Genomic DNA, 103,294 nt, shown 5'->3' on the forward strand with positions numbered 1-103,294 from the left:
TCTTACGCTGCCTTCGCTTCTTGCTGAAATAAATTTATTATTATTATTATTATTATTATTATTATTATTATTATATATATATATATATATATATATATATATATATATAAATTTCAAAAATGTATAAAATATACTTACGTCGAGGCATTGTTCCACTTGAAACGCACAAGAATGAACTGGTTCGTTCCAGTCCACGGTCCACGGTGTTTTTTCAGTCCAGTGTTGCCAGAAAGCAGACGCGGCGCACACGCACACGATCAGCGAGGCACGTGTGCGTGTGCGCCGCGTCTTCTATCTGGCAACGTCGCCTCATTCCACTTTGGAAAGAAAAACGATCTGGCCGATTTCGAGATTCGGCATTGTTGCGTTTTTAAAACATTAATAACAGTTTTAATATTCGTTGTATAAGTTATTTACTTTTTTATATTTTTATTAATATTATTTTTATTAATATTAATTAATTAAATTTATAATTTTTTTTTAAATTTTATAATATTAATTAATATATTAATAAATTATTAATATTAATAATAATTTTATTAATTTTATTAATATTATTTTTATTAATATTATTTTTATTGATATTATTTTTTTTTTATATTTTTGAATTATAAATCATATAAATTAATTTTTTTAGTGTAAGGAAAAATCCTTATGTAAAAATACATATTTGGTAAGCAAAAATATGTATTAATGGAAAACAGCCAAAAAAATTTAATTGCAATTTACATTATTGTTCTGCTGATTTCTATCAATAAATATTTTATATTAACGAATATGTATTTTTACATAAGTATTTTTCTTTACACAATAACAAAAGTATATTTTTTCGATTTGAAAATAATTGCAATGAATTAATGAAATTTTTGCGATTAAAACGACACCAAACATGACATAAATCGGATCATTTTTAATTAAATTAATTACAAAATTTTAATTATGTATTTCATTATAAATCACTCGATTTATGTCGTGTTTGGTGTCATTTTAACCGCAATAATCTCATTAATTCATTGCAATTATTTTCAAATCGGAAAAGAGCGAAATAAAAATTTTAATTTTTATGATATTTAAATCCAGAACAGTTGTTATAGATAAGGAAAGGTCTCCGATTCGAAACGAGAGCAAGAAGGAATAAGGAGCAAGCGAGATGACGAGACATCAAAGAGTTCCGAGGTCTCGCTCGCCAGGCTCACTTTTTCTTATCTTCGTATGTATATATGTCAATTTATAATGGAAAATAAAATTTTTTTATTTCGCATTTCTTCGACTTGAAAATAATTGCAATAGATTAATGACGATTTTGCGATTAAAATGACACCAAACATGACATAAATCGGGTCATTTTTAATGAAATACATAATTAAAATTTTGTAATTAATTTAATTAAAAATAACCCGATTTATGTCATGTTTGGTGTCATTTTAATCGCAAAATCGTCATTAATCTATTGCAATTATTTTCAAGTCGAAGAAATGCGAAATAAAAAAATTTTATTTTCCATTATAAATTGACATGTATACATACGAAGATAAGAAAAAGTGAGCCTGGCGAGCGAGACCTCGGAACTCTTTGATGTCTCGTCATCTCGCTTGCTCCTTATTCCTTCTTGCTCTCGTTTCGAATCGGAGACCTTTCCTTATCTATAACAACTGTTCTGGATTTAAATATCATAAAAATTAAAATTTTTATTTCGCTCTTTTCCGATTTGAAAATAATTGCAATGAATTAATGAGATTATTGCGGTTAAAATGACACCAAACACGACATAAATCGAGTGATTTATAATGAAATACATAATTAAAATTTTGTAATTAATTTAATTAAAAATGATCCGATTTATGTCATGTTTGGTGTCGTTTTAATCGCAAAAATTTCATTAATCCATTGCAATTATTTTCAAATCGAAAAAATGCAAAATATAAAAATTTTATTTTCTATAATATTGCGGAATCAGACTGCGCGGCGGCTGTAATATATATATTTACTGAGCAGTGATGCCAGAATGGATACGCTGGCAACAGCAAATTATTTCGCATAGAGTACAGCTCGATGTTTCTCGACATTCCTCGATCCTCGACCGTTACAAATTACAACGCGTTATAACGTGTCGGTTATAATGAAAGTATTATATATTGTTACGTCCCTGGTTCGAGTCGGGATCGAGTCCGGTTTGAGAAAAGAAGAAGCCCGTTGTTGACAGCAAGAGGTTGTTGATGTGTAAGTATAATGCCAAACGCTTGCCTTTCTATCAAAGATTACATACTTTTTATATATATATATATTTATAGTAGTTAGTGCCAGAGACGATTTATTCATGAGCTAGCTGCTTTTAAAAGTATTTGTCTCAGAAGCGATGTATTCGTGTGCAGGTTTTTAAAAATATTTTATACCAGATGCGATTTGCATGAGCACTGTGATAATTAAAAAATATTTATCGAAACGATCTATTCGTGTGCTGGTTTTTAAAAATATTTTATACCAAACGCGGTTGCATGAGCGCTATGGTAATTAAAAAACATTTGTCCCAGAGGCGATCTATTCGTGTGCTGGTTTTTAAAAATATTTTATACCAGACGCGGTTGCATGAGCGCTATGGTAATTAAAAAACATTTGTCCCAGAGGCGATCTATTCGTGTGCTGGTAACTTTTATAAATATTGTGCTGCAGATACGGTTTGCATGTGCGTTCTGCAATAAATCCAGAGGCGATCTATTCGTGTGCTGGTAACTTTTATAAATATTTTGCTGCAGATACGGTTTGCATGTGCGTTCTGCAATAAATCCAGAGGCGATCTATTCGTGTGCTGGTTTTTAAAAATATTTTATACCAGATGCGGTTGCATGAGCGCTATGGTAATTAAAAAACATTTGTCCCAGAGGCGATCTATTCGTGTGCTGGTAACTTTTATAAATATTGTGCTGCAGATACGGTTTGCATGTGCGTTCTGCAATAAATCCAGAGGCGATCTATTCGTGTGCTGGTAACTTTTATAAATATTTTGCTGCAGATACGGTTTGCATGTGCGTTCTGCAATAAATCCAGAGGCGATCTATTCGTGCGCTGGTTTTTAAAAATATTTTATACCAGACGCGGTTGCATGAGCGCTATGGTAATTAAAAAACATTTGTCCCAGAGGCGATCTATTCGTGTGCTGGTAACTTTTATAAATACTTTGCTGCAGATACGGTTTGCATGTGCGTTCTTATAAAATAATTATAAAATATTTCAAGCATTTTTGTTTGCAAAAATTATGTACTGTATTATAATTAATTCAGATGTATAATGTAATTCAGAAGACGAAAACATTATCGAAAAAGATGAATGTGTCGAATCTGAAATAAATATTTCGAATATTTTACCAATGGAAGCAACTATTGTTACTGCTCTGAATGCAGAACAAGATGACGATTGCATCGTTGTTAGTTACTCCAAAAATAGAGAACTAACTGAAGACGATATAGCCAAGCAAAGAGAATTTTTAGATAATTCAGTTGCTCCTTTATATGTAGTAAAAGATAATGTTTTACCTATAGATAGCAAAATAAATGATGAATCTTTAGACCTACTTTTACGCGTTATAAGAAATGATTCTAATTTTGAAACACAAAGTGTGCTATATTTGGAATATCCTCATATAATTGTAGCAAGTCGTAGCGACAAAAGCTTACAAATTATTGGAGGAAATTGTAATGATCATTGGCGATGTATTTTTTTTGACGGTACCAAACTTCGAGTGTACGATAGTTTATCTGGTTGTACATACGATAAATTGGTGCCTAAAGAAAAAAATTATATTCATCGCCGTTATCCACAAATAAATAGAAATAATATAATATTTGAAAAGATTCAAGCATAACCTGATGGTATATCCTGTGGAATTTATGCTGCAGCTTTCGCTACAACTATAGCTTTAGGAGGAAATCCTTGTAAGGAGAAATATTCCACTAATGTGAAATATATGAGGCAACATTTTTTTAAAATTGTTGCAGAAAATAGACTGTCGCCTTTTCCAAAATGAATATTGTTGGAAAACGATGTCTCAGTGCAAATATCTCGTTTGCATATATCGGAGAGACAAAAAAAATACATATATTTATGGTTGCGTCTCACGGGAATGGGCGATGGAGGGGCCCATTCCATTCTCGATATAAATATATTATTTCGAGGCAACAAATGTATTGTGAATATTTGTAAATAGTATGTGTAAATTTTACAAATATACAATATTACTTCAAATAACTTGCACAATACATTTAATATTATTAGCTTTTCATTATATCGATTAGTAAACGAGCCGTGCATAATTTGTAATTTGTTAAAAATATTAATAGATAAAATTTAAAAAAATTATATGCAAATATGCGTATAACTTTTTTAACAAATTACAAATTATGCACGACTCGTTTACTAATCGATATAATCAAAAGTTAATAATATTAAATGTATTGCGCACGTTATTTGAAGTAATATTGTATATTTGTAAAATTTACAAATAATATTTATAAATATATTCACAATCTGATTTTATCCCTAACAGCACATGATATCCTGCGTATCATCCCATTTTCATACTCATTATACTATGATCATCCGTAAGATACTGAGAACAACTCTATAATATCTCTTATAGTATGATTCGGTTTTCTATCGCGTGCGTACAATCTCAGAATTTACTCAAAGATACGGTAAAGATACGTACGCTTTTCTATCGCGGGCGTATAATCTCAGGTTTGACGCCAAATATGGAAACGGTACATACGTTTAACGCCATCTGCATATGTTCCTGTTCCGGTCTCTTCCCGCTTGCTCGATGGAATAAGGGATTTCAACTTAGTGAAATCGAAGGTAATCCTTTTTTTCTTTAACTTTTATCTTACATATAATAGTAAATAAAGTTTAACAGACAGATTTTATATATGATTTACGTAATATTTTGTATATTTTTTACATACTTATAAAGCTTTTCTCCTTAGAATAGTTTAAGGTTATATACACAAAAAATGTAAAAATATAACATTTTTAATACATAACCCAATAAGCAAAATGTAAGCAGTATGTCGACAGACTGGCAACAGATTTGATCAAACCATGTCAGCAGAATGACATCTACTGCGTCCTCATTCTGCTTCTAATCTGCTAGCAGAACCTGCTCACAGAATCGGATATCAGATTGTCGGCAGAAACTGAGCAGGATCTGCTATCAATGCTAACATGACTTGATGTCAGACTGTTAGCAGAAATCGAACAGGATCTGCGCGTGCAATTTGATGTTAGATTGTTCGCAGAAACCGAACAGAATCTGCGGATGCAACCTGATGGCAAATGGACAGTAGAAATTTCACAAGATTTGCACTTTTATTAATATTATATAAATGCAACAAAATTGATTATTACAGGTGCTAAATAACAATATTATCGGCAAGTTAATTAGAATTTTCTTATAGAAAATGACATATGTAATATGTTATATCATAGTTATATTTCATATAGCGAAGAACTAATTTCAATTCTATTTAATTAAATTAATAATAAAGTAAATGTAACTTGTAAAACTTGAGATGTAATTTATTTAGAATTAAATTCTTGCTTTATGCCTCAAATAGCCAGTGCATGAATAATTTTCCATATATTATATTGATTCCAATCAGTTTAATATTCTGAATTCTGACTCTCATTTGCTTGTATCAGATATCAGAAATTAAAGTGAAAAATTAAAATGATAATTACTATATTTTTAGTCTTTTATTCATATTCGTGACTTTATATATATTTCTGACAGAAATTCAATTACGAGAAAGTACAGCTCACGTAGCGGTAAGTGAAAGAACTATCGAATCATGCAAATCCTGTTCCATTTCTGCCATCAATCTGCTATCAGAGATTGTATGCGCAGATCCTGTTCGATTTTTGCCGACAATCTGTTGTCAAATTGCATCGCACAGATCCTGTTCAATTTCTGCCACCAATCTGCCACTAAGTTATGCCGGCAGAATCTGTTCGATTTTTGCTGCCAATCTGGTAACTGATTATGTTAACAAGCTTTGTTATATTTCTGTTGACATTCTGGCGACATCACATGATATATCAGAACCTGCATCGATTCTGTAATCTTTCTGTCGACAACAATTTCTAACAGATTCCCTGACAAGATCTGCTTTAGCAGACTTGGCTATTGGGGTAATTAGTATAAAATATCTTAGATATACATCTCAGATATATATTTCGTATCAACAGAATAGTTTTACAAATTTAGAACGTGTTCAGGAATATCAATACATACATTATCTTTATTATTTTTAAAACGTCTTAAAATGATATATGTATATAAATATATATAACTTTCAGCAGCGTTCTTCGCAGTATTCTTCGCAGTGTTCTCTTCGCAGAGTTCTTCGCAGTATTCTTCGCAGTGTTCTCTCTTCGCAGAGTTCTTCGCAGTATTCTTCGCAGTGTTCTCTCTTCGCAGAGTTCTTCGCAGTATTCTTCGCAGTGTTCTCTCTTCGCAGAATTCTTCGCATGTTCTATACAGTGTTCTTCGCAGAGTTCTTCGCAGAGTTCTTCGCAGAGTTCTTCGTAGGGTTCTTTGCAAGGTTCTTCACAGAATTCATCACTGAGTTCTTCGCAAGGTTCTGCAAGGATCTTCAACAGAACGGGTATGTTTTTTTTTCTGTTCTTGAAATTTTTTTAAATTTTATTTTGAGCACTTTGATCGTCATCCATATCTGGGTGACAGCCAAATTTTTACACAAAGGACGTTTTATTAAATTTACATTAAAAGAAAAAAATATAGTATTTAAAAAATATAGTATTTAAAAATATAGTATTATTTATACAATATTATTTATACATTTTCTTTAATATTTTTAAAATAATGTGTCTTAAAATGATATATATATAACTTTCAGCTCGCAGCGTTCTTCGCAGTGTTCTTCGCGGAGTTCTTCACAGGGTTCTTCGCAGTGTTCTATGCAGTGTTCTTCACAGAGTTTTTTGCAAGACTCTTCACAGTATTCTCCACAAAGTTCTTCACAGAGTTCATCACAGAGTTTTTCGCAGGGTTCTGCAAGAGTCTTCAACAGAACAAGTATGTTTTTTTTCTGTACTTGAAATTTTTTTTATTTTGATTACATTTCTTTTTCCTGTTTTTCAAAACTAATTGAATTAAAATTCTTGATTGAATATTCTGAGGACTTAACAAATAAATATTCCAATAACATTCCAGAAACGTTCTTAGTATTACATGGAATATTCTTTTCGAATATTCTTAGAACTTATAGAAGAATCTTGTTAGAATATTCTCCGAATATTTTGTGCTGTCTGGGCTCAGGAACCTTAATATTTAAAAAAATTAATTTAAAAAATAGTATATGTTTTAAGCAGCTTTATCACATTAATAAAAGCTTGTCACGGTCGAGCGATTGAACAGTCCAAATATAGAATGCATGTTTGTAATTTTAATTCAATTAGTTTTGAAAAACAGGAAAAAGAATATTCTCCGAATATTTTGTGCTGTATGGGAATATTCATATAATATTCGTATAACATTCACAGAACGTGACTTTTTGTCTACTTCTAATGTTCCATTGGAAATTTATAGGAACTCCAATAGACGCGTAAAATATTCTACGAATATTCAAATATTCTCTTATATTATTCTATGAATGTTCATATAACGTACTTATGCTGTCTGGGAGTAGTTGCCACGGTCGTATCGGTTTGTGACGTCAGAAGCGAGAAATGACACGTTGAGAATTCTTGCGTGCTATTTTTAAACAAAAAGATATTTTAATGAAACAAAACTACAAATCGCTTTAGCACACTTGTAAAATTTTCCGAAAACTAAGCTTTTGTCTTGACAATTAATAAATAGCTATAAAATGAGTGTCAAAGTTAACTTGTCTGTTTTGACGATTTTGACAGCTCAGTAGCTCATTTACTTTGACACTCATTTTACCGCTATTTATTAATTATCAAGGCAAAAGTTTAGTTTTCGGAAAATTTTACAAGTGTGTTAAAGCGATTTGTGGTCTTGTTTCATTAAAATATCTTTTTGTTTAAAAATGGCACGCAAGAATGCTAATTATGCAGTATAAGGGAGCCACCCCCGATTTCAATAATTTTTATGTATGTTATCAAGGTCATCATTGTGAGTAATGTTATGAAAGTTTTAGTCGGCGGTCGTTGTTTTTTAAAAAGTTATTTTGTAAAAAATTTACTAGAATCATCCGATTATGATCGTTCAAATTTCGATTCCAGAACATTTTGTAATAAATTTAGGCCACAAATTAGCATCACCAACTACGTCTTGCACTGCAAGCCACGGATTATTATTCATTTGCTCCACTGAATAACTCATTTTCTCCAGAAAATGTCTGCTATAGAGTTATATGATAAACTGAGTTTGATCGATAATGTACTTGATGTATTTGATCGAAGAAACCGAAACAAAACAATCATTTCTATTGTAAATGTACAAGGTGTCTGAAAGCGATAATTTGTTCGTTGATATTTATATACGATATTTTATAATTCTTATACATATATTAATATAGCAGAGACTCTGCTATAATTTATGCAGAATATATAAAAATATAGTAATTCTAGAAGGATTTTGTTGGTTAAAAAGTTATTAATGAAAAAATTTAAAAAGTGAAATTTACAATTTTTTATAAAATATGATTTTACAAAATAACTTTTTAAAAAACAATGACCGCTGACTAAAACCTTCATAACATTACTCACGATGATGACCTTGATAACATACATAAAAATTATTGAAATCGGGGGTGGCTCCCTTATACTGCATAATTACCAAAAAATTTATTTATTTTTACACATAAATGAAAAACAACTCTGCATTTTTCCAAGATTGAGTTGTAAAACTTGTTATGAAATAATAAATTATAAAGAATATAATTGTGTATGTGAGAAAAGTTATTAATTTTTAATGCTTGATCATGTACCAAAGAAAATTTGTGCCTTGTGCACAGCATTTAGCTTTGTAGAAAAATTAATTTTCTACAAAAGCTCAACGCACTACTATCCGCGTTTGGCTCGTATTGCCTTGATTATTTATATTTGTGACTTTGATCTTACGAGCCTTATTCTAAATTTGTTTGTATTAATTTTTAACTCTGTTATTTTCAATGTTTATTTTTAACTTTGACTATTTTAAAAACATTTTTTAAGTTACTAACTTTTATCTACAAAATTAAAAATTTTTTGTGCTTTAAACCACTAATATTCTTTCCTTGTTAAAAAATTGTTATTATTTCACAATATGACACAATCGATTATCGTACATATCTACAATTGTCGTTACAGTCATGTCACTTTCTTTATAAATAATTTACATAATATAATATTACATAATATATCTTGTTACCAAAGTTTTTTATATTAAACAGATTTATCAACATGAATATTAGTGGGAAATGTTACAGACGAAAAGATACTCTATATATGTCAAGACGACATCTGAGAAGACTAGCTGCACAAGAGGCAGATATTATTTCAAAAAATTTTCATAAATGTTTTTTGTCAAGTTCTAATACTAAATGCACAACGAATACGGGCTATGGCAGATTTAAATCTAAAGCAAAAAGTAGTGATATAGAAAATGAAACTGATAATATTGATAACAATATTATACAATATGAACAACATGAAGACAACATATTAGTACAACTTGAAAATGTACAATCTGACAGACAGTCTGCATCAGAATCAGATTCACAACGATCATCTCTAAACGATTTTTGTGACGAATCAAGCAATCTGGATTTTGGTAATGATAACAGAAGTCCATCTTTTGAAAATGACCTTGCAGCATGGGCTGTTGAGCATCAAATTTCACAAACCGCTCTAAATATGTTGCTATTAACGTTAAGAAAACATTCGTGTTTTTCAACACTTTTCGTGGACGCACGAACGCTGCTAAAAACACCGAGACAACAAGACATCCGAATAGTTGATCCAGGAACATATTATCATTTTGGTTTATTAAAATGTATAAACCAAAATTTGTCATCTGTTAAAAAGAATATTGATTGCTTAAAAATAGCAATCAACATTGATGGATTGCCATTAACAAGATCGTCGCAACAGCAGTTTTGGCCTATACTTGGCTCAATTATTCCAAATGGCAACGTTTTCATGATTGGACTTTATCATGGTAACGAAAAACCGGAAGATGCTAATGAGTTTTTGAAAAATTTTGTCGACGAAGCAAAAGATATATGCGAAAATGGAATTAACATCAACGATCGACTGATACCATGTCAGATAGAAGCTTTAGTATGTGACACTCCTGCGAAAGCATTTGTTTTGTCTGTAAAAGGACATTCTGGATATTCCAGTTGCACGAAGTGTACAACGGAAGGAGAGTATATTAGAAATCGATTGTGTTTTCCACAGATGGACGCACCACTTAGATCTGACGATGATTTCATACAAAAGATAGACGATAATTATCATAAGCCAAATATAACGTGCAGTCTCTTAAATATTCCTCAATTCAAACCTGTAACAAATGTGCCTTTGGACTATATGCATTTGGTGTGCTTAGGAATTATGCGCAAATTGTTAAACTTATGGCTTCATGGAGAACTGCAATATCGATTACAATACAAAGCCGTGAACGATATTTCTACACGTTTAATAAGCCAATTAAAACCATCAATACCTGTTGAATTTGCACGAAAACCACGAAGATTAGATTGTGTGAAATTGTGGAAAGCTACAGAATATAGACAAATATTACTTTATACAGGACCAATAGCATTTAAATCTATATTAAAAAAAGATGTATATATACATTTTATGACATTACATGTTGTTATAAGGATTTTGTCCTCGGAGAAGTTACACGAACACCTTAGCTATGCACAAGAGCTTATTTATTTCTTTGTTAAAACATTTGTAAAATTGTACGGAGCGCAAAACGTATCACATAATGTGCATAGTCTTATTCATCTTGTTGATGACGTCAAAATATATGGACCTCTAGACAACTTCAGTGCCTTTCAATTTGAAAATTACATGCAGATACTTAAAAAGTATATTCGAAAATCAGAAAAACCTTTACAACAAGTTGTACGAAGATTCATTGAAAAAGAAAAGAGCTTATTTACCTCAACTACTAGGCCACATTATGGGCCACAACATTATAATTTAATGTCCTTACATTATGATGGTCCTATTATTTCGAATTGCCACAATCCACAATATAAAGTTGTCAAGTTCAACGGAATGACATTCAAAGCTGACACACTTTCCGATAGCTGTTGTGGTTTAAGTTGTGGTGCAATTGTCTGTATAAAAAATGTAGTTTACTGCGCAAAACGAAATATTCCTGTCATTATTGGTCAAGAATTCATGGAAAAGGAAGATGTCTTTAATGTTCCGTGTTTATCTTCGTTACTGGATATCTATTCTGTTCATACTTTATCTGACTTAAAGGCATGGCCGTTGAAAACCATAGTTAAAAAATATGTTAAATTGCTATATGAAAATGACAAGTTTGCCGTTTTTCCGTTTCTACATTCCGATATTTAATTTTTGCATCTATTTTCGCACAGAATGGACAATAAAAAGAAATATGCTATTGTTGAGTTCAAAGATGGTCTGCAAATCGTACCCGCTACTTGGTTAAGTAGTGATTTACGAAAATCAAAATGGCCCAGACATTATATCAGTAACGACAGATATGACAAAGCGGTTAAATTGATGGAAGTACCTGATTGTACATGGGAGGAGCATACTGTCCTGAAAATATATGCGACATCTTGTAAGTAATTTAATTATTTAAAGTTTTTGTAATATATTTATTTTCTATAAATACGATATTGATACTTTTATTTGCTTTTATAGAAAAACAATGGTGCTTATATTATGTTTATTTCATATATTATTTTTTCAGCAAACTATGCTGTGGCTCGACAAAAATTGAAATTAGCTGAAGAAATGTCCGACATCAATTCTTGTACCGACGAGGATAGACAGAAACTTTGTAAAAAATCCCGCAAAATTAGAGCGGCTAAGATGCATGATTCCAGTTCATATGAGTATACTAACGATGAAAGCGATTCTGAGCAAGCCATTCTCTCAGATCTTCCCAAACCTCCAATCAAAAACGTCTATAAGGAGACGTCCACAAAAACAACTCGAGTATGTAAAAATAATACAATAAAGTATTCTAAAATTGCCGACACAAAACTGGAACAAGAAAGTACTGCATCTTACAATTTTAACAACATTGAAGAAGTTGATTTTCGTAAGTAATTTTTATCTAAATATGTATACATGATAGTTTTTACAACAGCAATACGATTATAATAAAATTATAATATTCAATGCTCTATTTTATTTTGATTAGATAAAGATTTTATATCAAGAATCATTTTAACCTTGTAATAAAAAACATTATGTATTACATTAAATTCTGTATTATATCATGTTTAATATCGCACATTAAAACATAGAATAATGCAAAAACAAAATTTTATTGGAATATTAATAGTTATATACTTTTTTCTTTTTTACTTTTAGCTTCACAAAGCAGTTTCGCAATTTCGGAGTATTCTGATTATGAAAATGTAGTCCGACGCAGTCCAAATTTGGATTTAAATTCCAGCCAAGGTTTGTATGGAAATGATTTCTATATACCTTCTATTTTATGTACATTACTAATTTACATTTTATATTCTCGAATATCTAATATATACATATATAATGACTGCGTGCGTGTGTGTGTGTACGTTTATATTTCTGCATGCGTATTTATATTTTCTTGTGTTCATGTACAAAGTTTTTAAAAATTGCACTTTATTATCTAATTTTTAAAGGAAACTATTTTTTACAAATTGCATTAATATTGCATATTTTACTTAATATTTTAACACACAATTTTAATTTTTTATGATTTATATGTTTTGTTTTACCATTTTCAGATTCACAGTGTATTGTTAATGTAAATCCTGAACCTGAACGACGGCACGATATAAATAAATGTGTATTCCCACGTTGTGATAATCATGAGCCTGAACGACGGCATGCGCGCGGCGATGTAAAGAAATGTGTAATTCCGCGTTGTGATACAAGTCTTCCAAGTTTGAATTTAAATTCTAAGCGAGGTTAGTAATCTCCGTTTTGTCTTTAATTATTTAATGTGTCTTTAATTATTGTATGTGTGTAAATGTTTATTTATTTAGATTATATATACATGTATATATGTTTATGTATGTATACCGTCCGTCAATGATTTGCGTTGGATTTGTTATTTCTCTCTTATTCTGTTTCGTACCTCAGCGCCGGTATAGGCAGAGTAAGAGAGACATAACAACAGCACGAGTCATTGACGGGCAGTGTAGAACAAATAGTAAGAAATTTTGTCTTCTATATTATTCATGTTTTTTAGAAATTATTGAACTATTGTAAGAGGCAATGCGTCGCAATCATTCCATTATCAATTATGAAGTAGTGACATTTTTAAACTCAGAGTAAATAGAAATAGGAGGGAAAATATCGATAGTTGAGGCAGGATTTTGACGAACGGAACTACGTCATGGCAGCCATCTTGAGCGTCACTTTGCATCAAACATGATCGGCTCCTGTTTCAGACAATAAATCAACGCTTGCGTAGCTATCTTGAGCATCACTTTATACATTGTATATAGTCACTTCCATCCGCCTGCTTAGTACTATATGTTCCCTCCTGTTTCTATTCTCATTCTGAGCTTCTAATTGGCTCTCGCAATTGCTTCACGACTGGTGTCGAGATATTTACATTGCATTATAGAACGCCCTTAAATGTAAATAAATTGGTTTAAATTGTTTGGAAACAATGATAGCATTATTTAATCAGTTTCAGGACAGTGCGCGGAAACTTCGATAGACATTACTGAACGTCTTCATGATGAAAATGTCCCCCCCAACAGACATATGTTAAATACTTCGATAGACATCACTGAACGTCTTCATAATGAAAATGTCCTGCCCAACAGACATATGTCAAATTATACTGAGGGTTAGTATGCAACTGTATAATTTTTTTAATCTTAAAAGTTTCAAATACACTCCAAAATTTCAATATCGACGCTTTCAAAGAAAATCAGCAATTCCATTACATATTTTACTATTTCAAAAACATTTATTTTAAAACAATTTTATTTTTAAAATTTTGCGATCTTTTTGTATTTTTAACATATAATTCGTAAAAGTATATAGGCATGTATGTATGTACTCATACACTGGTTTAAGTTACGCGAGATTTGCTAAAAAATAAATAAATCTAAATAAATCTAAATAAATCTTACGAAAAACGTTTTAAAAATTACTAAAAATTGTAAGGTTTACGAGATCATTTTATTAAATTTATGAGATTATTTTATTTCATTTTAATATATTGTGACATGAAAACTAAAATATTTATGAAACTACGTTTATACATATATATATACTAATTTTTTAATAATCATACTTTAATACTTTTATGTACATATTAATATATATATATATATATATATATATATATATATATATACATGCATAAATGTAATTTAAATGTGTTGTAGGATTTGATTTTGAACGCTACATAATTAAAAAATTCCAACATCTGGAATTAAAAATGAGCAATAACCTGAAACTAACCCAAAAAATTTTAGAAAAGGTTTCTAATACCGCACAGATTGCAGAAGAAGCACAGGAAAAAATTGATATTTTTCAACATTTACCACTAAGTAAGAGACGAAAATGATTTAGAAATTATGGAACGAAAATTGACGAATGACATTGTATACCGAAATGAAATGGTAATTATAATTCAATATTAGAAAATATTTGTTTAAGAGAATTATTGAAGAGGATAACAGTTAATGATTGCTTTAAAAATTGAAAATTAAAAGTGTGTGATATAACTTCTTTAATTAGGATGCCTAAGTGACATCCAAGAAGTGTTGTTTAAAAAGCTATACTTTTAAAAACTCACGTTTGAAAGAGGTATTAATAATATTTTCTATTTATTACAGATCAAACAGTTAACACGATTGACAGCGCGGGATATTAAAAATTCATGTTTAAATTTATTGAGACAAATAGTCTCAAACAAAGTTGCTGTATTATATAGTTGGCATGGTGCCAAAAAAAAAAGAATTTTTCCCAGCTGAACTTGTGTCAAGTAATATTAAGTAAGTAAACTATTAAGGGTGAATACGCAGTCAGGCGGCGCAAAAACAGGATTTTTCTCAAATTTTTTAAAAGGAAACTAATAAAGTTTTTTATTTACAAACTCTTTTGCATAATATTAATCAACAATTTAAGAATATTTCGTAATTTTTTAATTAATATTTTTTAATTAAAAAATAATAATTATAATTGTTGTGACTATTTTAATATAGCTCCTCAAAAAATTCCGGTGGACACACTGTAACTCGAGGCAGGATCATCTGAAATAAAAAACCCAAAAACATTTCGTTAGTAGATGACTTTGCCTTCCGTGTGAACGAAGAATTTTTTTTGATGATTAGAACTTGTTTTAAAAAATAAAATCGGTCGATTTTTTAAGCAAAAATCGTGACTTAAAAGTTCTCTAAACTTAAAAGTTCTCTAAAAAATTCAAAATTTAATTTTTTTCAAAATCCTTCGTTCACATGAAAGACAAAGTCTTCTACTAACGAAATCTTTTTGGGTTTTTGGTTTCAGATGATCCTGCCTCGAGTTACAGTGTCCATCGGAATGCCACTTTTTTTAGGAGCCATATCAAAATAGTCACAACAATTATAATTATTATTATTTCTTAATGAAAAAATTACAAAATGTTCTTAAATGTTGATTAATATCATGCAAAAGTTTGTAAATAAAAAACTATTCGTTTTCTTTTAAAAAATTCGAGAAAGACCCTCTGTTTTCGCACTGCCTGACTGCGTATTCCCCCTTAAGGAACAATTTTTTTCTTCCTAACATTATTAAGGCTTTTGAATATTTTGATAAAACTAAAAATTACTTTTGATACACTTGTAATACATTATATTTTAATTTTCTGAAAAATGTTAAAAATGTTTGAAATTGTAATAGTCATATTAATATTTTTCAATTATATCCATCATAATTACATACGAGTCTTAGAAACAAAATTAAAAAGAAGAAATTTCATTTTATTCTATTTTATTTAAATTACATTTTGCAAATGTGTTAGAGATGCCTTTTATTCAAATAAAAAAGAAGTTGAAATAATTAATTTCAAAAAACATATTTCCTTCTGTTTTAGCTATTGTAAGAAACGCGCATGAAGCAGCAAAGGATGAGCACATATCTAATACAATAAAAGTATGGTTAGCTCACGCTAAAGAGCGTATTGATAGAGAGAAAGAAAAAAAAAGAAAAATTCAGAGGGATCGAAACGATCTTCCGGAAGAACTAGAAGAGCCCTCTGACTGAATGTGATAATTATCTTGTCAACGTATTTAAATAAGACATGTTAGCGCAAGAGCCAAAGATTACAATTAAGAATTTTGCTTTTTTCAAATTTTGTTCGAGTTATAATGAAAATCTTTATTTTGAGAGAGTTTACGATATATAGAGAATTTACTTTTTCTTTTATTTATAAATGTTATATATATATATACATAACATATATGTAATGAAGAATAATGTGTTCATAATGTATATGACACATATTTTGAAGTAACGTTTTTGCAATAAAAACATCAATAAAAAATCAAAATTGACATTAATAATCTAATCCTAACCTAACCTAATCCTAACCTATCCTGTTCAATGCGTGAGCACGCGCGCACTTGGCGGTATATATGTGTGCGTGTATAAATGATCTACTGCAATCTTCCCATTTTCATCATTTTCTGAAACTATCCTCCAACTATAGACATTCGCGGAGAAATACTATGGGAGATGCTACCCCGGACATTAGATCATTCGCAGAACGTACTGCGTCAATTGCAGTACGTTTGAGATTGTTCTGAGAATATACACAATATACTTTTGCGATATTCTTAGAACATTCTCAGAATCTACTTGTGCTGTTAGGGATTATACATATCAATATTTTGACAATATATATATTTTACATTTTTCATATATTTTTATATATTTTATATATTCTCATATATATATATATATATATATATATATATAATATTATTATTATATATATAAAGACATAATTAATGAGAGCAACATAGAATTGTGCAATATGTACGCAATAAAGACAGATCTATGCTCTACAATCGTTGCTTGTACGAGACGATAAATCAGTGAAAATGCAACATTTTTTGTTACAATAAACACAATTAACCACAATGTAACGAAAAACTTTTGCATTGCTCTTTATAAAATATGCATGTCTTTCTAAAATATACATGTATTTTTATATTAGATAAGATATATTAGATTGTCGGTAACGTAACTATAAGTGTCGGTAATGTACCGACACTTTTAGTTATGTTAAAATGAGGGCGCCTACCCGTCGGAGTTCGGCTGCGACTCCGGCATCCCCTTAATAATATAATTTTGTACTTTTTATCAATTTACTTATATTCATGCGATACAAATTAGAAGTATGATTGATTTGTATATATGTACTTTCCTTTATTATAACTATTAATTAAATTATGTACATTAATGGGAAAATATTTTGCGCAGTATTTTTATATTATATAATATTTTCATTTCTTTAAATGACTTACAAGAAGAATATATAAACTTCGAATTATCGATTTTACTGAAACTTTGCGAGTATGTAGTACTTAATAATTAATGTATAATTAATTTACGCAAAGCAGTATGACACACTGCTTATTTATTAACTCATTATTTCAAATATTTGAAAATAAATAGGAATAGGCAAAATCACATGTGACGACACGCAAAATTAGATTTCAAGTTGTTTATTATTTTCAAAATTAAACATATTTAAATCATAAAAAATAAATGAAATAAATAAATAAATAAAAATAAATAAATAAAATGAATGAAACTAATTTTCTGCTTTATCAACATCAACCATGATGATATACAGGGTGTCCCATTTTAATGCCCCACCCCAAATAACTTTCTTATTTTTAATTTTAGAAAAAGATGTTTCAGACAAAAGTTGTATGGTTTCGAGGGGGACATAAGATGGTACCATTAATTTGATCTTGAAGAGTCACATGAAGGTTACGTGAAGATCATTTTCAATTTCTTAAATGGAACACCCTATATATTTTTGCATATTCTTGTAGCTTATCTTGAGAGCTTTCCAAAACACTATAAATAAACATTTTTTCATCAAGTACGTTTCGAGTAATGAGGCTTGAAATCATTTCTTAATTTTACATAAACCATAAAATATCTTGTAAAATATTCATTTTTTGATTATCTTACCTTAATACTTTTATGTACAAAATAATGAGAGAAATCCATTGGTGCAAAGAAAACATACAGTTGTTTTTAAGAAAAAATATGGAATTGTTAATTGCAAATTACATATTTTTTTCTTAAAAACAACTGTATGTTTTCTTTGCACCAATGGATTTCTCTCATTATTTTGTACATAAAAGTATTAAGGTAAGATAATCAAAAAATGAATATTTTACAAGATATTTTATGGTTTATGTAAAATTAAGAAATGATTTCAAGCCTCATTACTCGAAACGTACTTGATGAAAAAATGTTTATTTATAGTGTTTTGGAAAGCTCTCGAGATAAGCTACAAGAATATGCAAAAATATATAGGGTGTTCCATTTAACAAATTGAAAATGATCTTCACGTAACCTTCATGTGACTCTTCAAGATCAAATTAATGGTACCATCTTATGTCCCCCTCGAAACCATACAACTTTTGTCTGAAACATCTTTTTCTAAAATTAAAAATAAGAAAGTTATTTGGGGTGGGGCATTAAAATGGGACACCCTGTATATCATAGAAATACAGAAAACATAATTATGTTATTTGCACTCAAATCGATGACTCCAAAGTCGCATATTCTGCTTGCAGTGTGAATATTATCATTAAGATACAAAAGAAAAGATTAGTCACTAGCAATTTATAAAGTTTTTTTTAAAAAGATGACTCTTGTTATTGCACATTTACTTCACTTATCTCTTACATACAATGTTAATAAATAATAGTGATTATACGATATTTAAAAAATAATGATTATCAAATGAAATTTCATTATATAAGCGCATCCGTAATTGAAATATCCTTCAGTACTCTAGTAAATATTGATGAAAACATATCCATTCCATATATCGTCGTACACATGTAGTGACAGTACAAACATTTGATTGGACAATTTTTGATGGAAAAATTTGATGGAAACATTTGATTGAACAATTTTTGATGGAAAAATTATTTTAAACGTTCCTTGTGTAAGAAAGGTAATATTGATAATTGCATAAATTTTTTTGAAATTTAACATATAAAAAATATTTCAGATGAATTTACATATTTTTATAATAACAGATTATTTAATAAGTCAATTTTTAATATAAACATGCAAAAATATTATTTATCGTAAGAGTTTTTAAGATTTGATATTTCAATATTTAAATACTATCATCGAGTTAAGTCAATCAAGTAATATTATAAAATTAAAATTCTATTAAAGTAAAATTAATTTATGAACAAAAAGAACATTTTCTATATTAATATAATATTTTTCTCCTAATTCATGCAAAAGAAAGAAAATAAAAATTAACTTTAATTTCTCTAATAATAAACTCAATGTTAAATATACTAATTTTGATTATTGGTTTTATATCTTCGCAATATTTTGCATTTTTATGATTCTAATCAAATTATTGAATTTGATTTTATAATTTGATAATCATGATGATTTATGATTGTAACCAAATATAATGAAATAGCTTAATTTTATTTATTTTAGACGAAAACTTACGATGTTATTCGCGGAATTAATTGGGATTTTCATTGTTGCTTTGATTATTGCGTATACTTATTATAAGTATGTGTTATTCAATTACTGGCGCAAAAGAAATATTTTTTATATTAAACCTGTTGTGCCAACTGGTAATATTGGATCCATAGTGACTAAAAAAAGAACAATAGGCGAGTATATTTTCTTATAATATTATATATATTATAAGAATATATTATAATCCTTATAACGCATTTATTTTTACGCAAGCAATCTTCATTATCTTTAATATTTGTTTTTTTTACTCTGTTTTCCTTTTTTCATTTTATTTGAAACAAAAACTGGTGGAAAAAAATTTTGTTAACAGGCAAATTCTTCCATGATGTCTACATGAAATATAAGGAACATCGTGCCTTTGGAATATACGTATTTTTCAAGCCAAATCTGATAATTACTGATCCTGATCTTATTCGAATCGTGCTGACAAAGGAATTCAAGAATTTCCATGATCGCGGAGTGTTTTGCAACGAGAAGATTGATCCACTAACCGGTCATTTGTTTGCACTGTCTGGGCAGAAGTGGCGGAATTTGCGCGTCAAGTTGACACCCACTTTTACTTCAGGAAAAATGAAGCAAATGTTTGCGATTATGAAAATGTGCGGCGATGAATTTGTGAAAAATTTAGAAAATGTGGCACAAACAGGAGATTCAATCGAGATAAAAGATTGGTTTGGAAGGTAAAATTTTTTTAAAGAAATAATCTTTGTATGAATATAATATATATATTCATACAAGGATTATGAAAAAAAATTGTACGTAAAAATGTTTTTTAATATTACCACAATAATTTGTTGAAAATGTATTTGTAGATATACAACGGATATAATTATGTCAACAGCTTTTGGAGTCAAATCCAATTGTATAGCGAAAGAAGATAGTGAGTTTCGATATTGGGGAAAAAAGATCTTTGAAATTCATCCGTTTTGGGTTGCTTTATTTTTTCTTATGCCTCAAATTTTGAATTTCTTTTCCATTCCTTTACATAAACGAAGTATCAGAGAATTTTTTATGAAAACTTTTCGAGAGAATGTGGAATATAGACAAAGTCATAACATCATCAAGCAGGATTTTATGAATCTACTCATACAACTTATGGAGAAGGGCTACGTTGAATCCGATGATATAAAGGATATCGATAAATCCTGTAAATATCCTGTAAATATGTATATTGTATATGTATATAAGGATATCGATAAATCCTGTAAATATGTATATTGTTTTAAATATTTGTTTTCTATCGCGCTTATTTTGTCTTTTAAAATCAATTTTGTTTTTGAATATAATACATACAATTCTTATTTTAATTAAATACAGACAACAATATGACGATATAATAAGTTCTATATAGTAATTATATAAAAGCATTTTTAATTTTTCTTTTAGAATATTTCTAAAAGAAATAAGATTAATATAAAATGTTTTGCTTATATATAGCTACCATCAACAGGCTCACTGTGTCAGAAGCGGTTGCGCAAGCTTTCGTCTTTTTCGCTGCTGGCTTCGAAACTTCTTCGACAACAGCAACATTTTGTTTATACGAATTAGCTCAACATCAACACTTGCAAGATAAACTTCGCAATGAAATCGATGAAATATTAAAAAATCATGGCGAATTGACTTATAATGTTGTGAACGAAATGACATATCTTCACAAAGTAATAAACGGCAAGTTGATAATCTATATTGTAAAGTCATCGAGACTGATTATTTTTATCAAGTTTCCTGCACAAACAGATTACAAATTCTAACTGGAAGTTTCTACACACACATACACACTAATATTTCTTGATTTACATATATCTAAGTAAATATGTCTAATAATAATTGATTATATATTTTGAAGTGTTTTTATATTTTTTTATATATTGCAGAGACACTGAGGAAATATCCGCCTATACCTACTTTGCATCGCATCTGTACCGAAGAAATAGATCTTCCAACTACAAATATTCATGTTTCAAAAGACACATCAATCACTATACCGGTATTCGGATTACATCGAGATCCATTGATATATCCAGATCCTGATAGATTTGATCCTGAACGATTTAACGAGGATAAGATAGCAGCCAGACATCCTTACACTTATTTACCATTTGGAGAAGGACCACGAATTTGTATCGGTAAGTGTAGATAAGTCTTTTCTATCTAATTGATAAAATCTGTTTTCTCATTGTTTACGCGAATTTTTTTTTAAACTTTTTATATTATTAATTTCTTTCAATATATTTTTATAGCAATTTTTTATTAAATTATGAAGGGGGGATACAAATATATATAGATTAATACATATATTTCAAAACACATATAATTAAATAATTAGATATTTTATTTATAGTGTAAATATAATATAATATATTTTTTAAATATTTTGCCAAAAGTCTTTTCTTCCTAATATTTATTTATGATATTATGTTAGCAACATTATTAAATAATATATGATTTAATTTAAGAAGAATGATATAATTACTTTTTTAGCGTTTTTTATCTAGTGCTAGCTCTGATTTGTTCGATTTTGAGTTATTTATATTGTAATATTTCATTGATTATTAACAGTATATGTTATTGAATAAATTGTATATGATTATTTATGATTATGATTTATAATTATGATTTATTAAGATATTATAATTATATTTTGATTATATTTTAATTAGAGATGCTATTAACTTTAAATATTTTTTTAAAAATTCTAAAAAGAATTCTAAAAAAATATTTAATTATATCTAAATTATCATTTATATATTTTACTATGTAATATCTATGTAATATCTTATTATGCAATGACTATAACAAATGTGAATTACCTATCATATTCTTGTCACCCAGACAGCACAGAATATTGTAGCAGTATTATTAATATTGTTGTAACATTGTAGCAACATTGCAATATGGTCGCAATATTGCTGCAATGTTCCGTGTTGTATGAAGTATTACGATATTATCCTATCAATGTATCAATCTTACGTCATTATTACTATTAATTTTTAGGTTCAAGATTTGGCTATATGCAAACCAAGATTGGACTCGTAAGTCTTCTGTCGAAATTCAAATTCAAACTTGATCCCCGAACTATGATTCCGTTAACTTACGATCCGACTAACTTTGTACTTGCGCCCAAAGAAGGTGTATACCTTACTACGAAGCCGCGATAAAAGAATAATATAAGCACTCTTGAATATATTTAAATTTACTTCCAAGAATATTATGTATATCTCATACAACAAAGAAGCTGGCAACAATATTTCTGCAATGTTATATTATAATGCAATGATCATTGCATTATAAAGTTGCAAAAATATTGCAAAGATATTATTTAACAATATTATAGCACAATGTGCAACATTTTCAAATAACAAAAATGTATATTAGTGTATGACATGTGTTTTTTCGTTTGTCGCTACGCGACGACAAACTTAACTAACTTGTATTTAAATTTTCATCAGAGAGAGAGAAAATGGGTAAAAATAAAAGCCATCATAAGAATTGATACAGACTAACATAAGATCTAAAGTATATTTCTTTTCTTTTATCAGTTTAATTTCTGGCAAACTGACTTGATTTAAAGTAATTTGTTTAATAATCTAGATCCTTTGTTGGAATTCAATATTTTAAATGGATTAGTTGAAATTAGACGGATAAATGGCTAATAGTCCATTTATTGCGTGTATTAAAATATTTTTATTGTCGAGTGTATGTAAGATAGTCGTATATAAATTATCGATATAAACATTAAATAAGGGACATTTAATAAAAAACAAAGCTTTCGTAAACAGTTAATAGATTATTCTTTTCTTTATCCGTCATAAATATTAATATTTACCTTATTGCTTGCCAAATAAAATTTATTTTGTATAAATGTGTTTTATTTTTAATAGTTATTTTAATATTTGTGTGTTTTTATTCTATGAATTATGTTAAAATATCGTATAAAAATTTTCTATTTTATATGTATATATTTGAAGTTTTTAAATTTTATCTCGATTTATTTCATTTAGTATTGATTGACAACTTTTAAATAATATTTAAAAGCAATAAAAAATATTTAAGCATACGATTTCTAATTATTTTATTTACAATAAAGTGATCAAGGCTCTAATTAAACAAATTACAAATAGTTAAAAACGGTCGTATAGAGCTGGATAGAAGTGTATTAACAGAATTTAATTATATCTAGAAAAATGAATACATTCGAATAAGTCTATGTCGACGGTGACATTACAATAATAACAGACAAGCTAAACATATGTACATTATTAAAGGCGAACGTTTCGATCGATTTTTCGATCCTCTACAGCGCAAACAAATATGTAGGTAAATAAATTCGAAAGAAATTAACGGAATATAAGTTAAACATTACGAAATTCAAAAAATAAAAATACAAGTGGATGTTAAATGTCGATACATCCGCGCAATGATATGAAATAAATACGGATAAAGCTAGTAGAAGTATAAGTCAGGATTATAATCCGCAAAACGCATTAAATATGGTCGTCAAAAACAATGCAACAGATGCAATGTCACAGAATAAAAAGATGCAAAATGTAAACAGAAAAAACCTTGCTATACTCAGTTGCAGAGATAAACTATAACCATGCAGTCTCCCTGCTAGTTTATTTGCCAGTGGGTGTGCTCCCATGGTAGAGAGAGATCTCGTGCTAAATAAAAAATAGAGATAGCAAAGTCAAAAACAATCTAAAAAACTTAAACTTACAAAAAAATAGTAACTCACTCGAATATAGCAATTATCCAGTAGCAAGAGAGTGTGAAAGATCTTAAATATTTCAGTGCAAGTTCAAACCACAAGTGCGGTAATGAGTAAAAGTACCTCGTTTATATATGAAAGTCAGAGCTCATGAAGATTGTTTATAAGACTATTATACGAATCTCAGGTAAACACTCAGTGTCTGTTTGAAAATTTAAGCCGTTAATTTGTCTTTTTATGAAAATAGCTTCAGACAAAATTCTTTTATAATAATTAGGCTCATTGTCAAGTACTGTTATGTCGTCCCATTTAAAATCGTGATCATGTGATAATCTATGGTCTGTGATAACGGATCTTGAACACAAATTGCGTCCGATATGCAGGCGATGTTCAGAAATTCTCGTTTTAAGCATTCTGCTGATTTGGCCAACATAAGACGCATCGCAGTCTGCACAATCAATCTTGTAAACCACGTTCGTCTTCTGTAGTCTAGGAACCGTATCTTTATGAACCTTGATGAGTGAATTGAGCTTGTTCATACTATAATAAGACAGCTTTAAGTCGAATTTTCGAGCTATCAATTTAAATTTCTCAGAAAGGCCCGGTAAGAACGGTATCGTAAGGTAGGAAGAATCTTCATGTAAAGTATTCTGCGGAGTAATTGTAATAGAACTATTAATTAAAAAATCCAATCTACCAGTTATCGTTCGGAAGATAAATATTAGGGGGTAATTATTCTTTAGTAATATGTTGATAATTATTTTGAAATTAGCCGTATGGAAGCGAGGATGTGATAGTCGGAATGCTCTATCAGTAAGGCCGATGATAGTGCCTTTTTTCTGGCAGAGAGGATGCTGTGAGTAATAATTGAGATATCTACCAGAAAATGTTGGTTTGTGGTACCAATTGTAGATTAAGGTGTTGTTCTCAATTATAATACTAATGTCTAGGAAATTCAGGCATCTATTATTTTCAATTTCAAGGGTAAACTGCAGTCTCCCGTGGAGAGAATTGAAGATGTCAAATGTTTCAGTAATAGAGTCAGTGGGAACGGCCATTAGTATGTCATCAACATAGACTTATTATACAGGGTGTTTCATTTTAATCCGACCACCTAAATTTCTCGGAACCTAAGCAAGATAGAGAAAAATGTTTTAGACAAAAGTTGTATGGTTTCAAGGGGGACATAAGATGGTGTCATTAGTTTGATCTTGAAGAGCCACTTGAAGGACACGCGAAGGTCAGCTCCAACTTTTTAAATGGAACACCCTATATACTTTTGCATATTCTTGTAGCTCATCTCAAGAGCTTTCCAAAACACTATAATTAAGTTAGTTTTCATTAAGTACTTTCCAAGTTATGAGGCTTGAAATCATTTTTTAATTTTACATAAACCGTAAAATATCTTGTAAAATATTCATTTTTCGATTATTTTACCTTAATACTTTTATGTACAAAATAATGAGAGAAATCAATTGGTGTAGAGAAAACTCATAGTTGTTTTGAAAAAAAAATATGTAATTTGCAATTAACAATTACATATTTTTTCTTAAAAATAACTATGTCTTTTCTTTACACCAATTGATTCTTCTCATTATTTTGTACATAAAAGTATTAAGGTAAAATAATCGAAAAATGAATATTTTACAAGATATTTTACGGTTTATGTAAAATTAAAAAATGATTTCAAGCCTCATAACTTGGAAAGTACTTAATGAAAACTAACTTAATTATAGTGTTTTGGAAAGCTCTTGAGATGAGCTATAAGAATATGCAAAAGCATATAGGGTGTCCCATTTAAAAAGTTGGAGCTGACCTTCGCGTGTCCTTCAGGTGGCTCTTCAAGATCAAACTAATGACACCATCTTATGTCCCCCTTGAAACCATACAACTTTTGTCTAAAACATTTTTCTCTATCTTGCTTAGGTTCCGAGAAATTTAGGTGGTCGGATTAAAATGAAACACCCTGTATATATAGATAGAGAACTTACAAAGATGGAGGGAATGTAAGATAGTAATGCCAACGCCCTGTTCTCTAAGTTCTGCATTACCAAATCCGAGATTATAGGAGAAAGGGGTGACCCCATGGGGGTCATTCCAAAAGTTGGCGGTAAATTTTGCCATTAAATGTAAAAAAGGTGGAACATAATACTAATTTAACTCCATTAAGAAAATCGGACTTTGGAATGTCACATATTCCACCTAAAAATTGCCATCTATTTGAAATACTCTCCAACGCGAGGTCTATAGGAACATTGGTAAACAAAGATACAACATCCAACGAGATTAGACTGCAATCGTCTTTTATATTAATATGTGCTAATTTATCTACCAGTTCAAAGTTATTGTTTATATGGCTGTGAGCTGTGGGGAAATTATTATACATTAGTTTATGAAGATATAGAGATAATTTGTAAAGCGAATTGTTAATAGATGAGACTATGATCCTGTAAGGACAATTGGTTTTGTGGATTTTAGGTAGGCCATAAGCTTTGGGAAGCGAGCCGTCCGTGAATAATAGAGAACGATAAATACCCTGAGAGATAAAGCCTTTATTTTTCCATCTTATTAAGAGTTCTCGTAGGTTGGAAATCAATTTATTGATTGGATTTTCAAGACTACTAAATACGTGTCTTTGTCTTCTAATAATTTTTCAACTTTATTTATGTAATCATCTTTATCTAAAGCTACTGTGGTATTGCCTTTGTCAGCCCGAGTAACGATAATGTTCGGATTATTTAAAAAATTTTTTGTTTTGTGGTGTAAATCCAGAAGATGATTATTTATGGAGTTGTTGTTGTAAGAGTAAGCAGAAATCATATTCAACAGGCTCAAGGAATTATTTCTAAATTCAGCACGCTTATTCGGTGGGAGTTTGTTTAAACTATATTCAAAATTTTTAATAAACTCGAAAATCAATAATTTCCTATTTTTAATTGGTAGACTAAAATTATCTCCCAACTGCAAAAAACTAACTATGTCATCCGGAATAATAGTGGAAGACAGATTGACAAACCATTTATCAATAAGATTTAAACCTTTATTATCAATCTCGCACTGTTTCTCTGTGAAGTCAATGGGGAGAACAAGAACTTCGGAAGAATCTACGTGGTTGTTGTTTTTTGTGGAGTAATTATAATCACGATTCTTTTGGGAGTCAATAACAGTCTTAAATTGTGGTGGCGTTACCCAGTAATGATAATGTATCGGATGAGTATCTCCGTTTACATTCTGTTTGTGCTTCGAGAATAAGAACCGGAACTTATCACTATATCTGTGACGCTCTTTCAGATAATATGTAAATAGCGATCCGCTTAGTCTATTGAAGAAGGATGCACAGATGGACGTTGGAACATATTTTTCTAACTCTAATGTTAATACAATTTATTATGAGCAAATCTGATTATAATTATTTTATTTATTTATTTTTTATTTATTTTATTTAATTATATGCACGATACATTCTATTTTATCGATTTACACAAAAACAAATATCTTCATAAATTTGTAGATAATTTTACAATAAACTTTTACAATATAGATATATATATATGGAGTCATGCAGTATAAATACATATAAATATCATCAGGATTCTTTATAAAACTAAAGCTAAAATTATACTTATGCTTTTCGAGACTAGAAAATTTTGTTTTTTTTTTTAGAAATTGGTCTAGTAGATCTACCGACGAATCGCAATCTATACGGAGTCTACTAGCTACACTGTGATATGTAGCATATAGTATACGGTCCCTAAAATGTGCTGAGCTTTCCTAAGGCATAAATTACATTAGAATAAACGATTCTATGAATATTAACATAGAGCATAAAGTTGCGTTTAACGCAGAGCAAAATATGACTGTATAATTTAATATATTGCGTAACAGAGATATAAATTTTGAATTTTGAAAGACGTTAATTTTTTAAAATTCGGAGACATATTTTGACATTTTCATTTTTGTGCGTTAGTTTATTATTGTTGAACAACTTAAAATTATTTTAAGTAATTCACTTTAATATATTCTAGAAAAATATGTGGAAACTTTTCTCTTAACAAAATTTAATTCATTTAATCCGTAATGTGTATTTGTTTAGTAATGTATTTGTTATGAATAACTTACAGAACGATGGTTTTTCGGATCTAATTGTCGCCATAGTTGAACCAATTTATGGAGCATTTCTATCGAAAATACATACTCGTCGAGTATTTCCACAATTTGTATTATTTCTGTCTTATCCCAGAAAGTGTCATTGATATTGGTCTCTTCCCAAAAGGAAAGTTTTTCAGAAGAAATCCAAAATATTGGATATGTAGGATATTTATTTTTAATGCGAGACAATATTTTTTGCTCGATATCATCTAACCATGTATTTTGAATCGAATAAGACACTTGTGGTAGAGAATATGGTTTAATTTCATTTATGTCGTGGTTGGGATGGTCTTGTAAACATTGTAAAATGAAATTGCAGTCAAATATGGTAGTGCACATCGCAAAATTTCTAAATAAAAATTTAATTATTAAACTATACAATGATTACGTTAATTTAATGTTAATAGCAATTTATATATATATATATATATATATATATATATATATATCTTATAAAATCTTTTCTTAAAATGTATGAGAAGTAAAGGAATAGTTTCAAAAATGGGATTTTATTCGTGATATGGATTGTATATTTACTAACATGTTATTTTTAAGATCAATTTGTTTCTTAAGTGAGAAATGTATTAAACACCTACAAACACTGAACGGAAATCAAATATCATCAAATAGTTGAAATTTTTGATAATATAATGATTTGTGTCAAACATTCTAACAAAATTCTAAAAACAATTATATTAATATTTTTATAACACATCTTTTTGAATAAAATGTTAATTTTTTATTATTTGTTGTTAATTCGTTCATTACACATTCAAATTAACATATTCTATACATTCATTATAAAAAATATTTTAAAAACAACACATAGGTAATATCATACGTTTTTAAGATAGATAATTTTATAGCTTTAGCTTAGATAATATTTTATAACTTAGATAAAATTTTATAGCAATAATATAAAATTACATAATAATTTTATAATGTCAAAAAGAAATTTTGCTTATAGATTTTATACATTCTATATTTCAAAATGCTCGAAACATGTTATCACAATACAAACATAAATGTCTTTATTTTTGTTAATTGTAATATATGTAAAAGATAAAAACAATACTTAAAATAATAAAAATTAGTTGATTTAAAAATTAAAGAAAATGTCTTTTATAAAATAGAAGCGTTACCTGTTCCTTCACACAATTTTATATGCACATTTAAAGAAAGAAAGATAAATATTTTATTATATATTTAATGTCTTATCCTACTAGTTGAATTAGCCAGTTTTAGTACCAGATTTAATACCAAAAGCATTCAATCGCGAACTTATTGCTTCAAAAGACTATCATAAACTGACATCTCCGTTGGCATACCTAACAGTATGTAGAAGGTTACGATCTAGTCGAATATGATCATATAAATTAAAATCATATTGCGCCAATTTTTGGTCATTATTATATGTTATCATATAAAATTACGCATATTTATATCTGAATATATTACACTCATTTTTTCTCGGGATATTATATAAATGATATATCATCATAAATAATTTTGTAGATAATTTTACTGTAGTCAAAATAGTCTATCTATAATTAATTCCTTATACATATTTAATAACATGTCGTATTAATACATTGTATGAGGAATTAAAAATATTGGTGATGCATACGTCAATCAATGTACGTCAAACAATCATCATAGATAATTTTGTACATCATAAATAATTGTACCGTCGTCAAAATATAGTCTATCTATAAATAATCTCTTATACATAATAATATGTCGTATCTTAAAAAGATTGGTAATGTACGTCAGATAATCAATGTTACTCTAATGTATGCAACGATATATGATAATTTTTGATATTATGAATGAGAGTGAGGAAAACGGAACTGACATCTGGACTCTAATAATTATATATAGGTAAAATGTTTTACTTCTTCAAATTTTACTTAAAAAAAAACATAAAAATTATTTTTTTATTTTTATTATATTTCCCATACATATATTCCTACTCGGAAAAATTTATCTACTAGATATTTAATAAATATCTAAATATCTATATGAGGTCCATACCCTCTTTCAGAAATCAAGCAGACCATGATACCTCTCAGTCTTCTCCCTAATAATATAAATAATATAAAAAATATAAATAAGAATATAAATAATTTAATTCATAATAATTTATTATAATAAAAATATTAATATATTCTCTCTTAATTCCACGCTATTTATTTATTTATTTATGTTTTTTATTCTTTTTCTTCTCAACATTAGTTTATTTATTTATTTAGTTCGCTATAAGTTAGTCCTTTAAAACTAAATATTATAGAATTTGATTTCGAAAAAGAGCGGTAAAACAATCGAATAAATCCAAATATGTAGCATAACGAATGGTGCCGTGTTACATCAATCGCTTAATAAATAATTGTTTAATAATTAATTTATAAAATAAAATATATCATTCTCCATATCATTTAAAATTACGCGTGAATATGTAACAGGATTGTTATGTTTTAAACATTTATGTTTGAAGCAAATGTTTAAAACATGTTTTTTACATTACATCAAATTAAATACAATTTTGTATTAAACATATTTAAAAAAACAAATGTTTTAAACATGATTTTTAAAAAATGTGTTTTATTTTAATATATTTTTAAAGTATGTAATTAAATTAATAAATAATATTAATATACATGTTTATTGTAATAAAATTTATTTTACATATGTATGTTGAACACTGATATATATTTCATATAAGTATACAGGGTGTTTCATAAGTCGTAGGCAAAATTTCAGGAATGGATTCCACATACTTAGAGAAGAAAAAGAATTTAATCAACATAGGTTCGGAAATAATTAGTTTTTGAGTTATTAAAATTTTTGCAATACAATATTTTGTCTCATTTCTCGTCTTAGAAGTCTTCTTACAGGCATTAACAATGTTTTTCAAGTTCGGCAACAGAAAAAATATGTAATTTGCAATTACCAATTACATATTTTTTTTTCGAAACTGTGTTTCCTTTATACCAATTGATTTCTCTCATTATTTTGTACATAAAAGTATTAAAGCAAGATAATCGAAAAATGAATATTTTACTAGATATTTTACGGTTTATATAAAATTAAAAAATGATTTCAGGCCTCATAACTCGGAAAGAAACTTAATGAAAACTAACTTAATTATAGTATTTTGAAAAGGTCTGAAGAAGGGATACAAGAATATGTAATAAAAAGTAGAGGGTTCCATTTCAAAAATTCAAGGTTGCCTTGTCGTGACCTTGACGATGTCATTCAAGGTCAAATACATGGCACCAGTAAATAGACCTTTTTATACCCTACAATTTTTGTTTAAAACAATTTTTTGTAAAACTTCTATTTTTTTGTGATATTTCGAACTCCCGACTCTTTCAAACACTCCGTATTCCGTAGCGCTGTAACGACACGTTTCCGACCTCAGCTTTATTTGCAAAATATGATTCTTATGGTGTCTTCGACAATCTCTGAAAATTTGTCGGTTGAATTTCCAAACATCATGTATATATTAAGCCGAAAGCAGAATGGAGAATAATATGTTATAATATAATATATTATATTATAAAAAATGAATAGAAATGAATTTCAAATGAAACATTAAAATAAATATTATTTCTAATCATCATTTAGAATTAAACTGTTTGAATAAAGTTCTCATAATAAATATCAGTTTGGACCCTTTTCCTTTTTCCAGCCTATTGCGTATTTTACTGTATAAACCGAAAGTAGAAAATAATTTTTCAATATAACATAATTAATAAGAAGAGATTTTTCAATTGATATCATCGAAGCAATGACTGAATGTAAAATAAGTAGATTAGATAACACGCGAATAATTTAAATCCAAAATAATTGGAAAATAAAAACTCCGATGTTCTAAATAATTTTTGGCCTTATAAAGGGTCGATTAAATGTTTTGAAACCTACGTTCGAAAGGCAAACCTATATATATATATATATTCATACATTCTACGAATAAAATTCTCTTTACATATGAAAGAATTTTTAATGCATATAATTTGAATTTGCACTTAAATCGATGACTCCAAAATCGCATATTCTGCTTGCAGTGTGAATATTATCATTAAGATAAAAAAGAAAAGATTAGTCAGCAATTTATAAAGTTATTTTAAAAAGATAACTCTTGTCATTGCACATTTACTTCACTTACATATAATATCACTTACATATAATGTTCTCTTACATATAATGTTAATAAAAAAATAGTGATTATATGATATTTAAAAAATAATGATTATATAACGAAATGTTCATTATATAAGCGCATCCGCGATTTAAATATCCTTCAGTGCTTTAAAAATATTGGTGAAAACATATCCATTCAATATATCGTCATACACATGTAGTGACAGTGATATAGCTTACAAACAATTGATTGCTTTTTGATGGAAAAATTATTTTAAACGGTCCTTGTGTAAAAAATGTAATATTGATAACTGCATAAATTTTTTTAAAATTTAACATATAAAAAATATTTCAGATAAATTTGCATATTTTTATAATAACAGATTATTTAATAAGTCAATTTTTAATATAAACATGCAAAAATATTATTTATCGTAAGAGTTTTTAAGATTTGATATTTAAATATTTAAATAGTATCATCGAGTTAAGTCAATCAAATAATATTATAAAATTAAATTAAACAGTAATCGGGCTTGAGGAGCTAATATTATAATAATATTAGCTCCTCAAGCCCGATTACTGTTTAATTTATTTAGATAGAAGGCTCTTTTACTATTATAAAATTAAAATTCTATTAAAGTAAAATTAATTTATGAACAAAAAGAACATTTTCTATACTATTATAATATTTTTTTCCTAATTCATGCAAAAGAAAGAGAAAATAAAAATTAACTTTAATTTCTCTAATAATAAACTCAATGTTAAATATACTAATTTATTTTATTGGCTTTATATCTTCGCAATATTTTGCATTTTTATGATTCTAATCAAATTATTGAATTTGATTTTATAATTTGATAATCATGATGATTTATAATGAAATAGCTTAATTTTATTTATTTTAGACGAAAACTTACGATGTTATTCGCGGAATTAATTGGGATTTTCATTGTTGCTTTGATTATTGCGTATACTTATTATAAGTATGTGTTATTTAATTACTGGCGCAAAAGAAATATTTTTTATATTAAACCTGTTGTGCCAACTGGTAATATTGGATCCATAGTGACTAAAAAAAGAACAATAGGCGAGTATATTTTCTTATAATATTATATATATTATAAGAATATATTATAATCCTTATAATGCATTTATTTTTACGCAAGCAATCTTCATTATCTTTAATATTTGTTTTTTTTCCTCTGTTTTCCTTTTTTCATTTTATTTGAAACAAAAACTGGTGGAAAAAAATTTTGTTAACAGGCGAATTCTTCCATGATGTCTACATGAAATATAAGGAACATCGTGCCTTTGGAATATACGTATTTTTCAAGCCAAATCTGATAATTACTGATCCTGATCTTATTCGAATCGTGCTGATAAAGGAATTCAAGAATTTCCATGATCGCGGAGTGTTTTGCAACGAGAAGATTGATCCACTGATCGGTCATTTGTTTGCACTGTCTGGGCAGAAGTGGCGGAATTTGCGCGTCAAGTTGACACCCACTTTTACTTCAGGAAAAATAAAGCAAATGTTTGCGATTATGAAAATGTGCGGCGATGAATTTGTGAAAAATTTAGAAAATGTGGCACAAACAGGCGATTCAATCGAGATAAAAGATTGGTTTGGAAGGTAAAATTTTTTTAAAGATATAATCTTTGTATGAATATAATATATATATTATATTCATACAAGGATGATTAAAAAAAATTGTACGTATTATATTCATACAAAAATTATTAAAAAAAAATTGTACGTAAAAATGTTTTTTAATATTACCACAATAATTTGTTGAAAATGTATTTGTAGATATACAACGGATATAATTATGTCAACAGCTTTTGGAGTCAAATCCAATTGTATAGCGAAAGAGGATAGTGAGTTTCGATATTGGGGAAAAAAGATCTTTGATGTTCATCCGTTTTGGAGTACTTTATTTTTTCTTATGCCTCAAATTTTGAATTTCTTTTCCATTCCTTTACATAAACGAAGTATCACAGAATTTTTTACGAAGACTTTTCGAGAGAATGTGGAATATAGACAAAGTCATAACATCATCAAGCAGGATTTTATGAATCTGCTCATACAACTTATGGAGAAGGGCTACGTTGAATCCGATGATATAAAGGATATCGATAAATCTTGTAAATATGTATATAATTGTTTTAAATATTTGTTTTCTATCGCGCTTATTTTGTCTTTTAAAATCAATTTTGTTTTTGAATTATAATACATACAATTCTTATTTTAATACACACAATTAATACATACAATTCTTATTTTAATTAAATACAGACAACAATATGACGATATAATAAGTTCTATATAGTAATTATATAAAAGCATTTTTAATTTTTCTTTTAGAATATTTCTAAAAGAAATAAGATTAATATAAAATGTTTTGCTTATATATAGCTACCATCAACAGGCTCACTGTGTCAGAAGCGGTTGCGCAAGCTTTCGTCTTTTTCGCTGCTGGCTTCGAAACTTCTTCGACAACAGCAACATTTTGTTTATACGAATTAGCTCAACATCAACACTTGCAAGATAAACTTCGCAATGAAATCGATGAAATATTAAAAAATCATGGCGAATTGACTTATAATGCTGTGAACGAAATGACATATCTTCACAAAGTAATAAATGGCAAGTTGATAATCTATATTGTAAAGTCATCGAGACTAATTATTCTTATCAAGTTTCCTGCACAAACAGATTACAAATTCTAACTGAAAGTTTCTACACACACATACACACTAATATTTTTTGATTTACATATATCTAAGTAAATATGTCTAATAATAATTGATTATATATTTTGAAGTGTTTTTATATTTTTTTATATATTGCAGAGACACTGAGGAAATATCCGCCACTATCTACTTTGCATCGCATCTGTACCGAAGAAATAGATCTTCCAACTACAAATATTCATGTTTCAAAAGACACACCAATCACTATACCGATATTCGGATTACATCGAGATCCATCGATATATCCAGATCCTGATAGATTTGATCCTGAACGATTTAACGAAGATAAGATAGCAGGCAGACATCCTTACACTTATTTACCATTTGGAGAAGGACCACGAATTTGTATCGGTGAGTGTAGATAAGTCTTTTCTATCTAATTAATAAAATTTGTTTTCCCATTGTTTACGCTATTTTTTTTTTAACTTTTTATATTATTAATTTCTTTCAATATATTTTTATAGCAATTTTTTATTAAATTATGAAGGGGGGATACAAAAATATATAGATTAATACATATATTTCAAAACACATATAATTAAATAATTAAATATTTTATTTATAGTATAAATATAATATAATATATTTTTTAAATATTTTGCCAAAAGTCTTTTCTTCTTAATATTTATTTATGATATTATGTTAGCAACATTATTAAATAATATATGATTTAATTTAAGAAGAATGATATAATTACTTTTTTAGCGTTTTTTATCTAGCGCTAGCTCTGATTTGTTCGATTTTGAGTTATTTATATTGTAATATTTCATTGATTATTAACAGTATATTATTGAATAAATTGTATATGTTAAATTGTATATGTTATTGAATAAATTGTATATGATTATTTATGATTATGATTTATAATTATGATTTATTAAGATATTATAATTATATTTTGATTATATTTTAATTAGAGATGCTATTAACTTTAAATATTTTTTTAAAAATTCTAAAAAGAATTCTAAAAAAATATTTAATTATATATAAATTATCATTTATATATTTTACTATGTAATATCTATGTAATATCTTATTATGCAATGACTATAACAAATGTGAATTACCTATCATATTCTTGTCACTCAGACAGCACAGAATATTGTAGCAGTATTATTAATATTGTTGTAACATTGTAGCAACATTGCAATATGGTCGCAATATTGCTGCAATGTTCCGTGCTATATGAAGTATTACGATATTATCCAATCAATGTATCAATCTTACGTTATTATTACTATTAATTTTTAGGTTCAAGATTTGGCTATATGCAAACCAAGATTGGACTCGTAAGTCTTCTGTCGAAATTCAAATTCAAACTTGATCCCCGAACTATGATCCCGTTAACTTACGATCCGACTAACTTTGTACTTACGCCCAAAGAAGGTGTATACCTTATTATGAAGCCGCGATAAAAGAATAATATAAGCAATCTTGAATATATTTAAATTTTCTTCCAAGAATATTATGTATATCTCATACAACAAAGAAGCTGGCAACAATATTTCTGCAATGTTATATTATAATGCAATGATCATTGCATTATAAAGTTGCAGAAATATTGCAAAGATATTATTTAACAATATTATAGCACAATGTGCAACATTTTCAAATAACAAAAATGTATATTAGTGTATGACATGTGTTTTTTCGTTTGTCGCTACGCGATGACAAACTTAACTAACTTGTATTTAAATTTTCATCAGAGAGAGAGAAAGTGGTTAAAAATAAAAGCCATCAAAAGGATTGATACAGACTAACATAAGATCTAAAGTATATTTCTTTTCTTTTATCAGTTTAATTTCTGGCAAACTGACTTGATTTAAAGTAATTTGTTTAATAATCTAGATCCTTTGTTGGAATTCAATATTTTAAATGGATTATTTGAAATTAGACGGATAAATGGCTAATAGTCCATTAATTGCGTGTATTAAAATATTTTTATTGCCGAGTGTATGTAAAATAGTCGTATATAAATTATCGATATAAACATTAAATAAGAGACATTTAATAAAAAACAAAGCTTTCGTAAACAGTTAATAGATTATTCTTTTCTTTAACCGTCATAAATATTAATATTTACCTTATTGCTTGCCAAATAAAATTTATTTTGTATAAATGTGTTTTATTTTTAATAGTTATTTTAATATTTGTGTGTTTTTATTCTATGAATTATGTTAAAATATCGTATAAAAATTTCCTATTTTATATGTATATATTTGAAGTTTTTAAATTTTATCTCGATTTATTTCATTTAGTATTGATTGACAACTTTTAAATAATATTTAAAAGCAATAAAAAATATTTAAGCATACGATTTCTAATTATTTTATTTAATTATATGCACGATACAATATATATATATATATATATATATATATATATATATATATATGGAGCCATGCAGTATAAATACATATAAATATCATCAGGATTCTTTATAAAACTAAAGCTAAAATTATACTTATGCTTTTCGAGACTAGAAAATTTTGTTTTTTTTTTAGAAATTGATCTAGTAGATCTACCGACGAATCGCAATCTATACGAAGTCTACTAGCTACACTGTGATATGTAGCATATAGTATACGGTCCTTAAAATGTGCTGAGCTTTCCTAAGGCATAAATTATATTAGAATAAACGTTTCTATAAATATTCATATAGAGCATAAAGTTGCGTTTAACGCAGAGCAAAATATGACTGTATAATTTGATATATTGTGTAACGGAGATGTAAATTTTGAAATTTGAAAGACATTAATTTTTTAAAATTCGGAGACATATTTTGACATTTTCATTTTTGTGCGGTAGTTTATTATTGTTGAACAACTTAAAATTATTTTAAGTAATTCACTTTAATATATTCTAGAAAAATATGTGGAAACTTTTCTCTTAACACAATTTAATTCATTTAATCCGTAATGTATTTGTTTAGTAATGTGTTTGTTATGAATAACTTACAGAACGATGGTTTTTCGGATCTAATTGTCGCCATAGTTGAACCAATTTATGGAGCATTTCTTTCAAGAATACATACTCGTCGAGTATTTCCACAATTTGTATTATTTCTGTCTTATCCCAGAAAGTGTCATTGATATTGGTCTCTTCCCAAAGGGAAAGTTTTTCAGAAGAAATCCAAAATATTGGATATGTAGGATATTTATTTTTAATGCGAGACAATATTTTTTGCTCGATATCATCTAACCATGTATTTTGAATCGAATAAGATACGTGTGGTAGGGGATATGGTTTAATTTCATTTATGTCGTGATTGTCGTGATGGTCTTGTAAACATTGTAAAATGAAATTGCAATCAAATATGGTAGTGCACATTGCTGCAAAATTTCTAAATAAAAATTTAATTATTAAACTATACAATGATTACGTTAATTTAATGTTAATAGCAATTTAGTTTATTGAATTTTACCTTGACCATTTTTTAGAAACAATTCTGTCTAACTCAGTCGAAATTAATATGAAAATCGTAGAATCTTCAGTTATGGAATACAAAAGCCTGTCGAATTCTTCTCTAATAATGTCTTTTTGAGTGATTAATGACTCATTTTCGTATATCGCGAACAGATAATCCTGTAGGTTTTTTATACGCTTTATAATCGCTATTATTTGTTCTTTAAAATCTAAATGGATAAAAAATTTCTTCCACTTTTTTGTATTACGTCTTTCCTCCATCCATGGGTACCTAAAAATTAAAACAATAATAAATTTTAGGCAAAACAATAATAATTATTTTAAAACAATAATAAATTCTACTTTCTAAAATATGTACAATTTTTTTAATTGCATTTATGTCAATATTTTGAATAAATAAAAATTGTATAATACAATATTGGTTTTACGCACTATACTTTGAGGTTCATTATTACGAAGTTTCAATATAAATAATTAAAAAATATATATAACAATAATCTTGAGAGGCTTAATTCTTGCTCGTTGTATCGTTGCATTCCCGATCTATTGACTCGAAGTGGATTCTCGTAAGTGAAATGAGATTTTCGCTCGTACCGAAACCGGGAGTGCCGTTAAAAGTATATACATCGCGCGATCAAATATACAATTTTTAATCGCATTGAAATAGTGCGGGAGCGCCGTTCAGAATCGCGCATAAAATAACGAAAATAGCGATATAAAAATATCGCTCGTGAGTGCGGTAGTGTCGTTAAAAGTATCGCGCGCCAACAACATGAGAGGAGGAGGAGGCCTGGGAGAGGCATCTTACATCGGCGGAGCAACCTGATGGTGAATATCTATTATTTATATATTAATTGTTATAAATCGTTAACTTGTTATAAATGAACAATAATTCGATCTTATTACTTAAATGAATTAAAGAAAAAGATTTTTATAAAAGTCATATAAAATTTTCTATTTAAAATACAATTTCAAAAATTTATAAAATTTTTCCTTACGTGTTTATCTGCTTATTATTTTACAGATACGAATTACGTATCGAAAAATATTTCCAAAATATTATTCAATTGGTGTAAAGAAAACATACAGTTGTTTTTAAGAAAAAATATAAAATTGTTAATTGCAAATTATATATATTTTTTTAAAAACAACTATTTTTTTCTTTCTACAATTATTCCCTTTCTGTTTGGCTAAAGACTTTGTTTGCGATAAGCATGTTTCAATTCATTTTGTATCCTCTTACAAATGGCTTTTTTCAATTTATTTATCCAGTTAAAAAATCTGTTTAATATTCTAAATCTCAAAGGAATCGAGATTACTAAAAAAATTATTTGTCCCTCATTGGAATTAAGAATATTAAACAAATCAATCATTTGTCGTTATTTTATGTTTATTAATTTTCATGAAAAAAATCCCATTGGACGAAAGTCAATCAAGTGAAATTAATATAAAAAATTTTAAAAATAAATATAAAAAAAATTAAAAATAAATATAAAAGAAATTAACATAAAAAATTTTAAAAATAAAACAATAAGAATACATTAAAATAAACAAGAAACAAATACCTCTCAAAATATTTCTGTCTCCACAAACCCTTGTCTCTGTATCAACTCTTGGAATCTCGAACAAGGTGGCTCCAAATCTCACTATATCTTCGATGTCGATATTCACACATTTCAGAATAAAAATAATTGTTTCGTTAGGTAATAATGTTATTGTAGTTATTGGAAAGAATATTTAATAAAACAAGAAAGCTTGCAATGGACGTTATTTATTAGTTTCGTCTTACTTATTCTGTTTATATTCGTAAATATGAGAGATATGAGGCATTTTCCAACAAGAGACACTGAACTCTAATACATACTAAAACTAGAGAGAAGATAGAGAGGTGGCCCGCTTTTAGATGATCCCTGAAACGTGGACATGAACTACGGAGCCAATGTCCACGAATGTTCTCAGAGAGTAACATATATATGTTAATTTCTTTTTAATGGTTATAAAAGACGTATTAAAAAAAAGGCGCTTTCAGAAATGAAGCGGACCATGACACCTCTCAGTCTTTTCCCTAATAATATAAATAATATAAATAAGAATATAAATAATTTAATTAATAATAATTTATTATAATAAAAATATTAATATGTTCTTTCTTAATTACACGCTATTATTTATTTATTTAGTTTGCTGTAAAAGTCAGTCTTTTAAAATGCAAAACTAAATATTATAGAATTTGACTTCGGAAAAGCGCGGTAAAACAATCGAGTAAATCCAAGTAATTAGCATAACGAATGGTCCCGTGTTACATCAATTGTTTAATAAATAATTTTTTTCTAAGTTTTAAATTTCTCTTCTAAACGCGATTGATTTGGTAAGTACATTAAAAAATAATTTGATATAAATTATTAATACTTAATTTCATATATATTAAATAATACGTAAAATTACGTCGCGAAAATAGATCTCGAAATGCATATTTTGCGCGTGCGATGTATAAATTTAATTATGAATTGATTAAGCGATAGAAATTCAAATATTAAATAACTTCGATAAAAAAAAAAAAAACTTTCGATTTCGAAAATATTAAATCACTTCGACCGTTATGATCTTTACGGACAATAATTATTATTTTAATACTTAGAGTAAAATATATTTCGTGCTATTTTATCGTTCTATTTGACAATCTAGATATAATTTGGATAATAATTGATGAAATAATTAGCATAACGATCGAAAGGTATCGGTGATAAATTGAGGTATATGAAGTTATTTAAGCCAAATTATCAGAACACAATAAATTATGGAATTAATTTGTTAATTTTTTGTTATATATTGCTTTTAAAAGGAATTTTTTTGCTGCAACGATTAAAAAGTTATAAAGGGCTAGATAGCTTAAGATTAAGCTATCACGCCATTGTAAAAAATGGCATAAGTTAAAGCAAAAAATTAACAATACTAAAATTATTTGTAAAATTACATATAATATATAATATAATATTTCACTTTCATCTAAATCTACGATTTGATCCAAGTGATCTGCTTGGCATCAAATACTCTATAAATAAAGATGAGTAACATGCCGACGTGTAGGCATATCCACAGCCATATTCTGTCATCCGAGCGTTATAAATTCATTTTTCTTTATTACAAATTTCGATTTTATCATTGTATTCTCCGCTATATTGATGAATATTTTATCTGCGCCGACTTTTCTCATTAATTTGAACGTTGACCTTATATTTAAATTTGCGAATGTTATTATTTGCGAGCGACCTGTTTCTCTTTACATTTAAATTTTTATTTTTTTTTGTATTTTCGATAATGTTAGCATTGAGAAGGATCTGGAATAGATCGAAACGTTTGCGCGTGCATTTGTAATTCTTGTTAATAATTTGTAATTGATTATTTGATTTACAATTTATCTTAATATTTTAAACAATTTTTTGCATTTGACATCAATGCCTTGTGGTTTTTTTTATGCCTAAGTTATGCTATTCTTATTTAGATTTTTTCCCAGAGACCACTGCATTAGTTGATTAATTTTTTCTTTTTATCTATAAATAAATTTACTGACCGTTATAATATATCCGTCAAAAAGCAAAAATATCGTTCGCAATAAACACAATGCCACTATGCGGATACTGAACTGACGGTCCGAATACAATACTGCGTCGGACATGAGTAAATACGTCCATTTAAAATCAAAGGAACGATATTTATTATCACTGATACTGACGGAAAATCACGGAATTGAACTGATACAGAATTGATACGTCACGGATATGTGTAAATAGACCTCTAATCGAAAACAAATGAGGGCAAAATAATCTCGCGAGGCGTAACAATATTAAAGTGTTCACGTGGAATCGGGCCGATTAATGGCAAGCCAACTTGGCATGGTATGAGTATTGATTTTCGACGCGCATTAAGCCGCTAATTCGCGGCCGCAAGTCATACTTCATCATGGAACGGATTGATCGCGTGTTTCGCAAATCGCGAGGTGTTTGTGCAATGGTATTCCAGTTAGAATTTAACGGAGTGAACCAATAAAACGGGTTCATTCGTCATTACGTGATCTACATCTCGACAATTAAAAAGTTATGTGCCGTGTATGGTGACGAAGCTTTAAAAGAACGGCAGTGTCAAAATTGGTTTCATTAAAAGAAGATCATGTCAGTTTGATGAGATTACAAAGAAATTGTGCACTTTAAGATTTTACCACACAATCAGATGATTAATTTAGATGTGTACATTGAATAATTAATTAAACTGAACAATGCAATTCAAGAAAAGCGATTAGAATCAACAGAATTGATCAAAGAGAAAAGACGTCTTCTTCCATTACGACAACGCTAGAGCTCACACATCTTTGGCAACCCGCCTAAAATTGAGAGAGCTTGAGTGGAAAATTTTGATGCATCTACCGTATAGTCCTGACCTTACACCGGATTATTATTTGTTTCGAGCTTTATAAAACTTCTTGAATGGTAAAAATTTCAATAATGATGATGATGTCAAGTCGCACATAGTTCAGTTTTTTGTCGATAAGAACTAAAAATTTTATGAACATGGAATTATGATGCTACCTGAAAGATAGCAAGAGGTTTGATAAAAATAGGCAATACATTGTTAAATAAAAAATTGTCTTTTGTTTTGTTAAAAAAAATCCTCAATTACTTAGTTTCTAACCCAAAATATATATATATATATATATATATATATATATATTTATATATATATATATATATATTTTAAGAATATTTTAAGATTATATATATATATATATATATATATATATATATATATTTTAAGAAAAGATTTTATAAGATATATATATATATATATATATATATATATATATATATATATATATATCTTATAAAATCTTTTCTTAAAATGTATGAGGAGTGAAGGAATAGTTTCAAAAATGGGATTTTATTCGTGATATGGATTGTATATTTACTAACATGTTATTTTTAAGATCAATTTGTTTCTTAAGTGAGAAATGTATTAATCACATACAAACATTGAACGAAAATCAAAGATCATCAAATAATTAAAATTTTTGATAATATAACGATTTGTGTCAAATATTCGAACAAAATTCTAAAAACAATTATATTAATATTTTTATAACACATCTTTTTGAATAAAATGTTAATTTTTTATTATTTGTTGTTAATTCGTTCATTACACATTCAAATTAACATATCCTATACATTTATTATAAAAAATATTTTAAAAACAACACACAGGTAATATTATACGTTTTTAAGATAGATAATTTTATAGCTTTAGCTTAGATAATATTTTATAACTTAGATAAAATTTTATAGCAATAATATAAAATTACATAATAATTTTATAATGTTAAAAAGAAATTTTGCTTATAGATTTTATACATTCTATATTTCAAAATGCTCGAACATGCAATCACAATACAAACATAAATGTCTTTATTTTTGTTAACTGTAATATATGTAAAAGATAAAAACAATACTTAAAATAATAGGAATTAGTCAATTTAAAAATGAAAGAAAATGTCTTTTATAAAATAGAAGCGTTACCTGTTCCTTCACACAATTTTATATGCACATTTAAAGAAAGAAAGATAAATATTTTATTATATATTTAATGTCTTATCCTACTAGTTGAATTAGCCAGGTTTAATACCAGATTTAATACCAAAAGCATTCAATCGCGAACTTATCGCTTCAAGAAACTATCATAAACTGACATCTCTGTTGGCATACCTAACAGTATGTAGAAGGTTACGATCTAGTCGAATATGATCATACAAATTAAAATCATATTGCGCCAATTTTTGGACATTATTATATGTTATATAAATTACGCATATTTATATCTGAATATATTACACTCATTTTTTCTCGGGATATTATATAAATGATATATCATCATAAATAATTTTGTAGATAATTTTACTGTAGTCAAAATAGCCTATCTATAATTAATTCCTTATACATATTTAATAACATGTCGTATTAATACATTGTATGAGGAATTAAAAATATTGGTGATGCATACGTCAATCAATGTAGGTCAAACAATCATCGTAGATAATTTTGTACATCATAAATAATTGTACCGTCGTCAAAATATAGTCTATCTATAAATAATCTCTTATACATACTTAATAATATATCGTATCTTAAAAATATTGCTAATGTACGTCAGATAATCAATGTACTCTAATGTATGCAACGATATATGATAATTTTTGATATTGTCAAAAAGCTGATTGACATATATATGAATTTGTATTCTACGGGACGGTACCTTTTTTGCTACATTAGATCACTAGACTGGCGCGTAAACGGTACTGCTTTTCGTGCCGCTACGTTTAGAGTGAGGAAAACGGAACTGACATCTGAACTCTAATAATTATATATAGGTAAAATGTTTTACTTCTTCAAATTTTACTTAAAAAAAATATATAAATTATTTTTTTATTTTTATTATATTTCCTATACATATATTCTCCACTCGGAAAAATTTAGTTACTAGATATCTAATAAATATCTAAATATTTATGGGGTCCATACCTTCTATGAATAACTAATAGATGTATATATATATATATATATATATATATATATATACATATATCATTTACATCTATATCTATATCCACTAAGTAGCTACCAGAGATATCCACTAGACCTACACATGTTATCCATATCTACATTCACATACAAAAAATACGGGCCACTAAATTTTAGCACAATTTTTTAACATGTTTCAATAACAATAAATCAGCGAAAAATCATCATTTTAAAAAAATGAAACAACATTCAAATTAAATAAATTGGTAAATAATACGGCTCTATGTATTTAACAACATGATAATTAAGTAAAGAGCACTAAGAGCCTACAAAACGCGGATGGCAATGCGTAAATTATTTCGAACATTAATTGTTCGCGAAAAAATTTTTAAGACATATACACATATGCCAAGTTATAGATTCTCTTGGTTTGAGACTTCTATAACACCCCCTTTTACCCCCCTGAAGAGATGTAGACAGGAAAAATATCGGGGCGAAGTCGCTGAATCGGGAATCGAACCCGAGTCTTTCGCTTGCCGGGCGACTGCTCTTACCACTGAGCTATTCAGCCCCACACCGACACTTCTCCTGTCCGTTTTTATTAATCTGTGGAAATAATGAGAACACGATCATTTCAGCTCGACGTGTAGTTCTAAATAAATTGGTAAATAATACGGCTCTATGTATTTAACAACATGATAATTAAGTAAAGAGCACTAAGAGCCTACAAAACGCGGATGGCAATGCGTAAATTATTTCGAACATTAATTGTTCGCGAAAAAATTTTTAAGACATATACACATATGCCAAGTTATAGATTCTCTTGGTTTGAGACTTCTATAACACCCCCTTTTACCCCCCTGAAGAGATGTAGACAGGAAAAATATCGGGGCGAAGTCGCTGAATCGGGAATCGAACCCGAGTCTTTCGCTTGCCGGGCGACTGCTCTTACCAAAAAAATTTTTTCGCGAACAATTAATGTTCGAAATAATTTACGCATTGCCATCCGCGTTTTGTAGGCTCTTAGTGCTCTTTACTTAATTATCATCTATTCAAATTAAAGCTTGAACATTTTTTTTAAATCAAAAATCAAATTTGAGTTATAAAAAATATTTTACAAAATGACGGACGTTGAAGATAGACTTTGAGAAATGAGAAATAAATTGTTTTTAACTGTTGCATTGCTCAGGAGAATCGGTTTCCTTTTTGACGGAAAAATTATTTTAAACGTTTCTTGTGTAAAAAAGGTAATATTCATAATTGCATAAATTTTTTTGAAATTTAACATTTAAAAAATATTTCAAATGAATATGCATATTTTTATAATAATAGATTATTTATTAAGTCAATTTTTAATACAACATGCAAAAATATTATTTATTATAAGAGCTTTTAAGTTTTAATCTCTAAATATTTAAATACTATCATCGAGTTAAGTCAATCAAGTATTAAAATTCTATTAAAGTAAAACCGATTTATAAAAAAAAGAACATTTTCTATATTAATATGATATTTTTTTTCATAATCCACGCAAAAGAAAAAAAATGAAAACCAAAGGTTTTAATTTCTCTAATAATAAATTCAATGTTCAATATATTAATTCTTTTTATTGGTTTTACATCTTCGCAATATTTCACGTTTTTATGATTCTAATGAAATTATTCTAATGTAATCTAATCAAATTTGATTTTATGATTTGTGATAGCACAGGTCTGCGAAATTTTAAGTTTGGTTAATTAGAAAAAGCGGAATAGGTGAAACTGATAGATTTTTTGACGCTAAAAACGAATCTGGCCGCAGAATTTCCCCATCACGTCAAGTTTCCGAGTAATTTATAGTTAAATAGTCCAAAAATGGCAATTTCGACAAACTTCATGAATTTATTATGAAAGAATCTATTTTTTTGAAATATTTGTGCAAATGGCATCGTATAGTATTAGTCCTCACCTTTCTAATCCAGTTTTGATTGCCGCTACATGGTTTTTTCGTTGAGATATACAAGTATGAAGTTATTTTACAAGAAAATTTACGTTAAAAAAATTTATGTAAATATAGTAATTTATGTAAATATATATAGTATGTAAAAGTAAAAATTTACATACTACTCTGTTTTTTGTAACTGACCCTTATAAGTCTGTGTAATCAAATAATAGGATTTATGATTGTAATCAAATATAAAGAAATTGCTTATTTTTATTTATTTTAGATAAAAACTGATGATGTTAATCGCGGAATTAATTGGGATTTTTATAGTTGTTTTGATTATTGTGTATACTTATTACAAATATGTGTTATTCAATTACTGGCGTAAAAGAGGTATTTTTTATATCGAACCTGTGGTGCCAACTGGTAATATTGGAGACATAGTGACTAAAAAAAAAACAATAGGGGAGTACATTTTCTTATAATATTATATATTATAAGAATATATTATAATTTCTATAATGCATTTATTTCTATGCAAGCAATCTTTATTATCTTTCATATCTTTTTCTTTTTACTCTGTTCTCTCTTTTTATTTTATTTGAAACGAAATCTGGTGGAATTGAACAAAAACTTTTTTAACAGGCGAATTCTTGCACGATGTCTATTTAAAATATAAGGAACATCGTGTCGTTGGAATATATACATTTTTTAAACCAAATCTGATAATTACTGATCCTGATCTTATTCAAATGGTGCTAACAAAGAAATTCAAGAATTTCCATGATCGCGGAGTATTTTGCAACGAGAAGATTGATGTACTATCCGGTCATTTGTTTGCACTGTCCGGGAAGAAGTGGCGGAATTTGCGCGTCAAGTTGACACCCACTTTTACTTCAGGAAAAATAAAGCAAATGTTTGCGATTATGAAAATGTGCGGCGATGAATTTGTGAAAAATCTGGAAAATATGATTCAAATAGGAGATTCAATCGAGATAAAAGATTGGTTTGGAAGGTGAAATTTTTTCTAAAAAGAAAATTTTTTTTTGAATGTAATATATATTCATACAAACATTATTTTAAAAAATTATATATAAAGAAAGTATTTTGATATTATCGTAATAATTTATTGAAAATGTATTTATAGATATACAATGGATATAATTATGTCAACAGCTTTTGGAGTCAAATCCAATTGTATAGAGGAAAAAAATAATCAGTTTTCATATTGGGGAAAAAAGGTCTTTGAAGTACATACCTTTCGGAACGCTCTTTCTTTGTTTATGCCCCAAATTTTGAATTTCTTTTCCATTCCTCTTTTTAACCGAAGTATAGGAGAGTTTTTTGTGAAACTTTTTCGGGAAAATGTGGAATATAGACAACGTCATAATATTATCAAGCATGATTTTATGAATCTACTCATACAACTTATGGAGAAGGGCTACGTTGAATCCGATGATATAAAGGATATCGATAAATCTTGTAAATATGTATATAATTGTTTTAAATATTTGTTTTCTATCGCGTTTATTTTGGCTTTTAAAATCAATTTTGTTTTTGAATATAATATATACAATTCTTATTTTAATTAAATACAGACAACAATATGATATAATTAGTTGTATGTAGTAATTATATAAAAGCACTTTTAATTTTTCTTTTAGAATATTTCTAAAAGAAACAAGATTAATATAAAATGTTTTGCTTATACAGGGTGACCCATTTTAACTTAGGCAGCCAAATAACTCGAAAAATAAGCACACTACGAAAAAATGGTTAGAATCAAAATTTCGTCATTTCGAGGGGGACGTACAATGACGTTAAAATCAGCCCCCCCATCCCTCCCCCTGGGCGGTGAGGGGGGGCAAGTTTGAAATCTTAAATGGAACCCCCTATTTTTCATTGCATATTCTTGTAGCTCATCTCAAGAGCTTTCCAAAACACTATAATTAAGTTAGTTTTCATTAAGTACTTTCCAAGTTATGAGGCTTGAAATCATTTTTTAATTTTACATAAACCGTAAAATATCTTGTAAAATATTCATTTTTCGATTATTTTACCTTAATACTTTTATGTACAAAATAATGAGAAGAATCAATTGGTGTAAAGAAAACTCATAGCTGTTTCGAAAAAAAATATGTAATTTGCAATTAACAATTACATATTTTTTCTTAAAAATAACTATGTCTTTTCTTTACACCAATTGAAATAAAGATTTTAGATTGAAAACTTGATGGACCTACAAATAATTATGTTAAAAATTATGTTAAAACATGAATTAATCACAATATTTCGCTGATTGTTACTTTTGTCCTGGGGACCGGGGATGAAAGTAACATAATCTGGGGATGAAAGTAACAGTTCTTATTTTCGGAAAAATAAAATAAATATACCTTTTTTCAATTTAAGACAACAATTTTATTATAATCTTTTATTAAGCAAGATAACTTTTATTATAAATTTGTATTATATTATATTCAAATAAAAAATAAAATAAATATTTATTTTTATCATCTTTAATAAACTTAAAAAAAATAATCTTCGTTAAGCAAAATAATTATAAGCAATATCATAAAATAATTATACTTAATATCACATCAGTTTTGTACTTTTTCAAGTTTAAATAATAGTTTAATTCTAAATAAGTGTAAAAATTGTATGATAACTACTTTTACAAAAGAGATTGGTAAATATTCCGAATCACAATTATGGCATACGTAATAAGAATCCTCTCTGATACAGTTATTATTGGACCAGCCCTTATATTTTAAGGCATTGAAATATGTTACTTTCGTCCCCAAACACATTTTTTAGAATAAAAACATTATGAGTATAATGCTAGACTTAGTCAAATCAACTATAAAACTTATGAATACATTATACACCGGCAAATAATTACGTCAATACATACACTTTAATTAGGCATGGATACAAAAAAACTAAAACAAGAAATACTTAGGTGAATAATGTAAATATACTAATTTCACTCCTGCATGTGCAACCGGCGCGATCGTTCTACAACAATTAGCTGAAAAGGAAGAGAATCGGGACCTTCGCGTTTGAATATATGGTACAAATTGTTCAACATATTGTGTAGTAGGAGGCTTATTTTATTCATGATGCTGTTACTTTTGTTCCCGGTCTCTCCTATACTCTTTTAGTTTTCATATTCCGTTTTTGTATAAAGTTTTATTTGAAAGACTTTTAAAGACAATTTTTCTAGAAAACCATTTGCAAGAGAAAATTAATTGCAGAATCATAATCGCACTTATACTTGCATGTATTGGACGATATTCTTTAATTAATATCTCGAAATTTTACGTGGTTTTCAAAATGGTACATGACTTTTTAATTTTTTTATAGAGATCTACTTATGGTTATTTTTGGCAGAAAATTGCACTAACACCCTGTATATTGTTTATTTCTAGTAAAATGTATACAAGCATATAATTTAATTGAAACAATTAAATTCGAATAAACAATCGTATTAATATCAAGTGTATGTCAGTACGATAATTATTATACAAGATACAAAAGATTTTGCCCGGAGGTTAGTTTTTAAACTATAAAGGAAAATAGTTAACTAATTGCGGAACGAGTACGAGAGGTAAATAGGAATATAGACGATTACGTGGGGCGCTTGTCGCGATCAGCTGATTGCTACACGCGATGAGTGTAGCGATCAATGTGTGTGTGTATATGTGAGAGAGAGAGAGAGAATGTGCACGCACGCACGCACCAACACACACACACACACACGCACGCAAGCACGCACGCACACACACACATACACAAAAATACACACACACACAGATTGCTACACTCATCGCGTATACCGATCAGCTGATCGCGGCGAGCGCCCCACATAATCGCTTATATCGCATCATCCCTGCCTACCTTTCGTACTCGTTCCGAAATTAATTACATAGTTTCCTTTATAATTTAAAAACTAAAGTCCGGGCAAAATTTTGCATGAGAAAAAATCATCTTAGAATTCATTCAAGAATTTGATATTTTAAAAACAAATGTATGTTCAGAATCTCCGTGCATAAAAAAATACAATTACAACAAAATTTAATTCGAATATAATGCACAATAATATAATTGTCATGGACGATTCGGATGGAAACATATTAGTGATTATTATTATAATATGGAAACCAGTTAAAAAGGAAAAATGAAAGCAAGGGTGGAGAAAGAGAAATTAAATTTTTTTTACTTTTTTACATTTCAATATTTTAATATATTCTGAGGTAAAAAAGAATGCACACAAGAGTTTAAATGTATTTATCTGATCTTACTATGTAATAAAGCTGCTAATAAAACAATACTTTAAAAAACTTTTATAATAATAAAACAATACTTTTAAAAATTTTCATATTTTCTGCGAAATTTTTTCTATTTAAAAAGAAGCATCATTTAGAGTCGAGTTATAATTAATATTGTAATATACGCTTCAATTATATACAGAGTTTTCAGTATCTCCCAACAAAATAAAAGTATAAGTAGATCTTGCAAAACTGAACTAAAATATCCTATAATTATATATAAATATATAATTTATAAATATATAATTTATTATATATAAATATATAATTTATAATATGAATTATATTGTAATATAATATAATATTTTTATACAATATTATACAATACAATATTTATAAAATTATATTGTACAATTTTAATATTATATTGATTAAGTACAATTAAACAATTATTAATTTTTATATGACATAGTGAATAATTAAGTATACACATTTATAAATATTATTACAATCATTCATTCTGTATTTTTAATTTCTGAACAGTTAATGTCTTCAAGATTTAGTTATTCAATTGTTGAATAAAGATCGAAAATAATTTATGTGTTTTTCGATCTCCGAACTGCGTGTTTCTATCTTCTGTTCAACATCGGTAATTGAAATGATTGAATTTTTCAGTCCCTTTTTTACAAATTTCTTTATCTAAAACAGATTATTTTAATAATTATTATCAATAAATAATTTTCTATTTAATAATTATACTGTCACACATGAGAGTATCATTATGAACAGAATTATAAGAAAATATGGCAAATGTTTACTTTACGTCACATAGCTCGAAAAATTTTTATTTTCACACATGTTGTAGAGGATATATTCCTAAATAATACATCGTTTGAATTTTGTGGCGCTCTCTCTTCGTTCCTGAGATATGCAATTTTGAAGTTTCATACTTTCATGTCATTTTTTCGTAATATCCTATTTATGTTCACATTTTTTGTTTACATTTCTCAATACAGTTTGATGTCATATTTTCGTTGTGTGTTTATATTTTTTGGTTTACGTTTACTCGTTGTGACTTCCATGTCGTTAAGAATGTAATACAATTTAATACATTTGAAAAATATCACAAATGTATGTGCACACATACACACACACACACACACATGCGCGCGTGCGCGGGGGAGTGCAAGGGGGGGGTCTTCGGCTTCCCTTCCGCAACCACTCCGCCGGTAGTTAAGGTGAACCTCGCTTTACAACTTACAGCATATATTCATTGTGATTGAACTCTTCGCAATGCATCCGCTATCGGTGGGATGGATCTGCGTGCGTGCGCGCGCGCGCGCGCGTGTGTGTGTGTGCGTGCGTGTGCGTGCGTGTGCCTATATTTCTTCTTAAACATACATAATGTCGCAAAATATATTATATTATATTCTATTCTAATATATTATATTCTATTCTTGAAACTTTTTTTGTTAATAACTATTTAATAAATAACAATAAGCGGCTAAAATCTTCTGAAAGTTATTCAAAAAGATGACCTCGGGAAATGTAAACACAAAAATATAAACATATTTAGAAAAGAACGAAAAGATAATACAAGTATAAAACTTTAAAATTGCATATCTCAGGAACGAAAAGAGAGCGCCACAAAATTCAAACGATGTATTACTTAGGAATATATCCTCTACAACATATCCTCAACATGTGTGAAAATAAAAATTTTTCGAGCTATGTAACGTAAAGTAAACATTTACCGAAAATATTATATAAAATATATAACAATTATAGCGAAAAATAAATAAAAAAAAATTTTTTTAAATATAAAAATTTGATTTATTTAAAATTTACCTCATCCAACTGTCCCTTAGAATACGCATTATTAATTACAACAATTAATGGTACAATTTCCTTGACTTTTCTATAAAAGTAAAACAATACGTTTATAATTAATTCGTACAATAAATCTTCACATCTATGTGTAGTATATTTTTATTAAATAATATCGTTACCTGTGTCTTATTTTTTTGTAATTATTTAATAAGCTTGTAAGCATGTATTTAGCATTTCTCTCAAGAATAAAAAGGAAAATATTAGCATTTAAGACATAAGCTCGCTTTGTCGGTTCAAATTGAAGATGAAATTGATTATACAAAGATTTTGAAATTTGTGAAATTATTACAGTATTTGTGATAATTTCTAAATAATTGATTAAAATTTCAGAACTTTTACTGCAAGCCAAACATTCTAATAATATTTTATTATTTACTTTCATGTAATTAGTAAAAACTTTATTCCATATATCACGATCTGCCGTTTTCAAACCATTACAATATGTCCACCTCTTCCAGCCAGGCAAAAGTCTGCAGAAGATAGTCCAAAAAAGAAGTAAAAATCTTGTAACGAAATTGTGTTAATAGTTTCTTTAGTGTTTTATAAATAATTTTTTGATATAAGTGATATAAGTGATATAACTTTTTGATATAACTAATTTCCCAATCATATGGAAAATATAAAAAATGTTCTTATAAAAAGAATCGGATATTTTGAATATTATGAAAAGAATTACATATTTTCTTCAGGATTTGCTAGATGCCATTTCAAATGATTCTTAGATTTTTCTTCGCAAGGCTTTTCATTTATAATACATTCCCACTTTGCAAGTTCTTGTTTTAAACATTTAGTATGATCGTTGATGTTATTTTCGTCATATAAATTCCCGTATTTAGATGTAATATTCTGCATAAAATCAAACCTTAGCACGCCCTAAAAATTGATAAATATTATTATATTTAGTTTATTCATTATTCACAAGAACACATATAATGTACGCGCAAATAAACATTTTTCCTAGATAATTTTGTTTTATGTGTCTTTAATATTTATGTGACTTAATAGCATCAATACTATAATAACCAGATTTATTAGAATTTGTTATTTGTGTGTGAATAATTGTGTATGTATTTTATCATCTATATAGGTATGGATTTTATATCATCTAATGAATTTTTAACACACATATATATATATATATATATCCATATACAAAGTGTTTCATAAGTTTGTGCTAACGCATGTGAGTGGATAAAACGCAAAAAACTCAACACAAAGATCCTTTACCATTTTGCAATTTTCGCAATAATTTATTGAAATAGTAATTAAAAATATGAATAAACGCGCGTTTCGCGAGGCTAGATTGTAAGATATGCGCGGTAGGTGTGTCAGCGGCGAGTGTCGCATAGTCATGAAGAAACAAGAGTCGAGGTACGCGCGATCAAAATTTACGAGACACTCTGTATATATATTTAAATCTATGTATATTGATGTATCGATTGATGAATCAACTTTAATATATTTTCTTAATTTAAATCTGTGGCATATTAAATATAGATTGTAAATATTTTAAACTTTAAATATCAATTTCTTTTATTAAATAAGTATTTACAAGTGGATTATGTATAATAAATTATTATGTGTTGTATAATGTAAAAAAATTATTGTAAAATTATATAAGTCAATTTCTCTACAAAATGTATTGTATATGTACTGTATATTTTTAACATCGTAAACATTCAAATGCTACGTAAGAAAATTAATATAAGAAAAATAATTGTGTTATATACTGTTCTATAATTTCCTAAAACACATTAAAAATTAACTACACAATTGATCATCAATTATCACGTAAATACTAATATATTATTATTAAAGAAAAATAACTTGATAAAATATTCAAAATTTATGTAATTGTATTAAATGTAAAGAAAAAATATATAACACAAATATGTAACATAAGCGCTTTTTAAAGTTAAATTTCTGAATTTTGGAACAAAAATAATTAAATATATATATATATAATAAGATTCTTTTATAAAAAAAATTATCCATTACACCAATTATCACAATATTTTATAATACAACGATTTCATATCATAATAATTCCTTTAAAAATAGATATATGTAGTGAGTTAAACAAAAAAAATTAATTATACATTAATATTTAATTATTTTTGTTACAAAATTCAGAAATTTAACTTTAAAAAGCGCTTATGTTACATATTTGTGTTATATATTTCATATATATATATATATATATATATATATATATACCTTAAATTCAGGATAAAAATCCAAGAATGGGAAGATATTCGACATAATTTCAAATGCTTTCAACATAGGATACCATGCTATATAATCTGTTTCCTGTGCCAAATAAGAAACGAGTTCCCAAAATATGGAGAATTCAAGTTTCTTCTCTATCGCAAAATGAAACGCATCATTAATGATTTGCGCTCGATTGAGAACATGTATATTACTATATTTTTCAGAATTTAAGTATTGTGCAATTTTTAGCCAATTCGCAGTATCGTAATGGACGCGATAATATCCTGTAATAAAATAAATTATTTTTGTTGATTATTAAATACTTTCAAATAATATATATTAATTATAAACACATTTCGAGATGTTAAACATATTTCCATATTATTATACAATAAATATATTATTATTATTATTAGAGAAGTTTGTATCTCCCATTTCTATTATTTAACATGAAGGCTGTATCAGCAATTCTACAAATTACAGCAAACAATAAAAATTTTAAATATGTCATTAAAATTTCAATATTCTTGCAATATCTTTTATTATATCTTATATCATATATATGAGTTTTAATACATTTTATGACTATTTTTAATTAAAATTTATGTTATATATTATAGTTATATAACATAAATTTTAATTAAAAATAGTCATAAAATGTATTAAAACTCATATATATAATATAAGATATAATAAAAGATGCTTGCTGTATATATAAATATATATATATATATATATATATATATATATATATACAGGGTGGGGCACTAACTATTAGCACCTTAAATATCTTCAAATCTATGAGGCCCAGAGGAAGATTTGTATAACCAAAATTGCACGGTACGAAGGAGGCTATCATATGACGATAATAATTTTTGTTCAGGTGGAGGCGCTTCGGAGATACCAAGGTCATCTTCATTTTTTTAAATGGGTCCGATATGTTTTTTTTCCATAATATGATAGAGGAACTCGAAACAAGTTTAGAACTCACGACACAAGATCATTGAACAAGATTTAAAGTAAAGAAAAATCGATAGAAATACATTTTTATTATTAAATGACATTTACGTTTACAAAAGATGTTCGAACGGATACATCGTGCATGATTGACTGACTTTTATTTACATATTATTTTAATCTTATTTCAACCCATTTTTATGTCTAGTTTATCCTGAGAACTTTCTCAGATGTCTTTTAGCAGTGAAAATAGTATTCACGTATTATCACTACAATGTAAACAAACACTCTTTGAAGGACATCGTAACGACAAGATTAGTATCGACAAATCGTTCAATCGTGTAAGATGTATCCATTTGAAGAACAAGTTGACATGATTTTAATTTATGGTGAATGTCAACAAAATTCAGTGCAAGCAAGAATTTTGTATTCTGAACGATATCCTAATCGCATTCTGCCTTCGCGTCAAACATTTAAAAATGTGTGCGATAAACATCTTTTGTAAACGTAAATGTCATTTAATAATAAAAATGTATTTCTATCGATTTTTCTTTACTTTAAATCTTGTTCAATGATCTTGTGTCGTGAGTTCTAAACTTGTTTCAAGTTCCTCTATCATATTATGGAAAAAAAACATATCGGACCCATTTAAAAAAATGAAGATGACCTTGGTATCTCCGAAGCGCCTCCACCTGGACAAAAATTATTATCGTCATATGATAGCCCCCTTCGTACCGTGCAATTTTGGTTATACAAATCTTCCTCTGGGCCTCATAGATTTGAAGATATTTAAGGTGCTAATAGTTAGTGCCCCACCCTGTATATATATATATGCACATATATGTATATGAATACCTGTTACAAACTTCTACGATATGTAAAGGGTTCAAAGAAGGTTAATTTTTAATAAGGAACTCATGTCCTGAAACGCACCGTTTGCGAGATACAGACTGGAACTGTTAGTATTAGGAAGATAAGTATTAGGAATAATTCTCATAATCTTTATTTATTTACATTACATTACAAAAATGTTTAGCAATGTCAAAACAGATGGACAGATGTCAGGACAGATGTCAGAACAGATGGAGAATACATTAATTGCTCGTAATGACAACAAGAAATTCAAATGACGTCTAACATTTTAAAAAGAGTGTACCAGAACATGCTTCGCAGGTGCAATTCTTGCATCGAAGTTAATGATCGTCATTATGAGTAATTATTGTGGTCATTTGGTTTAACATTGCTAAACATTTTTGGAGTGTAATGTAAACAAAAAAAGTTATTATGAGAATTATTCTTAATACTGAACATACCAATAGTTGCATTATTCTTAATAGTGAATATATAGTTCCAGTCTACAGCTCGCAAACGGTATGTTTTCGGAAATGAGTTTCTTATTAAAAGTTAATTTACTTAAACTCTCTGCATACCCTACAAGTTTGTAACAGATATTCATTAATACCCTGTGTTTATATATATATATGTATATATATATATATATATATACACACATATATGTATATATGTATGTATAATAATTGATCAATTCTGAGAATTTGAATATGCAATTTAGTGCAAACATAAAATGGCTTCGACTACAAACATAGTATATATATATATATATATATATATATATATATATATAAATTATATAAACATATGTATTAGGTTGGCAACTAAGTTCCCGCCGTTTTTTTAAATTTTTTAAAAGTTTATTTTTCAATAAAAATTAACAATCAATTAATCAATAATGTATTCTCCCTTGTTGTTTACAACTTCTTTTCAACGTTCAACAAGATTTTCAATACCTCGTTGGTAGAAATCACCCGGTTTTGACTCGAAAAATTCATCCAACCAAGCTCTCAATTCTGCATCAGTATTGAACGAAACTCCGCGCATAGCATTTGAGGTCAAAATTTCCATTTTTGAACTTGGCATACCAATCACGAACGGTTCTTTCAGCTATGGCACCCTCTCCATACACAAATGCACAAATGTCGCGAGCAGCTTTTGCGGCCTTAGAACCTTGATTAAAAGCAAAAAGAAGGAGGTGTCGAAAATGCTCATTTTTCCCAACTTGACATTCCATTTTAATCATTTGAAAATTAACATAAATTAAACATTATGCCAAAAACATTTAATGACATGCGGAATGTTAAAATTTAAAAAAAACGGCGGGAACTTAGTTGCCAACCTAATATTTATATATTGAAATATGTATACTTAAAATTATATACAATATAATTGTAAATTTATTATTATATAATATATAATATACAATAAATTTAATATTCAATATGTAAATTTAGATGTAAATTTATTTTTCAATATTCACCAGCTTGTTGTAAATTGAAAATAATCCATTGATTTTTCTCAAGAAAGAATTCAGTTTTTGTAAGGTAATGTAGCCAAATAAAATTATTATGAGAATTATTCTTATTAATGTCAATTTTTGAAATCCATGGTGTTACCGAAATATTCGTCCAAGTTATGGTAAAATTGGGATTCGACTCCGTAGTATAACTAACAGGAATATAATATTCTTCCTCATCTAACTTGTTGCGAAATTGTACCGATACACTTACAATATTAGTAGAATAATTTCGCGTCACCTTCAATACGGAAGGATATTTCTGCATAATCCACGAATTTATCGCATCTTTTATATCAAAGTCATACATAGGATTCAATTCAGTCATCTTGGATCTCATAGCGTTCCATAAATGATCGGCAGTTTTTGCTTCAGGCTTACTAAGTCTATAAGATTTAAAATTATAATAATTTTAACACTATATTAAAAATGATAAATAAATAATAAATAATAAGAATAATAAGAAAAAAGATCATAATTTACACACACACACACACACGCGCGCGCGCGCGCGCGCGTGTGTGTGTAAATTATGATCTTTTTTCTTATTATTTATTTATCATTATATAAATTAATAAAATAAATTTAATAATATATTTCCATCTTTTTAATATTTAAAAGACATAGATATTTAAAAACTATATATATATCCATTAGTAATTATGTTAGCATTTGTCGTAACTGAATACATAATAATTTTAATTTTTATATTACAAAAAGTGTTTATATTCTATGTTTGTAAAACTAGATTCTCAAAATCATCCCATTTGAATTATTTGTTATTTAGAAAATATGAATATCTATTATATATTTATTAAGAAAAAAGTTGAAATTCAATCTTAACAAAAATTCATAAATATAAAATAGCAGTATGAATTTAAGCTTTTAAATATCTATGTCTTTTAAATATTAAAAAACTGGAAATATATTATTAAATTTATTTTATATTTTGATTTTTTTTCTTTATCCTCTATAATGTATATTATTACATTAAAATACATTATACTTACTGATTATTAAAATATTTCGCCAATCCCTTTGAAAATATACGAAGTGGTAATATTCGTTCTAACATGCGCCATATAATAGATCCTATAACGTTTAAAAGAAAAAAATTTAATATATTTAAAATCCCTCTACTAAAATGTGCAATAAAAGTTTGTGAATATATTTGTAACTAATAAAACTAAATAAATCACATACAAAATTTGTGCAATTAAATCAAAGTAAGCAGCTATGAAAAATTGTTAAATACATTTTAACAAAACAATTTGTAATAATAGATAAATAGTGAATGAGAAAAAATTTGTTAAAAATAATAAATTATATATTAAATAGACAATTATAAGGAATCAGTTAATTTTATATTTTATTATGATTTTTTGAAATTTTAGAGAAACATATATAGTTATGATTTAAAAAAAAATTATACATTATAAAATTATCCAAAAATTATATAAAAATTTAATTTTAAAGTTAGATATAATTACATTATTCCAAATACTATAAAAAAATATATTAAATTTCACAAACGAAGAGCACGATTCTTCCTATGAATTTGCTGAATTTTGGAAATAAACAGTTTACGTGAAAACACAATAAAAATTTAAAAACATCAAAATAAATTTGGTAAGATTGATAAAGTGGTTCGTTATTACAAGTATTAAAATATCGAAATATCGAAAAGACGTTATTTCAATATTATTAAGGCAAAGTAAATAATATATTAAATAAAGTAAATAATATATTAGAATGTTATACACAGTTGATCATTTTTATTTATACATTATAATAATATATTTACATGGAAAAAATGTATGTGTAGCATCACCGCTGTCGTTGCCAACATGCTATTTGATATTTGATAAAATATAATTAGTTAAAAGTATAATTATTATATAGGTTTTCCCTAAATATCCCTCTTCGAATGGGAGAGAGATACAATTTCTCTAAATGCTTTAAAGACTAGCCTCTCAAAATAATTAAACATTTTTTCATGATTTTTCGTAATTTTTGAACCATTTCTAAAATATAGTAGATCGGATATTTATGGACATCCTATTATATATACATTTATGTATATATTTTCCACGTAAATATAATAATATCTATATAATAATAAAAGTAAACAACTGTGTGTGATTCTACTCAATAATACATTATTTATTTTTCCTCAGTAGTAATGAAATAATGCCTTATTTCGACATTTGAACATTTGTAGCGACAAAATGGCATTAGCAAACGATATTGCGATTAATGTGACTTTTGGTTTGTCACAAACTATTTATTTCCAAAGATTCTGCAAATTTCACTAAACTTCAAAATTCATCTTCCAAGAATCGTACGAGGTCTTTTCTTTATAAAATGACTTCCCATTTTTTAAGAAATTAACATTGAGCAATTTATAATTATTTAATTGTTTAATTATGCAGTGTTATACGCATACCTTTGATATGAGAAAGAGAAGACTGTATATAATTTTCAGGATAGCGTATATTATATTCTATAGTAGAATTTATAACAACATAAGTATTTAGATAGAGTAATTCATGCTGAACTTGAACTACAAACAGATCCACTATCCGGGAATTTGGTAGAACCTAAAATCAATTCGATATAATCATAATTTATCAAAAATAATCATTAAGAAAAAGTTTTTGGTGCGTATTAAAATTAACTTATTATATGCCATTGTTAAGAATAAAATTTGTATGTGTGTTTGTGTATGTAAATTTTTCTGCGATAATTATAATACAAAAACATATACATACTTAGTTCTTATTAAATTTCTTTCTTTGGATTTTTGAAATTTTAGAGACTTGGATTTTTATCATTTCTTATAAGAAATAAAACAGAATATTTGCACAAATATTTAACAATTATCTGCATTGCTAAACTGTTAATCATTTGACTGGATATTCAAATAGTAATAACATTATTAACAAAATAACCTTTTCGATAATTTGTGCTGAATAAAATATATTAAATCCTTCTTTTAACCATGTATGAGGCCATAAGTAAGTTGGTTTGAACAGATTTCCTACATATTTTTGTACCATCCCACGCGCAATTAAGTGCGCAATTATCGTTTTGTATGCGACAGGATCTAATTCTTCATTATAAGTGATATCTGCTTCTCTAAAAATAATTATACTAATATGTATAAAAAATTGTGGATATTAATATAATTTCTTATGTAAATAGATTACAATTTAATATGTAATTAAAACAGTTTTTAAAATATATTTATATTTTTAATTATATATATTACCGATAAAAAATGAAACCAAAAGTCTGTTCAATTTCATTTTGTAAATCCGGAATTACAACATAATCTATTTTGTTCTCAAATGAAACAGAAGTTAGCGGCGCAAGTTCTTTGTTCCAAATATTCCATCTATGCATGTATACATTGGTGGAAGAAATAACAGTTTTCGCAAATTCTAAATGCGGTTCCGATTGTGATCTGTACGTTATGGACGAACGAATTGTTTCATTATCCGAGAGGATGACGTGACGAAAACTGGATACCAGAAATGCTACTCTATCTATGGAGATTGAAGGAGTAGCGTCAAAATATGTCCATATCATATTATCGTTCGTCAATTTAATATCTCGTATCGGCATATTTGACCAAGCTTCGTATTTTGGATGATGTATTATGGAAATAATAAAAGTAATTCTTAATTCTGGCTTGTCCCAATATGGAAACATTTGCTGTTTTTTCGTTTGATCCCTGTTTCTTCGCTGGATTCCTGTTGCGATTAACCACCTACCGTATTTTAATGATATATTTTAGATAATGACTAATTTTAGGTAATTGTAAGCGTAGAATGCACAAATATACAATTTGTTTTTGATATTTCATATATTCTTCTACTTACTCTATTTCTTCATCTTCGTTTATGTACGGAGTTCCGAAAAATTCCCTTACCATATCAATTGAGATTAAGTACTCTATATACAAATCGTATATTCCATGAAACGAGACATCACCGAAATCGAGCACGACAATATTGTTTTTAATAAAATTTATGTGATATGTTTTATAAACCGTACCATTATTTCGATTTAATTTTGAGTACGCTATAATTGTTGTATCCGGTACATAAAAACTTATGTATCGTTTTGTATTAAAAATACGTAAAGTGATTATGCATACGTTAAGGAGATTATAATTGTCTAACTCTATCTTCATATTATAATGTTTCGGAAGTATATAACTTGATATGTTGCTTGATTTGATTATTCCTGCTTCGATTTTTGATTCTTCATCATCCATACGACACGCTATTGCCATTATGGTTATGTATATTATACTACTACTTAATAATAGTTTTAAGAATGACATGTTAAATTTCGTTCGGATATCTATAAAAAACGTTCTTGCGTTAAAAACAAGGTGTTTACAAAGAGTATGCAATTCAATCGACTTTTGTATGAAAAAAACTTTCAAGAGAATTTACTTACGTTTCATAAGAAAATACGGTTAATTTAAAAAGAAAATAAAATAATATGGTTTAATAAATAAAAAGATTAGTTGAAAAGATAAATCTAAATCTTATTGAAACGACATATAAAATATTTTTCTCGGATTGGAATATTAGGAGACGTAAGGGATGTATTTATGTAATTCTAATAGGATAAGCACAATAAACGTAACTCTTACTTATCTCAATTTAGCAATGTTTAAGATTTCTTTTAGTAAAATTACGTAACTCAGTATATATATATATATATATATATATATATATATATATATATATAATGTAAGCATTAAAATATATGAGAAATGAAGGTATATTCACAATAACGCGATTTTATATCTGATATAGACTGCATGTTTACTAACATGTTATTTTCAAAATCAATCTGTTCCTTAAGTAAGAAATAATATTAAAAACATATAAACACTGAACGGAAATCAAATATCATCAAATATTTGAAATTTTGATAATATAGCGATTTGTATCAAACATTCGAACAAAATTCTGAAAACAATTATGTTAATATTTTTATAACACATCTTTTTAGATAAAATGTTACTTATTCATTATTGGTTATTCATTCGTTCATTACACATTTAAATTAACATATCCTACTGGGCCTAGATATTTATTATAAAAAATATTTTAAAAACAATACAGAGGAAATATTATACGTTTTTAAGATAAATAATTTTATAGCTTAGATAATAAGATAGTATTTTATAGCTTAGATAATTTTATAGCAATAATATAAAATTAATTACACAATAATTTTATAATGTCAAAAAGGAATTTATCTTATAAATTTTACATTTTCTATATGTCAAAATGGTTGAAACATGCTATTACAGTACAAACGTATATGTCTTCATTTCTATTAACTGTAATGTATATAAAAGATAAAAATAATGTTTACAATAAAATGAAATCGATTTGAAAATTAAAGAAAGTGTCTTTTATAAAATAAAAGAGTTACCTGTTACTTCACACAATTTTGTATGCACATTTAAAAAAAGAAAAAGATAAATATTTTATTATATATTTAATGCTTTATCCAATTAGTTCAATCAGCCAGATTTAATACCAGATTTAACAGGAAAAGCATTCAATCGCGAACTTATCACTTCAAGAGACTGCCATAAGCTGATGGCTCTGTTGGCATACTTAAGAGTATTCAGAAGGTTATACATAGAGCCGTCTTACCTGCGTGTACGAAGTGTGCAATGTACACGGGCGGCACAATATAAGAGGCCGCAAATTTTGATTAAGAATGTAATTCATTAGAAAAGAAAAATCTTTCTCCCTCTCTCACACACACACACACACACACACACACACACACACACATATGTATATGTATAGGAATATGTATATATTTTTTTCTATACTATTATAGATGTTGTCTTTTCGAAGGTTGAAGAACGATTTGAACTTAAAAAATTTTCATAACTGGTTTGGATTTTTAAATAATGTAAAAGAATTTAATAAGAAAAATAAAGATTTTAGATTGAAAACTTGATGGACCTATAAATAATTATGTTAAAAATTATGTTAAAACATGAATTAATCACAATATTTCGCTGATTGTTACTTTTGTCCTGGGGACCGGGGATGAAAGTAACATAATCTGGGGATGAAAGTAACAGTTCTTATTTTCGGAAAAATGAAATAAATATTTTTTCAATTTAAGACAACAATTTTATTATATTCTTTTATTAAGCAAGATAACTTTTATTATAAATTTGTATTATATTATATTCAAATAAAAAATAAAATAAATATTTATTTTTATCATCTTTAATAAACTTTAAAAAAATAATTTTCGTTAAGCAAAATAATTATAAGTAATATCATAAAATAATTATACTTAATATCACATCAGTTTTGTACTTTTTCAAGTTTAAATAATAGTTTAATTCTAAATAAGTGTAAAAATTGTATGATAACTACTTTTACAAAAGAGATTGGTAAATATTCCGAATCACAATTATGGCATACGTAATAAGAATCCTCTCTAATACAGTTATTATGGGACCAGCCCTTATATTTTAAGCATTGAAATACTTTGTTACTTTCGTCCATAGAGTGTTACTTTTGTCTCCAAACACATTTTTTAGAATAAAAGCATTATAACCTAAATATGATGTCAGACTTGGCCAAATCAACTATAAAACTTAGGAATACATTTTAAAAAGATACACCGACAAATAATTACGTCAATATACACTTTAATCAGGCATGGATATAAAAAAACTAAAACAAGAAATACTTAGGTGAATAATGTAAATACACCATTTTCACTCCTGCATGCAACCGGCGCGATCGTTCTGCAACAATTAGCTGAAAAGAAATAAAATCGGAACTTATGCGTGACTGACACGTTTGACTATACATATGGTACAAATTATTCAACATATTGTGTAATTTAGTAGCAGACTTATTATTTTCATAACGCTGTTACCGTTTTGTTTCCGGTCTCTCCTATACTTCTTTAGTTTTTGTATTCCGTTTACGTACAAAGTTTTATTTGAAAGACTTTTAAAGACAATTTTTCTAGAAAACCATTTGCAAGAGAAAATTAATTGCAGAATCCTAATCGCACTTATACTTGCATGTGTTGGCCGATCTTCGTTAATTAATATTTCGAAATTTTACGTGATTTGCAAAATGATACATACATTTTTAATTAGTTTATTGAGATCTACTTATGGTTATTTTTGGCGGAAAATTGCACTGTCACCCTGTATATATAGTTTACTTTTAGTAAAATGTATATAAGCATATAATTTTATTGGAAGAATTAAATTCGAATAAACAATCTCATTAATACCAAGTGTATGTGAGTACAATAATTATTATACAAGATACAAAAGATTTTGCCTGGAGGTTAGTTTTTAAACTATAAAGGAAAATAGTTAACTAATTGCGGTACGATTACGAGAGACAGAGACGTGCACATTCTCACACACACACACACACGCGCGCGCGCGCGCAGACGCGCACACACGCACACATATATAATTATAAATTATACAAATATATTCCACAAAATATGTCAAAATATATTATATCTAATCTAAATAGAAAGAGAAAAATTTTACAATATTTACCTTTTGATTGATGAATCACAGTCCATTTGGCGATCGTTAAGTGTCACAAATCTGGGTTTTTTTTTTCATTAATCAATGCATTCGGCGTCGCGACGCTACTGCGTCGCTTGATAATAACTTTTATTAATAATATGTCACTTCTCTTCTGTCTTTTTAAACAAGTAACGTGTCACTTCTATTCCTTGTTACACTATTCCGCACTATACTTTAATAAATTTATCTTTTATACGTACGTACACATACATATTACACTATTCCGCACTATACTTTAATCACACGTATGTGCGCACATGCACACATATGATTTTGTCACTTAAAGCATTGTACATATCGAAGCAATAATCGTACGCAGCGATGTGAACGCCGCTTGAGGGACAAATTCGCTTCGCGTGTGTGCGTGCGAGCATGTACGTGAGACAGTGGAAATGATGAAGAAGAAGAAGAAGGAAAACGAAAAATGTCACAATTCTGATATTCGATCATCATATCTCGAGATTGACTGCACCAATTTTGTTCAAACAGGTCGCAATCGAAAGCATATATTCACATTTGATAATAAAAGTGTCGTTAGATTTTTGATTACGGCTTTAGTTTATTAAATATCTTAAACCGAAAGTTTACTTGATGCGAAATGACGCGAAATTCCGGATAAGGTACTTGGTAGTGCCGCGTCGAAAGCAGTGACTCTCAACTCAATGCTTGGACTTGTTTTTTATGTACTTAGCGTCGGGACGCTACCGCGTCGCTTAATACAATACAATACAATATTATACAATACAATATTTTTAATATTATATTGTACAATTAATATTAAATTGATTAAATACAATTAATATTTAATTAAATAATTAAACAATTATTAACTTTTATATGACATTGAATAATTAAGTATATACATTTATAAATATTATCACAATCATTTATGTTGTATTTATAATTTTTAAACAATTAATGTCTTAGAAATCTAGTTATTCAATTGTGAATAAAGATCGAAAATATTTTATCTGTTTTTCGATTTCCGACAAGCGGGTTTCTATCTTGTTTTCAACAATAGAAATGATTGAATTTTCCAGCTCTTTTTTTACGAATTTCTTTATCTAAAATGGATTATTTTAATAATTATTAATAATTATCAATAAATGATTTCCTATTTAATAATTGTACTGACACACATACAGAGTATCATTATGAACAGAATTATAGAAAAATATTATATAAAATATAGAAATTTGATTTATTTAAAATTTACCTCGCCCAACTGTCCCTTAGAATACACATTGTTAATTATAACAGTTAATGTCACAATATTATTAACATGCCTGTGAAGAACAAAACAGTACATTTATAATTTATTCAATAATTCTTCATGTCTATATTTTTATTAAATAATATTGTTACCCGTGTCTTATTTCTTTGTAATTATTTAATAAACTTGTAAGCATATATTTAGTATGCCTCTCAATGATAGAAAGAAAAATATTAGCATTTAAGGCATAAGCTCGCTTCATCAGTCCACGCGGATGATTAGATAGATTGAATTCGAATAAAATTTGTAATAATTTTATATTTAAATAATTGATTATAATTTCAGAATTTTTACTGTAAGCCAGACATTCTAAAATTGTATCATTTCCTTTTATGTAATCATTAAAAACATTATTCCATGTATCACGATCTGCCGTTTTCAAACCATTACAATATGTCCACCTCTTCCATCTAGGCAAAAGTCTATAGAACATAGTCCAAAAAAGAAATAAAAATCTTCTAACGAAATTGTGTTAATAGTTTCTTTAGTGTTTTATAAATAATTTGTTGATATACTAATATTTGGTGATAACTAATTTTTTAAACATATGCAGAATGTAAAAAAATATTTCTATAAAAAGAATAAAATATTATGAAAAGAATTACTTGTTTTCTTCAGGATTTGCTAGATGCCATTTCAAATGACTCCTAGATTTTTCTTCGCAAGGCTCTTCATTTATAATACATTCCCACTTTGCAAGTTCTTGTTTCAAACATTTAGTATGATCGCTGATGTTATTTTCATCATATAAGTTTCCGTATTTAGATGTAATATTCTGCATAAAATCAAACTTTAGCACACCCTAAAAAATTGATAAATATTATTATATTTAATTTATTCATTATTTACAAGAACACATATAATGTACGCGCAAATAAACATTATTCCTAGATAATTTTGTTATATGTGTTTTTAATATTTATGTGACTTTATAGCATCAATACTATAATAACCAGATTTATTAGAATTTCTTATTTGTGTGTGAATAATTGTGTATGTATTTTATTATCTATATAGGTATGGATTTTATATCATCTAATGAATTTTTAACACATATATATATTCATATACAAAGTGTTTCATAAGTTTGTGCTAACGCACGTGAGTGGATAAAACGCAAAAAACTCAACACAAAGGTCCTTTACCATTTTACAATTTTCGCAATAATTTATTGAAATATTAATTAAAAATGTGAATAAACGCGCGTTTCGCGAGGCTAGATTGTAAGATATGCGCGGTAGGTGTGTCAGCGGCGAGTGTCGCATAGCCATGAAAAAACAAGAGTCGAGGTACGCGCGAACAGAATTTACAAGACACTCTGTATATATTTAAATCTATGTATATTGATGTATCAATTGATAAATCAACTTTAATATATTTTCTTAATTTAAATCTGTGGCATATTAAATATAGATTGTAAATATTTTAAACTTTAAATATCAATTTCTTTTATTAAACAAGTATTTACAAGTGGATTATGTGTAATAAATTATTATGTGTTGTATAATGTAAAAAAATTATTGTAAAATTATATAAGTCAATTTCTCTACAAAATTGTATTGTATATGTATTGTATATTTTTAACATCGTAGACATTCGAATATTACGTAAAAAGATTAATAAAAAAAAATAATTGTATTATATACTGTGTTTCATAATTTCTTAAAACCCATTAAATATTAATTACACAATTGATCATCAATTATCACGTAAATACTAATGTATTATTATTAAAGAAAAATAACTTGATAAAATATTCAAAATTTATGTGATTGTATTAAATGTAAAGAAAAAAATATATAACATAAATATAACATATGTAAGAATATAACATATATAACATAAGCGCTTTTTAAATTTAAATTTCTGAATTTTGGAACAAAAATAATTATATATATATATATAATAAGATTCTTTTATAAAAAAAATTATCCATTACACCAATTATCTATTTTATAATACAACGATTTCATATCATAATAATTCCTTTAAAAATAGATATATGTAGTGAGTTAAACAAAAAAAATTAATTATACATTAATATTTAATTATTTTTGTTACAAAATTCGGAAATTTAACTTTAAAAAGCGCTTATGTTACATATTTGTGTTATATATTTCATATATATATATATATATATATATATATATATATATATACCTTAAATTCAGGATAAAAATCCAAGAATGGGAAGATATTCGACATAATTTCAAATGCTTTCAACATAGGATACCATGCTATATAATCTGTTTCCTGTGCCAAATAAGAAACGAGTTCCCAAAATATGGAGAATTCAAGTTTCTTCTCTATCGCAAAATGAAACGCATCATTAATGATTTGCGCTCGATTGAGAACATGTATATTACTATATTTTTCAGAATTTAAGTATTGTGCAATTTTTAGCCAATTCGCAGTATCGTAATGGACGCGATAATATCCTGTAATAAAATAAATTATTTTTGTTGATTATTAAATACTTCCAAATAATATATATTAATTATAAACACATTTCGAGATGTTAAAGATATTTCGATATTAAATATATTATTATATTATTAGAGAAGTTTGTATATTTCGTTTTTGTTATTTAACAAAGTATCAGCAATTCTACAAATTACTGCAAGAAATGAAAATTTCAAATATATCGTTAACAATTTTTGTAATATCTTTTGCTATATCTTATATTATACAGGGTGTCAGAGAATTTTTGATTGCGGAGTCACCGCTTCGCCGCGCGCCGCCGTTATGTTACAATTAGACCGTCTTCGCCGTCGTGTGCTTTTAGCCACGCGCATTGGCCGATCTTCTTTATTTAATTTTTCGTTAATTATTACGACAAGCACAAAAGGTCCTTCCTTCTTAATTTGAGAATTTTGAATTGATTTTTTAATCTACCTCCTTACTTCGTGAAGGTCAAAAATTCCCTGACATCCTGTATACAGTGTGGCCGATTTATGAGAAGACATTGAAATATCTCGAGAACTATACATCGGATCAAAAAGAGTGGGTAATGAAAGTTGTTCGTCTCGAAGGGGGATATCTAATGATACCAAACTCAAACCGCCATCCCCTGGGGGTGGAGGTGGGGGAAGATAAAAAACTTAAATAGGAACCCCCATTTTTTTATTGCAGATTTGGATTCTCCAGAAAAAAGTACCCCAATTTGACCTACGAGTTTTTGCATTTTGATTCACAGGTGGCGCTGTAATCGACAAAAATCAAAATGGGTAAAAAATTGTTGAAAATTGGAGATATCTCGAGAAATACATATCAGATCAGAAAAATAAAAGTAGACGTATTTGATATTTTTAAAAATATGCTATTTAATGACACCATAATTGATCCCCCACCCTCATCTCTTGGGGGTGGGAGATGGAAATATTTCAAAATCTTCAATGGGGAACCCCATTCTCAACGTTGTATCCCTCCGACAAATCGAAGAGGGGACTGCTCGACGCGCCACTGTGGGTGTGTGGCGAATTAATTATTAATTATTATAAAAGGCAATGCAGTGCGGTCAGAGGTCACTTTTCTTTCAGAACTAGAAATGAAAGCATCTCTAACAATTTTATTTTACTTGACTAGTTTTTATTGCCTGCACATCTACCCTTCATTCCTTGAACAGAATTGCAAGTGGAAAATGAATCCTGCAACCTTAGAAGAAAAAATTGAAATGATTCTGATTTATGATGAATAGCATTTTTAAAAATATCAAATACGTCTACTTTTATTTTTCTGATCTAATGTGTATTTCTCGAGATATTCTCAATTTTTAACGATTTTTTACCCATTTTGATTTTTGTCGATTACAGCGCCATTCTGTGAACCAAAATGCAAAAACTCATAGGTCAAATTGAGGTACTTTTTTCTGGAGAAGTTCTCGAGATATTTCAATGTCTTCAGATAAATCGGCCACCCTGTATATGAGTTTTAAAACATTTTATGATTATTTTTAATTAAAATTTATGTCATGTATGATATCTAATCTAATATTTGTAATTTATGTCATGTATGATATCTATCTAATATTTGTAATATGATAAATATAAATGTAAATAATAATAAAACAATTCTGAGAATTTGTATATGTAAAGAATTTTGTACTAATATAAAATGGTTTTTTTATAAATATGATATATATACTAAAATATATATACTTAAATTATATATATATATATATATATATATATAAACAATAAAAAAAATATATATATATAATTATATATATATATATATATATATATATATAAACAATAAAAATAAAAGTATTTTATTGCATATTTACCAGTTTGTTGTAAGTTGAGAATAATCCATTCATTTTCTTTATAAGGGAGTTTGATTTTTGAACGCCATGGTGTTAACCAAAAATTCGTCTGGTAAGTTACGGAAAAATAAAGTTTTGACTCTGTAGTATAAGTAACAGGTATATAATATTGTTTCTCATCTAATTTGTTGTAAAATTCTACTGATACGGATGGAAAAACAGTAGCATAATTTGGCGTCACCTTCAACACGATAGTACACCTCTGTATAATCCACGAATCTATCGTGTCTTTTATATTAGGATCATACTTGAAATTTAATTCAATCATGACAGATCTTATGGCATTCCATAAATCATGAGAAGTTGTTGCTGCAGGATAATCTAATCTAAGATTTAACATTATGTTAATTTTAATGCTATAGTAAAATTGATAATTAAATAATAAGAAAGAAAATCATAATTTATAAAATATATTATCGTATTTGAATCTATAATGTAACTTCTACAGGGATAAAAATTTATGAACTTAATATAATTGTGTATATATATATATATATATATATATATATATATATAAAATATATGTGCAGGGTGTTGCAGACCACCAGTATCAGCCGAATATCTCAAAAACTGAGTCCGGCAGACAAAAACATGAAACATTTTTTTATTTAACGCACCGTTTCGAAGATATTTGAACGTATTATTTAAAATGGGACACCTTGTATATATAAAAGCTATCGTGCTAACGGATCTATCGTGTATATAATACATATATATAATATATACAATTATTCATTATATACACGATAGATTCGTGGATTTTATATGTTATAAAAATAAAAAAAAAATATATATATATTATTTTTATAATATATACAAAAATAATAAAAACGCATATACACAAAACACAAACATATACACAAAAATAATAAAAACATATATACATATATGTAATATATATTCTTTAGTATATATTTTTAATAAGAATATTTTATTTATATTTTATATATATATTTTTATTTAATATTTATTAATATATCTTTATTAGTATTAATATATCTTTATTAGTAATTATGTTAGGATTTGTCGTGACTGAATAAATAATAAATTAATTTTTATATTACAAAGATTTTAGAATATTTATATTCTATGTTTGTAAAACTAGATTCTCGAAATCATTCAATTTGAATTATTTTTATTTAGAAAATATGAATATTTATTATATATTTATTAAGAAAAAAGTTGAAATTCAATCGTAACAAAAATTTATAAATATAAAATAGCAGTATAAATTTGAACTTGTAAATATCTATATCTTTCAAACATTAAAATATTGAAAATATATTATTGAATTTATTTTATATTTTGATTTTTTTCTTCTTCCTTTATGATGTACATTATTACATTACAATGCATTATACTTACTGATTATCCAAATATTTGATGAGTCCCTTTAAAAATATACGACGTGATAATGTTCGTTTTAACATGCGCCATATAACAGATCCTATAATATTTAAAGGAAAAAAATTTAATATATTTAAAATCCTTTTACTAATATGTGCAATAAAAGTTTGTGAATATATTTGTAACTAATAAAACTAAATATATCACACACAAAATTTGTGCAATTAAATCAAAGTAAGCAGCTATGAAAAATTGTTAAATACATTTTAATGAAAAAATTTGTAACAATAGATAAATAGTGAATAAGTAAAAATTTGTTAAAAATAATAAATTAGACAATTATAAAGAATCAATTAATTTTATATTTTATTATGATTATTCGAAATCTTAGACAAACATGTACAGTTATAATTTAAAAAAATTACACATTATAAAATTATCCTAAAATTATATAAAAATTTTATTTTAAAGTTAGATATTATTATGTTATTGCAAATATTATAAAAAAATATATTAAATTTTACAAATGAAGTGCCTTGCGATTCTTTTTATGCAAATTGAATTTTGAAGAGATTTGAATTTGATTGAATTTGCTAAATTTTGGAAACAGTTTACGTGAAAACACGATAAAAAGTAAAAAAATGTCAAAATAAATGTGATATGATTGATGAAGTAGTTCCGTTACTACAAGTATTCAAATATCAAAATAAAGTGTTATTTTAATATTATTATTTAATATTATATTATTAAAGAAAAGTAAATAATGTATTAAATAAAGAATTGACCATTTTTATTAATACATTTTATTAATATATTTACATGAAAAAAGTGTGTGTGTAGTAGCATCGCCGCTGTCGTCGCCATAACATGTTATTTGATATTTGATAAAATATAATTAGTTAAAAGTATAGTTATTATATAGGTTTTTACTAAATCTCCCCTTCGGATGGGAAAAAGATTCAACTCCTCTTCCCTAATTGCTTTAAAAGACTAGCCTCTCAAAATAATTGAACACCTGTTTCATGATTTTTCGTAATTTTTGAACCGTTTATAAAATATAGTGGATGGGAACTTCATGAACACTCTATATATACATGCATATATATTTTTTCCACGTAAATATAATATCTATATATTAATAAAAGTAATCAACTATGTGTGATTCTACTCAATAATATATTATTTATATTCCCTAAATAGTAATGAAATAACGCCTTATTTCGACATTTGAATGTTCGTAGTGACAAAATGGCTCTATCAAACAATATCGCGAATAATGTGACTTTTGGTTTGTCACAAACTATTTATTTCCAAAGATTCTGCAAATTTCACTAAACTTCAAAATTCATCTTCCAAGAATCGTACGAGGTCTTTTCTTTATAAAATGACTTCCCATTTTTTAAGAAATTAACATTGAGCAATTTATAATTATTTAATTGTTTAATTATGCAGTGTTATACGCATACCTTTGATATGAGAAAGAGAAGACTGTATATAATTTTCAGGATAGCGTATATTATATTCTATAGTAGAATTTATAACAACATAAGTATTTAAATAGAGTAATTCATGTTGAACTTGAACTACAAACAAATCCATCATCCGGGAATTTGACCGAGTCTAAAATCAATTCAAGTTTCTGGTAAATATTAAAATTGACTTATTATATGCTGTTGATAAGAATAAAGTTTGTATGTATGTTTAAATGTGTAAATTGTTCTGCGATAATTATAATACAAAAACATATACATATTTAGTTCTTATTAAATTTTCTTATTAAATTTCTTTCATTGGACTTTTAGAAATTTTAGAAACTTGTATTCTTATCATTTCTTATAATTAAGAAATAAAACAGAATATTTGCAGAAATATTTAACAATTATCTGCATTGCTAAACTGTTAATCATTTGACTGCGTATTCAAATAGTAACAAAATTAGTAATAAAATAACCTGGTCGATAATGTATGCTTGATAAAATATATTAAATCCTTCATTTAACCATGTATGAAGCCATAAGTTAGTTGGTCTGAACAAATTTTTAACATATTTTTGTACCATCCCACGTGCAATTAAGCGCGCAATTATCGGTTTGTATGCGACAGGATCTAATTCTTCATTATAAGTGATATCTGCTTCTCTAAAAATAATTATACTAATATATGTATATAAAATTGTAGATATTAATATAATTTCTATGTAAATGGATTACAATATAATATGTAATTAAAATAGTTTGTAAAATTTATCTTTATGTAATTAAAATAGTTTGTAAAATATATCTATATTTTTCACTATATATATTACCGATAAAAAATGAAACCAAAAGACTGTTCCATTTCATTTTGTAAATCCGGGATTACGACATGATCCATTTTGCTCTCAAATGAAACAGAGGTTAACACCGCAAGTTCTCTCCTCCAAATATTCCATCTACGTATGTATACATTAATGGAAGAAATAACAGTTTTCGCAAATTCTAAATGTGGTTCCGATTGTGGTCTGAACCATATGGTTGAATGAATTGTTTCATTATCTGGGAGGATAATGTGACGAAAACCGGATACCAGAAATGCTACACTATCTATGGAGATCAAAAAAGTCTCGTGAAAATATGTCCATATCATATTATCGTTCGTCAATTCAGTATCTCGTATCGGCATATTTGACAAAGCTTTGTATTTTGGATGATGCATTATGGAAATAATAAAAGTAATTCTTAACTCTGGCTTGTCCCAATATGGAAATATTTGCTGTTTTCTCGTTTGATACCTGTTTCTTTGCTGGATACCTGTTGCGATTAACCACCTATCATATTTTAATGATATGTTTTAGATAATGACTAAGACTAGATAATTGTAAGCATAGAATGCACAAATGTACAATTTGTTTTTGATATTTCATATATTCTTCTACTTACTCTGTTTCTTCATCTTTGTTTATGTACGGAATTCCGAAAGATTCCCTTACGTCATTAATTGAGATTGAGTACTCTATATACAGATCGTATTTTCCACGCAATGAGACATCACCGAAATCGAGCCTGACAATATTGCTTTTAAAATTTATGTATTTTGTTTCATAAACCGTACCATTATTTTGATTTAATATTGTGGACATTATAATTGTTGTATCCGGTACATAAAAACTTATGTATTGTTTTGTATTAAAAATACATAAAGTGATTATGCATATGTTATGGAGATAATAATTGTCTAACTCTATCTTCATATTATAATGTTTCGGAAGTACATAACCTATGTTGCTTGATTTGATTATTTCTGCTTTGATTTTTGATTCTTCATCATCCATAGAACACGCTATTGCCATTATAGTTATGTATATTACACATCTACTTAATAATAGTTTTAAGAATGTCATGTTATATTTCATTCAGTTATCTATAAAAAACGTTTCTGCATTAAAAACAAGATGTTTACAAAGAGTATGCAATTCAATCGACTTTTGTATGAAAAAAACTTTCAAGAGAATTTACTTACGTTTTATAAGAAAATACGGTTAATTTAAAAAGAAATTAAAATAATATGTTTAAATGGTTTAAAAAATGTTTAAATGGTTTAAAAAATAATATGATTTAAAAAAATTAGTTGAAAAGATAAATGTAAAACTTATTGAAACGACATATGAAATATTTTACTCGGATTTGAATATTAGGAGATGTAAGGGATGTATTTATATAATTCCAATAGCACAAGCACAATAAACGTAACTCTTACTTATCTCAATTTAGCAATGTTTAAGATTTCTTTTAGTGCACTTGCATAATTCAGTATATATATATATATATATATATATATATATATATATATATAATGTAAGCATTAAAATATATGAGAAATGAAGATATATTCTGAACGCGATTTTATATCTGATATAGATTGCATGTTTACTAACATGTTATTTTCAAGATCGATCTGTTCCTTAAGTAAGAAATATATTAAAATCATATAAACACTGAACGGAAATCAAATATCATCAAATATTTGAAATTTTGATAATATAGCGATTTGTATCAAACATTCGAACAAAATTCTGAAAACAATTATGTTAATATTTTTATAACACATTTTTTTGGATAAAATGTTACTTATTCATTATTGGTTATTCATTCGTTCATTATACATTTAAATTAACATATCCTACTGAGCTTAGATATTTATTATAAAAAATATTTTAAAAACAATACAGGAAATATTATACGTTTTTAAGATAAATAATTTTATAACTTAGATAATAAGATAGTATTTTATAGTTTAGATAATTTTATAGCAATAATATAAAATTAATTACACAATAATTTTATAATGTTAAAAAGAAATTTATCTTATAAATTTTACATTTTCTATATGTCAAAATGGTTGAAACATGCTATTACAGTACAAACGTATATGTCTTCATTTCTATTAACTGTAATGTATATAAAAGATAAAAATAATATTTACAATAAAATGAAATCGATTTGAAAATTAAAGAAAGTGTCTTTTATAAAATAAAAGAGTTACCTGTTACTTCACACAATTTTGTATGCACATTTAAAGAAAGAAAGATAAATATTTTATTATATGTTTAATGCTTTATCCAATTAGTTCAATCAGCCAGGTTTAATATCAGATTTAACAGGAAAAGCATTCAATCGCAAACTTATCGCTTCAAGAGACTGCCATAAACTGATGGCTCTATTGGCATACCTAAGAGTATTCAGAAGGTTATACGTAGAATCGTCTTACTTGCGTGTACGAAGTGTGCAATGTACACGAGCGGCAGAAGGCGGCAAATTTTGATTAACAATGTAATTTATTAGAAAAGAAAATTACAACGAGACTTCCGAATACAAAAATGCTAGTCGAGAATGGCTCTTTGGAAAATATGACTGGCATTCTGTAATCCATATAAACGAAAGAATTTTTTTGAAAAACCAATATAAACAGCGCGATGGTCCACATAATTATGGACAACCAAACCTGCCATCCAATAAAATGTAAGAGGAATTTCCATCAGTTTCAGCGTCTCCATCACCGTACTCCTCATCAGCTCATCCTTCACGCGCATGATGTTGTTCAGTTTCTGAATCAATCGTTGCACTAGTGCCTTACGGATATGAATTCGCATGATTGTGACCACTTTCATGGTAACCGCAATACCAATCAGGTCATCTTTTAGAACTTTCTTTTTCGGCAGAATAATGCAACCAGGAATTAGAACGCACATTTGAGTTATTTCGAGCAACCACACTAAAGCGCTGTACATTTTCCATACTATAGAGAAAGATGAATTGTCAGTAGTCATCGATAACAAATTGCCTGAGACGACGTTCAACAGAACGTTGAGGAGATTCACGTTTTGAAAATCTATATATTATCTAGATCGCTTTTCTAGCAAATAGGGATCTGTAAAACAGAATGTATGAGTCAAATAACTAAAATAAAGACATTATATAATAAAGTTTAATAAAATTGTGCTATTGATTTTAGTAATTAATTTTGGCGCAATTTATTCTTAAACAAATTTATTTAAATTTATCTTTAAATTTATCCTTACACATTTTTAATATATTTAATATTTGGCTAATAATAATTTGATGCACTTTTTTTATTTTAGCAATTTTTTCAATCTTAATAGCAATATTTACTATCATTAACAATTCTTTGGTTATCTTTGATTAATAATATTATATTTAAGGAAAATGTTTTTCATAAGCTAAGAGCTTTATTAGTTGCTATTACCACAGATATGCACTTTTCAGAAATACAACAAACAACCACTTTTAATATGTGAGGTACGAAGGGAAATTTTACATACGAATTTTTACATTCGCATTTTCTTTTACATATAATATTTTATCAAAGTGTAGTACTTACCAAAGCTATGAAAGCTAGTAATAAAAGCTTCTCACAGATTTTAACGATTTATTAATTATTTATATATGATTTCTCTTTTGAAAACTTTTTCAATTTTCCACTAATATATAATATCATGCCGTCGTCTCTTACAATCAACGACAGTCCTTTTTTGTTATTGCCTTCTTCTAAACAACGTACCAGAGAATGATTAATAATTTCGTGGATTTTTCAGAAATTCTTTAGAAAAGTTCTCATTGTGCTATTATTTATAACATGTAAATATCATGATAGAAAACACCATTTAAAAAAGTATCTTATTCATGTTATTTAACTTTGAATTGAATACAACATGAAATTCCTTATAATTAGCACTAATTGTAAGTTATAGCTATATAACGATTATTATCTTATTGCTTGTCATTAACTGTTTGTAGAAGTTTGTCGAAGTTTATTGAAGCAATAGCATCAATATCTAACGATAGAATTGAAGCTGAAGTCTATCATTGATGGCAAACTACGATATATCTACGCTGGAACTAGAATTTGTCGATTGTGAAACACTGTTACTTATTTAGAAGCAGTTTCACGTATCCATGGATGATAAATCGATTCTATCGATAATATCTGCGAAACTTGTAAATCTAATTTGAGAATAAAATATTATATATTATAGTAATATTTATCATATCTATTATCTGTTGCGTAAGAATACAATATATGTATACATATAAGTATAATTGCACTATTTTACCGAATGCATATATGACAATCAGAGATTCTTTCAACAAAACTTTCGTTGATATCTAAAGTATAATAAAAAATATTTTTATATTATACTGACGATGAGATTAGAAAACTCATTATTTAAATATGTCAAAAACTAATTACCTCAATAATTTTTCAAATATATTTCGATACACACTCAATAATCTAAAGAGATTTTTATTACTATTGTAGAATAAATATATAATTATATATTACATAAATATTTATAAGTTTTCAATTGAACCGGCAACCGGTTACATTCATATAAGGTGCTCGAAATGGCTATCCCCGCCTGAGTGCAAGCATGCAGTCGCCGTATCAAAGACTGTCGTGTATGTCGGATCTATTAGCAAGTTTCTTATATATGTGCATGTAGAACTTCAACACTGGCAATGGGTGCAGAATACACAATTACTTTCAAGTAGTCCCATAGATACAAATCTAATAGATTTAAATCCTGCGGAACGAGCAGGCCAGGCAGTAGGTCTTCCCCGACCTATCCATTTCCGAAGAAACCTTTTGCCGATTATTTAAATATTAAACGTCTTATAACTTTGTAACAAGGTCAAATAGAACATATGTTAATATGAATTTTTTTCATTGTTGGTGTGCCCTCTATTCATTCCTGAGTGGGTCCCACATGTTACACCCTGTATCTCCATACATGATAAGTCAGAAAAGTTTTTACATTTTATTACATTATTCTTACGCAAATATATATATATATATATATATATATATATATATATTTGTTTATAAAATATATATTTTATAAAAAAATATTGTAATAAAATAAGAGATAATTTTTAAAGCACTTATTGATTTCATTTTAGGAATGCAATTATAAAAATTGTTATAATTAAATCTGTATGACGATCATATTTTCTTGCTATTGATTATTGCAACATTAGAAAGAAATGCAAAATGCAAAAAACTTAATGAACTAATCTGTTAAACATATTATATTATACTAGTATTATTTTTATGAAATATTTTGAATTTTATTTTCAACTTTAACATATTCATAAATTGAGAGTAATTCGATTTTGGGAAACGTTACAGGAATAGATTCTCTCTTACTTTAAGTATTTAGTACGCTGCATATATCATTAATAAGAAATGTTTTTAATAAACCAAAGAAAAGACAGAGTATTTATATTTATCAAAAAATTTTTATATATCAAAATAAAAAAATAAAAAAAATTAAAAACTTCTTTTTTAAAAAGATTTTTAATATATCTTTAATCATTAAATTTGATGGCAGTAAATGATACATTTCTCGATACAGATTATTTTAGATTTCAGATTATTTTATCGCTCTTTTTATTACAGATTTAAACCTTCCAAATATAGACAAACTGTAATAAACTTCATAGACATGAATATCTTGTCATAAATGATTGTTTTTATTGTTTTCTGTGCTATAGCTGTACATATATTATATATACTAGTATATACTAGTATATACTAGTTTCAATCGTAATATATATATATATATATATATATATATATATATATATATATATATCGCATTTGTTTCGAATTTATTCGAATTTAATCGTGAATTTTTCAACTAGAATTATTCGACTATAATTATTTGACTAAAATTTATTATTTTTTACTAAAATGACAAATATTTTAATAATATAAATAAATTGTTCATTCCACCATTTATTTATATTTATATTATTTGTTAATATTTTTTGGGTAATATAACAATAATAAATATAAATTTAAATATGTAATAAATATATAATGTGTAACTATTAAAGAAATAAAACAATTACTGCAATTAAAATTTTTTATTACTTTTCATTTCATTTTTAGAAATAGAAGAGAGATCGAATATGATTGATTTAAAATCTGAAAAAATGAATAATTTTTAAAGATAAAATATGCTACGGCGTTATAGAGTATAACAGAAATAAAAAAAATATATATATATGTGTATATATAAAAAACTTACCATCATAAATGAAGGTAAAGAAAGGTTTAAATTTTCAAACGTTGCTAGTTTGCATTCTAAATTATTAGCCATAATTATTAAAATAAATGTACGTTTTATCGATGGTTTGAGTAGATACCAATCTTCGTGAAATGCTTCATTTGTTATTTCCGTACTCTATATTTTACACAAAAATATTAATTTATATAAAACTAATTGGGTAATTGTGCATAAAAGGGGCCTTCTCTCCGATTTGCTTTATTTTTAAATATGTTATAGGGGAGATCTTCCGAGTAATTTCGAGTAATATATATATATATATATATATATATATATATATAAGGGTCGGACTTAAATAGTTTTGGAGATATAGACTGAGAAAGGATAAAAATAATAAATTCAAAAATAATTTTAATAGAATATATGTATTTGTAAACTTTGCTTTGTTTTGCAAAGTACATGCGGGGACACTGCATGTTCTGCCTCCCCTATGGGAGGGGCTTCACTTTCCGAAGATATAACCTAACCCAACCCGTGTCTGAAGTGTAGAATATATCTGGCTTCGCATAGAAAGTTACAAACTTATATAAACCATATAAACCATATAATGCGAAATGTCATATATGTATCAAGGTATTTCCTACACTTCAGACACAGGATTGAATTAGGTTATATCTTCTGAAAGTAGAAGGGGGCGGAACATGCGGTGTCTCCGCATGTACTTTGCAAGAAAAAGCAAAGTTTACAAATACATATATTCTATTAAATATATTTCCTTATACATATATGACATGGTAAAATTATAATATCTACATTTATTTGCGACTTTCCACGCGAATTTTTATATTTATTATTTTTATCCTTTTTCAGCCTATATCTTCAAAACTATTTGAGTCTCTTATATATATATATATATATATATATATATATATATATATATATATATGTGTGTGTGTGTGTGTATACGAAATTACTCGGGAAGATCTTCCCTATAACATATTTAAAAATAAAGTAAATCGGAAAGGAGACCCATTTTATGCACAATTACCAATAATTGTTAATCACAATCTGTAATTTGTAAAATTATTAATTATTTTGTTTATATATAATTTAAATTTACAAATCAATTTAAATTCACAAATCAATTTAAATTAAAATTGATTTGTTAGTTTTCTTGCAGCTGTCTGTTAGAATAAAGAAATAGGTATAATAAGTTTATTAAAAAATATATAATTGAGAGAAATCTCGCATTAATTTAAAAAGTTCTATGTTACAATTAAATAAAACGAAATATAATAAAACTTGCCGCATCTAATAATTGTTGCACGCAAGAACACAAAATAAAAAGCTGTACTACTGCTCCTGATGCGTACATGATGATTGAAATCCCTTCCCAGAATGTTGTGGATGGTATCTAAAATTTTATAAAAACATTATAAGTAATAAATATTTATGAAAATTCAATAATATATTGCGCAATTACTGCATTTTATAACATCTGAAAAAATCTTCTACATGATTAATGTTAACAATTATTACTCACCATGCTTAACATGATACCGATAAAACAAAATCGAAAGACACTGTTCATGTAAATTAAACTGAAGTTTAAAGAAAGCAGTTCTTTTAGTAACGAAGTTATACTGAAACAATGTATGATATATATATGCAGAGCATTTATGAAATAATAAGAAATTAGTTAAAAAAGAATAAGTCATAATTAATAAATTTAAAAATTAACTCATACAAATATACACAAAGAAAAATTAGAAAATTTAAAAATTTTATTAAATAAATAAATTATTTATATAAGTACTAATTTTTATCTCCTCCCACGTGCTTTTATTATTATTGTATGTTATTATGTTATTATGTTATTATGTTATTATATGTTATTATGTTATTATGTTATATTTAGGAAGCTAGAAAAGTCACTGATTCAATTTTATAATGCTTACTGAATCACGGAGTTGTGATGCCGACATAGCACTTTAAATTCCCTTTCTTGCCTTTGATTTAATTCAGAAGAGTACTCCTTGTTATCTTCATCATTTGCATGAAATATCATTGCAATTTTCATTGCAATATATCGATATTGCGCCGTTGTCATCAACACCAGATGTATCATGTATACATCCACACCGACTTTCTGTAAAAACATATATACAGCACTGACCATTAAGAATACACTGCCCAGCAGGAAGATCTCGAGTGAGAATGGCTGTTTCGAGAAAGCGGCAGGTATCCTATAATCTTCATAGTAGAAAAGATTCTTCTTGAATACTAATACAAGCGGTATACAAGTCCACGCTATTATCGATATCACACCGATCGACCAGTAAAAGTTGAGCGGAGCTTCCACCGGTTTCAGAGTCGCCGTCACGACGCTCATCATAGTCTCGTCAGCAACGTGCAAAATATCATTCAGTCTTCGAATTAATTGATGCGCCACATTCTTATAAATATGAATTCGCGCGATCAAAAAAGTCATTTCTATAAAGACTGCAAAGCAAATCATGCCGTCCTTCAGAACTTTCTCCGTCGATACATACATGCACCCCGGAATTAATGTGGCACCTATGATCAATTCGATTATCCACACAAACATGCTATACATCTTCCATAATAATGGAAAAGGTGAATTGTAGTTAGTCATCGGTAATAAGTTGCCCGAGAATAAGTTCAATCGAACATTTAGAGGATTCACACTCTGGAAATTCATGTTGGTTCTTCCAATATCGTCGCTCGGAATCAATGTGATACTCTCTTCATTTGGATTTATACTATTTCATATTGCCTTGTCAAGTGCATATGTCCTATCCACCTTTTCAAATTCAAAAGAACTGTATTTTCCTCTTGAATTACTATTTAATAAAGATGTCAACGCCAAGCGATGACATTTCGCTCTTTTCATTATAATTATCAGGTTTATTCTGTAATTATTGTATACTCGAATATCATATAAATATGTAAGGAGATTCCAGACAAAGGATACAGAATTTTCTATTATGAGAAAGCGAATTTTAATTATCTACTATGTAAAAGTTAATAAATAAGTGATATGATGTAAAGAAATGAAGACCAAAATATTTATTATAGAGATGAGTAGGACTATTGATTTTCTTGTAATTGTAGACTATATGCTTTTCTGAATCATTATCTTATAGTATTTTGTCTACTATATACACATCGCAAAACTGCAAAGGACTATTAAATGTCATCATTTCATCAGTGCTTAAACAATGGAAAACAGTAAAATATTTACTGTAAATAAATCTATGAATTTATTCATTAGAGTTTGTCGATTGAATGTATAATAGTTTTATAATAGTTTTATAATAGTTTTATAATAGTTTTATAATAGTTTTATGTAGGTATTTATAAATTTTTCACATACCTATGGATAATAAATCGATTCTGATAAATAATTTCTAGAAAATTTGCTAGTCGGCATCTAATTTGAGGATAAAAAATAATATATGTTATAATAATGTTTATTATATTCAATAACTGTTGCGCAAAATATATTGCGTTATTTTACTGGATGCACATACATAAAAAGACTAAAGATCCTTTTAACAAAATCATTGATAACTGAATATTATTTATATCAACAGTCAATATGCATTACGGATCCTTTTAACAAAATCATTGACAACTGAATATTATTTATATCAACAGTCAATACGCATTATGGAAAGAAGGCAACAATACACTTGGAATATTGACATAATATGCTTTTATGAGAGAGAAATAGAGAAAGAAATATAATTTAATTTAATGCAAGTAAGTAGCAAAATGCATGTCGTATGTATTTCCTAATTAACTTTTTTATTTTCTTCTGCTATATATCTCTTATCTTCTGTTCTAAAAAAATGTAAATATTAGATGCATTTAGCAACATAAATATAATAATTATTTTGTTATACAATATAAACATATATAAAATATAATTATATTAAAATTATGTAATAAAATTATATGACATATATAATATATAAATTATAAAAATTTTACACGATTATTAAGTAGCAATTTTAAAATAAAAAGGTTATGGCACAATATATTTAAAATAAATAAAAAACGTACCTTATAAATTTTTATTTTATTCTTAAAAATAGAAGAGTAAATATTATTGATTTAAAATCTAAAGAAACAAAAAAAGGAAATAAATTAAAATAATAATAATATTGTCAAAGATAGAATTAAAATTTAAGTAAATTATTATAAATTTAATAAAAATAATTAAACGTCGGTATGTCTAACGTATTCACAATATACATTTTATAAATTTTACCGTCATGAAAGAAGGAAGAGATAAATTAAATTTTTCAGAAGTTGAAAGTTTGCACTCTAAGTTATTGGATATTATCATCATCATAAATATATATTTCAGTGATGGTTCAAATTGATACCACTTTCCATGAAATGCTTTTTCTGTTAGTTCTGTACTCTAAATTTAAAACAAAAATACATAAAAGATACATAAAAGATCACAGTTATCAATCACAAGACTTTATTTTTCGTTATATATGTATACATAAATATATATATATATACAGGGTGAGGCATCTAAAACAAGCCACCTGAATAACTCCGTTGGTAAGCCGAATACAAAAAAATTGTTCAGACAAAAGTTGTATGGTTTCAAGGGGGACATATGATGGTGTCATTAGTTTAATCTTGAAGAGCCACCCGAAGGTCACGTGAAGGTCAGCTCCAACTTTTTAAATGGGACACCTTATATGCTTTTGCATATTCTTATAGCTCATCTCAAGAGCTTTCCAAAACACTACAATTATGTTAGTTTTCATTGAGTACTTTCCAAGTTATGAGGCTTGAAATCATTTTTTAATTTTACATAAACCGTAAAATATCTTGTAAAATATTCATTTTTCGATTATTTTACCTTAATACTTTTATGTACAAAATAATGAGAGGAATCAATCGGTGTAAAGAAAACATACAGTTGTTTTTAACAAAAAATATGGAATTGTTAATTGCAAATTCCATATTTTTTCTTAGAAACAACTATGTGTTTTCTTTACACCAATTGATTCCTCTCATTATTTTGTACATAAAAGTATGAAGGTAAGATAATCGAAAAATGAATGGTTTACTAGATATTTTACGGTTTATGTAAAATTAAAAAATGATTTCAAGCCTCATAACTTGGAAAGTACTTGATGAAAACTAACTTAATTATAGTGTTTTGGAAAGCTCTTGAGATAAGCTACAAGAATATGCAAAAGCATATAAGGTGTCCCATTTAAAAAGTTGGAGCTGACCTTCACGTGACCTTCGGGTGGCTCTTCAAGATTAAACTAATGACACCATCATATGTCCCCCTTGAAATCATACAACTTTTGTCTGAACAATTTTTTTGTATTCGGCTTACCAACGGAGTTATTCAGGTGGCCTGTTTTAGATGCCTCACCCTGTATATATATATATATATATATATATATATATATATATATATGTATATATTTATTTATTTATTTATCTTGCTGATATCTTCCATTTTCAATTGTTAGAAATGAGTAATAGTCTTCTTCTTTTTATATAATCATTATTTTAAGTTTTATATTTAAATTATGTAAAAAAGATGTGATTTTTCAATAAAACTTACCGCATTTAATAATTGGTGAAAGCATAGAATATAACGCACAAGCATAGAATATAAAGCTGTACTAATCCGCCGCATATATACATGATGACCATACATGTTTTTAAAGGAGCTTTTTTGATAATACCTAACAAATTTTTACGTGTATTCAACTATTTTTTTAAATATTTTTTGTGTATTAAAAAAAATATATATATATACAGGGTGATTCAAAATAACCCCTGTATCCGTGAAATGACACATTGTTGAGTCAATTTTAAGACGATTTTTCCGTTTGCAAAATTTCGTCCGAAGCTTAGTTTTCGAGTTCTTAAAGAAAGTAGTTAATGCATGACGGGTTGGATACAAGAGGCAGGCAAGGGTGATGCGATTCACCGTCAGACGCGGGCGCTTTCGTGGGGCGCCTGCTGCGATCAGCTGGTCGCTATACACATACAGACACACATGCGAACACATACATTCTCTCTCTCTCTCTCTCTCTCTCTCCCCTCTCCCCCCTCTCCCCTCTCTCTCTCTTTCATTTGCTCACTCACCTGTAATTTTTTTTTTACGAGAGAGAGGAAAATGCATTTTATGCATATCCACCGGTCGATCCAGTGAGTTATGTGGGACTCGAGTTCCAAGTCGAATTACCAACTCGGTACTCCTTACCCACTAAAAACTCCTCTCTTTTCACGAATTTTCTTTGACACACTGTCCTTCCCGAGATCCGTTTTCACATAACGCTAAAAAATAGTTATTATTACCTTGTTCGATTACTTCTGATATATTGCTGTAATTGCTTGAAGGAGAAATGAGTTTTCCAATAGATCGTACGTTCTCAAATTTAACGTAGATATCACGTTGCATAAGACAGAAATCCACACTAAATTATTAACTGAAAGTTTTTCTTCTTTCATGAACTGCATTCCTTATATAATCTTTAACATAATCACATTTATTTACTCACTCGACGAGACGAAAAATTTACTAATGACTCTATCACTAATCACTGTCGAATAATAACTGTTGGCGATTAAAAATCACTCAATAAAAGAAACACACACGGACACGTTACTACACGACGCGACAATGCGACGATAATTACTCGGCGACTGCAAGCAGTTTTTTGTCATAGTAGATTGCGGTAGCAATAATATTAATATGTTAAATGTTTATTATGTTTACCGCATTCTTCAATCGAATACATGATCGCGTTCGATAGCGCCAGTAGTACCTTAACCTATCGCAATCTACTATGACAAAAAATTGAGAGACAGACAGACAGACAGACAGCAGACAGAGAGAGAATGTATGTGTTCGTATATGTGTTTGTATGTGTATAGCGACCAGCTGATCGCAGCAAGCACCCCGCGTAAGCGCCCGCGTCTGACGGTGAATCGCGTTACATTTGCCTGCCTCTTGTATCCGACCCGTCATGCGTTAACTACTTTCTTTAATAATTCGAAAACTAAGCTTCGGACGAAATTTTGCAAAAGGAAAAATCGTCTTAGAATTGACTCAACAATGTGTCATTTCACGGACACAGGGGTTATTTTGAATCACCCTGTATATATATTATATTGGTAAAAAAATATTTTTAATAATTCAATAACGTTACATACACACACAGTAAAAATTTGGTGTTAAATTTAACATATTTCACATGTCCTAATTTATCCACTCTAATTTTAATGTTAATTTAACAGAAGGCAAGTATGTAAATAAATAACACAAGTAATATGTTTAAAAATTAACACAAAAGTGTAACACTTATCTATTAACTTTATCTGGAAATGAAATTTATGTTAAATTAACATATTTATAATGTTAAATTTAATTAAAAGAAAATGTTATTCTTACATTTTTATGATAAATAACACAAGAGATATGTATATTTAACATATGGAAACTGTTATAGAGAGAAAAATGACACAACTTATTTGTTTATTTTAACATATAACATATTTCATCAAGAATTCGTGCATTTATATATTAATTGTGTTGTTTTAACTCTTAGAAACAGTGAACATTAACTCAACGCAGAAATGTCAAAATAACGCAATAATAATATGTTACATTAACGCAATGATAATATGTAACATTAATAAGAGTATGTTAAAAATTTAACACAAAAATTTTACACGAGAAAATTTTAACAGAAATACAAAATGTTTTTTACCGTGTATTTCTTATAATCGTTTAAAAAGCATTTCTAAAATAATTAATTGTTATTATTTACTTACCGCACTTATAAGCATGATATTGAGAAAGCAAAAAAGAAAAATATTTGTCAAATATAATAAACTCATATTTACAGATAATACTTCTTTTAGCATTAAAGTCATTCTAAAAAAGATTAAATTTAATCTATATTTGATTATATGTATAGATAAGATGATAAGATATATATTTAAAATCATACGTGATATGATGAATCTCTTATAGATGTTTATCAAGCATTAAACAATTATCTTTTAATAATGATATTAATTAAGAAAGAATAATTTTAAAAATATGTAAAACAACAATTTTATAAAACAATAAATTACAGAATGTTCACTGATTACTTACTGAATCATAGCGTTATGATGTCGACATAATACTTTTAATTCCCTCTCTAACGAATCTTCAGGAAAAATATTTTTTTTTCTTAGACTTATTCTGTGAAAGGCCTTAGCCAAAGTAGTATTGCAAGTTTCATCGCGATATTGGGCAGTTATCAATAAAATGAGATTTATTATATAAACGTCCAAAGCGACCTTCTTTATAAACATGTACACGCTAGCGATGGACGCGATGAAGTTTCCCAAGAGGGAAACTTTCTATCGAGAACGGCTGTCTCGAGCTGTCAGGACAATTGGTAATCTATAATACTCATAGAGAAAATATTTTTTCTTGAAAATCAATGCGAAAGATAGACAGCACCACACTGTTATAGATCCAGTTCCTGCTATGCAGTAAAACTTGAGCGGAGTTTCTACTGGCTTTATAGTTGATTTAACAATAATCTTCATGGTCTCGTTCTCGATACACAGAATATCATTTAACTTGCGTATTAGTTGACTTACAAGCGATCTGTGTACATGCATTGTGTACAATTTGCAATTAACAATTACATTTTTTTGTTCGAAACAATTATGTGTTTTCTTTACATCAATTGATTCTTCTCATTATTTTGTACATAAAAGTATTAAGATAAAATAATCGAAAAATGAATATTTTACAAGATATTTTACGGTTTATGTAAAATTAAAAAATGATTTCAAGCCTCATAACTTGGAAAGTATTTAATGAAAACTAACTTAATTATAGTATTTTGGAAAGCTCTTGAGATGAGCTACAAGAATATGCAAAAGCATATAGGGTGTCCCATTTAAAAAGTTGGAGGTAACCTTCACGTGACCTTCAGGAGGCTCTTCAAGGTCAAACTAATAACACCACCTTATATCCCCTTTGAAACCATATAACTTTTGTCTGAAACATTTTTTCGTATCTTTTAGACTTTACGAGATATTTCGATGTGTCGAGTTAAATGGGACACCCTGTATATTCTCCACACGGAAGGAAACGTGGAATCGTTGTTAGTCATCGGTAACAAATTGCCTGAGAGCATATTTAATCGAACGTTTAGAGGATTTACATTTTGAAAATTCATGCCGTTGTTCCTTGAGGAGGTGATACGGTGTGCAAAGTACAGCTTGCCAAAGTCCTCTTTAATATTTTTCTCTTTGTTATACGTATATATTGAGGAAATTTATATTTTAAGATATTATTTAAACTAAAAATATATTTAGTTAAAAAGTAACAATTGCTTTTAGTGCATAAATTTGTTCAATTGTATATTTGTATTTATCTCCGTTTGAGATCTGTCCATTATTAAGCATAATCTTTTGTCAGAAGAATACATAAAATATAACGAAAGTTAGTTCTAAGCAGTCGTCAATCTTGAACGATATTTTTCTTGAGTTTTTACTTATTCATATAGCTTATACTATAATATGCATAAAACATGCACAGCAACATTGTTTTTAATTTGTAAAAATTATTGATTTTTGCGCTACAATGAATGCGCGATAAATCAATTTTCATTAATAGCAAGCTTTTGTTTACAGACTCTATTCTAAAGAAATAAAAGAATTTATGAATAATCTTCACTGTATAATCTTTTCTGAGGAGATTATGATATGTTATGATCCTTTTTAATCTTAGAGGGAGTGGACAAGACTGAGGGAGTGGACTAAGCGCCTTTGTAATTATTCTTGTTCTAATAAAGCATTAATTATCTTATAGCAACCTTTATTGTAGTTTTGAATTCAGAAGGCACTGCAATATTTTATTCTATGTGATACACTATTGATCGAGATACTAAAAATTAATCTTCGATTAATTATAACCTGGATTCAATAGTGCTGATATCATCAAATAATATTTTTAAAAAATGTATGTATATATTACTAAAAAATATTTCGAAATATTTCGTTTTGATCACAGCAATTGTAGTAAATTTTTTTATCATTATAAAATAGATATAACTCTGTGATGACCATGATGATGATGATCCTGTTCTTCAATGTTTTTCCTTCAATAACAATATAAGCTCAAGTATTAATGCCATGGTATAGAACAGTGCAAGATGAATATCTGCTATATCGGAATCGACTTCAAATGTTATCAGTATTACTGAAGTGAAGGTATGTTTGCTTGATTATATTAAAATTCATATTTTGAAAATTTATATGTTCTTAACGTTTTTCATTCACTTGATATTCTTGTAATCAATTTGCAAAGTTGATTGATATTTTTAAGATTAATAGTGTTGATTTTTGGTGATATAAATAATTTGTACATATTTTATAAAAAACATTTATATATTTCGTTAATATCTATATCAATCTTCTATTCGCATTTATATCTCTATATTAAACTTCTTTATTCTTTCTTTATAAAATCTTTTCATTGTTAAAACAAAAAATATATAAATTTTAACATATGCTTATAGTTATTTAAATTACTAATTAGACAAATATATAGACTCAATATCCAACACTATAAGTCCAGAAATTTAAAGTTTATTAATTTTCACTTTACTTTTAAAAACAGAAGAGCGATTGAATAGGATTGAACAGAATCTGGAACAATAGTTGAAAATTTGTCAAAAGAAATCTAAAATATGCTGAAAAATTATATTAAAATAATATAAGATACAAATAATAAGAAATAAATATAAATCGCATTAAGATAGACTAGACAATGAAAAGAAATTCATTTACGATATTAAGTCATGGTATAGTCAATATTTATAGTTAATATTAATTTTAATTTGGTAATTTAAATAGTAATCATAATAATTAATTATAACATATATTTAACACAATAATATATTAAGACTTACTTTCATGAATGAAGGAAGGGTTAAGCGTTATAATTTCCAAGCATTGAAAGTTTACATTCCAATTTATTACTAATTATTATTAATATAAACATGCGTTTCGCCAACGGTCCAAATTGTTACCACTTTTCGTGGAATGCTTTATCTGTCACTTCTCTATTCTAAATTTGACACAGATTAATATAGAATAAATGTGTCCATATAAGTACAACTATATTAATAAAAACATTAAATGATTTCACTCTTCCATACACAATATTCAATATATAATTTCAATGATAATTTCAATATATAATTTTAATTATTATTATATATATAATTACAATTATATAATTGTAAAATATAAATAATTATTGCATAATTATTTCAACATTTCGATATATTATTTAATTTTCATAATACAAAAAATAAATTTTGCAAGAATTTCAATATTATTTAAAAATTATAAATGTTGTTAAATAGAGAGAAATCATGTTATAATGTTAATAAAATAACCGCATCTAATAATTGATGAATGCATAGACATAGAATATAAAGTCGTATTAAAGAACCGCATATATTATGAATAAGAATATTGTGAAGAAAGCCTTCGATAATATCTAAAATTAATATTTTCTATATCGTTAATATAATTAAGAAATATACACATAATAAATTCGAAAATTTATATATCAAAAGTTTCTGTATTTTCAATCGCTTAAAAAGTATTTCTAAGATATAACTCACTGCCTGTATCAATAAGACGTCAATAAAACAAAAAAGAAAGACACTAATAAGATATATCATGCTCACGTTTGACGACATACATTTTTTTAATAATAACATTATCCTGAAGAAAATAATAAATATTTATAAAATGATAATTAAACAATTAAGTATTGGGGATGTAAAGAAAAAATTAATTTTGAAAAATACAATTTAGAAATAAAAATTTAGACACAAGAACAAGTACGCACAAAATAACAACTTGTAAAAGTAAAGAACTCTTAATTACTTACTGAATCACAGCTTTATAATGTTGATATAATATTTTCATTTCTTTCTCCGACGACAAATTTGCATTAGAGTTCTTTTTGAGATTTATTGTGCTAAATCGGTGAAGTGTCATTGCGAAATATTTTAGCGAGCTTTATCGCTATGTATCGATATTATGCCGTTGTTAATAATATAAGATTTATCATATAGACATCCAGAGCGACTTTTTTAATAAATATGCATCCGCTGGCAATAGATTCTATAAGAACACCAAGCAGGAAGATTTTTGTAGAAAACGACTGTTTCGAAAAGGCTGCTATCGTTGCAAAATCATTGTAGAAAAAGTAGATCTTCTTTGAGATCAGTGCGAACGGAATGCAACACCACATTACTACGGATCCAGTTCCGCCTATGCAGTAAAATTGGAGAGGAATCTTCAGTGGATCCAAAGTCGAATGCACGATATACTTCATAGTCTCATCCTCGAAGTGTAGAATGTCATTCAGTTTTTGGATTAATCGAATTACTAAATCTCTGGATATGTGCATACGCATAAGTAAAACAAATACCTCAATGATCACCACGAGACTGATTGTTACGCCATCCTGCACAGTGTTTTCTATAGATTCATATTTTAATACCAAAATAAATCCGGAGATTATTGCGCTGATATAGAACAAATCAATTAACGATATAACAACGCTATATATTCTCCATGTTTTAGGAAACAACAAATCATTGCTGGTCATTGGTAATAAATTGCCTGAGAACATGTTCAATCGAACATTTAGAAGATTCACGTTTTGGAAGTCCATCTTCTTGATTGTCGCTTGTTTTTAAGAAATGAAAATTATATAGGCAAACATAGCTTGTAAGAAAGCTTGTTAGTATTCACATTAAGCCTTTTATCGTATTTTGCCACTGCAAATGTTTCTTTTTTTTTGTAGATAGAAAGCGTGGCTTGTTTATTCTATATTTCAAAATTGCTGAATAGCATATGACATATCCAACAATTCATTATTTCAAGATGAATAGAGGAAAACAGGCAAAAAAAATTCATTATTTTATATATTATATATTACACTACAAAAACAGCGATAGTTTCTTTATTCTAATTATTAATCTTTGTCTTCCAATTATTGTGCATCGGAAGATAATGATACAGAACGATAAAATGAAAGTAGAGTTATATTTTTTAATGTATTTAGTACGAGATAGATGTAATCACTAATTCCTTTGCAACTACCTCTGTGCAACGAAGCGGTAATTATCTTATAGTATACTGTCTCTCCTAGTATCGCGAGGAAGCTTTAATATGTTTATGATGTGTAATGCTGTCCATTGTAAGCTCCATCAGCTGGAAACTGCAGTTGTTATTTTACACCGATTATGAGTTAAATAACGTTAGCAAAATATTACGAAATAAACGATTGTATAGTTATCGCAGGATATATTTAAGGTAAAAAAAATTCTCCTTTTTTTATACAATATTCTATTACTGTTTTTGAATATTCTATTGCCTGTTAATAAGATTAATTCATTTAATTGATAAATTAAGACACAAACATGATATTTTTAATGTTTTAATATTTTTAATGATGCGTTTTAATATTTTTAATGATAATATATTTTAATAAAACCACTCTTAACTTAAGATAGCAAACAAGCTCAAGTAATGAATAACAAAATTGTTGCGCATAGAAACGTTATAGTAATTTTGACTCATAACGATAAATTTTTTTTTATATTACAAATTGAAATTTTATAATTGATTTTAATTTTTATATATAGGAAAAGTTCTGGTAAAGATGGTAAAAGCTATCTTCCAATAAAGACTATCTCTCATGTGCATGTAGAATAGGTAAAAATAACTTTAGAATTCTTATAAAATTTTATTCTACAATGCACTTCTACCGAAATTTTTGTTTTAAAATTTTTAAAAGTTAATATTTTTTATTAAGTATCATTCTGTAGATTTTAATAATTTTTAATTTTTCTATTGAGTAAAAATTTGCAAATATATGTATAGAATTAATTATTATCAACAATTCATTTTAACTTTAGATAAATATTAATTTAGATATTACTTGTGTTTCAAAATGCAAAAAAGAAATAAAGGAATTGGCAAATACATATCTGTCGCAATAATATGCGATGATTAATATATGAAGATAATATTATTAAAATCAATCACATATTTGAATTACACATATGCTTATATTTTTTTCACTGAAGAGAATAAGTATTATAAATATTGCAAACATAACAAATTATCTCCAAGTGTAGTAATTTATTTTCCAATTTAAGAAAAGATAAGAAAAAGAAAAGTTAATAGAAGACAAAAGTTAAATTTCTTTCTTTTTTAATATTATCATAATTTTAAACATCTTTGAATATTATGTTTATTACACCTATATTCTCTACACTATTGTACAAAACGGATTTGTACAGATTCTTTTTTAAAATAATTTTTCTTAATTTTTATCTTTGATAACCATTCTCTATCTTATTTTCTGTTTACCAGCGCGATGTATTTTTTATTTCAATTTGCTCTTAAAAATAGAAGAGCAATCGAATATGATTGATTCATAATCTAGAATATTATCAAGAAATATAAGAGAATTAAAATACTAATAATTTCATAAAATGTATTATTAATAATAAACATATATGTTAAAATTTACCGTCATAAATAAAGGCAGAGACAAATTGAATTTATCAATTGCTGCAATTTTGCATTCTAAATTGTTAGCCATTATCAGTAATAGGAATGTACGTTTCATTGATGATCCAAATTGATACCAGGCTTCATCAAATGCTTTATCCGTCACTTTGATACTCTTTATATTAGGTTAAAAATTTCTTTAATAAATAAATATATAACAAAAACTGCATTCTAATATTAGTATACATAATATTTAAATTAGTATACATTAAATTAGTATACATATCTAATATTAGTATACATAATATTTAATTAATTTTATTATGCTTGATTAATTTTATTATTAAAATATTCTTATACAAAACAAAATAATTTTAATATGTAAATAAATCTCTTACCGCATCTGATAATGTTTGCACGGAAGAACATAACAAAAAGAACTGCATTACTGAACCCATTGTAAACGATAAGACCGAAATTCCCTCCATGAATGTCATATATGGTACCTAAAAATTAATAAGTACACTTTGTTAGAAAATTAAATAAAGAATACAGAAACAATCTTTTTTCATATTTCTCATTTTCTCAATAAAAAATTTCCTATTTATGCAAAATTAAATAAATTATTTAAACTTATTGCATTGTTCTTTTTATTTCAGAATTAAATTTTAAATGGAATACTTGTACTGTTACTTTAACATAATACATAATAAAAAATAATAAAAGATAAAATTTGCAGTCGCAATTTAATATGAAACAATATTAGAAAATATAAAAATTGTGTTTTTTTATTTATTAAAGTAAATGTTAATTTTCCAAATAGAATCTAATACAAAGCATAATTATTTAATATAGATATAAAATTATTACTAAATATTTAAAGCACTTTTCTTTATAAGCATTTTTATTCTTTATTCTCTTCGAGTTTTAATGTTTGTTATCGATACTCACTGAACTCATTAGAATACCTATAAAACAAAACCGAAAGACGCTGTTGATATATAATAGACTGAAGTTTACAGACAGAAGTTTTCTTAATAAAAATGATATGGTGAAACATAACGTGGAATGCATATATAAAATATAGAAAATATTTAATATAATATTAAATTAATATATATATAAAATGTAAATCATAAAGTAATAAATTATTCTCTATATTAGACATTAGAAATATGACAAAATATGCACAAGATCACATAAAATTTAAATAATGTTGCGATTTATCATTTTACGAATATTTTAAAAGCATAAATATATATCCCATTCCGATTTTATAAATAAAGTATCTTAAAAATGTTTTTTTCTATTATACGTACTGTAAAACAGTATTTTGATGCCGACATAACGCTCTTAGCTCTTTTTTTGCCCATCGATCTGTCATCGAATGATGTCCTTTTCGAGATTCGTTGCGATTTTTTGAATTTTGAAATAATAATGATAATTTTATCGCTATATATCGATATTGTGCAGTTAACATCAACACCAGGTGTATCATGTATATGTCCACGCTGTATTTCTTCAAAAAGCTATACACACTGGCAATTGTCATAAAGACAATTGAAAAAATCAGGACACCTATTGAGAACGGTTCGGGGCTAAAAGCGGCTGGTAAGTTATAATCTACATAAAAAAAAGTACTCTTCTCGAAAGCCAATAAAATCGGTTGTGACGTCCATATAGTAATAGATATTATACCAGCTGCTCCATAAATTACGAACGGCATTATTATTGGTTTCAGAGTAGTCTTCACAATATCCTCCATAATGTCATCCGTAGTTTGCAAGAGATCGTCCATTTTTTGGATCAGTGATAGCATTAATTTTTTGTTTACGTAAATACGCGTGAGCAAAAAACACGATTCGATGCTGACGACAACGGCAACAGTACCGTCTTTCAAGGCTTTTTCTTTTGGTGTCACGATTATTCCAGTGAGCAACGCGATCGTGTAAATCAGCTGAATTAACCAGACGGCGCTATGTATGCGCCACGGTAATGGAAACCGCAAACCATCGGCTGCTACAAGAAACAAATTCCCCGAGAGCATGTTCGCACGATTGTTTAAAATATTCACATTTTGAAAATTTATTCTTCTCATGCTGTACTATTCGATGAATTGGAACTGCCTTAGTAAATCTAATGTATATAAAAATCAAGATTTGTGTAGTTGCATTAATCACTGTCTCCACGTACGCTTCTTCTTGGGCGAGTGACAATAAATGATATCTCTATCGGTATTTCAAAATTACATCTACATACAGTAAGGAAATTATCATTCTTCTTGAACTTTTGTTTCTGCCCGGCTATTATTAATATATTATAGTCGTACGACGAACAATGACATTTCTCTTGTATTGTTCCATCGCTCGATTTGTAATCTCACTGTGTGTGGATATTTTAGAATTTAAATATTCTCCAAGGAATAGATAATAATTTTAAATGATTCTGTGTCTTATTACAAGGAAACGTAGTAGTTTATAATTAAATGTCGCGATGTACTAAATGATAATTCATTGAATGTGCTATACATCTTTCACTTCATTTACTAAAAATATAGATGTGATGATTAAATTCCTTATACTACTATCTTATATTGTGAAGTAGTAATTATCTTATGGCATTCTGTCGAATATTGCAGAATTGCCAGAATTCAGAGAAGTCGCAGAACAATTTGACATGTTTGACTGACGCGTGCATTGTTAATTAAAAAATAATTTAATTTGCAAAAATTTATCACGGACAAATTTTCACAAAATGTTTTGTGACAAGCTTAATTATGGAGCAATTAATGAATTCTATCTATTAAGTACCGATTAATCATTATAGTAAGTTTTTTTTCTTTGATAAATGATCTATAAATAATAGTTAAATAGCAAATTACGAAATTAGCAACATTTACTGCTTACTTTTTGAACCACTATAATTTCGATAAAACACTTATATTTTTGACTTATGCTTTCGATGAATTATATTAGAATGACTTATGGTTTCGATGAATTATATTAGAAGATTGAGTTTTGTTGGTAGAATTATTTTCATGAAATACAGCAATTTTATCGTAACAATAGTGTGTTATTGTCAATTATGAAGTTATTATATATACATTCAGGATGAAATATCTTGAAATATCTTCTTCATAAATGTGTACTCACTAGCGACACATTTCATAAGATTTTTCATTGTCAGTACAAAGATTTCTAAATAGAATGATTGTAAATAGATTGTGATTCTAAAACTTGCTAATTTGGATCAGCCATGTAATAATATGTACATACTATAATAATATTCTTAATGAATGATCGCTGATTATTGGATAGCATATAGATTTTTATATAGATTTCTTTACAATTACTATTATTTATATTTAATATTTTTATTATTGTTTGCATCATTTGTTTAATGCATTCCGTAAAATTCTCTATCATAATTTGAAAGTTTCATAGACAGCTATCAAATTTAACCAAATTGTTATTCTTCTTCATGGTTGATTTTAATAGAAAAACATTACCATATGTACAGAATATTATATTTTTTTCATATATTTTACTCTTAATAGTATAAAAATATATTTAATCATATATACTAATACTTTTCTTATTGGAGAGAATAATAATAATAGTACAAATATTATGGCATAAAAACATGCCGATATAATCTTTTATTTCCAATTTATAAAATAATAAAGAAAAGATTAATAAAAAACAAAGATTAAATTACTTAATACTATATTATTATATTTAAAACAATTTTACAACAATTTTAAAACATTTTTATTATATTTATATTTCTTGAATTATCATGCAAAACATATATATCTATCTTTACAGATTTCTTTTGAAATATTTTTGCTTAACTGTTTTTTTGTCTTTGATTTGTTCTCTCTACTCTATTCTCTCTAATACATTTATAAGTGCACAATGCTTTTTTTATTTTGCTTTTAAAAACAAAAGAGCGATTGAATATGATTGATTCATAATCTAAAATATTATCATAAAAAATGTGATATAAGAAATTTCAAATTTTATATAAAGTATATTAGAATTTACCGCCATAAATGAGGGCAGAGACAGATTGAACTTATCAATTGCCGCAATTTTACATTCCAAATTATTAGCCAATATTAGTAATATGAATGTACGTTGTATCGATGATTTAAGTTGATACCAGCCTTCATTAAATGCTTTATCCGTCACTTCCGTACTCTGTTACAAATATATTTAATACAAAAAGTGATATGTAAAAAAAAGAGAAAGTTATTAGTATATATTATTTTTTATTTAATTTTTTTTTCAATATTTATATTTTATAAATATATGAATATTTATAATATATGAATTTTATAAATTTATAATTATTCATATATTTATATTATTTATTATTATTTATATATTTATAAATATATGAATATTTATATTTTATAATCATTTTCATAAATAAGCAAAGTTATGCCCGCTTACACACGAATAACTCTTTTTTGTTTATTGATAATTAATTATTCATATTTTCGTACTTTAACTTTTTTAATAAACAAAAATATAATAAAAAATTTCTAGCAATATAGTAAAATATGGATAAAATTTAACAACTTGCTCCTTGATATTAATATTACTGCTTGTATGAAGGAAAAATAATTGTGATAATATAAATCTTACCGCGTCTGATAATGTCTGGACGGAAGAACATAACAGAAAGAATTGCATTATTGAACCAGCTGCGAATGAAAGAATCGAGATTCCCTCCATGAATGTTAAAGATGGTATCTAAAAATTTATAAATACATTTTGTTAAAGAATTGGAAATAAAAGGGAATTATACAATTCTCTTAAAAAATTTCTTGAATATATAAATTTAAATAAATTGTTTATATTTTTTGATTTCAGAATTGAATTACTAATGCAAATTATTTTATTTATATTATTTATATTATATTATTATTTATATTATATTATTTATATTATATTATTATTTTATTTATCACACTTTTATCTAAAAATAATACATAATAAGATAAAAAATAAATTCTTTGATTTTAATTTAATTAAAAAAGAAATCATAAGAAAGCAGATTATATATATATATAGTCCTTTTTTTATATATTCATGCAACACAAATGTTAATTTCTTAAAGGAAATAAAAAAAAAAAACAGCAAATACAAAACATGATTTGTTAATAGATAAAAATTATTATTAAATACAACATAATTTTTTAAATAATTAATTTCTATTTTTTATTTTTTTCTGAATTCAATGTTCGTTACCTACTGTGGTCATTAAGATACCTAAAAAGCAGAAGCGGAAAACACTATTAAGATACAATAGACTGAAGTTCACCGACAGAAGTTTCCTTAACATAATTGATATGCTGTAACGGAATGTAAAATATATATATATAGAATTTATCAAATATTATATTACATAATAAATAAAAACAAAACATAAATGACATAAAACAATGAATTTATTAAATTTTATCAAATATTAAAATTTATAAAAAATTATAGGATTATTATAAAAATTGAAATATGTGCAATAAAATTTTAATATTATAATTTTTATAATTTTTTGTAGTATTTTATTAAAAGCATTGTCATTTAATTATAACTCTATAATTAAAGCATTCTCTCAAATTATTTTTTTATTACTTAATAATTGTATTCTATTTTTTTAAATAATTATATTAAAAACACATACAACAAAACATTGTTTTGATGCTGACATAACGCTCTTAGTTCCTTTTCCGCCCATTGATCTGTCATAGGATGACACTTTTTTTGAAAGTTTTTATTGTCGTCTTGTGGTTTCTGAAATAATAATGTCAGTTTTATCGCGATGTATCGATATTGTGCAGTTAACATCAACACCAGATGCATCATGTATACGTCCAAACTGTATTTCCTTAAGAACAAGTAGACAGCGCCCGTTGTCATAATGACAGTCGACAAAATTAGAATGTATACTGAAAACGGTTCGGGACTGAAAAATGCTGGCAAATTGTAATCCTCGAAATAAAATGTATCTCTCTTTTCAAAATCAATATAATCGGATGTATAGTCCATATAGTGACAGATATCACACTGGCCACCCCATAAATTTAAATGGCAAAATAATTGGTTTCATGCTGTTTTCACGAGGTCCACCATGATCATGTCCGCATTTCGCAGGCATTTCGTTATCATTTTCCGGACCACGTCTCGTCATTGTTGGTATACT

The 103,294-nt window shown here is 27.1% G+C and overlaps 9 protein-coding genes and 3 long non-coding RNA genes across 20 annotated transcripts in view; 6 read left to right on the forward strand and 6 right to left on the reverse strand.

The window, feature by feature from the left end:
• The window catches only part of LOC112637456 (nuclear pore complex protein Nup205-like), an 805-nt gene extending 799 nt beyond the window's left edge, over positions 1-6 (forward strand). The window contains exon 3 of the mRNA XM_025407229.1: positions 1-6. This exon is cut by the window's left edge and continues 285 nt beyond it. The gene's annotated coding sequence lies outside the window, so the exon portion shown is untranslated.
• Positions 7-4,554: 4,548 nt separating this feature from the next.
• LOC105254747 lies at positions 4,555-15,150 on the forward strand. Of its 7 annotated transcripts, XM_025407224.1 has the most exons (10): positions 4,576-4,848; positions 6,349-6,656; positions 6,909-7,087; positions 11,583-11,791; positions 11,924-12,277; positions 12,553-12,642; positions 12,954-13,136; positions 13,868-14,029; positions 14,577-14,813; positions 15,030-15,150. In XM_025407224.1, the coding sequence occupies exons 4-9, from the start codon at positions 11,584-11,586 to the stop codon at positions 14,756-14,758; spliced, it is 1,179 nt and encodes a 392-aa protein (XP_025263009.1). In that variant the 5' UTR covers positions 4,576-4,848; positions 6,349-6,656; positions 6,909-7,087; position 11,583; the 3' UTR covers positions 14,759-14,813; positions 15,030-15,150. The 7 variants fall into 7 exon arrangements, with proteins under 7 accessions (XP_025263005.1, XP_025263008.1, XP_025263006.1 ...); XM_025407225.1 differs by lacking the exon at positions 12,954-13,136 and having other exon boundaries at positions 4,575-4,848; XM_025407226.1 differs by lacking the exons at positions 13,868-14,029; positions 14,577-14,813; positions 15,030-15,150 and adding an exon at positions 13,421-13,855 and having other exon boundaries at positions 4,572-4,848.
• Positions 15,151-19,224: 4,074 nt separating this feature from the next.
• Positions 19,225-23,446, forward strand: LOC112637460 (probable cytochrome P450 6a14). The gene is made up of 8 exons (XM_025407234.1): positions 19,225-19,310; positions 19,352-19,381; positions 19,891-20,076; positions 20,253-20,618; positions 20,751-21,085; positions 21,376-21,606; positions 21,813-22,064; positions 22,933-23,446. Exons 3-8 carry the CDS (start codon positions 19,904-19,906, stop codon positions 23,094-23,096), a joined length of 1,521 nt encoding a protein of 506 aa, XP_025263019.1. The 5' UTR covers positions 19,225-19,310; positions 19,352-19,381; positions 19,891-19,903; the 3' UTR covers positions 23,097-23,446.
• A 4,763-nt stretch (positions 23,447-28,209) lies between these two features.
• On the reverse strand, positions 28,210-29,979 carry LOC112637457. The gene is made up of 3 exons (XR_003122553.1): positions 29,938-29,979; positions 28,766-29,144; positions 28,210-28,417 (listed from the first exon to the last, which is right to left on the reverse strand). It is a non-coding gene; the product is annotated as an uncharacterized LOC112637457 (long non-coding RNA).
• Positions 29,980-30,605: 626 nt separating this feature from the next.
• LOC105258679 (probable cytochrome P450 6a14) lies at positions 30,606-37,457 on the forward strand. 3 transcript variants are annotated; one of them, XM_025407231.1, is made up of 7 exons: positions 30,606-30,676; positions 33,844-34,025; positions 34,202-34,571; positions 34,749-35,083; positions 35,355-35,585; positions 35,792-36,043; positions 36,944-37,457. In XM_025407231.1, exons 1-7 carry the CDS (start codon positions 30,621-30,623, stop codon positions 37,105-37,107), a joined length of 1,590 nt encoding a protein of 529 aa, XP_025263016.1. In that variant the 5' UTR covers positions 30,606-30,620; the 3' UTR covers positions 37,108-37,457. The 3 variants fall into 3 exon arrangements, with proteins under 3 accessions (XP_025263016.1, XP_025263018.1, XP_025263017.1); XM_025407232.1 differs by lacking the exon at positions 30,606-30,676 and adding an exon at positions 33,223-33,236; XM_025407233.1 differs by lacking the exon at positions 33,844-34,025 and having other exon boundaries at positions 30,650-30,676.
• A 7,946-nt stretch (positions 37,458-45,403) lies between these two features.
• Positions 45,404-49,371, forward strand: LOC105259111 (cytochrome P450 6k1). The gene is made up of 5 exons (XM_020029950.2): positions 45,404-45,530; positions 47,888-48,069; positions 48,250-48,619; positions 48,752-49,086; positions 49,318-49,371. The coding sequence occupies exons 2-5, from the start codon at positions 47,898-47,900 to the stop codon at positions 49,320-49,322; spliced, it is 882 nt and encodes a 293-aa protein (XP_019885509.2). The 5' UTR covers positions 45,404-45,530; positions 47,888-47,897; the 3' UTR covers positions 49,323-49,371.
• A 3,037-nt stretch (positions 49,372-52,408) lies between these two features.
• On the reverse strand, positions 52,409-54,049 carry LOC112637469. The gene is made up of 3 exons (XR_003122555.1): positions 53,882-54,049; positions 53,721-53,790; positions 52,409-52,571 (listed from the first exon to the last, which is right to left on the reverse strand). It is a non-coding gene; the product is annotated as an uncharacterized LOC112637469 (long non-coding RNA).
• Positions 54,050-54,434: 385 nt separating this feature from the next.
• On the reverse strand, positions 54,435-63,238 carry LOC112637467 (aminopeptidase Q-like). Its single transcript, XM_025407242.1, has 6 exons — positions 63,186-63,238; positions 62,573-63,073; positions 59,402-59,687; positions 58,739-58,892; positions 55,980-56,257; positions 54,435-54,635 (listed from the first exon to the last, which is right to left on the reverse strand). The coding sequence occupies exons 1-6, from the start codon at positions 63,236-63,238 to the stop codon at positions 54,435-54,437; spliced, it is 1,473 nt and encodes a 490-aa protein (XP_025263027.1).
• A 4,604-nt stretch (positions 63,239-67,842) lies between these two features.
• Positions 67,843-78,485, reverse strand: LOC105250781 (aminopeptidase N-like). Its single transcript, XM_025407246.1, has 12 exons — positions 78,397-78,485; positions 76,794-77,274; positions 76,181-76,681; positions 75,827-76,013; positions 75,342-75,495; positions 73,894-73,975; positions 72,490-72,854; positions 70,365-70,642; positions 68,810-69,006; positions 68,297-68,626; positions 68,148-68,217; positions 67,843-67,995 (listed from the first exon to the last, which is right to left on the reverse strand). The coding sequence occupies exons 2-12, from the start codon at positions 77,264-77,266 to the stop codon at positions 67,867-67,869; spliced, it is 2,766 nt and encodes a 921-aa protein (XP_025263031.1). The 5' UTR covers positions 77,267-77,274; positions 78,397-78,485; the 3' UTR covers positions 67,843-67,866.
• A 3,826-nt stretch (positions 78,486-82,311) lies between these two features.
• On the reverse strand, positions 82,312-85,244 carry LOC105256537 (odorant receptor 67a). The gene is made up of 5 exons (XM_025407243.1): positions 84,403-85,244; positions 83,988-84,087; positions 83,751-83,858; positions 82,466-82,621; positions 82,312-82,362 (listed from the first exon to the last, which is right to left on the reverse strand). The coding sequence occupies exons 1-5, from the start codon at positions 85,164-85,166 to the stop codon at positions 82,312-82,314; spliced, it is 1,179 nt and encodes a 392-aa protein (XP_025263028.1). The 5' UTR covers positions 85,167-85,244.
• A 968-nt stretch (positions 85,245-86,212) lies between these two features.
• Positions 86,213-91,134, forward strand: LOC112637454. The gene is made up of 3 exons (XR_003122552.1): positions 86,213-86,230; positions 90,710-90,915; positions 90,994-91,134. It is a non-coding gene; the product is annotated as an uncharacterized LOC112637454 (long non-coding RNA).
• A 5,789-nt stretch (positions 91,135-96,923) lies between these two features.
• LOC112637455 (odorant receptor 67c-like) lies at positions 96,924-103,170 on the reverse strand. The gene is made up of 5 exons (XM_025407228.1): positions 102,776-103,170; positions 102,347-102,446; positions 101,737-101,844; positions 101,131-101,286; positions 96,924-97,012 (listed from the first exon to the last, which is right to left on the reverse strand). The coding sequence occupies exons 1-5, from the start codon at positions 103,138-103,140 to the stop codon at positions 96,962-96,964; spliced, it is 780 nt and encodes a 259-aa protein (XP_025263013.1). The 5' UTR covers positions 103,141-103,170; the 3' UTR covers positions 96,924-96,961.
• Between the last annotated feature and the right edge of the window lie 124 nt (positions 103,171-103,294).

This window comes from Camponotus floridanus, unplaced genomic scaffold (assembly GCF_003227725.1).
Source record: "Camponotus floridanus strain SB8 unplaced genomic scaffold, Cflo_v7.5 scaffold169, whole genome shotgun sequence".
Taxonomy (NCBI): domain Eukaryota; kingdom Metazoa; phylum Arthropoda; class Insecta; order Hymenoptera; family Formicidae; genus Camponotus; species Camponotus floridanus.

Coding starts and splice junctions, on each gene's coding strand:
- LOC105258679 (XM_025407231.1), top strand. CDS start 30,621: ATGAATGAGAGTGAGGAAAACGGAACTGACATCTGGACTCTAATAATT. Junction 34,572..34,748: donor ATAAAAGATTGGTTTGGAAG/GTAAAATTTTTT, acceptor ATGTATTTGTAG/ATATACAACGGATATAATTA. Junction 35,586..35,791: donor TCTTCACAAAGTAATAAATG/GCAAGTTGATAA, acceptor TATATATTGCAG/AGACACTGAGGAAATATCCG.
- LOC105250781 (XM_025407246.1), bottom strand. CDS start 77,266: ATGAAATATAACATGACATTCTTAAAACTATTATTAAGTAGATGTGTA. Junction 69,007..70,364: donor ATTTTTATCCTGAATTTAAG/GTATATATATAT, acceptor TCAATTTTTTAG/GGTGTGCTAAAGTTTGATTT. Junction 68,218..68,296: donor TACAAAGAAATAAGACACGG/GTAACAATATTA, acceptor TGTTCTTCACAG/GCATGTTAATAATATTGTGA.
- LOC112637467 (XM_025407242.1), bottom strand. CDS start 63,238: ATGGTAAGGGAATTTTTCGGAACTCCGTACATAAACGAAGATGAAGAA. Junction 59,688..62,572: donor TTTGGTTTCATTTTTTATCG/GTAATATATATA, acceptor TAAATCTTATAG/ACTTAGTAAGCCTGAAGCAA. Junction 54,636..55,979: donor ATTTTTATCCTGAATTTAAG/GTATATATATAT, acceptor ATCAATTTTTAG/GGCGTGCTAAGGTTTGATTT.
- LOC105256537 (XM_025407243.1), bottom strand. CDS start 85,166: ATGAATTTCCAGAGTGTGAATCCTCTAAATGTTCGATTGAACTTATTC. Junction 83,859..83,987: donor TCGGTATCATGTTAAGCATG/GTGAGTAATAAT, acceptor ATAAAATTTTAG/ATACCATCCACAACATTCTG. Junction 82,622..83,750: donor TGCAACAATTATTAGATGCG/GCAAGTTTTATT, acceptor TGTAAAATATAG/AGTACGGAAATAACAAATGA.
- LOC105259111 (XM_020029950.2), top strand. CDS start 47,898: ATGATGTTAATCGCGGAATTAATTGGGATTTTTATAGTTGTTTTGATT. Junction 48,070..48,249: donor GACTAAAAAAAAAACAATAG/GGGAGTACATTT, acceptor CTTTTTTAACAG/GCGAATTCTTGCACGATGTC. Junction 48,620..48,751: donor ATAAAAGATTGGTTTGGAAG/GTGAAATTTTTT, acceptor ATGTATTTATAG/ATATACAATGGATATAATTA.
- LOC112637455 (XM_025407228.1), bottom strand. CDS start 103,140: ATGGACTATACATCCGATTATATTGATTTTGAAAAGAGAGATACATTT. Junction 101,845..102,346: donor TAGGTATCTTAATGACCACA/GTAGGTAACGAA, acceptor ATAAATTTTTAG/ATACCATCTTTAACATTCAT. Junction 97,013..101,130: donor CTCTGCCCTCATTTATGGCG/GTAAATTCTAAT, acceptor ATAATATTCTAG/ATTATGAATCAATCATATTC.
- LOC105254747 (XM_025407220.1), top strand. CDS start 9,421: ATGAATATTAGTGGGAAATGTTACAGACGAAAAGATACTCTATATATG.
- LOC112637460 (XM_025407234.1), top strand. CDS start 19,904: ATGTTATTCGCGGAATTAATTGGGATTTTCATTGTTGCTTTGATTATT. Junction 20,619..20,750: donor ATAAAAGATTGGTTTGGAAG/GTAAAATTTTTT, acceptor ATGTATTTGTAG/ATATACAACGGATATAATTA. Junction 22,065..22,932: donor AGGACCACGAATTTGTATCG/GTAAGTGTAGAT, acceptor ATTAATTTTTAG/GTTCAAGATTTGGCTATATG.